General features: G+C 36.5%; 1 protein-coding gene and 1 pseudogene across 1 annotated transcript; one reads left to right on the forward strand and one right to left on the reverse strand.

Annotated features, from left to right (window-relative positions):
- The first annotated feature begins 6,458 nt into the window (after window positions 1–6,458).
- Window positions 6,459–117,607, forward strand: gabrg3 (gamma-aminobutyric acid type A receptor subunit gamma3). The gene is made up of 9 exons (XM_026213557.1): window positions 6,459–6,707; window positions 7,899–8,044; window positions 33,833–33,900; window positions 73,828–74,048; window positions 81,848–81,930; window positions 106,720–106,857; window positions 109,246–109,398; window positions 113,047–113,246; window positions 116,436–117,607. The coding sequence occupies exons 1-9, from the start codon at window positions 6,655–6,657 to the stop codon at window positions 116,712–116,714; spliced, it is 1,341 nt and encodes a 446-aa protein (XP_026069342.1). The 5' UTR covers window positions 6,459–6,654; the 3' UTR covers window positions 116,715–117,607.
- A 24,343-nt stretch (window positions 117,608–141,950) lies between these two features.
- Window positions 141,951–144,179, reverse strand: part of LOC113050530 (P protein-like) — a 74,320-nt pseudogene continuing 72,091 nt past the window's right edge.

Below are 144,179 nucleotides of genomic sequence, written 5' to 3' on the forward strand. Positions count from 1 at the left end.
TGTCCCTCTGTTTGAGTGAGTTGTGCTTAGACTTCCATTGTCTGAGAGAAATAGCGCCCCTACAGGTGCAGTTACCGGACTTAAAAAGGGAGGAGACTGTCTTTTGGTTTCGATTTTAAATCGGTTAAAATACAAATAAATACTTGGATTTAATTCACAATGACAAGCTAAACCAACATATATGATTATTATCAGATCAGGGCTCATTAATAATTGATGTGTGGTCAGTGATACGTGAGAAACACGAGAGATGAATCACCGCTCTGAGCAGGAGCGTGTGGAATGATGAGCTCAGAAAAAACGAGTTTATTCTTGTTTTATAGCTATTAAAAATAAAGTATTGCAGCGATATCACACAATTCACCAATTAGAGCACACCAAGAGCTAAATTAAGATGTTTTTGAACTGTTTGTGTGAAAATGAAATATTCGCGGCTGCCTTTCTGAAATCACTGCCTCCGATCAGCGCGCACAGTGTCACAAGTTCAAAACTAACGAATTTATTCTTGTTTAAGAGCTTTTTAAAATAAATTATTGCCATAAATGCACACAATACATCCATTATAACACAACACGAGCTAAATACAGGTGTTTGTGACCCATTTATGTGCGCAAGACTATTTGAAAGCGCAACTGGCAGAATAACATCTCTCGAGCTGCAGGATTCTGCCTTTCGTCGTAAGAACGAACACATCACGGACAAGATTATTTCAAAATACATAATAGCTTGGCGAATATAAACGAAAACAGCCACGTGAACATAAACTGTTGAGAAATAAATCTGAAGTGGATCTACTGGATTTTAATATTAAGTGACCGCATATACCAGCTGCTTCTGTCTTCAGTTTTAATCTATATAAAAAATTAAACTCATTCATCTTGGCTGCTTTTTTAATGTGTGTACGTATTTATTTATTATTTTGCTCTAACAAGACTTAATCTATATTTAATTAAATCAATTACATTTTATTTTACATTTGATTTGTCCATTTCTGCATCTAAACGCCTAAAAACCTAAAACATGCTCTATTATACTATTGTTAGCAATTTCTTTATCGTCCAAGTTATCTGGTGTACACGCTTTTATTTTCATAATAAACTCGTTTGTTAGATTATACACAGTTACAGTGGTCTATAATAAATATTGACAGGTTTTATTCAAGAGGTTTAGAATGATTGCCTTAGGCTAAATTTTTTAAATGTAAATCCAAAAAAAAAATTTTTTTTAAATAAATAAAAAACATTGGAAAAGAATAACTTGTACTTTTTTATACATTTTGTATAGTTTCATAGTTTATGCATTATAGTTATAAAAACAAACAAATTTAGCCACTCACATAGAAATCTTAGGCCTTATCCTTTTCTGACAGTTTTAGGGATTTTTAAAAATCCTAAAAAACCTTATTTGTGCTGCAAATAATAATTTCAAACTAATTTGATACTGATCTCTGACATCCTGTGACATGATATTTATTTGAATTTACATAATCTCATGGATGTAACAGTAAATCTGTTCAGCTCACAGATCAAGACTAAGCTGTAATGCAAGCAGAACTTTCACAAACGCTTATAGGTCAATAAAATCATTACAAAACACTTACAAATCATTTAAGGGATTTGATAACACTGTAAAATAATGTCTAATTTGTTAACATTAGCAAATGCATTGATAACACTTTATAATAACTGCACTCATTAGTAAATAGTCAGTTCATGCTTCATAAAGCCTTGTCCCAATATTAATAGTCAGTAGTAAGCAGTTTATAAATACAGCTATAAATAGCTCATTTATTAAAAAGGAGAGTAAAGGGTCAGTTATCTTCCTATGAAAAAAAATAAAAATAAAAATAAACAAACAACAACACAGATTGATACAGAACTCAGAAATGTTATTGTGGATTTATGATAAACTCAGCCTGTAAATGAATTCATTCTCCTCCAAGAAGACACAAGTAGTTCACACCAAACTGTTTTAACATGAAGCCATATACTGAAGATGTTAAATTGCGAATGGGTTTAGGATACCTTAAATGGTGTGGCCATAGCGATTTATTAAAGTAACATAAAAAAAATACAATAGTTATTTTACTATATCTTTAAAAATTTTAATTCCAACTCTTCATAATTTTTTATATACGTAGAAGTCATCATTTGAAGGAAGCACAGTAAGTTTCATAGCTTTATCATTTTCAAGAGCCAGCATAAAATTAAAACTATCATAACATATAAATCAAGCTTGCAATTCTTAGTACCAATAATGGCCACCAGATGGAGCTATAGGATCACTTTTAAATAATTATTGTAGAAACAAGTATGATTTAAATCATTTATAGAAATCTTTCAAAGAAAAATAATATGAATTTTATGTATTTTACTGATAAAATGACCCTCACTTTATTAGAATATCAAGCTGAAGTATTGTGAACTGTATATTAAGAATAATTCTTTATAGGCTTTATGGACAAATACGTTTGGAGTGACTCTTGAAGGTTCAGCCCCACATCCTCTTTTACCACTGTTTAAAGAATTTATCTTACAGTACAGGTGCGGATGAATTTTGAATGGCTTGAATGGTTTTGTCGTGGTGATTTTTTGAAATAACAGTAAAAAAGTAACCAGTAAATGTCTTTTATTTTTTTAAGTGCAGCTTCTAAACACTTCAAAAAAATGTACACATAGAAGACAAGTCATTCTGGGCAAATATGCATAGTTTCATGACTATACAACACTATATGGATGATAGAAAATTAAAAAACTATCATACATCTGATGTCACTCTGTCCCTCTGTCACTGTGGGTAATGTGTGTGTGTGTGTGTGTGTGTGTGTGTGTGTATGTGTGTGTGTGTGTGTGTGTGTGTGTGTGTTAAGTGAATTAGGTGTGAAACTATCAGGGAGCATTTAGTCTCCAGCGCCAACATTTTACAGAACTGCCACTTTCCTGGAGTCTCAGAATTACAATGTGTCAGGTTCTGAGAGATCTAAGATTCCAAAAAATGATTTCATTAGAATACCATGAAGTATTGTGAAATACTATATATTAAGACTTTATATATAGGCTTAATGAACAGATTAGAGTGACTCGTGAAGGACCAGCACCACCTCCTCTTGTCCGATGGTTTGAGGAATATATCTTCCAGAATCCGGGATTAAGATTTAGGAACTCATTTTTATTCCACCTCCTTTCCTGAAAGTCTGTCTTGCAGAATTGACTAAAAATTCCTAATTCTTTTGCAATTCTTTTGTCAGTTCTTCTTGACCTGTTTTTCTCTTCCAGCTTTCCTGGACTATTGTATAGCACTCATAAATGATTAAATAAAAAATAATGGTAGTTATTAAGATTGATATGGTTTGGAATTGGTAAAATGTGCTTGGAAAAAAATCACAATAAAACAATGTTTTAATGTTTAAGTTTGGAATATTAACTGACATGAATGAATGCTATATAAATATTGTTCATGTTAACATAATGTTTATAAATGAAATCTTATTGTAAAGTGTTACTAAAGTTATATATATATATATATATATATATATATATATATATATATATATATATATATATATATTGTTCTGTGAATGTGATTTTAAAGTCTAGATGATTCGGATTAACCCTTTAACTGCCATAACAAGTTCAAGTTCTAGTTCAAGTTCAATTTATTTGTATAGCGCATTTACAACAGCCTCCTGGCTGACCAAAGTGCTTTAACATAAGAGCAAGAATATTACACATACATAAAAATAGACCAGACAAAAAATTTAAAACCACCCATTTCAAAATGTAGCATAACACAGTAGTCAGTACACTAAGGAAAATAAAAAAGTTTTTAGCAAAGATTTAAAAATAGACAAGGAAGGAGCCAGTCTGATCTCTAAAGGCAGGGTATTCCAGAGTCGTGGCCCAGCCACTGCAAATGCACGCTCCCCTCTATCCTTTAAAACCTCACTGCCAGAGGGATATTGTGAATGCATGTGCCCGCTGGGCACAGTTTACCTGATGCCACCGGGGTGGTGATGGCATTGGTGGCTTGAGCCCGCCATCGCTGCTTGCAGCTATATTTATTATTATTCTTCTTCTTCTTCTTCTCCCGAATGAATCGCATTTTTGAGGGCTTTAACATGCTCAAAAAGTCATGAAACTTTGCACACGCGTCAAACCTGGTGAAAATTTTCGTCTGATATAGGATTCAGAAGAGGGTGTGGCAAAATGACTCGACAGCGCCACCTATACCAAGAAAATCAACAGCCTTCCAGCTATGTTTCATGTACATGCACGAAAATTGGCACACATATGTAACACACCAATACCTACAAAAAAGACTCTTGGAGCGAAATTCTAAACCCAACAGGAAGTCGGTTATTTTTAATATTATGAGCATATTTTGTGTAATTTTGGTCATTTCCATGTGTTGTATTTTAACGAACTCCTCCTAGAGAGTTCTTCAAATCAACACCAAATTTGGTATGCCTAATCTAAAGGCCTTTGCGATGTTAAATTGCGAAGATCCTGACTTTTCGTTGAAGGGCGTGTCCGTGGCGGCCTGGCGAATTTCGATGATTCGCCATAAAAAATTAAGTTGCTATAACTCACACATACAATGACCAATCTGCCCCAAACTTCACATGTTTGATGAGACTCCGAACCTGAACAGATTGACATGCCCATATTCAGTTATAGTCATAGCGCCACCTATTGGCAACAGGAAGTGACATATTTTATGCTGCGACGAACTACTCCTAGAAATTTTATGACATCAATGTCTTTTTTGTGGTCAGTCTAATCTAAAGGCCTGTGCGATGTTCAGTTGTGAAGATCTTGAGTTTTCGTTAAAAGGCTTGTTCATGGCGCCGCGACGAAGTTCGATGTCTCGCCATGTGAATAAAAGATGTTATAATTCAGGCATAAGATGTCCGATCTTCCCCAAACTTCACATGTGTGATAAGAGTCCTGGCCTGAACAGATCTTCAGGCCAATATTCCACCGGGTGTGGCAGAATGGCTCTATAGCGCCACCTATACACTTTCAACGGAGTGCGCCTCGAGCTATGTTTCACGTACATGTACAAAAATTGGTACACACATGTAACACTCCAATACCTACAAAAAAGTCTCTTGGTACGAAATCCGGATCCCAACAGGAAGTCGGTTATTTTGAATTTTCCCTTCAAAATTGCTGTTGTTTTTGCCATTTTCAGGGGTTGTACTTTAACGAACTCCTCCTAGAGATTTATTCAGATCAACATCAAACTTGGTCAGTGTAATCTAAAGCCCTTTGCGATAATAAATTGCGAAGGACTTGAGGTTTCGTTAAAGGGCGGGTCCATGGCGGCCTGAAAAATTTCGATGTTTCGCCATGAAAAAGGAAGTTGCTGTAACTCAGACATACAATGTCCAATCTGCCCCAAACTTCACATGTTGGATAAGACTCTTGACCTGAACAGATCTACATGCCAATATTCAGTTATAGTCATAGCGCCACCTATTGGCAACAGGAAGTTACATATTTTACACTGCGACAAACTACTCCTAGAAATTTTATGACATCAATGTCTTTTTTGTGGTCAGTCTAATCTAAAGACCTGTGTGATGTTTAGTTGTGAATATCTTGAGTTTTTGTTAAAAGGTGTGTCCATGGCGCCGTGATGAAGTTCAATGTCTCGCCATGGGAATAAAAGATGTTATAACTCAGGCATAAAATGTCCGATCTTGCCCAAACTTCACTTGTGTGATAAGGGTCCTGGCCTGAACAGATCTGAAGGCCAATATTCCATCGAGTGTGGCAAAATGGCTCAATAGCGCCACCTATACACTTTCAACGGAGTGCGTATACACTTTAAACGGAGTGCGCCTTGAGCTATGTTTCACGTACATGTACAAGAATCGGTACACACATGTAACACACCAATATCTACGAAAAAGTCTCTTGGTACGAAGTCCGAATCCCAACAGGAAGTCAGTTATTTGGAATTTTCTCTGCAAAATTAGTGTTGTTTTGGCCATTTTCAGGGGTTGTACTTTAACGAACTCCTCCTAGATATTTATTCAGATCAACACCAAACTTGGTCAGTGTAATCTAAAGCCTTTTGCGATCTTAAATTGCGAAGATCTTGAGGTTTCGTTAAAGGGCGTGTCCATGGCGGCCTGACAAATTTCATTGTTTCGCCATGAAATAGGATGTTGTTGTAACGCAGGCATAAAGTGTCCAATCCTCCCCAAACCTCACATGTTCGATAAAAGTCCTGCCCTGAACACATCTGAAGGCCAATATTCCATTATAATGATAGCGCCACCTGCTGGCAACAGGAAGATTGGCACATATATGGAATAAACATTGATATATTCTACTTATATTTATGAGTTTAAACGCATATTTCTCACCGTTCACCTATTAACTAAAGCCACTCGCTGCCGGTGAGCCCGGGTGCGAGGGCCCGTTCATCGCTGCTTGCAGCTTTAATTGTTAATGTAATTGAAGTTTAAGCACCGGACACTAGCAGAGGACATCTTACTGTTCCCGCTGGACTATAACCTCGACAACTCGCCACTGTTTTAATTGAGCCTGGAAGAAAAGGCTGCAGCTGTGTCACTTTTCTCCTTCTTAGAAGTGTCTCCGTGCTGTGTGCCACATTCAACACGCAGTCAGGCTCACCCAAAACATGTCCACCAAATTGTTCCTCTACTTCTTTCTTCTGTCAGTCTTTCGTGCATGGTAAGTAAAGTTGCTGCCCTTTTTGTCTTTACAGCAATTATTTGTTAATAAGGGTAATTCTGTTGCAGATGTCTTATGCATAGTCTAGCCAGATGTTAACATAATAAGTCATCAGTCTGGCGATGGAGATGTGATGTACGCACCTTTAAGAACAAGTCTTCAGATTTCTGAAGTTCAGAAGACTTTCTGTGTTGTTATTTCAATCTTTATTTATTTGTGGCGCAGCGCTTTCGTGAAAGACTTAGATCTCTATGCCATGTCTTCAAACGGCATCTCTGTGGGTGTAATCTGAGATTTGTGTTTGTCTGGGTTTTGTGAAAACGTTACAAATCACGCTTTTAAATTGATCTTAACTTATGTTGGACACTATTTCACTGTGGAGATAATGCATATGTGCGTCGTTACCGGAGCTGTCAGTTCTAGTGGTGCTGAACCATGTAAGAAAGTTTGTCTTCCTAACCAGAAAACATGGCAAAAATGTTCACAAACGTGGAAATCGCATGCTATTTTGTCGAGGTACTTAAATTTGAACTGAACAGCTTGTGATTTATGATTGATGATGATTTTTAAGACACACACACACACACACACGTGTATATATGAATGAATGAATGTTTCATGCAGCATTTGACTATGTCTCTCTTATGGTAGACAAGACAAGGCAACAAGCAAGACAACTGGATCAGTTCCTTGTTGAAGGAAAGAGCCGCTCATTTAGCACAGTCTTAAATGTAATTTGTTGACATATTTGCATGTAATGTGTGATCATAGGCTAATTTATTAATGTTTTTACATGCTGCTTGGATAATGTTGCTTTTGAGAAACATGCCATAAAGAACACGTCCAACTTACTGTACGAATGAGTAAAGTTCTATTTAGTTCTTTAGGAAACCCAGCCTTTAACTTGCATGTGTGTGCAATTGTGAAACAGTTTCTACTTTCATATGGGTTTTATTGTCTGATTGCTAATTAGTCCTCCATGCTTTAAAAACTAGCAGGTTATAAAATGGTGACTAATAAGCTAAAGCTATTCCAGATTGCTGTAACTATAATTTTGACATAAATGTATTAATTGAAGTTGTTTACCATATTTCAGTAGTAGTGAGCAGTAATTCAAAACAATTATTGAAGTGTCTTTACATAAGTTAAACCTCCACGGTGACCTGTTGAATACATTTTCTTTTTCTTCAGTTCTCAAACAGTCGCTTCTGAGGATGAGTACGACGACGTTACTGTGAATCAAATGTTGGCCCCCAAAACCCACGAGACGGACACAACGCAAATATTAAACAACTTACTAAAGGAGTATGACAAAAAGCTGCGGCCGGATATTGGAGGTGAGTGGTTTTCTAAATGCAGTCATTGAGGATTCTGTGGAGCTTCATGGAGCTGCCCATGGTGCTGAAATCCATTTAGCTTTACTGCATTCAGCCTTACCCATCATGGAGCTTCATTTTACAGTCATGACATGCAAACAAATGTATGTCATATACATAAATTGAATTTGCTTTCAAGTCAAACTGCTTTGTTTACCCCAACAATTTAAGTTTTTGTAAACTGGTGAAATGCATTAGCGTCATGCTGTGGAGTAAAAGAATACACCTGCAAATTACACTAAGCGACACAATTTTCCTTATACTATGACGAATAAAAATGTCAAATGTATTCACTGTTTGAGAGACATTGAGAGTTAGCTGCAGCTAGTCCATGGGTTTATGGTTTTGCATTAAGTAATTGAATTCCTGGAGCAGTGGAATATTTTCCTGTGATTTTCTACTTATTTATACAGACATTTCATGTTTTTTTCCCCCTACAGTTTTTATGTTTTTCTTTCTTTTCTTTTTTTACACCACAGTGCTCTTAATAGTCTCATGGACTGCACTACAAGCCACACTTGCATGTAATCTCACAGATCTGCTTGTTTTCATGTGTTTCAAGAGCTATATTTGCTTACAGAGGGCCTCTATGAGTGCAGGTTTCATAGATCTGTTTGGAAATTCCAGGCGTTTCATCAGAATAACATGCCATTTTAATTTCTAAACATATCTTAAGGTTGAGATTGATGCTATTTTCTAGTAAATGCAAATAAATAGAATGTCATGAGAAGAAATCGCAATCTGCAATTCAAGCAGCGCATTCTGTACTCGATCTGAGATGTCACCGCAGAACATCCCAACCACTCTTGACACATCTGTCAGGTCTGTTATTGGTTTTGTGGCATCGTTGTGATATATTGCGTCTTATTGGATTCAAAGCATTTTAGAAAGCCTATCCGTGCATAAATCTCACTGTTTCTACCTGTTTTTTGTTTCCTTTCAATGAGAAGCACAACCTCCATGTTTGATGGATGAGAGTCTCCAAATTATATTTCTTATACGCATGTCTGATTTCTAAGAGTCAGACTATGTTCATCTGCTCTATTATACACACACACACACATCACACCTATAACAACCCACACAAATCAAGCATATTGCCTCAGAGCCACCTTGCCGTGAAATAGCTTTTGTTTTTCTCTTTTGTAGCTCAGTCTTTCTGGAGAGGACTGTGTTGCTATGTAATCAAGCATGCCACTGAATGGCTGTGATACTATGTATGAAGACAGCTACATGAGACACTGTTAAGGAAGTAGAAAGATTCCAGTGAAGTCCACAGAAACTGAGGAATGGAGCTGGTGAGCACGTCTCAGATCTGTCAACTCAATTGCAGAGTGGGTCAATGTAAGGGGCTCTAATACACTTCCTACAACTGGACCTACTGTTTCAAGTCACACACGCAGAAACACACTCTTTTGTTTGTTCTTTCTATCCCTCTCTTTTTTACTTTGGAGTGTTTGTTGTGAGTCAGAAATGTCCTTTTCTTGTTTTTCTTTCTCCATGCAGAATTTGAGGCTAAAAAAAAAAAAAAGAAAAGGAATAACTCTTGGACGATTTTCACATGCTATGAAATAATTTGTCATGAAGCATAAGAATTGAAATGCAAATAAAAGACAATCCTCTTTTGACCATAATTATTTATCCGCTAGCGTTTCAGTATTACGTGTTATGCTGTTTTGTTCGGCTTCTTGATGAGTTATGTGTATTGAATCAGCAGGTATGATTTCATTACTGCAAATACCACAAATACATATGATTCATGATGGACTAAAAACAAACAACATCTCAAGGCTGTCTGGTACATTATAATAGGGCTTGGCAGTGTGGCCAAAATATTATATCAATATTTTTCCCATATCATACCAGTATTTATTACAATAGTAATTTACTATTAACGGGAAGTGAAATGCTTTACACATGTTTGTTAGACCTCGAGAATTAATGTAAGCATTAAATTCATAATTAAACTCTACAAAGTAAGCTACCTTTTAGTTTAGTACCATATGAAATCCATTTGTATTAATATTTCAGTTTTAATATTTAATATTGAATTGGAGACTAATTAAATGAATTAATAAAACTTTAACAAGTAAAAAATGTTACCAAATGAAAATATAACTATTAATTTACATCCAAACATTGCATTTAAAAATATATATATAAATAAGATTTGACAAACTGATTAAAACAGTTGAAAAAATATACTGTTGTATGATATGCCTTAAAATTGTTGCAGTGATTAGTAGTAGTAGTAGTAGTATTACTACTACTTTTTGTCACTGTTTTATTCACTTTGTTTTCATTTTGCACCATTTCCGTTCATTTTTGTCATTCTGTTCAGGTGTGTGTCATTTATCTGCTTTCGTATTTAATTTGCTCTCTTTCTGTTCATTGTTGCCTTAGGTCTTGTCGATGTTATGTGTGTTGTAAGCATTCTCTGTGTTTGGATTTCTGTGGATTTATTAAGACTACCTATTATCATCCATCATCGTGTTCATGTGAGTTAATCCACACTGTAGTGTGATAGAAGCCCCGACCATAAAGTATAAGCAGTGTGCTTTTACCTTGTTTTTGTTTGATCAGTGTTTTTTGTGTAGTGTTTTTTTTTTTGCCACAATCACCCTGCTGTCCCTTAAGCAGGGAGATCACTCTCTCGAGGAGCACCTGGAGGAATTCCTGATTCTCGCCCACCAGACCACTTTCCAGTTGACTGCCTCTGCACATTTCTACTTGTGGAATTGTGGAGCACCACTAGGGCGCAGTTGTCCGGTAAACCCTCTCGAGGGAGCTTCGCTGAAAATGTGAGGTGGGTGCTAGTTTCCTGTGGATCAGCCTTCACCGTTGAGGACATCACCAGTCCCACTCCAGACCCAGTGCCACAACCAGTCACTAGCCCGCTGCACAGAGCGTCTTGCTGAGCCCAGCATTTTGGAAAAGCCATCGCGAGAAGCAACAAATGAGCCTGCCATCAACGTGTAGCCTGAGCTGACTACTGCATCTGACCAGGTGTGTGAGCCAGCAACGCCACACATGCTGGAGGGAATTCTCATGGAATTCAAGGTTATGGATGCATGCCCCATCCACCCTCCCGCCAGTGTGAGTGTGTGTTTACTGGGCTTGGACACTGTTTTTCAGTTTGGAGAGTTAAAGACTTTGTTTCCCCTAAGCCTGCATAATTCTGTTCATCTGTCTGATTTGCTGGTCCCGCCCAGCCTCCCTCTCCCACCTCCTCTCCAAGCTGCTTTAAGAGACTTTTTATTCTTGTTTCGATTTTGTGCATTTCCTCATTCTCCTCTGTTCTCAGCCACTCCTGCTAACCAGTCATATTCGTCCCCTGTCAGTCTCTCTATGTCACCTCCTCCATGGGGCTCCTTCTTGGGCCTGCCGGGAGTCTTCGTCTCCTGGACCTGAGGAGCCTGTGGCTCCGCCTCTGGCCTTGGAAGCCTCTGCTCCACCCTGTACAACTGTCCAGACTAATGCACTTATGATCCTCCCACCCTTGATTCTGCTGTGGACCATCGGCCCTTTGGCCATTTGGCCTCACCGGTCTCCCTCTTTCAGTCAGCTCCGACTGGACTTTGCCATGCCTCCACTACGGACTTGCGGGCAATCTGCTGCCTTCTGGCCCTTCTCCCTTCAGCGATGCTGCCCTGGAGTCCAGGCTGGGCCCTGGGTCTACACCTACCAACTTAAGGCTCCTCCCTGGTCATCTCCTCCACCTACATGTACACCTCACTGGATTTTGTTTGTCGTCCTCCTCCTGAACCTCTTCCTGCATCTCTCTGCTGCCGTGCTTGCCCTTTGCCATCCTTTCACCATCCTTCATCCTTCTCTCTTCTGCGTGAGGTTACACCTTCCGGGAAGGGGTCGATCTGTCACCCTATCATTCAGTTTGGATGTTGTTTTTCTTTTGTACTTTTCCATTCATTGAGTAAATTGTCAGTCTGTTCAGGTGTGTGTTCATAAATTAGTTTAGTCTGGTTGTGTATTTAATCTGCTCTCTAGTTTGTTCGTGGCTGTCGAGTCTCGACGACTTCGACTTCTCTTTGTTTGGATTAACCTTCTCTGGATTTATTTTAACACTAGAACTACTGGAATTCTATAACTACTAGAATGGCCATAGTGGTCATTCTGACTGACCGTTCATACTAGACTGAACTGATTGCCATTTTTGTCAAATCATATTTACATTCAAAGCATCTTTTGAGGTTTTACAATGTAACTTTGAATGCTTGTTGTCATATTTTATGACGTCATCACCCTAAACAATATTATATTTTTGTAATATTTAAAAGAGCTACGTAGATCTTTCCCGAATGTGCGTGTCTTGTTTTGTGTCTAGCAAGCGGGAGAGCAAAAGTTTTTCACTCCATTGAAAATGTTGTAGCTTATTTGAAAGTCTAAATGCCATCAAATATGAACTGACACTGAATATTTCTGTAGATATAATGTTATGTATATTGGAGATGATTGCATACATCTTTTTCAATAAATTTTTACTTTTGTACTTTACAATGCTCTGGAGTAATTGAGAATGATTGGATCAGATGAACTGGAAACAATTCTACACAGCCACCACTGGAATCATGATCCATGAATAAATATATCTGTTGATAGTAGTGATAGATATGATAGTATATGTAATAAACATCGTCACTGTTGCTAAAAAAAATGCATTAGCTATAGCATTACTAGGGTAGGTGTGTCCACCTGGCTTTAGCTTAGCAATAGAATATAAAAACAACTAGAACTAGAAGTTGCCAGGCAACATTAATGTGCGTCTCCAACCGCGGGAAAAGTCACAAAATAAGAAATTATACATTCTTACTATTGTAATGTGAACGGTCAATTTGACTCATTTGGCCATTCACGGTAGAAATACTCAGAAATCTTTTGTGTTTTGTAATTTTCATACAATAACAATGTTATAATAAAATATACACACATTTAGGAAAAGTCGGGGTATATGGGTTTTATTTTAACAAAGTTTTTCAAATTAAAAAACGGGGACTGCCTCTGTAGTTCTAGTGTCAAGAATAAGCCCATCATCATAATTTAAACACATCATCGTGTTTGTGTGAGTACTGTGTCAACACAGTAGTGTGACACATTATTATTATTATATGAAGATACTTGAGTTGTAGTGTGTATTTGATAATAGTTTTAATCAAATGAAATGGTGAAAATCTCAAAAAGTGTCTTTCAGAGTAGTTCTGGAGATAAAGTCTCATGTATTTAGACATCAGATGATGGAAACACTGTGAGCATCACAGCTACGTATACCATCAGCACTAGATGAAAACTTATTCAGGTTCTTGTTAGACACGATTAAGTCTGATATTAGCTTGAAAATAATACTTCATGTAGAGTCATCCTTTCATTTGTGCATAAATCCCAAGGTTGTTCAATAAACCTGCCTCAATAAAATTTGATAGATATTGATTTTGTTTTCACTATGGAAAATTCCTGTGGATGATTTTATTACAGAAACATATATAATTTGTTTTCCATTTTTGTCCTCTGAAATTTTTTTAAATATCTACAAATGCAGCATATTCCTTTTTTTATGTGCACCAACAAAGTATTGTGAAATACATTAACAATGAAAGATTCAGACCTATTGCATCCGCAAAATGGGAAGATTACAGAACAAAGACCTAAATCAAGAGCTCTGCTGGTACATTACAGACTCCTTTACTTTTTATCAGCATGTTTTCTGGAATCCCCTTGTACTGATGGATGTATTGCATATTGTTATAGTCATAATATTGCATTTTACAGACTTAGAGGTTGTACAAGGCACTCTCGGGTTATTTTTCTATTCTATTCTTATTATCCCCGTTACGATAAGAGGAGCATCTGTAAACCCTTGCCACTGCCAATTCACTGAATCTCCATGATGTTGTCCTCGAACTTGTCTACAAGATTTGATTTGATTATGGCACTGGTGCATTATCCCGAATGTCTGTGATTAATAGTACATTAACGTCAGTCCTTATACATGGCAGTGTTTTGTGGAGCTTGTCAACGGATGGTAGTGCATCTGTCGAAGTGAATTAGCTGGAAGGCTGCAAAGAACCTGTTGCTTCAGGCTTGTTTTTATCAGCTTTGTTTTCTCATTAGGGTCCATTTTTGCAGTGATTTGACCAGTGATTTATTGACTTCTAGGTATTAGCTTCATATAGCACTCTTCCCTCTTCAGCATTCATTTGTTGGTTTTGTTTCTTTTGTTGGCTAGTGTTCAAGGTGCCATCTGTGCTATGCTCAATCAGCTAGTTACAAGGTTGTCTTTTAAAAAGGTCACATGGCTACTGCTTTTAGTGAACGGCATTCTAAAAGCATGAAAACGACTTGTGCATTAAAGCTAATATGCAGGTGCAGTGTGTGTGTGTTGGGGGGGGGGGGGGGGTCAGATGTTTTTTTTCAACAAGCAATACTACAGTAATAGACTAAATCACATTGAGATGTTTTGGAAAAGATGGATGCATATTAAACAGACTAATTAGCTGGTTTTACCTGCAGCATAGCAACTCATTTAAGCCATTGTAAACAGATACACTTTCTATCAGAGTGTTTATAGATGATATCATAAGATTAAAGGAGTAGTTCACCCAAAAATAAGAAGTCTGTTAATATTTATTCACCCAAATTTTTTCCCTATACATTTGTCTAGTTTAGAAGCATGATGCTAGCAATGTTAAGGTCATGGGTTCGATTCACAGGCATTCCATGAACTGATAAAATGTGTACCTTAAATGATCCAATAAATTCATTGTCCAGGTGGGAGTTTTCGCACTGATGCCATAGAAAAAAAATTCTAGGATCCCCAAAGCACTTTCAATAAACAGTTATAAAGATAACAGTTTTATTTTTTTAGTGCGAATTACATTTTAATAACCTAAATAAACTTTTTCCACTATAAAGAACCTTTTTGTACAACGGAAAGGTTCCATGGAACCATTGATGCCAATAAAAACCATTATTTAATAATGAATGTAATTTGCTTTTGGATAAAATGCACAAAAATGTAAAGTACATATATTCTTTCTACTACGTTTAGGATTAATCTTAGCATATCTCCATTAAGCACCATTAAAATTGTCAATATAATTTGTATGCTATATTTTAGATCTTCTGAAGTAATAAAATAATAATGGAGCTTACAGTGTTAGTAATGTAAATCTTTATTCACTGATAATCTAAACAGTTTGTTCCCAGATCTGACTGATTCATTCTCGAATATGAAATCACTGACTCTGTTATCTGGCTGACTGAAAAGGAGAAGACTATGGGCCCTATTTTAACGATCTGAAACGCAAGTGTCAAAGCGCGAAGCGCAAGTAACTTTGTGGGCGGGTCTCGGCGCTGTTGCTATTTTCCCGGCGGGATAAATGGCTCTTGCGCCCGGCGCAAATCTAAAATGGGTTGGTCTGAAGTAGCTTCATTATTCATAGGTGTGGTTTGGGCGTAACGTGAAATAAACCAATCGGAGCGTCATCCAACATTCCCTTTAAAAGCAGGTGCGCAAGTTCCATTATGGATTGCTATTATTATGGCGTATTTACCAGGCGCACGCCAGGAGCGGTTCACAGCCGAGGAGACTGATGTTCTTGTAAAAGCAATGAAAGACATAGAAATTGTGTTGTATGGGGATGGGAGAAACCCACCCAAAATAGCGTCGGTTAAACAGGCGTGGGAGGAAATAGCCACAATTGTTTCATCGATTTTTTTTTTTCCTGGTTCTTGACGGACAAACAAATTTGTCAGATGTCCTTATAAGGACATATATATATGTATATATATATATATATATATATATATATATATATATATATATATATATATATATATATATATATATGTATATATACATATATATATGTATATATATATATATACATATATGTCTTGCCACTATCGGGCAAACAGGTCTGATCCTTAATTACTACAATTAGCCTGAATAATTTGTAAGCAAGATTTCACAATGATTTCCGTCATCTCATGTGTTAATATTTTTTTAGTGTAACAATTTATGATTTGCAAAAATAACTGTTGCATCTGTGTAGATTACATGAGCAAAGTGTATGCGCGTTGTGCACGCTATACATTATGGTCAAGCATGCGCCCTTAAAATAGCATAATGAACAACGCGCCACTGACTTTAGACTAGGTTTTTTCTGGTCAGTGGCGCAATTGTTTAATGGAACAGCAAAATAGCACCAGGGATTGTTTGCGCCGGAACACGCCTCCTTTTTTGCGCTGAACCACCCAGGGAGCGCAAGTTCATTCACTAGTTTAGCGACGTGCTTCTGTGGAGGGAAAAGCGCGCTTTGCGCGGGTGCAAAATAGGAATGACACATGCGTCGGTGTACAAAGTCAATTGCGCTGGGTGCAAGATAGGGCCCAATATGTGAATAATAATGATATTTGATTTTAGTATTTTGACGGCAGTTTGTTTTCTTAAAAAGCATTGAATAGCTTCAGAAGACTTTGAACAGCACAAAGTAAGTCTTATAGACTACTTCAATTTGTCAATGTATCAAATGTGTATATGTAACAAAAAATTCTTTTGCTTCATAAAAAAATAGTTTTTTGGGTTTGGAACCACATGGGTGAGTAAATAATGACAGTTTTTTTTTTTTTTTTTTGAAGATCTGCCCCTTTAAATCAGATGTCTTCATAGATTTTGTGGAGTGTGCATGTGCGCAACGTGTGTGTTCACTTTTGGTATTGAAACCACAACTGTCGCAGCAGTAGCAGTGTCACAGTGGCCCAATTGTGTCAGCTCTCTTTTGGGCTGAGCTGTAGGGGAAACCCTTCAAAGTGGGTCAGCCTCCCTCTTCTCTTCTTTTTCATGTGCATTGAGCCTTACTCAGCTGGGCTACATCATTACCAGGCTAAAGGAGAGACTAGATAAAAGACTTTAGGGACATTAAACGCATGTGACACATGCGCATTGGAATTCAAGAAGCAAATCCTGAGCAATCCTTGCGAGTTTCCTTCATAAGGCGGATGGCGTATGGCAAGTGGCAGACGTGCTACAGCAATCTGCTCTGTCTGCTGCATAAACGGAGGGAAAAAGAATTGCTTCACTTTGGATAAGCCCCCCTGACCAGCCCCCTGGAGGAACACTCATTATAAAGTGCTAGTTTGGGTTAGCTCGGATTCATCTATGCAGTAGAGAGATGGAGAAAGCTGGGGGCGTGGTGGGGGTGGTGTGAGAAAGTGGGGGGAGGCAGTCTGGTCATTACTATGTTGTGATTTTTATCGCAGCAGAGAGACAGTGTGAGGTGAGAAAGAAGTAATAGGCCAGAAACAAAGAGACTGAATGTGGGAGGCAGGAAGAGAGAGAGGAATATAGAGAGAGGTACTGCACACAATCCTTCAGGCAAAAGAGTACCAGTGTGGGAAAATGTTTGTGTGTGTGTATGTAGAGAGAGTGTATAAAGCAGACTTGTGTTATGCACATGCCCTCACCTCTAGGCCCTTCTTGCCATCAGCAAAAGCAACTTTGTTTTATCATCAGTCATTAAACACAAAAAAAAATATGAGAACGTGTACTTTGCCAGAATGAGTGTACAATCTCAGCATCAGTCCTTTATCCACATAGTCCTGGTACAAGTACAGATATGTCACTCTGCCACTGCCACTCTGCACTGCTCTGTACATCTGTGTGACATATTTGCCAAATATCTGATTGATTTTGTTGGCATTACTACCAAATAGCCTTAAGGTCAACAGATATAGGTATTTAACAGTAAATGGTGATGCCCAGTGAGTAGGTTGGCCAATTTAATCCTGATAAAAATAATTTAACATTTAGTTTGCACAATATTGACTCATAATTGATAAGGGAGAGAAAAACAAAATCTATTGCAAAAGTATTGCAATATTTACCCCATGATCAGTAATCTCACACCCAAAGTGATACATACAGTATATTGATCAAATGTGACAGATCTTTTGTAACAGTGTAATTGCTGTTCTTTTAAACATATCTGTGAGCATATGCACAGCCCTGAGTGAGAAGCTGGGGTCTGCCATTACTGTTCTCTTGCTGTAGCTGATGGAAGAACAATGTCAGTGCCAAAGAGACATTTAAAGTGTGTTTGGATGCACCAACGAACATAGGAGTCTTTATAGATTGCTGAGGACACGGTGGTTACATCTTATTGTCCCGGGGGGAAAAAAAGGGAAGTCCTTTTTACACCGGACAACAAAACCCTTCCGCACGGACATGAAAAGCAACCCACCGCAACAGTGTTAAAGTAGCCAAATTCTGCTGGAAAATGACAGACTTGGCAAAACTGGAAGGGAGCCGGGAGCACCAACTCATTCTCATTTAAAGGGGACATGCACCTAAACAGAATGCAATTTCGACAAGCTATAAAAAGTTATCTGTGGGGTACTTTGAGATAAAACTCCACATACACACTCTGGGGACTTCAGAGAACAATTTAAAACATTGTATCAATGCATTATATGGCACCTTTAACATTTATGAAGTGGAAAATCATTAGGGACAGATTTACTAACAGTGGAAAATGTGTGCTGAAAAAGCATAGTGTTATTTTTGTGGCTGACCTTATTGCAGATGTATTTCTATGAGTTTCCCGTCAGACACAAAATTTATGGGAGAAGGGTATTTAAATGAATCAATCACGCAACACAATTTACTAAGCCACCCCCCCCCCCCATTTTAAATCTACATCTGCCACAGAACATTCCACTCCCATTGGTGCTTTTATAGGATTGCACATTCATGCAAATTTTCCGTGTAGTAAATCTGTCCCTCAGTTTAGATTGCAATGTTTTACTATATTTCTGTTTATAACTGTATTTTGTGATCAATTATACAGTTTTTTCAATCAGATACTTACTTTAAGATACTTAATTTTTTTTTAAGGTTTTGATTTTTAATTGCTATTCAGAGTACAGTTAGTTTTACACTAAAATAATAAACATTAAAAATAAAAACCACTAGCATATTCACAGGACGTGGCTTAATGTGCTACCATTTACTCTGTTCAGTCTTTTACTGTGTTCCCTCTCTCCTTGTCTCTGTGTCTTATACGTATGTTTATTTAATGAGCTGTGTTCAGCTGAAAGTCATTCATCTCCATGCAATCTGCACATCCTGTTCTGGGGTCTGTGGAAGCGAAAAAAGCACTGAATACATGCCATATGATATAACTGTGATAAATTTGAATAGTAAGAATGGTTGTTTGGTATCACAAAATTATTGTTCGAGGTAGAACGTTCTTACTGACACAAAACGGAGGCGGAGCATGTGTAATAAAATTTTAGATTTTGCTGGAATAAATGATTGATGTCGCAGGCATCCTTAGGCATACCTTAGCATTCAAAAAATAGAGAAGATATAAGTAAATTACTTTGACATTTTCCATCTCTACTCAGGGCATTCTAGTCTATAAGAATGAAAAAGGAGCTTCCTTTCGGAGATTTCTGAACAATATCCGTAGTATGATGTGCAGCTGCTGGCAAGGACAGACATTCAAGCACCCTTTCAATAATGTAACTTCTCATGATCAAGGTCTGATTTGCTTACTTCATGGTAAAATGGATATAGCTTATGCAATTGAAATATCATATTAACAGTCTTTAGATATTTGGAGGAAGAATATGAGGCTTTTCATCACAAAAATAAGCATTGATCTATTTCAGTTCTTATATAAGCGAACAAAAGTAAATTGGTTGACCAAAAGTAAATGGATAGTCCCCTAAAAAATTTGAATCCTGTTATTTACCCACCTTCATGTTGTTCCAGGCCTGTATGAAAAATTGTTTAACATTGAAAAATGCTACACTCAAAAAAAAAAAAAAAAAAAAAAAAAAATATATATATTTTTTTTTTTTGCAGCTTCTACAATTTATGTAATTAAGAGAAACTAAATAAAAACCACTCGAGCATTTTAACTGAATTTCATAACACTCAATGCACTTTGATTTGTAAAGTGTACTTAATCCTTTTGTGCTGCAGCAATTCAAATAATTGTTGCTGACATTAATTTTTAAATTATACTCTTTTAATTATATATCATATACTTCTCAACATGCTTTGCATGAGACCATTTTGGGTGAATAAATGTTTAAATCAAGGTTTTTTATGTGCTTTGAGTAAAAGGAAAGACTATTCATTGTTCAATTATGCTAGAAATCTAGTGCAGATGAATTACAGGATTACATAAGGTAAACATTGATGTAAATATTACATACAATAGCCATATTTAGCATGCTAACCTATGCTATTGATGGTATAGTGACAATAATGCCTAATAAAGTTGGACTAGCATGAAATGAATATAAGAATCCTTTGTAAATCGAGTTTGATAGACTTTAACGACTTTAAGTTAAAACTATTAAATATGATAATTTGGCATCATCCAACTCAATTAGCTCAATGAAATGGACTTAATTTAACTAGAGAAAAAGAAATCAAATCTCTTTCATTCAGATTAAATAAAGGTAAGCCCCCCCCCCCCCCCCCCCCCTCCCCACTGACTTTAATTGTAAGAACAACAGTTTAACCATTCTTCAGAATATCTTCAAAAAAGTCATCTTTTGTGTTCCCCCACAAGAAGGAAAGTCATTCAGGTTTGGAGCAGCATGAGGGTGAGCAAATGATGGCAGAAGTTTGTTTTTTTGGGGGGCACTATCCCTTTATTACTATTGCTAAAGGTATATGTCTAGTGGATATTCATCACTTGTCAAGCAACAAATTCAATTCTTTTGACGCTCCTGGTTAAAGCCTTACCAGTGGTTATTGTGCTGAAATTGGCCGCTAGTCTTTATTAATCCCTATTAATAAAGGTCAGAGAGCCCAGCTGTCAGATTGTTTCTCTGTTTTCCTCTGGCCCTTCAGCAGACCGGCAGTCTGATCCCAGCCATTTCTACAGGTCTGGTACCTCCGTGTCATGCCACCTGCCTTATATTTCTCTTTCCCTGTACGCATCAGTGACATGTTCCAGGTCTCAACTTAGATATCTGTCCCTGCTCATGGAATATTTCAAAACCCCTTGACATCTCATCCTGTAATGAGCCTATATAGTAGGACTGTGCGATATGGACAAATTTTCTTTTCTTTTTTCACGATTTTGACACACAGATGGACTATGCTTTACAGTCATAAATGCATTCAGTGTGCATTTGAAACATATTTCCAAAAGAAAACCAATTAGAGCTTTATCAAAAAGTTGTAACATGTCTCTAGAACAGGTATACGTTAAAATAATCACTAAGTATGATGTGGAGGTTGGGAGCTAAGGAGAGTCAGACTTGGCTTCATTAATCCAAACCCTTTTGGCTTGAAGCCAGAAAGCATCGGCCAGACACACTTCTGCTCATTCACCTGTACTAGACCCCATTTATTTAGTGTAGTGATGCTGAAATGCCTCATAATCCAGCGAGTGTGCAAGAAGTCTGACAATCCTGATTAGGCAGAAAAGGTGAGCATGAAGGAACGCTTAACACCTTTCTGCCGGGATGTAAGCCTTAAAGATCACCCTCCTCCGCAGGATCATGAGCACTTATCTCAAGTGTTAACTTCAGATACAAAGTGAGGTGGAGATAAGTTATTGTGAAAAGCTGTACATTTATTTCTTCAGCTTTGTTATATCAGAAGAGTATTCATCTGTGTATGTTTTATATAAGTCTTTAGTTTTTTTTTTTACAACTGCATTTGCGTAAAATAGTTAAAAATTCATGTTCCAACAGAAGACCAGAGAATTTCATAGAGTTTTAAATTGTAAATTCCAGACCTGAAAAGTAGTAATCAAGGGTAACCACCTGAGTAATTATATACCATATTTTTCGGACTATAAGTTGTACCTGAGTATAAGTCGCATCAGTCCAAAAATACGTCATGACGAGGAAAAAAACATGTATAAGTCGCACTGGACTATAAGTCGCATTTATTTAGAACCAAGAACCAAAAGAAAACATTACCATCTACAGCCGCAAGAGGGCGCTCAATGCTGCTCAGTGTAGACTACAGGAGCGATGAGCAGAATAGAGCGCCCTCTTGTGGCTGTAGACTGTAATGTTTTCTCTTGGTTCACGTCTCTTAGTTCATTTCTCTTGGTCCATGTCAAATTAATTTTGATAAATAAGTCACACCTGACTAAAAGTCGCAGGACCAGCCAAACTATGAAAAAAGTGTGACTTATAGTCCGGAAAATACGGTACACTGCATTTCAATTTTTTTTCCCTGTGTATCGCTTTATCTGTAGTTAAATACATTAAGGACAATCACAGAAATGATTCATGGATATTGATAACTAATATACCACATTCAATATCATTCACCTGTTGCTGTATCATTCATGCCAACAATCAGACAAGATCTCTGCCAAGTTTCATAAATTCTCTCCATGGGAATAATGCAATAACTTGCCTTGACAAGGACACTGTTAATTTGATCTGCACTAGTAAGGCAAAACTGTGCCTGTGGCCACAAGCTTTGTTTTGTGTGGCGTCTCTGTCAGCGTATGTCACACTAATTGACTAGGGTGTAATTCCAGGACTCCTCTCTGTCTGTCACATTCCATCTTTCTCTCGCTTTATTTCCTTTACACACAAACACATACAATACAACACTTCAATCCAGCGTTCATGAAAAATTACTAAAAGGCTCCTGTCTGGTTATGGTAAGGGCTTGCAGTGAAAGAGAAATGGAGGAGAATAAAAAGATAAATGGGTGATGTATGGAGATGTAGAGGAGAATTTGAGAGAGTTGGGGACATAGCTGTAGTGTCACTCATTATGAAAGATGACAAACATGTTTATAAGTAACTGGTTTGCATTGGAGCTCAATGAAAGTTCATGAAGTTTTAAAGTTAAAGTCTTTAAAATGTTATATGTATTTTGTTCGATAACATTATGTGATATAAATTGATGATATAAATAAATCTTGCTGGGGAATCTTTTCTTTTTGTATGAATCCATGGTGGAAGAAATAGCTATACATTTATACAATTCTTAAAAATAATAATGAATAGCAAAGATATGAATATTAATACAGCTATGATGAATCTTTACAATGTACTGTAATTTCTTATTACAGTATGTTGCATTATGCATGGCCTAATGTGTGATGGACAGATTTCTGATTAATAATAATAGCAAAATTACAGAAAGAAAGACTAACTTTTTATTTTATTTGATTCTAAACTGTAGTTGATGGGAATAGGTGTCTGCCTGACAAAAAAAAATTCTGTATATGTGAGTGAAAGAAGCATTTTATCAATGCCCTTTATTTAGGGTCAAATTACATATATAAGGAAAGAATTCAAAAATCAGGCCATTATGGAAGCTAAAGATAGGTAAAGATGGGATGAGAAAAGACAGGAGAGGGAGAAAGATATGATAGAGAGATCAGTTGCCCACTGGTCATATCAGCCTTGTTTATCATGCCCTCCCCATCTCCCCAGATGTCTCTTGTGCGTCTGAGTGTTTGACATTGATATGGTTCAACATCACTGTGACATAAACTCCTCCTCTGACTGGTCATTACCCTGCTACAGTTCAGCTGCACTCGCCCCCCCAGGGATGTTTACACACTCCCACACGTCAGCCTTTCTTGAGGCATCATCTGCCTCGCTGAGGTTCTGACCACATCTTCTGATTAAGATCTATTGATTCTCCTTCCCTGCGATTTCTTCTCTTGGACCAGGACAAAGCATTCTCCCTATGGCACTAGCAGAAGTGGACAGATGGTGGACAACATGTTTACTATGGATGTTTAAAAAAAAAAAAAAAAGAATACAAATAAACCTTTTTAAAAAAAACACAGCTGAAAAGTACTACATGCTCATCAAAGTGCATTTCTTTCTTAGTCAATAGCAAAGAATTGTATCTTATTGGAATTTTTTTTTTTTTTTTTTTTTTTGGAAACTGTGATAATTTTTTGCAGGATTCTTCGGTGAATAAAAGTTAAAAAAGACAGCATTATAATTATTGATTATATGTACACTACACACACACAAAGAAAAATAAGTAGATAGAATAGAAAAAATAATAATAATAATGGTGACATCATGAAAATCTGACTTTTAAGTGCTGTAAGGTCCCCAGTGCATCTACCAACCAATGAAACATGAAAAAGATTAAACCAGTAACTTTGTTTTGGTAACCCTTTTTCTGCAAGTGTCTGAGAAGACGAGCGTGTCTGATTTAGCTCCCTTGGTGACGTGGCAAAGGGATCTCATTATAATATCACCACCCTTTAATCTGTAAATTCCCACCATAGACTTTATAAAAGCATGGACATAATGTCTGTGACGTTAGCCGGAGGCGGCTGTTGCCATCTTGGCAGCATGGAGAGTCCGACTTGGTGAGATTTTGAATCCCAGATTGTCAATTTATTCTCAGAGTTTTGAATCCCATAGACATGGAGCTGGTTACTGGATCATATTTTTGGCTCAAATGTATTCTTGGCCACTGTGACAACAGGGATATTGTGTTTCTGTAAACCGTGAAATATTTAAAGTATAATCTGTAAAAACAGCATGGAGTGCTGAGTGGAGTATGTCATCGGACACTGGAGTGTGTGTTTTTTTTTTTTAACACAAATGCAAGCTGGCCTCAAAGACATCTGCTTGGCTGATGATGCATTCACAGAGTTCATCATCACCCAAAGCAAGAAAATCTGGACGATTAATGCATTCAGTGTTTTTCGATTGCCAACTTTACACACAGAGAACTGGTGTGAGGTTATAAATAATAGAGCAATTTGTGGTATTAGTGGGGTGTAGAATTCTACTGCATTTTGGTCCAAATACTCCTATGATCCATTAGAAGCCTAGAGGTACCATTGGTGTACTGGAAATCAAAGCTCATATGTAAAATGCAAGTAAACACAAGCTTTGTCTTGTTGCAGAACTGTGCTGAAATTTGGATTGCATGCTGTGAGAACATTATGAATACACCCACGCCAAGCAGGAGGAGATGAAAGGTGTTGGCCAGCGATTCTTTGTTGTTGACTCATAAATACCACTATGATGTGAAAGATCTTTCCGGTAAGAAATGTGCTTTGAGGAACATTCAGCACTTTTTAGTTCAGCTTTGCGATTTAGAACAATGTTCTGTGATTTTGCAGTTTTGTTGAGCATTTCATTGGAAATGTTAGTCCACAATGAATCCAAAGGTCTTTTTATAGTCTGAAACGCAATGTAGAAGTATAGCAACAAGGAGAGGTGTTGTTTGATTGGCAGGTCATTGCTTCCTCCTCTCTAAAAGTAGTTTGACCCTTATCCTACAGAATGCAGAAAAAACTGCGTTGTTCTTTTAGACTTTAGACACTAACCAAAGAAGCTTTTAAAATCAGCTATTGGATGATTTCCAGCAAATGTTTTAAGGGGGACATTCGTTTTGCCCCAAGCCATAGTGCTGATTGGTGAGTGCTCAGCTTCCCCCTGCTGTTATTTCACTTGCTCAGGTCAGTTGAGGTTAATGAATAAGAGCACAGACATTTTCCTGAGGGCAACACACACTTCTCTAATGGAGCTAAACAACTACTCCAAACTTCACAGCGGTGTAAGTTACCAGTAATGTATCGTACTACCCATTGCTTGTGACGGTCTGACCTCCCTCAGCTCCTCCCACACAGAATAACATTAAAATTGTATGGCTTTCTAACACGACCAAGGTCTCAGAGCTTCTGCAGTTTTTATATAATCTCCGGCAGGCTGTGGATATTTGCAGGCAGCTGATTGGGATGAAATTTGAACTGTAGCATCTCAGGCGGCATTGCAGTTTTGGAGTTGATGCAGTTTTGCACTCTAGATTTGCCTAAGCAATCTTTCATTACAGTTAGCCTCCCAGAACCCCTCATGTCCACATTTAATTTTGACTACTGATGAATAGGTGTTCATACGGCTTCAGAGAGAATAAATACAAGGCATATATATTTGAAAGCAAAGCACAACAGAGCAGTTTTTTTAAAGAAGGAACGGTATTTGGGGGAAATCCGTTAAATATTGTATTTCCAAAATGGAATGAAAAAGCTGTCTGTTTCTTTTAGTTCTTGCTTGGTGTGACTTTGATGAAGTCTAGACGTGAAAAATCATCACTAGCATCAACACTTTGGAGGCAGCTGCTGAGATGCCTTTAGTAATCACTCTAGATTGTTACTATATCTGTCAGTCTTACTCTTCATAAAGAAATTTGAGCTTTGGTTGGCCTTTATTATACTGGCTTTGCGATTATATGCATTGTGTATGATATTGTTGTGAAATTGCAAATTGAATGATTTTGTTGAGTTGATGTTATTTACAGTAGGAGCAGGGGTGTGTCTAGAGCATTTTCAGTGGGGGGGGGGGGACATGCTGGGGCACTGCCTCCAAATGGGGTGGCCGCCAGTGTCCCAAAAAAAACAAAAGCTAAATTCTACAGTATATTACGTAAATTCTATTAATTGTATTACTTTTTATACTTGAATAAAGTTACTTGTAAACGAACGCAGTAATAAAGCAAAAAATTTTATAAATTTTGACATCCCTCTATATATCCATTAAGTAAAAAAAATTGTTGAAAGAAACTCCCTATACCTTTACTTCTTTTCATGGCTTTGCACTGCTCTCTTCCCTGCCTTCAAAAGAAACACTTATGTGTGTCTGTTATTCTCAATCTCAAAAAAAGAATTTTATAATTGTGAATGAAATGCACAGAATGCATCCATGTAATTTCATGTTTAAATTACTTAGTTAGGCCTGACAATTTAAATGACTATCTAACTGACTTACTCTCATGAATTATCAAGTAACATGTCACCAGACAGTTATTATTATGGAACATTCTGTGCATATTGTCATTTGGTGCAATCTTGCTATGTGGTCACTGTCACATAATAAACTGATACAAAATATGCAAAACGACGCTGCACTTCTCTGAATCGCGAACTTCAGTAGAGTCTATAAAATGACCATAAATGGCCATAAAATTAACCAATCACAAGACATCTTATGGGGGGGCTCCCGGGGTGGCCAATCAAATTTCAGGGGGAGGCGGTGCCCTCCCACGGCCACCATGTAGACCCACCCCTGAGTAGGAGCTTAATTATAAACCCCGTCATATACTAAAAAATAATTTTATGAATTTAAATTTATTTGGCCATGAATATACAATCAAAATACATTCCATTTATGGCTGAATAAACAGATATTGCATAAGGATATAAAGAATGATGAATGTTTAACATTTTAGTATACATGTACACTATTAATTATACATTATATAGATAAAATATATATACTGTACATGTTTATATTTAAAATATGTATTTTTTGGTCCATTGTCTGAGTATCTCATTGATAGTGTAATATCATACTGTTATGTATACTTGTATAGTAATCTGTTGATGTCCTAAATTGTCTTCATGTATGCAGATGATTTTAAAGCAAGCTTAAACTATAATGGACATATATAGCATGAAGTGAAGCTCAGTTCTTGTTCGCACTTCATCTAGAGTGCTTACATATTGTACTGCTGAACCAGAAACAGAAACACGCAATGGGCATTTCATGGCATTTCTATAGTCAATTAAATTCAATTGAATCCACAAATTTTAAATCATTTGTATCCTGCATATACTCACTTTGGTTTTTGATGCATTGCAACAATCTCAACTAGGATTCATTATAAATGGGAAATATTCATAATAAATGTAAGCACATTTTCATTAATTTCACAGGAAATTGTGTATCTTTTCTCAATATTTGTATAAGGTATTCATTCTTTTTTTGCTCAAGTATTAAATTAGCTACATGCAAAGTTCAACAGTTAACTTTATTTGTGTACCACGTATAAGTAAAAAAAAAAAAATCTGATATCATTATCTGATTCTTGATTCTTTTTAAAGTATATACTTATATTTCCCCCTATTTTTCATCATAGCAGGATAATTACATGTTCTTTTGGGGCTGTCAGTCAATCAGTTTTGTCATTACATAATTTACTTGTTAGTGATCACATGGCATTTATCTCTCAAATGATTAGTTCAAAGTAACCAGGCTTTCTTGAGTAAAGATGGCAGATTTCAAGTCACATGCAGAGAATAGTGGGCAAATATTACAAAGTCTAGATGTGCAAAGTAATAGAGACATATCCCAACAGACTAAAAGCTGTTTTCTGACATGTTATTGTTATATCTTTTACTTGGATGTTATAAGTTGCATTGAGTTAATATAGCTGGATAAAACAAAAACTGTGTCCGTATTCATTTCAGGCTGCAGAGCAACAAAATGTGATCATTTTAAAGGGGGGTGATTCTTTTCTAAACCCACTGTACTTCATTGCTACATGTCGGATCAGCTTCTTATGAACTTCCTTTTATGTTCATATAGACAGCTGCAGACATGGACTCAGACTAAACTTACTAGGTTTTGCCACAGACTTTTCATCAAATGTCATTTTACCTCTAAATGGCCGCATCATTAACAAGGTCAGGGATTCTGAGTTTAGAGGGTTTTAATGACTGTTTATGGGGTTGTGGATGTCATCATTAATGTTCCTGCTCTCGGTCCGTCGCGGGTGATTTAATTAGTGTGTCTATGGTGATTCTGGGCAGAAAGCTTGCATATTAATGTTCTCATCGATGGACACACACAGCTCTGGGAGGAAACATAATGGTGCAGGGGCCAAATGTAGCCATGCAGGGTTGATTGCTGCTAATTTGTTTCTATTCTATGATGATGGCTGACAGGAAACGTAAAACAAAAATTGCCTTTGCGTTCATCCATGACATGGTCACTTGCCAAACATGATACACTTTGATCACTTCCTAAGCTTTCGTGGCAAATCTTGTGAGCCTTACCTGTCAACATGCTCAGCGTAATTTACATCCTCTTCTTAGCAACTGAACACCCACCTTAAAGATTGCATCCCTTGGATAAAATCAGAGGACTGTAAAATTATAGAAGCCTGCATTCTGTTTTATGCCACCGTTAATACACGTAAGCTTAATAAAAATAGGACTCAAGCCATTAGTCTATCAAATGATTGTTTGTCAAATTGCATTTAAAAACAAATACAGTGATGTTGAAGGGAAGGGATGTCCCTCAGCAACACAATGGCATAAAAATGCATGATAAACCCTATTATCTGCATGTGACATAATCATGTTGTTAGACTGCAAAACTTTCAGCTCTGATTTAATTGGCCAAGACATAAGGCCTGTGTTGAACTGGATTACATAATGATGTTTGTGTTGGTTGTAGAGATGGACCGCTAATACATTTAAAAGATTGCTCTTTAAATGTTGGGTGGAAGCTGAGCATGAAATCCCACCAATGAATTGTTCATGACGTGGTTCGATAATGTGGAGGCATGGATGAGGATGCAGGGAGGCCCAAAGTCCTATAGGAATACAGATGTATAAGAGGTTGAGCAGCACAAGAGTGTCACAGGGTTCAGAGCAGAATTGAGCTTCAGCTTGTCTCCATTCTTCTCTCTTCCTTTTCTCTTTTCCTCAATTTTCCATTCAAAAACTTGTTGTACCATTTTAGGAGTGTCATACAGTTATATAGTACTTCTTTGGATAGCCCCAGAAGTCTAGTGATTAAGTTTTATTCATTTTAATATATATTAAAATATGGGGTCAGTAAGGTAATTTGTTTATTTCTAAAGAAATGAATGCTTTTCTTTCATTATAATGCTAAATCTGGTCTTTTTAATTTTATATTCATCAAAGAATCCTAAAAAAAAATCTAAAGCAGCCCAATTTTTTTAAGTGCCCCTATTATGCCTTTTTAAGGTTCCTAATATTGTTTTGGGAGTCTCCTACAATAGGTTTACATGCATGCGAGGTCAAAAAAGATGTCTTTTGATTTCTGAAAATAATTATTTCATATCACCTCGTTTTCCAACGATTCTCAAACTATTCATTCAAAGCAGTTCTAAGATTCAGTTTCTCCACATTTTCCTTTGCTTTTCCTTTCCTACTCTTCTCTGATTGGTCAGATGGCCTAGTCTGTTGTGATTGTTCTACCATGTACAGTGTGTGTTGGAAATTATATGGCCATTGCTATAGTTTCGAATTTTGAATGCTCTGTATAAATAATAGATGTTTATATTTTCTCATACTTACAGGTTGTGATTCAGTGGAGTCAGCTGGTCCAAATAAACTGGGTACCGAGACATCTTTCAGATAAACAGTTGTCAGTAAAATGATGGGAACACATAAAAAGATTGGGTTTGTACTTTTGTGGTATGGTGAGCGTGATTTCACCAAGTACAACATGTTCCTGGATCAACATTTTTGAGGGCGAGTCAAGTTATTTGCGGCCAGCCAATGTAGAGCAGCATTATGCAAATGTGTTACCCTGTGACGTGTAGCCATCATGGAAGTGGGATTTGAATTACTGAGAACTTTTAGTTCAGAGTTGATTCTTTGTATTTATAATGCATGATCGGCTTTAAAACTTTGCTGATTTGTTAGATTCACATACAGCTACATTGCACACTGAATGAAAGGGGTACTTTAATATTGATAATAAGAAGAAATGGGTATTGAACACCAAATCAGCATGATTTAGTTAGTTAGTTGTGGATGTTGCATTTAAAGTTCACTTGCCTCAAAAGGCATGATGTACTGTTCATTCTCACTTGGGGTGTTGCTTAAAATGTCAAATGGTTCATTGGTTAGTTCTATTTAGCTGGTATTGATTACATTCTAGGGTGTTTGTTTAATCATTGGTTGTAATTAACTTTGTCTGCCAATACATATAAATGATTTACTTCTTGCATTGACTTTGTCTTGACCATTTATTTATTCTTAGGGACTGAGATGTTTGCTTTTTCCCTTTCTTTGTGCATCATAAACACTTCCTATTATATAATATATTGTATAAAGTATTAATAAGAGCCACTGTGTGTTAGATATTTATTTATAGAAATAATTTACACAATTCTTTAACTAAATTAATCTGTTCTTCAATCTTACATTCAAAGCCACATGTTTATTGGAATATATTTGAACTACATTTTTTGATGCAAGATACCTTTTTGTTTCTGATTTATTTGTTTTGAAACAACACACAAAACTTCCATTAACTATTATTATTAACTATATATTATCATTATTTTTTTTTGTATCATTCTCTGTCCAAGATTTCCTTGCCATCAGTTCTTTTTTTATTTGTAAATTATGAGGTTGCTTATAGGGTCTTTCGCAGCTTGCAGTGAAGACAGCCTTTGATCACGGTGATTTTCATATAGTGCGAATGACCTAACAACATTACCAAAGCATAGACAAGTCTCTTAATTACTCGCATTATAAGATTGTTTTGCTTGCAAGTAGCATTCAGTCTTTTGTGAATATAAATCAGTGAATTTGGTGACTTAATGGGAATGCAAAAAAATTATTTACTCATGTGCCATGATAAGATGGTTAAAACATGATGAAGAACTATACGGCAAGTTATCAAGAGCATTATTATTCATAATTTTACAATAAAAATACTGTATGCAGTGTCATATTCACTCAAATAGGCACTGAAATAGATCTTGATTGTTGTGTGTAAGATTAAATGTCTGTTCTCTACTCTGATTTCCTTCTGGGTTTTACTCCTGCCAGTATTATGCATCCCTCCAAAGTCATTCATATATTTATTTTTTACCTGTGTTTGCCTCTTTTTCTCATCACTCGTCTTCTCTTTTCTTGGCTAGGTGGCCATATCTGTGTGTAAAGAGTTAGTGTGCATTTGCAGCAGGTGCCTGTCCTCATCTTAACTCTAATGATCAGACATCCTCTATTGGAGACAGGACCCTGACCCCCTCACCTGACACCAGACCACAATTAACAAACACTAGTTTACACGGAATAACATTAACCATGCTTGCTCCCTGACTTTTCAAAGGAAGTTGTGAGAGAGAAAGAGTGCAAAAATTGTGGATGGTGATGGCTCAGTTATCATGACACTGGCAGACATCAGGGAGAGATCTATAAATCTTATATGGATGCACAAACAAACATTGTGTGTCCAGGTCCAAACACTAAGCACATTAACTTTATTGCACATTATCATAGCACAGCAACAATATCTGTCTAATTTGTATCATTGCTGTAAATTGAAAGCAATTACAAACTATAAATGTAATTTTCAAAGCTGTGAAATAGGACATTGGATGATGAACTGTGACTTACGTGAGTAATGAAATATTCATGGTACTTAGCTGTTATTTCCCATATCACATTCTAAGTTGACAGCAGTGTGTTTTAGCTCTTTATAATTAATCAAACATATCCAATAGAATATTAAAACAGATACAAAGTATTGCCTTCAACTAATAAATGCTTCATGTTTCTAGCAGTAGTAAGTAAGTAATAGTAAGTACTCAGCCAGGAACATGGTTTTGGTTTCAAATCAAAATCAGTCCAGTCCAGTCAATACAAAATGAAGAAAACAACATATTAAACAAGTAGTCCAACTCAAATTCCTTTTGAAACCAGTCAAGGATATTTTTTAGAATGTCTATGCTTTTATCCATATTTAAAAGTGACTCCATGAATGATTGGTGACTGGAGCTGAACGTTTTAAGCAAATGAACAATTTTCCATTGAATTTCAAGCTTCAAGTCATGAGTTATATGGACCCTTCTAGTTTGGAAATTCTGCTAAACATTTTTTGTGTGTGTGTTTTCATTTTTGAATCTATTAAATAATTGTATTTATTTATTTTTAATTGGGTTAAAACTTTGTATGTCAGAACCCTGATGTAGTACTGTCTGCATTACTTCAAGACATCATGCAAGATATTAAGGCAACTGACACTGTTAATTCTTGCACAGATGAGAATCTTTATTTTGATGCACACTCAGTGAAGAAGGCATTTGGGAAATGAGATTGGAGACTGACAATGTCATGCTCATATTTACGAGTAAGTACACCTGAAGGGGTTTTGCCCACTTGAGCACTGTTGACTGTTGACTTGAGGACTGAAGTGGTCAGAGGTCGGCCAAGGCATCAAGGGAAAATGTGGTTATTACAATTTTCAAAGATTATGACAAAGTAAACTTTTTACATCATCCCCAAAAAAACAAAATCAAATCTTTTGAAATTTAAATTTAAACATTTAAAAAGTACATGTAGCTTACGATTTAACAGTGTGGTGACTGTCAGTGAGAATGTTTAATGACTGTGAAAATTTAAAATCCTGTGTTTCTTGAGAACAATGCAGATGATATGAAGTTGATGGTACTTGTCTTTTTGTCATTTTGTTGGTTTTGTGAAGAATGAACCCCTCTTCCATCTCTTCGGCTACAGAAAATGCTTTCCTAATGAAGGGTTGTCAGGCAGGCTTTCACTCATATTGAAATTCTCACAGTTCCTTTCCTTTGTGCCCCAACTTTCCACTTCATCTCTCAGAAGTGACGAGTGCTTTTCAGCCACATTTAATGTCAATCAAACCAATGTTTAAAACTGTAGATTATTGTAATCAACTGCTCAAAGAGGAAATCCTTTAAGAGTGAGAAGATTATGCAGTGTAATGGCATCACAAGTTTATGACCTCTTGGTGTACAGACACTTTATTCATTAAACTCATTAAACATTGTCAAACAGAAAACACGGGATGTATAAATAGATGGAGAGTGTAACATTTCAGGAACTGTAACACTTTCTTAGATTAGTATATTCAAGCTATTTTCACAGAAACATGTTTGTTGTATGGTAATGAGACTAATGTCATTCCTCTCTCTCTCTCTCTCTCTCTCTCTCTCTCTCTCTCTCTGCAGTTAAACCAACAGTCATTGATGTTGACATCTACATAAATAGTATTGGACCTGTGTCATCAATAAATATGGTGAGTGAGTGCCCGTTCATAAACTGTGCTATTTTAGTCATCATGCATTTTGTTTTGATGAATTTAAAGGGATAGTTCACCCCCCCCCCCCCCCCCCATAAAACTGCAAAAATAATGACATAATTTTCATTTTGGGGTGAACATTTTTTATTTAAAGGCCGCAGATATACTCAAAACAAAGTTCCTTTTCCTGCTTCATTTAGGGGTAATACGAAGTTCGAAATACATGAGCAGTTACTGTTAGCGAACATCCCAACGCTGCCAACTCTGATGAAAACAAAGCTTATATGAATATGTAAACATGTACAGCGTGCTTTCCTCTCAGTAAAAAAAATAAGCTTAACAAAAATGGAGAAAGCATCAAGAATTTTTGGGACGAAAATCTGATCATAGCAACACGGGTATGTTTGCACAAGCTTTGCAAATTAGCACTCCCGTGAAGTCACCTAACGTTTATTTAAATGGCGCTTTATTCAATATATTGCTTAAAAGCAATCAGCAGTATTAAACATGAAAAACAGTGTCAGTGTCTATTTTCATCAGAAGCACAAATTAATTTGTTACCATAAAGCATCTCAACTTTAGGGACTCGACAGACAAAATTGACCCAGAGAAGAGTTACGCGTGAAAGAAGGCGGAGCCACAGTGCACACCTCCTATGATGTAATCGGCATGGATCATTGGTTGTACGAAGGTGTTTTGCAGCCGGAAAACACAGAATGAAGTTAGTTTTGGCCAGATTTTGTTCTAAATGAAGTTTGTTCTACGATTTTGCTTGAAGTATATATCGGGACCTTTAATGTATTTTTTTCTCTTTTTATAAGTCACTCTCACTTTCTTTCTTTCTTTCACTCATTCAACACTTATAGTTTAGTCCCATCGGTGTGACAGGATGTAGGTTTGAGTTGAAAGCAGGGCCACTAGCAATCCCTCTGAGATGTGAGCCTATTGCTTAAGCTTCAACTTCCCTGAGGCACAGACAAGCTTCAGGGGAAAGACACAGGAAGAAAAAAGGAGACAGAGAAAAATATAAAAACTCTGACTTAAATGAGACATAGAAAGCAGCAGAGGAAAATAATATCTCTGTTTTTTGCACAGTAGTTTGCACTTGATTCCCTTTATCTACTATAGTAATAAAAAATTAAATAGAGCAGCAGCTTGTTCCATATTTATGTGCGCTTCAATAGAAATCATATGTAAATGTGGACGATGGTGACAGATCACTTCTGGTGGATGTGAAATTTCTCTAGAGCTCCATTCTGTCTTTGGTTCCCAATGCATCAGTTTCATCCTTGAAAATTCACTTCCAATTATTACAGCCCAGAGCTCTGAGTGCAAGAGAAATGTTTGTTGGATAATGAGTAGCGGCCAAACAACCACCTAAAGAAACAGCAGCTATTGATCAATATGTCACCTAACAGTGTGTTAAGGGCCGTTTTAAAGCCTTAAGGGAGATGTTTCTTACAATTCACAGCAGACAATAATATTCAAGAGTGTTAAAAAGTTTCCAAGGTCTAAACATTAAGTTTAAGTTTGGAACACTGGAATACTTTTTGGCATCTGAATGGAACAGAGGTCATGACCTCTGGAACGAACCAAGTCATGCATATTCACGTGATTTATTTGCATATTCAGAAATGTTTCATTTCTCTGATGAGTTAGGTGTTCACAATAGCATGAATGGAAGTCAATTGAAATATCTAACTTATTGTAATCTTCCTATCTTTTCATTTTGGTTTATTGTGTGGGCTTTCTGAGTTGTCTGAATGCAAAGGGAGTGCGAGAAACATTTAAATATGCTTACATTTATCTATTATCTTGTGCTCTGTGACACTGTGTCTCTCTATCTCCCGATATCTCATTTATTGTCCATGACAATTTCATTTTCTTGAAATGCCACACATACAATAACATTGCCAGGCAGGTTATTTGCACATCAGTGAAAGGACTAGCTCAGCCAACAAAGCAAATAGCATTTTTGCACCTGGACGTTACACCATACACAACAAAAAGATAAATAAAAGCTATTTTACACAACAAAAAGATTAAAAAATCTAATATATTGTTAAAGTGTATATTAAAGCAGTATACATTGTTGCCTATTTGTCATATAGTGAAGATCTTAATGAGATCTGATAATGTTCAACAGCTCCCTCCTCAAGGCATCCGTTCTCCCATCATGCTCCAATCCTGCTGTTTGTGCTTTCCTTTGTTTGGCCACTGCCGTATTACATAGTTTGGAAACCCTAGAAAATGAACAAACACCTACACAGAAGACACAGCACTGAATACAGTGGGAGGGTTTTTTGCTGTGGGACTGAATCATTAATGCACTTCTAGAGCGTCATCATGCTGCATGGGTTGCCTCTGACGTACAAGTACGTAGTAATCATTGTAACCTTTCCACAGCAGCTTTTAGAATTTTGGGGGAAAATTATTATTATATTTTTAAAGAAAAAAAAAAGTAGTCTGAATGAGCAGGAGCCTCTGCCTACATGCTGCTTGTAAAGTTGCTCAAACAGCCACAAGAAGTAAGGAAAAAACCTGGTAACACTTTACTTTAAGTTTCATTTGTTAAGATTAGTTAACTGCATTAGTTAACATCAACTAACCAATTTTTAATACAGCATCTTTGTTGATCTCAGCATTTACTCTTGCACTTTTTTAAGATAAAAAATGTTATGTTAAAATTAGTTAAAAGGGTCATGAACTGACTTTTTTTATTATTTTGTTTAATTATTCCCTAATTTAGAAGTAATAGGCTCTTTTCTTTCCTGTTTAGACCCCCCTTATCGGGACACTCTTTGAATAGGCTTGACGGATTGTAGACTCGGAAATAAAAACACCCACTTTTAATAGACTAACACTGCTGTTATTTAGGAAAAAAATGTATAAATACTCAGACCATATGAAATGATCTGTAATAACAGAGAAAGCAATAGTGACCACGTAATAAAAGCAGTTACTCACACTTGTGTGGTGCAACACTATCGAATCTGCAGTAAAAGAAAGTGAACAAAGAGTTCTGAATGACGTTGCCTGTGCTGTTCACCAAAAATGAACATAAACATTTTGATTAACATTAACAAAGGTTAATTGATGTTGGTAATAAAATATATTGTTTGTTGTTAGTTTATGATAGTTACTGCATTAAATAATGTTAACAAATGTGAAGTGTTATCCATGCTATCCTAATGAATGATTCCTACTTACCTGCCTTCCAGTAAATCATTTATGATTGTTTTAGGATTATGCCATCTAATAATCTATTCATGAGCGAGGCTAACTGATTTCCTGACTTAAACATAATTTATGAATGATTATTTTTAAACAATAATTATGTAAAAAAAAAAAATGATTTTAGTTATTGTTTAAATATTAATTAACAATAAGTTTAATTTAGTTATCTATTAAACAAAGAGTATTACAGATATAAATTAAGCTATGTTATCTATGCTATTTGGTCCTTATTGAAATTTAGATTATGATGTAGCACACTCTTCAACTTGTAATTAACTTTCTGTACTCTGCTTTCCTTATCCCTGTAATTATCTTTAATGGCATACACCATTTGTATACATACATAAATGCAAAACCATTATCAGCTAACTACCAAACTAACTTGTAATGGGCAGGAAATACTGTGTGTAATTTACCTGCAATTAAATCAAGCCATTATTATTCAAGTTCACGCTGTGATGGTGGATTAGCAAAATAGAGAATAATCATTGTTATGCACAAGATGTTCAAAAAACCATTGTCAAACAGGGACAAACTCTCTCTCGTTATCACTTGTTTGTGGCACCAGAATTCCTGCTGGGCTAATACATTTAAGATGTCATTAATTGTCTTAACAAAAAGTCTTTGTTTGTGTTTTAGTTATTCTGATGCTGATAAACTGACTAAACCTTACTACAGATAAGCAAATGTATAGATTTCTATGGAAAGAGCTTGCACAGGTACAGATCTGGTCCTCTCAAGGCTTCATTCACATTCCCCATATACACCACCACTCCAGTAGCACAACATCTACACAATAAATTAACAGCCTAGCAGAAAATTGAGGATAGACTGGGTCAATTTCCCCCAACACAGCAGGTCGCTTTAGTTGCACCTAATTTTCCATGAGCCATTTAATATCCTGTGGATTATAGGTAACAATTATATAAAAGAACGTGGGGATTAGTCCGTGCGGCAGATCATCGCCATCACAAAACACAGTTAATACCCTGCAGAGCAGGCAAAGGTCCTGTCTGTCTGTGCTCGGATCCTTGTCCAGCTCACAACTCCCTACAGAAAAGGTGGAAAGGTCCCTCTGGCTTCATTCTTTTTCTTGCTGACTATGGGCCTGGCCACAACTGATTGCCCACAGACATTGGCTCTTTCAACTGCGTATTGATCTCGTCCTCAGTTAGCTTTAACTTTCTGCTCACCCATTACAGATTGCACTCATTTTCCAGGGAGAGTCAATGGCTCATTACCCACCCCCCCCCCTTTTTTTTGCCAAACTATGTTGATTTTGATTGATTATGATAACCTTATGCCCACCTGCTGGATATTTAACTTTAGAGATGGTACAGGATCAATAAACTTTGGTACCTGTAAGCAGGATTGAATCAGCACCATACAGAATGGATGTGATAGCTTTGCATATACTGGGGACATTTACTGGATCACTTTAAAGGGATACAGTTGGTATAGAAAAGAATCATACCCTTTAAAATATTCTCATTTTATTGCTTTGCATCCTGAATGAGGACAGACACAGTTTTTGTTTTATCTAGCTGTATTTGCTCAGTGCAATTTTATAACATTATAACATTCAAGTGAAAGATATAACACCAACATGTCAGAAAAAAAACCCACTGAAAAAAAAAAAACTGAGTTGGAAAAAGGATCACCCCCTCCTAAAAATGACTTGTAAACTCAATCAGGTGGAGCTAATCACTTTCTCAATGGAAAACAAAGCCATTTGACTTTCAGTTGTGATCGGCTGTGGTCATTTTGATTAGCTCAGCATGAAAAGAACTTTACTGGAACATTTCAGTTCTTGATGGTGCAACTGAAGCAAACAATCAACTATGGGTGGCATGGCACTGTTTAAAGATATCTGGGATAAAGTTGTGGACAGGCACAATTCAGAAGTGTTTTTTTTTTTTTAAATCAAAGACTTTTATCATTGCCTAGAAGAATTTAAAGGGGGTGATTATTTTCTATACCGACTGTAGTTCACCTCAAAATGAAAATGTGTCATTATTTACTCATCCTCAAGTTGTTCCAAACCTTTATGAATGTCTTTCCTCTGTTGAGCACAGAAGAAGATATTTTGAAGTTACTTGTAGCCATTGACTTATACAGTTTGGTTACTAACATTCTTAAAAATATCATCTTTTGTATTCAGCAAAAGAAAGGAACTTATACAGGTTTTGGAACAACTTAAGAATGAGCAAATGCTGACAGAATTTTTATTTTTGGGTGAACTATCCCTTTAAATCAAGACAGGTCATAGAATGGTTATCAGAAAATGATAATATGCATGGAATAGATGTAAAAAAAAAAGATTAAAAATAATTAAATTATTGTTTATATAAAGAGGTAAGAAAGAAATACAGTACTTTGACAAACTCTCTATCCTCACTCCACATATTTTCAGAAATGTAATTTATATATTTTTTTATTCAAATAAATGTAAATGATGTACCCAAGTTAGCCCAAATGGCTAATTTTTATTGACAGTCCTTTTGCTTGATGTTATTTGGCAAAAATGGGTATGTTACGGGTAAAAAAAAATCGATCAATAAATAAAAAGGAGCAACAGTGTAGACACCGTTGATTTAGAAGATTATATATGAAAATTAATGCATTCAGGTCCAAATCTAAAAACAGGCATTCATGTATCTTTACACTGAAAATAGTAACTTTGCTTTTATGCTTCGTCACACTGTCTGAACTGCAGAACTTAACTGTTGGTATCGTACTGATCCTTTCTTCTTTTTTTTTATACTGTTATACCTTGAAACCCTACCTGTGGGAGAGATATTGAAATCCCAGCAGTTCATCAGTTTACTGCCATTACAAATCTGGCAGCAATTCTGTCTTCTGAATTTAAACTTATCAAGATCCATCAAATCTGTATGTATCAGTCAGTGGTGTTTACATACTGAGTCTATATTTTGATAACACATACACTGAGATGCATATACATCTAAATCAAATTTTCACTTGGTTCGGCTGCACTGATAAGGCCGGGGAGAGCTTATTTCATGATGAAACCTGGCTGTCACTTGTCATTCACTCCTGGGCTCAGGATGAATGGCACATTTCACACTGCAGATCATGTGCTTGGTTTACTAATGCGTGGAGAAGAAATATTTTATAGTTTAGTTTAAGTGTGCTGCTCCAGATATCAACTCAATGTCTGTACATCAATCTGAGACAATAAATAAATAACAGACACACACACACACACACACACACACACACACACATATATATATATATATATATATATATATATATATATATATATATATATATATATATATATATATATATTCTGTTTTATAATGTTTTTTTACGATCCCCCACATTTATATTTAATAATATTAAAGTACACATACAGTAAAATACATTATATTATGGTACACTCAATATAATCTCTATAAAATTTAAGATTTGCATAAACTTTATTAAAATCCAACTCAGAATACTCCATCTGCCATCAGAAATGCAATCTGATAATTCCTCCCTCTGAGTCTATCCATATCACCATATGCTGCGTATGCTCTTCTGTGTCCTCCGCACCACAAGGATGCACTGTTTCTACGTGTATTTAGCTTTGATTTGAAATAAAAGGACACAGAAGAGGACATAGGGGCCTACGCAGCACAGTGATATGGAGTGACGCAAAAGGATTTACAAAAAGTGTTCCCATCGCTTCATATAACCCAGATTGCACATCTGATGGCAGATGGAGTATTTTTACGACGACTTTTCATACCTTTCATGGACCTTGACACTGTTATTTACTTGGTAGTCTATGGGACAGTCTCAAACCTCCAGATTTTCATCCAAAATATCTCAAATTGTTTTCCGAAGATGAACTGAGCAGGTTCCAAACAGGTTTGGAATGACATGGGGGTGAGAGATTAAAAGTACAGGCTGTTGGACCTGCCACGAGATGGCGCACTACCAAAACAATAACAATCGCGTGGTTTGATGACGCTAAGAAGGAGCGTGGAATGATTGGATTTGTTGTCTTCTACCCAACCGCTGACAGCCATCAATCAGACGGAAAGATAAATCATGTCTGTTCATCAATCTGTTGACAGAACCAGAGGCAGACGGTAAACAGTAATTATATTCCATTAATAAGTTACACAATTCACCATAAAACGTGCAAGAAGAAGTTAATAAGGAACAGCTTGAAGCAAGCTAGTGGTTTGCTTCATAAATCAATCTGTATAAAACAATTAGCTGTGGACCAAGTAATATTTAATTAGTAATTAGTTGAAATATATGAGATTAAAACAATTATAAATTCTATTTATTGAAAATAAAAGTATGAAACTTGTCATTGTGTATTTAAAACACAGATCTTAAATTTAGGCCTAAATATTTATTGAAGTGTACGTAGAAAAATCGCCAGTGGCCATCTTTTCTGCTGTATTTCACATAAAAGCCTCAGGATATTCACTAGTGGAAGACATGGGATGGTGCATGTCCTTGCGGTGCCAAAAGAAACCGATTGCAGATGGGAAAAGTTTCTCCCTGAGGCTGAAGTGGTGGATTTCTAAGGAGGTACTGAATAAGGAAAGCAGCCATCAGCCAACATCTGCTTGTCAGTTTGAAGTCAGCGGTCATTCCATTCACTGAGCGATTCAAGCTTGGCCTTGGCCAATGGCTGCCTGAGGGTGTTCAGGCTTTTTGGAGGGGTAAAAAATGGCCAGTGTGAGATGATCAAATTATTCAGAGGGCTTCTGTTAAGAGGCAATGTGTGATGTGAATGGCAGGGTTGAACATGAGGCTTGAATAGATTTGCAATGAAAATAACACTGTGGTTTGAATATAGTGTGTAATATGATGCTGTAATGGTTCTTCAAAAATATGAATACTCCTAATAACTGACCATGATTTTCAAAGCCTTACTGAGTGCCGGTTGATTTTTGTCCACATGAGCAATCAGCTTTGCTCATCAATCTAATTGTGTAAAGCTGAAATAGCCAACTTTATAGTATTCACTGCAGACAAACATGTCTCAAGCGCCATATAATTTGATTTTAATGGTTCTATAGAACATGAGTCAGCTAGCAACCAGACATTGAATAGGACTGATAAATTAGCATTAATCATCCCTGTTCCTTGTATCCCTTGTGTCCCTAAACCACAGTTGATAGTATTGGAGCCTTAAGATCTACATTAAAATGTAAGATCATTCTACTTACCATGCTGAACTGTTATTTGCCGCACAGCTAAAAGTAATGACAACATGATGCAGAAATGATGTGGATATCTTGGCTGGCGTGATGAGGTAATGTCAAGCTCAAAAATCAATGAACCCCTTTGGAAGCCGAGTCATGACTGATAGCATCAAACTGAGTGTCATCCTTCAGCTTCCCCTGTCGGTGGCCTAAGGTTTACAGAGTAGGTGCTCTCAGACAGATGAGAGGTGTCATTGTAGTCTAGCAAATTTGGGGTGAACTATTCCTTCAAAATCGTTGACAATGTGGTTTTAAGTTTATGTTTGAATTCATAATCTTTATGTAAAATGTTGGATAAACTGTTTATTTAAAATGTTTTGTTTGATCTTTATTTTTAATTGATCTATACACTTATGTTCAAAAGTTTGGAACCGGTAAGATTTTTTATGTTTTTTTTAAAGAAGTCTCTTCTACTGTGGCCTAGAGAGCTCAACGTGCTTTCGCAAAAAAAAAAATAAAAAAAAAAAATTCTTAATTGAATTTACTAAAAAATTTTATGGTACGTGGTTCCAATCAATTTATTTTAGCTATATTTGAATAAACTAATTTATTTGATTAACTTTCAGCATTTGTTTATTTAAATGTAGCTAAAATAAATGGATTGTAATCACTTACCATACTTTTTTTTTTTTTTTTGTAAATTCTATGAATCATTTTTTTCAGTGTTCAAATGAAATAAATAAATAAATATTACACATGCAAAAAAAAAAAAAAACACAAGCAAATTAAGAAAACATCTTCATCAGTTTGAAAACACATGCGTTGCAAAAATACAGAAATGCACTGTGCCCTTTTTCTGGGGAGTTTTTTATTTGTATTTTTTTTATAACTGAATATATGTATATATGTGTGCGTGTGTTTCTGTTTGCGCCCAGCTTTCCCTGTCAAACAAATAAAAATTCAAAATATTAGGTCAGGTCAGTAAATGTTGAGACTCTCCTGATGCCTTTCTCCCTCCACATTTCCGTGCAGCACAGCAGTACTACACACATTGATCGACACATGCACATCACTGACAGACAAAGAGCTGCAGAAATGAAGCCCTCCCTCCCTTTTTGGTTGTGTTTGTCTTGATGTGGAGGTGAGACTAAGGCTACGTTCACACTGAAGGCTGAAACGACCCAATTCCGATTTTTTTTGCCCCTTTGCGACCTGTATCTGATCTTTTCATGACAGTCTGAATGACACAGATCCGATCTTTTCAAATGTGACCCAGGCCACTTGGGTATGTGGTCCTGAATCCGATATGTATCCGATCTTTTGAAATGTGACTTCCGTCTGAACGGCCAGGCCACATGTATCCGACCCATACGTCATTAATATGCTACAAATGTCATAATTTTGCGTTGAAGTAGGCGGGAACGAGAAGAGCCACTCACATCATTATCCCACCACTCCTGGCTGCAACTCCGCACCCACACATTTCTCTGTACCGACGTTGCTAACACTGCTCCACAAAACCTTGCTCTCCTCATTCTTTTTAATTTTCTTCTAAAAATAACTTTAATATTGCAAAAAGAGCACCGCTGTTGACTACACTGTTGTTGATATCCATGTTTAATGTTAGCTACTTCTGCAAACAACAAGTGACGTCGTTCACCGTTGAGTACTCTTCTACGCATGCGGGTCACTTCTGGGTCATTTCACGTTCACACAGGAGATCACAAAAGGTCACATTTAATTGGAAATGTGAATGGCCTTGCAAAAAAATATAATTTTTTTTAAAAATCGGAATTGAGAATTAAGCCCTGCAGTGTGAATGTACCTAAACTACCTGTGCCTTGAATTTACAGCTAATTATGCAAAAGACAAAAGTCAGTTTTAAATAGTGAATTTCTCTTGCTAACATCTATGTCTCATGAGCTACCATGTAAGTTAGCTAAAGTATAGCTAAGGCAATAGGCAGTCTAGTAGGTTAGACCACTGTGCTTTATTTGACTGCATGATTCAGTTTATTAAATTGTATTTAGAATGATCACAAAATTCAAGATATGGGGGAAATATATTTATATATAATTTCATATAGCTAATCAGTACCACGCGATGACTGACATTTTTACCGGCAAAAAGCAGCATAATTGCAAATGTGATGTTGGATTTATACAGCAGTTCAATAAACTAAAATTTCATATTAAGACACTTATGTTTCAAACACAATATTGACTGGTTTTGCTCTGTTTCACCAACAAATATAATTGCAATTTGCATATCGAAGCAACATATGAGATTTGTTCCTGAATGAATCAACTGTTTAAATGATTCGGTTCAATCGCAATGACTCACTAATTAACAGTGACTTGCTGTCACCTACTGGCAATTTTAATTTCACATTTAAAGTATCTTTACATTTTTTTTTATTTTTTTTTTAATATAATTTCCAAAATCAGTATTCAACGTTTTAAGTTTAAAATATCAAACAGAATTAATGCATTTGTAACTGCAGGTTCAATACATTTATGTTATGTATTAAACTGTGAGTACATGCATCTAAATGCCCTTCTAATGCATCTTCTGTGTTTTCTCTGCATTGCAAAGAACAGCCAAAATGATTATTATTCTTATTGACTTATTCAGTTTTTGATTTTGACTGAAAATATGATGCACAATTTTAGAAAAAAAAAATAATAATGGCTTTATAAATGTAAAAATGCCCTACAAATGCCCTGCCCTGTTATCTGAACAAACTAGTGCTTTAACATTTTTGTCTTTGTGGTTCTTTTTTTTATTATTATTATACAGATTTGTATCATTATTTATATTTTTGTATAAACTATACCTTTAGTCCTTTTGGCATATATTCTATTACACTCCATAAATAGTCCTTTTCAATGGCCACTTCAGTAGTGGAGTAGAATGGGACATTTTGTAATGGGACAAACCCTTCCTATCTGCATACACAACTCCAGCTGTATGAGCTCAGCCACAAGCTTTCTCTTGACATTAGATAAAGGCTGAAATCTGTCTCTGGCACATCTGAAGAGAATTGCCAGTAAAGCGTGCTAGGAAATCACAAGGGCCCTGCATATAGCATTGTCTGGATTCTGAATTCTCTTGATCCCAGGTTCAGGCAAATAAAAATAGCTGTTCTCTCTCCTCTAAAATGATTTTGATGTCACAAAATATGTCTCCTGTGAATGCCTTTATAACATGACACCTCAGTAGCAGGGAAAATGAAGATGCAGTGATATAATTTCTGCTGAAGCTTGTACCAAAAGGGGTGAAATTAACTTTGCATTGAATCGATTGTCCTCCTATGCATGTCTTTGTTATGACCTTCTTGGTAACAAAGATTTAGTCAGTGATATAAGATACTTTGAGCCGAAAGTCATTTGAAAGGCAGCAAGTTTTGGCGCGTTGACAGCACGTTGCCGTCTCTTTTTCTTTTCTTTTTTCAAGTAAATAGTGTGAGCATAAAGTGTTGTGACTGAGCAAATCACATGGACAACGAGTTTCAATACATTAACATAACTAGGCTTCAAAAGTCCCTCTTCAATGTGGTGGTACCGAGGGTGGCTATTTTTAAATGTCTAGGTCAGTCTGTGTCCTAGGCAACCATGTGTAGCTACGGAAATCCTTCACTGTGGTACCCATCAATAGTAACATGCTGGCCAGCCAGTCTCACCCACACAAACCCTCTAGTGCCGTTGATTCTCTTTAGTATAGTCACCTGCTTACTTCCAGTGAGGTATTTAAAAGTAAGAACAACGTTTATGGATGTTTACAGATATTACTGTAGGTTAGATCTCGTTCCATGTGTCATTGTGTGATCTGGCTTCCATTTTACTCTTAGATCGTTCACCCAAAAAATAAAAATTGTCATAAATTGCCTATAATATAATTTCAAAACTATGTGACTTTTCTAATTTTGTGAAATACAAAAAAAAAAGAAGAAGAAGAAAAAAAAAGCATTTCCTAAACAACACACATTTTGCTACTGGTTACTACTGATATACTGGTAACACTTTATAACATTCCATTTCGTCCCCTTGGAATTAAAAGGTTCTATCTGCGTTCTGAGTAGTTTTGAGATATTGAGCTTTAAAGTTTTTGTGTTCCATAGACTTCTGTAGATAGAACCTTTTTGTTTTTTCAATAAAAAATCCCAAAATATACACAACTTAAAACAAAACATTACATAATGTAAATAAATTGTCACAGAATAAGAATATGTGAATAACTCAACTTTGACAAAAATGTCAGATAGAACCTTATAATTCCAAGGGGACGATTTGTTAACTTTAGTTAGGATTACTTTTTAAAAAATTACTTTTGTCGAAAATGTAAATGAACTGTCTCAGGCCATACAAGATACTGTATTCGTTTGTTTCTTCATCGAAACTTAGCATTACATCACTTGTTCACCAATGAATCCTTTGCAGTGAATAGGTGCCGTCAGAAACAGTGGGAAAAAAAAACATCACAATAAGTAGTCCACTATTAACTGACACAACTCCTGTCCATCAATTGACATCAAATTTGGAAAATAATCTTTAGATAGAGGACTCGTATTTTAGCTGGGATCAACCATTTTAATTTAAAATTGTTTTGATGGTTTTGTTGATTTCAAACACACAGCTTTTTTTTTGACAAGATGCTATTTGATGGACTGGAGTTGTGTGGATTACTTGTGGACAATTGTGCGGTTTTTAACAGCTGCATGCTCTTTTATTCTGATGGCAGCCATTCACTGCAGATCCGGTAGCAAGTGCTAAACTATCATAAACTAACAGTAATAACAGTTGTATTTTAATTAACTAACGTTAACGTAGATAATAGATATTTAAACAAATTTATTGAACAAAGTTAGTTCATGTCATTTAATGAATAAACCAACACTATAAATAGTAATGATACTGGTATACTATACCAATATTCTGATTTACATAAAAGATGTAGCCTTATTGTATTGCTTGATCTCATCATGTCTGGTTTGGAATAGAGATGCACGATAAATCGCCCAGGGATCAGAATCAGACAAATTTCTTCATGATCGTCCCGGATCCGTGACCGGCCAGTCAGTCTCAATCTTTCTGATTTCGAGCCAATCTGTTTTGTTGTAACGAAGACTGACTCGGTTGTGGGTTGGAATCCATGTGCAGAGCTTTATTAAGCACAACAGCACAAACAGAGGCAAATGGAGAGCAGATATCGTGGTCGGTAAGCAAGCCAAGGGTCGTATATAATAGCGTCAATCCAAATAGCAAACAAATCCAAATCAGCAATCCAAAAGACAAGGTCAAGGGCAGGCAAAAGACATATATAAGCAAACAATCCGTGAGTATCAGAAACGCTTGGTAGAGACAGGATAAACTGGCAATACTTCGCAACATATTGCACAAACAACATGGCTTATAACGGGTGTAGACAGGAAGTGATGAGAGAAGAAGCGGCAGTGTTCAGTATTCAGGAGACAGCTCCCTCTGGCGGTTGGATGAATGAATAGTGGATGCAGATGTTACATTTGTAAATTGGAAAATCGAAACTGGAATCGGCCAAGAAAACTGCAAACGGTGAATCTCTAGTTTGGAACTGCCTGTCTGCTTATAAAATCGAATTGATCGATAGCAATATATTTACCAGGACCAGTAAGAATGTTGATCTAGCCACATGTCCTATTTAGGTAAGTTGAGTTAAGCCCATCTCCTTGAAACAGTGTGTTGAGGTTATATTTGTATTTGAGCACACAGAAACAGCGTTTTACACTTATCTCATTGTTCAGATGTGTGTAAAAAAAAACATAAAACATTTACAAGCTTAAATGGAATTAGTCAATGCATGATAAATATTTCAGGTTTTTCAAAACAACAGCAGCCAGTTCCTCATCAGGATCACTTTGATCATACACATCAACAGCCACAGTACACATAAAAATGCATTCAAATGGGTTTAATAGAAAAACATAAACTGTTAATGAGTTGAGCAGCCCCATAAATATGCAATTCCGCTCATGACTGGTTATATTCTTAATGAAAGCTTCAGAGAGGACATTATATTATCAGGATTCCAGGTACCACCATAATCAGCATAAGGCTACATTAGTGCAATACTATTCAGAATCAATGAGCTTTATTGCCAGGTATGTTTACACATACAAGGAATTTGTTTTAGTGACACAAGCTCCTAAGCGCAACAGAATGACAGTGACAAGTAATGCTAAATGATAAGTGCAGAAACTTTTATTATTCTCATCAAACACAGGCTTGCCAAAGAATTTTAGACAGGAAGTGGTTCCTGATATTTCTCTTGCCCACTGATGTCATAAAAGTGAGCAAACAAGTGCCATTCCTGGTATGTGCAATATATGTGTGTACTTTATATACACATTTAAATGGTCCAATGGACAGCTAAGACTTTCATATTGTTACAAAAATAATCCACTTCAAATAAATGCTGAAAAATGCTAAATTTTCTATTCATCAGAAAATGGGTAAAAAATAAAAATAAAAAAACCTAAGCACGGTTTTTGGTTGTTATAACATATGAACATAGTGATACCTACATATTAATATCTTTATATTGTATTTTTTTTTTTTTTTTTCCAACATTCATTTCCACAAGACAACAAATCATAATTTGATCGTTTTTTTTTTTTTTTCATTATGGAATTTCCATTATTAAACACCAATGATCCCACTCAATCCTTGCTCGACGCACAATCCATTTCTACCTCGAAACATTCACAAACTCTTCATATAGTTCAGGAGCATTTATGTTTTCCCCCCTCTTTCAGTTCACAAGGTTTTTGCTCGTCCTTTTTTTTTCTATAATCGTTTGGCTTTTAGAATGAGTCACCCCCAAGCTGTCACCACATTGTCCCAGTCAGGCTGTGATAATCTCTAGATTCTGTGTGTAAGGAGGAGATGGAGGAGAACTAGGGGCTAAGACTGAAGCGCTGCACTGAGTTAATGGAGGATGGGTTTATTCACTACTTCAGATCGAGACAGAGCAGATTGAAGTGGACACCATTGACAGAGATTTGAAACAGAAACCAGAGAAGCATTCTGCCACAAAATGTCACCTTGAAGTTGAAGGGAAATTTTCGATCAGGAGTGCACTGGGTTACATAGATTAATGAAGTGAAGACAAGCAAGGCAGACAACAAACCACTTTGCTCGTATCATTCCTTCACTGCTTCTTGAAAGGCTAAAGGAGATTTTAGACTTCCAACAATCTCCAGGCCAGAACTGAAAGGATCATGACCGATTTGGTCTGTGTCTGAGTGTTTTCAGTGTTTTCAAGTCTGGGCTTTGGTAAGGAGGGTTTTGCTTTAACTTTAGAAAGAAACTGAACAGAAACCTTGAAAACCTAAATAAAGATGCCATGACTTAGTGTTTAGATTTGTACTGATATGTGTTACGGGGAGTCTATTGAGAAAACCGTAGATATAATACTATAAATCATTGTTTTTTAACTTTCTGATTTCAGAGATCCCCTAAATATTGTGAGTGGCTAAAATATAAAGGGATATATATTTTCTTGTACAGTCATTTTAAAGCATACTACTTCCAAAATAGTTTTTATATTGTTATTTTACATATTTTTATATCTATATCTATCTATCTATCTATCTATCTATCTATCTATCTATCTATCTATCTATCTATCTATCTATCTATCTATCTTTATATATATATATATATATATATATATATATATATATATATATATATATATATATATATATAATGTATATATAATATGCTAAACATATTTAATATGTATAAAATGCACTGTGTGCATATGCATAATATTTTAAGTGTACACGTTAACTTTGACCCAAAACATTTTTGCAGAGATTTTCTGAACCTTTCAGACTAAGAGATATAGAAGTCTTATGTCTTTGAATGAAAAATGTATTAAAACAAAGACTCCCATGCAATTCTGAACATTTCTAAGACATTTAAAATGTATAACTCACCAAGCCTGTTCTCTTTGTTTAAATATTTCAGTATTTTCGTTCAGAATCATTTGCCAGTGACTTCTGAACCCAAACTTATGAAGAGAACTGAAAAAGAAAGAAATTATCTCTGTCTGTGACTCATTTTCTGGTTAAATGGAATGCCAGCATGAGAACTCATATTAACAAGATTGTTTTTGTGTCACGTGATGCACAGAAACAAATCATTTAAAGGATCACAGTTATAACACATAAAAAGAACACGGAACGTCATTATGTCTTGGTGCGTTTGTTTTGCTCTTTTATTTTTTCTTATTTTATATATCTTTTCAACCCACTGAATGTCATGACGCTTGTGTGTCATTACTGAGACTGACATCTTCACACAAAATCTTGAAATGCTTCAAACTAAAGTTTTTTTTTTTTTTCACTGAGATAATATCAACCTCCTACTCATTGTCTCACAAAGAAAAGGATCTTAATTTCCTCTGCCCCCAAAACAGATGATTGCATATAAATACACCAACCACCATCTACTTACACTATCATAATAATTATCAGTAGAAAATTGGATTTGCTCATGAGAATCCAGCTGAATGTCATGGGGTCAGTATATTTTAATCATGAATAAATACTTCAGAACCTTCTACATCCAGTGAGGTGCTCTGCAAACATGAATGTCTATTTGAATGTCTTGTTCCATTCTATTAAGCACATGCAGTGTTTAGGTTATATATACAGCAGTGTGTGTGTGTGTGTGTGTGTGTGTGTGTGTGTGTGTGTGTGTGTGTGTGTGTGTGTGTGTGTGTGTATTTTCATTCCAAACAAATCCGCAGCAATGCATGGCCAATTTTTTGAACGAACCATTTTGTAAATAATTCAGTGACCCACTCAAAAGGACAGTCACTTGTTTTGTTCCTGAGTGCACCAGTTTTTTTTTTGTAAAGATAAGTTTATTGTGAATATACATAAAATTATGTAGTAAGAAAAATTACCAAGAATATCAGAAAATTCCTTTTTTTTTTTTTACATCTAGTAAAAAGAAAAATACACTGAGCAACCCCCCACCCACCCACACATGGTATAACTGTCTCAAATGTGTCAAAACATTTGTCACAACGTTAGATAGAATTACAATAATAATAAATAAAAACAATAATGTCCAGAGATGAAGCAAGAAAATAAGAGAAAGGAAAAATACACCTAACAATTAATATACAAACTGGTCAATCATTAGAGCCTAACAAAGATAGTGCATCAAGAAAAGGAGCCCAAATATAGTCAATGTCTGTGGGATTTTGCCTAACAGAATAAAGTATTTTCTCAGGGGTACTATAAGATAAAAGCTCATTAATCCAGTGTTTTTGCTCTGGAGGGTTCGTGGATTTCCAGTTTTTAAGTATGCATTTTTTAGCAGCAGTGCTTGCAAGCAGAATAAAATATCCTTCATGATAGGTCATGCGAAGTGAACTAATATCACCTTGTATCCCTTTTAGGATCAGGATCGATACGATTCTTTGATATTTCGGAAATTGTTGCAATGACATACTTCCAAAATGTCTCTAAGGCTGGACATCTCCAGAGCATATGAAGAAGAGTCCCAGTAGACATTTTACATCTTTGACACATGGCAGAGATCCCATCATTAATGTTGTTTAGTCTGTAGGGGGTGTAATATGTTCTATGTAAAATGTTAAATTGAATTTGTCTATGCTTGGTTGAAACCAAAACTGTTTGTGACTTTTCTAGAAGAGTACACCAATCATTAACATCATGAGAACACTCCAGATCTGATTCCCATTTTTGGTTAAGCCCTTTGTAGAGGTATGTCTAATATCGAGCAGTCCGTCTTCAAATAGGGATTTTTCATATATATTAGGGAACACCAATGATTGACTTCTTACCCAGTGTCTTATTTGTAAGTATTTAAAAAGGTTGTCCTTAGGCAAGTTAAATAATTCAGATAACAGAAGGAAGCTAGCAAATATTCCATTTACATAAAGATCACCAATTGTTTTAATTCCTTTCTTAATCCATCTTTGTATAGTTTTGTCAACAATGGCACTTGGGATATTAGGATTTCCATCAAAAGGAGTGTGGCGAGTGGGGCGGGGCCGAGAGGCGTGGGAACGAGGAGTGAGGCCAGGTGTAGTGATTGGAGATGAGCTACACCTGCGCCCCACCGCCAGTATCGAGTCCCACGTAGGAGATGGAAGGATATAAAACTGGAGCGACGACCGTGAAGGACGAGAGAGGACCAGGCCTGGGCCATTATTTTATGTGTTTGCTTTTATTTGTGCGCTTCAGTCGCTGTGAGGGGCTGACGCGCTGTTTTGTTTATTTTTCAATTATTAAAATTATGTTTTGATTGTGCGCCGGTTCCCGCCTCCTTCTTCCGGATGATTATGGAGTTCTATCATTACAAGGAGTGTTCACAAATAATGATGTGTTTAAACCCAAGAGTCTATGTGATTCCTGCCATGCCTCGAAGGTGTCCAGGAGAACAGGGTTTTTCGTAATCACAGAAAGTTTCTTCCTCGTGCCCAGAAATGGAATAACTTTTAGTGGGGTAGTTTTCATTTCATGCTGCTCAAGTGCACCAGTTTTTTATTATTATTTTTTGGTGTGTGTGTGTGTGTTGTGTGCTATTTTATAAAGTCACTTTTCAACCAGAAAAGGTTGAAGAAAAGAAGAAGGTTAATTGAAAACACTCATGTGTTAGTAGGATGTAAAGATAGAATTTCTATGTGTTATACTTCACAGATAAAGACACAGCAGAAAAGCATACCACTTAACCTAATCCCAAAGGTATGCAGTGCATTCATCCAGAACCTTTCCACATCTAAGACAAACTGGTCATTTGGGTCCTGACAGTAAGACCAGTAGAGAGTAGACTTGAGCAGTAATGAATGGCATAGTCCAGTGGCCTGTGTGTCCTTTTCTTCCTCCAGTGAGTCAACTCTGTAATCTTTGATGTCATTATGCTGAATGCCTCACAACAACACAAGTGAACAGATTGGAGCTCTTACACAGAAATCATCTTTTGCCTTTGACTCAGCTGCTGGCTGAGAGGCTGAGAAGTGATTTGCTTTTCTATTATGCCAGATATCTAGCAGAGAAGTGCTGCTATTTATGATCTAGAACTCTTTCCCAGGCCAGTGCCGCCGTTGTGTACCTCTTAGGTGTATGCTCACACACATAGAAACAGAAAATTATTTTTTTTGTGTGTGTGTGTGTGTGTTGCCTACAAAAAAAAGCTGTTAAACATTTTCACTGTCATTGCTTGGGCAGATGCAAGTGGTCAAAAAAGAAATTGAAGGTAAAAAAAAAAAAAAAAAATACAGAATACTAATACAGAGCTAATACAGTTTGAGAGCGGCCTCTAGAGAAAAAATCACTGACACCTTGCTCTGTTTGTTTTGACACTGCGTGGTGCACAGAGTGGGACACTTTAGATGCCAATTTAAAACAGACAATGAAACGGTGTGTATACACTACTTTTTTCTTGTCATTACTAAGTAATTCGTTTGTTGCATTAGTGGAGAAAGGACAGGAGTATGTTTGCTGTCACAGCTGAGAGGCTGCGAACATTAGCAGCACCTCAAGTGCTTAAAACAACTTGACAAAACACGCAAGACTGACCCATGTGTTTAATGTTCCCATTGTTACCATCATTTTGCATTAGTTTATATCCCGCAGGTGACGTGAATATATCTGACACCAAGTAAAGTTGCATATTTTAAGCTAATGACGTGAGAAAAAAGAGTGATATGTTCGTACAACCGACTGAAATCCTGCCGCGCTGCAGAGCACCATTTACACAGTTTTTCATTAAATTCCATTATATTTGACTTGGAATGGTGGGGAATGAACTTTCTGAAGGCAACTTCTCAACCAGTGCTTTAATGGAAAGTGCCAAAAAGCCCGGAAGGCGAAAGTGGAACATCAAGAAGAAGGGCTTTCTCCTTTCTCCTTTGAATGTCACTTCACACTTCCTTCTTCCCGATGTCTGCAAGATTTAACCACAAATGTCTCTCCAAAAGCACTCGTCCAATCTGCTACGGACGGGCTTCTGCGTTTCGTGTGACCAGATTAAATCAAGCCTCTTAGTGGTGTGCAGCATTACCTCCAGCATTTCCCCATTTGTGGGGCCGGAGTTAGGTTGGGAAGATTCATTACGATCACCAACCACATTCACATCCTCACTCTCACCAGATGAGATAATATAGTTGTAACAAAGTTTGTAGTCATGGGAATAAAAAGGTGGGACCCGGTGAACATTTAAACAAAACTTTAATAATAAAATAAACAAAAAATAGCTCGACAGCCCATTGTGGACGACAAATAAACAGAACCAAAACACAAAATAAAGTACAGGTTTGGTCCTCTCTTGTCTAACACTGTCGACACTCCTCCTTTTATCCTTCCAGAGCTCCTCCGTGGGACTCAAACTGGTGAGTGGTGCAGGTATCGCGCATTAGCATTTACTCCACAGGTTCACTCCGTTCCCTTGGCTCTCGGCCCCGCCCCTTTCATCACAATAGTGCTGTCCTTGGGATCAGATGACCCAAGAGAAAAAGTGTTGAGCTTGCAGCAGAACCTTTCGAAATGTCCATACCCTTTTCAAACTTTTCTGCAAGCTTGACCAACGAACCCCACAATCTAAGTCTTTGTCGTGCATAGGCAGGTTGACCTGAACCACAGGACGCAGACACTTTTCCCTCATCCCTCGACAAATGTGAACAAAACTTTCTCATTGAGAATTTTTCGCAATGAGCAAATTTAGAGCAAATTTAGTGTGTGCTCCTCACTAAGACACATAACACATAGATTGTGTGTGTCCTCAGGTGTTAGAAACCTTGGACACTGTCGCACACTTTTGTATTGGTTTTCTCCATAATGTCTGCACTGATAAACAAACGGCTTCTGAAGACAACAAAAGTTGTTGATGTATTCAACAGAAACCCTCATGTACTTCCGGGTGCCCCCCCGTGACATCACGGGGTACATGGGCCAGTGTGATTGGAGTTGTTTCACATGTGGACACAGTGCAAGTTCCCCATAAGGGGAATCCAAATTCAGGTTTTGAGCTTGCTAGGGAAAACACTTGTGCAATCAGACTTTTGACTTTATACATAGTATATTTTCACAGAGAGATCATTCAACAGGTCCTGGAGGGCAAATAGATGTCATCGTTTTTCTTTTCGTTGCATGAAGTAAATTCCTAACATGATATGCTGAATTAAGCACACAATCAGCTGCCCAGGTTATACTGCTACGAAAAACAACATGAAACTGAGGTGAGCTCAATAATTCAAAGCAAATAAAAGATGCACTGTGTAGAAGAAATACACAGGCCTTGTCAAAAATTAATCCTCCTTCGCATTATAAACAATGATAATTAGCTAATTCATGCTAGAAAAGTTGCTCCGCAAAGCTCAAACCTCCCACACACAAGGAATATGCAGCAGGCATCCTTCATCCCCTGAGAAGCCAGTGTTAGGGAGGTACACCATTCCCAAACTCCTTCCCTATTAGATTGCCTAGAGTGAGAGTAGGAGAAGAGGAGGATGTGAAAGGCCTTCCACAAGCTGAAGAAAGGAGAATATGTCGTTCTCAGTGTGTTAACCTCTCCTGACGTTAGCTTACCAGGGGTTCGGATCACATGCATTTGCTGCACAAGAGCAACACCTACGCATTCTGTACTGTTCAGGCTGTAACGGTGCGGGAGGGTGGAGGTGTTACTGAGGAGAAGAGTATAACTACTTAATCTGAGCTCAAATAGAAGGTACAATCTTGTTGCATCAGCAATATAATTTATTTAGGTCTCAGTTTTATACAGAACAATCAGCCCACCTGATACAGTAGTGATAGATTTGTGATGTATTGAGGAAGAATGCCTAAACTAGGATTGGTAGACAATAACGCGGTGCTTGTGTGTTTTTTCTCAAGGTTAAAATATTGAAACATTTTAAGAGCTGTATGGAATGCCTCATCTATCATCATTAATTTAAAAAATGTGGCTTCAGTTGGGCTATACACACACACACATTCACACACACACACACATATATTTATATACATATACAATCATACTCAGGCAATCTAAGATGTAGATGAGTTTTTTTCTTCATTAGAAACGATTCCGAGATATTTAGCATCACTTGCTTACCAGTGGATCCTCTGCAGTGAATGGGTGCCGTCTTCTTCAGTCCTTTTATCTGAATCGGGAGAGAAATATGAATCAAGTGCTTGATCTACAGTATACACAAATCAAGAACAATTTACAAGGAAATACAGCCAAAACCATTCTAAACAAATATGTTAGTGGATTTTGATGTAAGGACAACAGGGCATAGACTTTTTCACTGGCTAAAGCGTTTTATGGATTATGGACTATAATTTTGCCAAAAGCGATGGTAAGATTAAACATGTCTTAATGGCAGCTTTACACTTTACAGGACATTCATTGATTAACTGGAGTCATATGGATTACTTGTGGATTATTGTGACATTTTCGTCTCATTTATTTCATCATCATTCATGATTTCATTACTTTTCATCAAATGCTGACACACTGCTCTTCCTCCATTTCCATGGATATCAGTTAATTTGCAAAAAAGCTTGAGGGAGCACATTAAGGGCAAGTATGAAACCATCAGACTCAGAGCATATCAGACACTAACATGTCTCATTCTTGCTTTTCCCTTCTTGTCAGAGCAGAAGAGTGATTTAAATGCAATTATTCAAACAACAAGAGCTTTCGCCACAGTGGAGTGCTGTGACCTCGCAGTGCACCTGAAGTCATAAGAGCTACATGACAGACTGATGTGAGTTGAATTAGAAATGGTATCATGATACTGTACCTGAGTATGGTGGTATATAATTGTAGAACAAATCAGATGAGTCAGAGTAAAAATACCCCTTTTGAACATTTTGTTCTTGCCAGTCCATTTTAGCTTTTTGCGTGCTCAAGACTGCAAACTATGGTCACTTTCAAAAGGATACTAATTTAAAATCTGAACACATGACATGATAGGCAGTTGTTCTGACCTTTTAGGGGGGGAAACACATAATATTGCATAAGACATTTTAAAATATAAAAAGATAATGGGTTAAAAGGGATGACTTTGTGGGCAAAATGTGTTTATGAATGGGCAATGGGGATAATAATTCTAATAAAGACCCCAACAGGAAGTAAACATCTTCAAGCCTATTAAGTTAGAACAATTTTTATATACATATATATATTTTACCTCCCAACTACTTGCAAGTTCATGGATTTGGTTTTGCAGTGTGATGCTTGATTACTAAACATTAACACATTTTTTACTTATTTGTGTGGAGATGCTTGCGGTAACTGTTGGAAACGATGTGTCAAAATAGATTAATACCTATTATAAATAGTTGCCTGCCGTGTGACTTTCTAAACTACATCCAACATTTTAAACAGCATTTTTTCAAAGCGTATTTTAATTACCGGTTATTTTTATGATCTCATAATATTATTTTGAAATTAAACATGGAATAATTGCACTTTTGGAAATTCATTTGTCACACTGCAGGATCATTGAAAAGAAGTAATGAAGGAAAATTTGCCTTTGTCAGCTACCCATTGTTATTTTTGCATAATTTATTGATTTGTGAGCTGTGCACTCGTTAAAAACTACAGATAATGGCTAGGATCCCTATACTTGTGTTTTTAATCTCTTTTGATACCAGAAGGAAGGCATTATGTTATTAAAAGAGCATGCTATAAAGTTTTTTTTGTTGTTGTTGTCAGTATTATGACAGAATAGCTTTATTGGATTCTCATAAATGTTGTCAGTGGTAAGCAAACTGGACAATTTTTTAATAGCTTGTAAAAAAAATGTTTCTATTGTATCTTCTGTGGAAAGTTACCATATTCTACTGTATTCCAAAATTCCACATATTTTTTGGGGACATTTTTTTATATTTTTTTAACCAATAATTTGAGGATGTTTTCCCTCACTAACTACAGACAGTGACACTGACTTACTTGTCCCAATAATCACCTTTTTATGTCATCTGCGGGCACACACTGAATATTAGTTGTTGTTTTTTTCTTTTCTTTAATAGAAATAAAAATGTGGGCTGTTAGTTGCAGCTGTGTGATGACTGAACATGAGGAGTGCTTAACAAAACACCATTATCATTCCACAAGCATATGAATGCACCTAGTACAACTCAACAAGCCTTCAAAACCCTTCATAATTCAGTTCACTTCATTACACCGTAAACCATCCAATGATTATTGCGATCCAAGGTCAGTGTATAATTACTTTTATTAATTAGCTGCACCGCAGCTGTGTTTTCTGTTTTAACCCAGCAGATAGTTTGATTTCCACCTACACATCCATCGGTTGCCTGTTGTGCTGATTGACACAACCAAGAGATATGTGCCTTTACTGATACAGGAAAAAGACGAGATGCGGGTCTCTATATAGATGTCCCTGTTTTGAAGTGTATTGATCACTATGGGAACTTCTCATCACTCTTATGCACTCTCTGCGCTTCTTCATGTGACAAATTGGCCTGCTTATCACACAAGACATTTTCCCTTTATGAATCAAATTGTCCATTATCTATCACCGGCCCTCATCATCTCCCACGCAAACGCTGATGCAGAGACAATTCTAGTCATGCAAATCACATTGGTACATTACAAAACTACTTGGTATGTATTTACAGTTAGTTCCACTGCAGGTAAATACTTTCTAATGAAAGTGGCATATAAGAAAGTATGTACACTGATGATTTAAAATGCTTTCTTCATTCTGACAGATAAACAACAAAAAAAAATATGCTTAATTTGTTGTGTTTCCCTATTTAAGAAATATTTGCACCCTAAAAGAGACTCATAGGTGTTAGAAGTGAACACAAAATACAGTTTTTAAGTGTCCCTGCAAAAATAGACAGAGAGATCTGTAAAAGAGGATTTAAGGAAAGAACCCTTAAAAATCCAAGTATATAGTGGAATAATTCATCCAATATTGTTCATTATACAGTACAAATATAAGCTATGGTCGTCTTTTTACTCTTTGTATTGCTTTTCTGTGAAGGTGGTGTTCCAGACCAGTGGAAGTGTGGAAGTGGAGCAGGTTGTTTTGTGATTTTAGCCAAATAGCAAATTTTTCATGGTTTCTCGAAACAGCATTTCCACACCGGGGATGACATGACTGTGGCACCAAATTATTTATGTCCCCACACATCATGTATATCCTCACACGTTTACATCATCAACTTGGATTGGGCCAAGTGTAGTGAGTACTGATCGAGTCATAAAATGTGATTATCGGCCGATACTGATCTCCGGACGATCGAACGGAGCATCCCTAGTATGTACCTAACGCTCTCTAACATCTCAGAAAAGAAAAAGAAAAAAAAAAACACTTTAAATAATGTTCTGATAGTGGCTAAACAAACAAGGTGGAAAATCACTGAACTGTGCTGAAGAAAGTAGGTCATTTATCTTGAACTGAACATGCAAAATACAGGATATGAAATAGAAGCATCTCTCTCAGGACAGCAGAGCTCACTTTATCTCAGGCATGGGATTAATATACACACACCACGGTTATAGAGCAGCAAAGGATGCATACATTAACAGATTTTCACACCTGGCTATTTCAGTACGTTTCGGGTTGAGATGGTCATGAGAAGTGTTCCCATGTGGGTACTCTCGGCAGGTTTAGGAGCAGTTAGCTGCTTCAGCAAGATTGTCCTAGAAACTTTTTCCTACATGTCTAGTTGCAAAGTTGGCGAAGTCTGAGAGTTAACCTCCAGTGTGACGCAGCAACACAAATTTGATATAAGAATAGGAAACATTTAGCAAAAGCACCACAAGTGCTCAAACAACAGCAAAAGGTTAGCCAACATGATCAAATACCAAAAAGAAAACATCCCAGAGCTGTTGGTAAGTCCCAAAACTCTCAGTCTTACAAACAATACAGTATTCACTTTGATCTCGCCTTAAACGGGATCTGTTCAAACCCCCATCATCTCTGTTGTACAGACAATGCAATCAAGACACAGTTTTGCTGTTTGAAACCAGGCTCGGTTACAGTAGCATATAGGATGTGGCTGAAGATCAAAGCAGGTTCCAAGTCAAAGCTGCAATTGTGCACCTGCCATTTGATATGGAGATGAAAATTCTGCTTCAGTCTGATGAAGTAGCGCAATAACGATGTAAGCAGTGATGTCACTGAGCATGCAGACCTGCTCGTTTGTTTGTAAAAATGAGATTGATTTTATTTATATTTAGATATTTATAGCTCTCTGGAATATTTGACTCTGATCGGTTGATCATGCCAATCTATGGCCTGATTTGTTCCTGGCATCCAATTTCCTAAATACTACTACTGTAGTTTTGAATGTTTTTTCTCTAGTATTAAAATTATTTTAACTTTATTTCATGTTAATTTAATAATGTATTTGGTAAATTGGCATTTGATAACCATGCCATAAAAAAAAAAAAAAAAAATAATAAAAAAGATTATACCCTTCAAATTCACTCTGTCTGAGCTTATTTTACAATATTGACCATTTTACTGTACTGTATTATTTTTGTCATTCCAAGCCGTTTTAAATCTTATTTACAAAGGAAATCATACTAGACTGTCACATTTTTTTTTTAGGATGAAAAAACTCCATCTTGCTGCTCCTGTAATCCTTCTTTGATTGTTAAGACGTTTTATTGAATTGCTTTTAATGTTGTCAGACAGAAGTTTGCTGTAAAGCATCAACAGGAAAGCAGAATTTTATCTTAAAGACACATAAACATTATGGGCCCTATCATACACCCGGCGCAATGCGACGCAAGACGCAGCGCAAGTGTGTTTGCTAGTTTCAGTCTGCATTTGCATTTGTGCGCCCATGGGCGTGCTGGTCTAAAAAAGAGGTTTGTTCAGGTGCATTGCTGGCGCATTGCTATTTTAAGGAGCTGAAAAACCTGGTCTAAAGTCTGGTGCAATGTTTTTTTCTTTGTTATTTAAAGAGCGTGTTAGTATAGGTGGGTCCGCAATACGCGTACACACTGCTTATTAAACACAGGGACGCACAGCAGCACACAAACATAACAAATATAAAAAATTAAAGGATTGCAATGCATAAGAATTTTTTGTAAGCTTATTAAATATACAAATGCCTACATGTCATGAACACTTTGCGTTTAGATCGTTAAAATAGGGCCCTACACGTATTTTAGCTTTATGTATGTAAATTTTCATATCCAGTGTTTCTCTTCTTTTAAATATGTTTATTTACTTTTTAAGATGATTTTACCCAATTCTCATCATGAATATTCAGCTAAGATGCCAACAAAACCAGAGCAATGAGCATAGAAAATGCTGTGGCTACAAACGAAAGTCACAGTAATATTTTGAAGACATAGAATCTGTGTTTTCTGATTTTTACAACAGCAAACTATGTATTTGTGCATGTGCTGTTGTCTGGTTAACCTTGTGTGCCCCCAATTCTATTTCAGATTAAACACACTTTTTATGTGATCACTGTCATTCTCCTATTTTATTATCCCCCTGAAAAATGCAGTGAGGAGGAGGATAAGTGCCTTTTGTATGTAATCTGACACTGTAGTAAATCAGTTCATTACAGGAAACTATCAAAGAGCATGGGACATGATGATGGGAAAGTGAGATGCAGGACCAGAACATTCCTCTGTGGATAAAAATTCCTGTTCTTTTTCACTGCATTCCAAATGTGATAGAAGCTAATTATGAATGTAATAATTACACCACAGACGGACGGCTAACAAGGTATTCAGGCCATTCTCTGACAGACCAGATAATTGTGTTGGGGAGCAGCTAAAAGTGAATGAAAAAGTGACAACTAACTTAACTTTTAAGTGTAGCTTTTTCAGTTACATTTTCCAAGTTGCTTGACAAAATGTTTCATCACTTTTTAATGTCAACCTGCACTGCGCACACAATGACCCAAGGCACTTTTCAGATCTTCTCTCCTAAACATTCCTCTCTCTCATATGTATCCTTAAGAGTCTGATTCATTCAAGTGAATCATTTATTTAATGAAGCAATCAACAACACAGATTCAATGTTATGTGGAGGGTAGGGATGAACTCAGTTGCAGACAGGAATGCACAAACAGGTTTTATTCTCAACAAAAAGGGGAAAACAAAACCCACAAGGGGGAAAACAATGACTAGGGCAGATGCTAAATAACTTAACAAGACTGGGTAGAAACGTTAAACAAAGACTCAAAACACAAGAACACTAACTACAAATAAACAATAACAGGTCTCACAACGTCTTCTTCCAAGAGCAACACCGAGTAACACTATATCACAGGAACATGTAGAAACACATATCACAATGTGGAAACAATCACAATGAACCGACAAAAGAAAGAGCACACTAGGGGATCTAAATAGGAGAACTAATCAAGACACAACAGGTGGCACAGGTAAGGCAATCACGACAACTAGGATAACAAGGTGGGCGGGGCAAGGGAACGAGACAACACAAGCACATGGCCCAAAGACAAGGCCATGTGCTTGTACACAAAACACGGGACTGTCATGATCCTGCCTCAAGACTAGAGAAAAGTCAGGACATGAAGGCAGAATCATGACATTCAAGTCCTTGCACTGCTTTTTGTGTGTTTTTATATACAACAAAGTACTTGTTTGTGTTTTTCTTTTTAAATCTAAGTTATATTCATTAAATGAAGTTTAGTTTATTGTTGCACAATATTTTTCCCTTAAAGTGCTAGTAACTTGTGTAGTTAATTTCTTTGTATATTGTCATTTTACTGTAACTGTTAGTAGCTGCCCTGACATAATTACAGGCTTTAGGTTGCATCATTGATTATAATAGCAGCTTAATATATTGAGTTGTTTTATATGTTTGATGGCTTAGTGATGATTTAATGACACCCCCCCTCCAACCCCGTAAAAGAATAACATTTTGTTGCGTTGCAGCAAAATACGGACACATTTTTTGTTTTATCCACTTTATTTCCTTATTCAAACTTGGTGTTATATCTTTCATATTCATATTATCTTGTCTTATTTTTAATTAAAATCTGACACTTAGTTAAATACAAATATTTCAACACAGTTCTTGCATCAACATAACACATTGACTAGCTTTATATAGACTAGATTAAAGTGCATTAGTCTGTTCTCTCAGGATGCATCATAAAGAGCAGAAATGTGATGTTAGGGCAAATGTGTTAACTCATTTATATGTGGCTTCAGGGTAGTTATGATTTTAACAGCATGGCACTGAGTTACGATACAGTTTGTGATATCTGCAGGGTGATCTTTAGCTATCTGAAAGATGAAGAAGAAAGAGGCATGGAATGTTTAAATCGAGTTCATGACTTTGCCTTTAGCTTTGAGCTGTAACCTATTTAGCTATTTCAGTAATGCTAGAAAAACCCTGTTGTTCCCTTCGATAAAATAACTCTGGGGTGTCTGTAATGAGGGCAGCAGAACAAGCCTCCTGCTCTGCCAGTGAACAGGTTGACCCTGCAGACTTCTGCGGCATAATCATGAGCATTGCCAACATTTCTCCATGAGTAAGTGGCCCATTTATCTGTCACTTGGACTGGGTGGGCTAAGATGATCAGAGAAAACTGCCACTTTTCACGCCTGTCTGCTAGAGACCATCATGCCTTCTATTTCTTTTTCGAGAGGGTGTGAAATGGAGGGTTTGGGTTTTGAAGTACCAGGCAAGCACCTGAGGTAGATGGTGAGTCTGAATACTGAGAGGGATGAAATGATGGAATGAAGAGAGGAGCGGAGGGACAAAGAGAGGGAGGAACCAAGAGGTGGAAAGGTGAGTGCTTGAGACTGGTATGGACACAGGAGAAAGCGATGCAGAGAATGTGAATAAATGTGTGCAAGAGCGAGGAGAAGATGAGGGGAGGTGAGACGGGAAGGCAATGGACTGAGAGGAGTATATATAGAGAATAGAGGAATGGGTGAAAAATTATTTGGAGTAAAAAGCAGGGTAAGCACTTTTTCGCTTCACTGGAAAGTACATGAAATGAAGGAGTTTTCTCCAATAGGGAATTCCTAGTGAAACTGTCTTTCTTTTGGAGTGCTTTTCACAACTATTTTATCTTATGTTCAGTTCAATTCAGTTCAATTTTATTTGTATAGTGCTTTGTACGATACAAATCAAAGCAGCTTTACAGGACTTTACGTTTCTACAATATTTAGTAGCAGCTTATCATTTATGGCAGAAATGTATGAAAGAATAAATTAAAAACGTAATCAAACAGACGACAAAAAACTATTAACAGCAATTATTATGATGCAATCAAGTTTATAGCAAATTTGTGTAAAATATACAGCCTCTCCCAAAAATGAAAGTCCTGTCATTATTTACTCATCCTCGTCTCATGCAGTGAGTTTAGAAAAGAATCCCCCCTTTCTTTCATATTCAAATTATCTTGTTATATAATTTTTATAAGTTGCACTGAGTAAATACAGCTGAATAAAACAAAAAAATGTCTTTCTTCATTTCAGGCTTCAAAGCAACAAAATATGAATATTTACTCACTGTATTTGAAGAATACCCTGGACACAAATCAGTATAATGAAAGTGAATGATGACTGGGGCTTTCAAGCTCTGAAAAGACAAAATAAAAGCACCATAAATGTGGTTATGTTGACTTGTGGTGGTATATTCAAAATGTTTAGAAACCATACAATAGCTTTATATGACAAAAAGCAAAAAAAGTAGTGATCCCTGATTCCTGAACTAACTGTTCATTTGAATGTGGTGTTTTCAATGACTCAAGTATACAAAACTAATCTAAATTATTTATTCACAAATCAGACAGATAGATCCGACAAATGTCCTACAATTCAGTATGTTTCTTACATCTTATGATTACTAGGACTTTTAATATAGTGCATGTGTCATTTGGACCAATTTTATGGTTTTTGTATTGTGCTTTTGCAATCTTTTCAAAGCTCAAAAGCTCCAGATTCATTGTAAAGGTTTCATGTGAGAGTAAGCAACGATAACAGGACTTTCATTGTTGGGTGAACTATCCTTTTAAAACTTGAACAGAGGAAAACAGTCTTGTTTCTGAAATTCTAAATGCTCACAAGGTCATCCTGCTTTTTAATCTAATATATATAACAGTTCCAGACATTTCTTTAACTAGAGACTTTCACCGGGAGGAAAATTCTCAGAGTTTCAATGAGGACAGAAACGGCAAGCTCCATTATTAGGTCATAGGGGATTCTAGGTGTTAATAAGCATTGTCTCAAGAGGATGAAAAGTGTCTGTTTTCCTTCAAGAGGATAACATTTTTGAAGGACTCCACATGATATACTGTAGGTTGGTTGTGGCAGTTATTTTCTGCACATAGAGACAAAAGCCACACTATTACACTTATCCAACACAATTATTTTAAAACCAAGCTTAGTCAAACTAACAAATGCAACTTAAAGGGCTAATATGACATTGCTAAAAAGAACATTATTTTTGTGTATTTGGTGAAATGTAATGCATTGCGTATCGCGCTGTGTAAACATGTCTGCATTTGTGATTGGAGAAACAACAAGCTTACTCTACACTGCTCAAAACCCAGGTCTGAATCATCATAGGCAATTTATTTAATTATAAGAAATGTAACATTACTTACAGGCTGGGAGTTAGATGCGCCAGACTGTCCTTGCAAAGTTGGAACTCCCTCACTTTATAGAAACAGCCTTTGATCACAGAAGCATTGTAAGCTTCTGGTGCAGGAAACAGTCCTCATCCTCCATAAAATGCGCATACGCATGCAAATATTTGGAAGGCCAAACAAGTAATTTTGCTTTCACAACGAAACACAGCATCTCCTCCACAACATAGCGCTGGCTGGAACAGTGAGAATAAAAGTTACGCCTTCTTTTTTTTGCGTGAACAATTGGGCGGTATTATGCAAATTTTCCCACATAGTGATGTAGATATGTGGGGGCGTGTTCGAACGAGCCGCTTTAAGGGGGTGTGGTTGACTCTTAAGTTTTATAAAGAATATCTCTTTGGATTTTAGACTTTAGTCTTTGCAACTTTACAGATCTTCTTTATGCACCAAGAGCTTGTAACACTCCAAAGAGAAATGAACGATTTAAATCGCAGCATATGACCCCTTCACCAGCAAGAGCGTTGTTGCTATGTATGCTGTCAACATTGTGAGGAAATGATACATATTACATTAGCACTGGTTTTCTGTGGTTTAAAGTTACCACTTTAAAAATTTGTTGACTCTGTAATATAAATACAGTTCCTTAGAGCCCATGGTTTGCTCAGGAGAAGTGGCACAGATCTGCAACTCAGCTGGAAACAGAACTTGACTAATCTAAAGAGTTTACTCAAGCCTCACGAGAATACATTGTTATTTCCTTAAATCATTTCTCGGCACAGAAGTTGCTGAATAAATGAATACAAATGTATTTATGTTGTGTTTAATGGAATTTATCTAATTTACCTTGTAATGCAATGTTTGCAATGTTAAGACAAGCTAAATATTAGTAATAGTTTATATATTTCTATGTCTGTTTTTCAGAATTACAAATATATAAAATACCATATATGCTGGTACAAAAAACAGACACATCTTGCAAAACTGCATCTTTATGAACATAAAAGAACTAATTGAAGCTGTGTTCACAATAACACTATAGGAAACGATTGTGTAATTGGCTGTATAAAATGTATATTTAACTAAGTGGGAAAATGCAGTACAAAAGTACAGTGACATTTGAATTTACATTACAATTTTGGTACTTAGATTTTCCAACAACACACTTATTTCTTAATTAATGCAATTCAGTTAATAATGAAATGCAATTTTTGGTTTTGTAAGTATCTATCTATCTACAGATGTAGATAAAATACTTGCTGAATGTACATACTATTATGAAGGATGGCATGCATATCTAGACGAGCATATCATAATGAAAATTGGCACCAAACAATTTTGTTTTTTCTGTGCTTCCAAGCAACACTTTGACCACCTCAGACCTGGACTCCCCATGGTGCCACTCCCCTGTGGTCATGTCATGGCTAAATGCCATATTCATTTAATTCTGCTCCATACCATCCCTCTGGGTGTGAAGATTCCAGAGCTTGTATAACTCTGCTTTGGCATGTTTTATCATTCATTCAACAGGCCTTTATTTATATATTCTCTTTCTCAGATGATAAATGGCACAAGGAATTTAATTAGAGCTATGGGAGGAGAAGGGGCCTGATGAATCTCACACACAAATCAAAAGTGAAGGTGTGAGTGTGTGTGTGTGTGTGTGGGGGGGGGTGTAGCAGGGATATGTCATTACCATAAATGGCGTGATGTGCCTGTCAGGTGTGGTGGAATTAACTCACTCATTGTGATCTCAACAGCTGAGGGGGCCGCTCTGCTCAGGGAAATCACTTATCTGTATGCCGGTCATTTGTAGACACGACAGGAACCGGAGCAGAAAATGACTCCTTACTCACAAGAGCCTGGGCCAGACAATTTACTGTAATGAGTAATATTCCTACTAGTCCTTCAGAAATTATGTATGAAAATATTTCCACTATGACTAACTTCCAGAGAATATTTTTAAATGAAGCTTGATGGAGATGGGAACACAGGTGCAACAAATATCGCTTGAGGTTACAACACTTGACAAAGCCGGGGTGGTTATGTATTTTAGATAACAGTTAAGAATACCTATGTTAATAATACTGAAACTGTGGTCATTTATAATAATAATAAAAAAAAAAAATAGTGATCAGACCTTATGGGACTACACAAAAATGAAGCCATTCTGATACCCATTTAAAAGAAGAGTTCACACAAAAAGTTCAGCCATTATTTTCTCACCCTGATGCCATTCCAAACTTTGTATGCTGTCTGTGAAACACAAAGTAATATAATAATGATAATAAAAATAATAATAGCACACAGCCAGTGGTGGACGAAGTACACAAATCAAGTACTTGAGTAAAAGTACAGATACATATGGTAAAATATTACTCCAGTAAAAGTAAAAGTACTCCTTTTTCAATTTTACTCAAGTGAAAGTACAAAAGTACTCAATTTTTTATGTACTTAAGTAAAAAAGTACTGCAAGAAAGATGTTTGCAATTTTATATAGGCTACTTAATTTAATTTTATATTAGCACATTTTTTTATAATCCTACTGCTCAAAATACCTTGGATTTTTTCAAAATAATCACTATATGGAGTCAAGATATATTTTTGTTGTTGATATGGACTACGCTGACCAGAGTAATGTTCACTGTGAAGCTTACACTGTGATGTACCTGAGAGAAAACAGAGATGACCATCTGATTTTCACCAGTAAGAACAAAGTATTTTAAAGTTAGTTGTTTTACAGAACATCAAAGTTACAGTACAGACCAAAAGTTTGGACACACCTTCTCATTCAAAGAGTTTTCTTTATTTTCATGACTATGTAAATTGTATAGTCACACTGAAGGCATCAAGGGCTATTTGACCAAGAAGGAGAGTGATGGGGTGCTGCGCCAGATGACCTGGCCTCCACAGTCACCGGACCTGAACCCAATCGAGATGGTTTAGGGGTGATCTGGACCGCAGACAGAAATCAAAAGGGCCAACAAGTGCTAAGCATCTCTCGGGGAACTCCTTCAAGACTGTTGGAAGACCATTTCAGGTGACTACCTCTTGAAGCTCATCAAGAGAACGCCAAGAGTGTGCAAAGCAGTAATCAAAGCAAAAGAACCTACAATATGACATATTTCCAGTTGTTTCACACTTTTTTGTTATGTATATAATTCCACATGTGTTAATTCATAGTTTTGATGCCTTCAGTGTGAATCTACTATTTTCATAGTCATGAAAATAAAGAAAACTCTTTGAATGAGAAGGTGTGTCCAAACTTTTGGTCTGTACTGTATATATGACATGATAATAATGCCTGTAGTTAGGAAGAACATTTTAAGGGAAAAAATAATAAAAAAAATTTCATAATGATTTTTTCCTTCTCAAATCTTGTCTGTGGTTTAAAAACACCCCTGGCCAAACGGGGTGCATCTCTTCCCACTGATAATTACTGTAGTTACCATGTTCTGAACATCACATCCTTTCTTTTCTAACCAGGTGGCGTAATAAAAATATTTGATCATTATTTATAAAAATTACATCAACTTAGCACCAACAAGCTTGTTAGCTAGACAGTTAGCATCAGCTAACAATATTTACTTATTTTCAGTACGATGAACATTCATGTCTGTCTACTCGTCTAGTTAATCCAGACAATATACATATGTATAACGTTACTGTCGATAAACAATATAAAAACAGATGTCACATAGGACATTTTAATTAAACTGTTAACCTTACGGCAGCGGTGAATTTGAACGTGCACGAGTTATTGTATTTAATCTGTGTTATTTTAAGGTATTTTTTTGTTGTTGTTTTTTTTTTTTTTTTTTTTTCTGCTCGCATCGTCTGCACTCGAGCATTTCAGTGGGCTTAAATAGATCACTCTTTACAACGGATTTAGTTCCCAAACAACTGACAGTTTTGACCTAAATATGATTTTCAGTTACAATAATTAATCCAAAATTTCGACATTAATAACTTACTTTAGCAAAATCAGATGCACGCGCGCTCACAAGATCTCCCGGTTCTTACTTCTGGAGACTCGCACTAAACGGTTCATTTGAATCAGTGAGTGGTCGACTCCAGAACAGCTGCAATAGGATCATTCTAATTCGTAAACGAATCGTTTGGTGTGATTCGCGATCCGATTTAAAAGTTTATTTTGAAAAGATTCAATTCGTTCATGATGAATCAGACACCGCTTCTGCGAGCACATGATATTATAGGGAGTAACGATATGTTTTATGAAATGTAGTGAAGTAAAAAGTACGATTTTATGCTTTGGAATGTAGTGAAGTAAAAGTTGCTCAAAATAAAACTACTCCAGTAAAGTACAGATACTTGAAAAATGTACTTAAGTACAGTAACGAAGTAAAGCTACTCCGTTACTGTCCACCACTGCACACAGCAATAGTAGATCTATAGCAATAGAAGCTGTTCTTACTGAAATGCACTTGTACAACAATGGCTATTATCCTTTGAATCAAACTCTACAACAAAGCCAGCAGCTAATGAATGTGTTGGCATGCAACCACTGACATAAATGTGTCTGTCGGGACCTCTAAGGAAAGGGAAAATTAGTTGTTTCATTTCTTATTCATTAAATTAGTCTTCCCGTTGCAGTGTACCACAAAGCAGGAACCTTGATTTTATATCCATTCTCCACGCATTACCATTTATACAGCAGTCCTGATGGATTATCCAAACAAAAACAAGTCTGATGGAATCAAACTATGGCAGAATGTTAATAACAAAATTATTTCAATGGAAGCCCACAAACTGCCAAACCTGCTGAGTAAATGTGCGACCTAGTAAGGTATGCGAGGGCTTGCCTTGCGATAAGGACATCCAGTGGGACACAAACAAACCTGTTGCCACATTCCACCATCCATTTTGCAATGGCATACTGCATGTTTACACACGTAATAGTAAAGTAACATTGTTTTGTATTTGATATACTTTTATTGTGTGTGTCGTGTTTTCTAATGTTTTGGCAACGTAAATCCTCGTTTATCACAACAGTAAAGTTCTTCAGTGAATCTCTCCCACATCGGCATCAGCTTTGTGATTTGGAGTGCACACTCGATACTGTAAAACATTTAGGTTTTTATTCAGTGTTTGATGCTTGCCCGCAGCTTTGAAGCAGCACTCCAAAACCTAATTAATATAACAGATTGTCTAGCCGCACACAGACTGACAGTCTGCAACTCTCAAACAACAAGAAAATGTCTGCACTCATTTCGTTAAATGGGATCATTCATAATCTTTCTAGTCAAAAGAGCAAAAATAATGCTTAATTTTACTTTGTTGCTTATAAAATGGCAGCAGTTTGTTGTTAGGCATCTTTGAACCAACGTACTCTCCCTCTATTGTTTACCATCTGTGCAGTATTTTTGTCCAGATGTAATAGAATCACCTCACATTAGTTCTGCTTATTCTGACGCTCAACACATTTTCACTTGGACAGCGATTAGACCTGAAGTGATGTTTTTTTTCCACTACCCCTGAACTCCCTTTGGCTTCTAGAACAAAAGGTCACAATTATGGCCTGACGGCTCTCATGCCCACTGACTTGTGATAAATGAGACTGGTATTATAATGAAGAGACCCACTTTCAGGGAGAGATAGCAAAAGATCAAATGACTATCAGGCCAGGGCAGGTTGGAGGGTGACAAGCTTCATTAATTATGAAGTGGGACAATCAGTTTAGATTGGAGGAGGAGCCACTAAGACAAGTTTTCAAAGTTTTTGATGTCAAGGTTCTCTAAATATAATAATCCACCCCATTCATAAAATATAATGGAATATAGACTATTTTTGCAATGCAAATGCATTTTTAATGAATATAACCTCATTTTTACTATGTGCGAAATAGTAACTATGTTAATTAAAACACATGTTGTTTGCAAAATAAAATAATTGGCTGTCCTAACATTGTACTAAAGCTAAAACAGTTATTAAGTATGCATTAAGTTGACAGTGTATCTTAGAGCAATGTTAGATTATATACCCGAAGAGAATCATTTTATTGCACTTTTCACAATAAATACTGTTCCAAAGCAGTTTTACAGTTTGTAGTGCCTTACAGCCCCATAGTGAACAAACTGAAGGCAACACACTTAATGAGAAACTCTCTCGAAAGATACAGTAGAAATTCAAACTCTCTTATGAACATTGCATGGACAGAGAAATAATAAATGTCTTTTAATAGAATACAATAATAATCTCATGATTATTTTCTTTTTAAAAAATGTGAATGAAATGTGACAAAAATATTAAATATAAAAAATATGAACATTATTGTGAATGTTTGTTTGTTTTTTTATTTATTTACTGTGTAACGCTTTATTTTAAGGTGTCATTGTTAAACGTTACTTATACTTAATGTTAAAACAACAATTAGTTATGCATAATTACATGCAAGTAACCCTAAGCCAAACCCTAACATTATAGCAAGTACAAGTAGTTAATTAATATTACTCAGTATTTAAATGTATAATTGCGCAGTTCACATTGATCAGTTCTGTGTGGTGGTTTGTGCAGACTTTAGTAGGGTCAGTGCACTTAAACACTGGCTGGTTGAAACGGCTAAAGTAAATTAGCAGTACGTTTATAGGGCTGGATTCAGACATCAAAGCTGGAATAGATAATGAGGCCATTAGTCTTGCTAACTCAAATCACTCAAAAGACAAGTCTTTTTCACGTACACATGCTGATGCATAGGCACATATTCTGACTGGACTGCTCTCACAGAATAGTTCTAATTGTAGCAAATGTTTGAAATGGAAATTGATTCCGAGCTATTTATGCACCATTTGAGATGCAGTGACTCTTACACCGCAGAGACCCTGTCAAACTTCTGCATTCATGTTCTGTCAGAAATTCAGCATTATGGTTATATTTACAGTACCATTATATAACCCAGGAAACATTTACACCTAAATGACATGCATTTTATATGCATATCCTCCATTAGGTGAACCCCATTATCAGCATTCGCTCTGACAGTAAAATCCAAAATAAATAAATGAATAAATGACCTCCAGGGATTTTTTTCCCTCCCAGCATAAGATTCAATGTACCATAATTAATGTATTAATGGTATAATTTGATTTCAGAATAACCCCTTTTGGAGGCTGTAATGGCAAAGAGCATTTATGAAACAGCTGTTGAGCTTTTAACAAACTCTGGCCTCACACGCTTTTTAATTGTTGCTGTTCCATCCCTTTCAGCTGTGTTAAAAGGATCTTTCCTCTAAATATCTCCTGCACATTAAATCAAGACCTCCTGCCCCCCAAACACACTACTAAAAATATATGATATGAAAAATGGCTCAAAATGTGATAATCATTTTTCCTCACAGGTTGCATAAATATTCAGACAGAATATTTAATCATGTATGCAAGTATCCATCAGCCTTTGGGGGCATCTGTACAACTGCTAGGATGACTTACAGTATAAAGCCAAAGAAATCCTTGGAAGTTTGCGAACCATGAGGTGTGATTATGTGTCTCTCCTCACAATCAATTCCTGTGGCTCGTGCTGCCAGCTTCTACTGTGCCAGAACTTCATAATCCTTGTCGAAGTATCTCAAAGCTGACTTTGACCTCCATCCAAACCACAGTGGAATCGGCGGCACTCCATCACTGAATACTGAATAATTCTGGCATTAATTTAAGGGCTGAGTCTATGAATTGTGGTGCTGCTGTAAGGCTCTGTGGAACCTCGTCAGAACTGTTTAGAAATAAATCCCAGTGGAGTTGCATTAAGAGTGCTAATTAAGGCCAGGATTTATCATAATGGGTTTTATATTAAATATCAATAAATATTAATAGTTACACAGGTATTTATGGTTCAGAAGTGACTGCTATAGTAGCTACACCTTATTGATACGTTATTTTTTATCCCCCACAGGAGTACCAGATTGATATCATTTTTGCGCAAACCTGGACGGACAGCCGGCTCAGATATAACAGCACTAAGAAAATTTTGACTTTGAACAGTAATATGGTTGGACTCATTTGGCTACCAGACACGATCTTCAGAAATTCCAAGAGTGCAGATTCACATTGGATTACTACACCAAATCAGCTCCTGAGAATATGGAACGATGGGAAAATACTTTACACTTTGAGGTAAGTCATTTTTTTAAATAAATGTTTTTTTGTTTTGTTTTTTTACTCACAAAACTAACCACTAAAGTAGAAACATTTCAAAATATCTTTTAGCAACATTGTTTGTGGGAATTTTTTTTTTATAAATATCAGTTGCTTTCTAATTATGGCAGTTGAGCACATGGAATGTGCACAATTATTTTCTGAGACATGTGAAATAAAAAGTCACGAAGCAATTCCTTGACTCTGAGAAATGAAACTGTTAATGTAAGCTGCTACATCGATTTCAGTGTCTTTGCTGAAAATGTTTTATTCACTACTGTTCATCATTTCAAGATAAAAAGTCAAAATAGCTCAGTTTTGTTGCTGAACACAAATTACTGTCAGTCTTGTCGATTCAAATAAGAATCACACTGACAAGACCACCAGAAGACAACAAGTAGCTTTTCAAGACCCACACGCTTTTAACAAGGTCATAACAACACTGTATGAAAGGTACAAGAGAAAAATTGTTTTCAAAACCGAATTAAAAAGACAGACGGTGGGTCAGTGGTCTTATTTCAAGTTTCTTGCACTTTCTTGCAGCAGAGGGTAAAATACTTGGGTAATTCTGTGTAATACTTAAGTATTGTTTTGTCAATTTTGTTTAATCTGTAACATAGAAGCAGAATACATTAGATTATTTATAAAATATATAATTAAATATATAAATAAATATATACATATAAAAATGTATATAAAATTTAATTTTAATGTGTCTTGAAAATTATACTTTGTGTGTCTTACGGAAACTGTAAGGAGTAAAAATTACATACTAAGTATTAACGTATATATACGTATATATACGTATTAAGCATATTTCACCTATGTATGTCTAAAAAGGCCTTTCTAGGTTAGACCATTCAGATGCCTTCAGCTGATTAGCAGAGAACGGAATTTTGACTTGTTGCTTAGATTATAAAGAAATATATATATATATATACAATTTTTTAAGTAATGCACTTGCAATCGAGACCCAACAGACAAGATAGCTGGAGGGAAATGTCAAGATATTTGTGGTTGTTCTCTCTAAAATTTGTCAAGTGATTAAACATAGCAACAAACAATTTTAAGTGTAAAATGACAAAAAATAAAAAGACATTGAATTTTAATGTAATATGTTTAGCTGGATGCTAACAAGCATGTTAACACATACAGCATGCAACAAAGAGTCTGTGATATGATTTCATCAGTCTATAATTAACCACTTTCTCTTTCGCACATACATTTTTTACTAAATAGTTTGGCTTTTGAGTAAAATTTGGAAACCACATCCTTTTTGTACAGTTTCTCTGTACTTTTCATGACCCTTTTTGTATGTTCCAAAACTTCTGTTCCTAATTACGATTTCCAGTGCCTTTAATCAGGTAACCAGACTGAGCAGATGTCTCTTTGACATTTTAGGCACTTCTATTTCAGATTAGGTCATCTATTTCAAAGTCCTTGATGACATATCAAGAGCCATGATTAATTTAGGTCCACTGTCACAAATCTGCGCCATTTTCCAGAAGTAAAATGCCAAAAAAAGTCAGCAGCCCCTGCCAAAGGCAAAACGCATTCTCTGAGACAGCAAAACATAGTGGTCAGTTCTGATAAGTTATGTTTATAATATTTGTTGTGTCTGGGATGTCAGTGGTTTGATTGTAACATTGAAGACCTTGGAAAAGTGACCAAAGATCAGCAAATTCACCTGTCCTCTGAGTTAGAGCTTCAGTGCGAGGCAGCCTTTCTGGTCTGGTGTGACTCCAGCCTCTGTGATGTTGAGATGAGATGACACTCATTCATATCCGACTATCCTAGTTTGGTTCAGTGCTTGGTATTTGTGACAGATATATTCAATAAGACTCTAGGCTTGGTTTGACCACAATTAGGCCAGGAAGCTGCAGAAACTGCCTGTGATGTCATGCATTATTTATAATTTCGCTGCAAATGGGGTTTATGGACAAACCTTTGGAAACCCTGCATGGGCAGCTGCAAAATCCTCTAGTTAATCTTTTATAGGGGCTAGGCATGGGCCGATTACCGGTTTCAAGGTATACCGCAATACTGAAAATTAGTTTCGAAACCACTAATATTTTCCATTATACCGTTTCTGTCACTCAGACTGAGCACAGTGCAGAGAGTAACACTGACCTCTCCTCCTCCTGTTGGTGCGAGCGAGTGGTCAGTCACGTGTCATGTGTGTGTAGGATGACTTAACTTAAGACCCGGGTACACTTCACATTCAGCGTTCCTTTCTGTCTCGCGCACAGCCGTGTCCGCAGAGCTTTCAAATGTATACTCAACCATAGATAAGTGGACAGATGAGATCGACACATGCGCAGTACCAAGGGGTTGCACGGCTGTCCGCTAGCCCTCTTGATGACGAAAATAACGTAATACAGACAGTGCGCGGATGCTGGAAATATACTTTGGCATTTACGCAATCGGCAACTGGCCGTTTTTTGCCTTATTGCAACTCTCTGTTCTGGACTTGCACAAACTGCGTTGCAATGCAATCATTTCCCAAAATGTAATTTCAGTGAAAATATGAAGCCTGTTAATGCCCCTTAACACAGGCCAGAGACACTAAAGATGGACGCAAAGAGAAAAGTACTGTAGCAGGGAGATTACTTACTGTTCATGATGTACAAACCATTGGAAGAAAATCCTCAATATTGGTTTGGGGGTTAATATGAATTTGTTTCTGAGGAAAGCTGACTGTCTTCTGAAAAGTTTGCACGGTATTATTTCACAAAGCTTGTCAGAACATTCTGTTTTTGCTTCAAATTGGTTTATTATTAAATCAAATGATGTGTATGATTATTAGTATATAACTAAATTATATGAAATTATATAAATTAAGTATATGAATTATATAACTAAAATTAAATAACTGTAATTACAGGTTTAGGTTAAATAAAGATGTCAGTTTTTATTTGTATCTTTTTAGAAAAAAAAATGAAATGCAAAAAGAACTGGGGATTGTGGAAGTACTTTTGACAATCCTTCATTATGTTTGTTTGTTTGTTTATTTATTTATTTTCTGTAATAATTTATTCTTATATTTAACAAATTGTTATACTTATATTTAACAATTATAGATCCTATTTATGTCTTGCTTTTATTTCAATTTATTATTTAATTACAGATTATTTCATTGTAGATTTTATTTTTTATATATGTTAACTATATGAATCTATTATAATACTTAACAAATTGTTATACTTAATGTATATAGATCCTATTTATTTTTATGGTCTTTTAAATAATTTAACAACCCTCCCATTGTGTTGAAAATTGTGTTAATGTGTTAATAATGCTTTATCCTTTATTTTTGTATTTATTTTTTAATAGAGCACCACAGAGAGACAATGTGCTTACACCACTGCAGACATTAGTAATGAGAGCAGTAATGTGAATTACAGTATATGCCTCTGGCAGTTCTCATTATAAATACATATGTATGACCATGGCAGACTGGGGTGCACTTGAGAAAGCATTGTTGCTTATTGCAAACTAACACTGTTGAGAATGTAAGCAAATTTAACACATTTTCTTCAGCAGTGAAGTATTATCCTGTTGTTGGTGCTGACCACACCAACAGAGCACAAAGCTGCTAGTTAACAACATAAGGTAACAGAATTCATAAAATCTGGCTTTCTTATTTAAATTGCACTGTTAAGCTATCAATTCCAACTCTGAATTAAAGAGAAAATATGAAAAATATGGACTTGTCACATGGAACTAGTCTACTGTTGTCTTTTCATAAGTCTGAAACTACTGCTGCAGTTTTCCAAATATAGTCAGATGAGTGGGTGTCCTGCCCACTGAAGCCGACTGTGCCCTAGTTATTCAAATCGGGACATCCACACACACACACACACACACACACACACACACACACTGCTACATTGCTTGTCATGTCCTTTTCAAGTTGTCCCATCAGAAAAGCTCACCCCATTGAGAACAACAGCAAGATCAAGACCTTGTCTGCTTATGTAGTGTCATGATTTAAAGGCCAAGTTTGCAAATAAATATACTGAAAGTTGGCATTAACTTGGCAAAGAACAGTGAAGCGATTTCTCATGAGTAAGAGTTACATTCTACTGAATAACAAGTCTGATATTCAGTAGAAAAACATGATTGCTAATAAAACTCACGTTTGCTTAGCAAAATACAATAAAAAGTGTTACATAGTGAAATTATTTCAATTTACAATAACTCTTTTACATTTTAATATATTTAAAATGTAATTTATTCCTGTGATGAATTTAAAAATGTCAGATCCTAAACTTTTGGTAGTGTGTTTCAGATTAAATTCACCAAGTTTTTTTCCTCTTTCCCAGTTTCCTCTTTCTCTGTTTAAGAAAATATCAGCACTCTTGGAACACCGCTTGTCCAATCAAATTATAGAAACAAATCTAATCATTGTATAAAACGGTTTCATGAATGTTTTTGCGTTTTATTATGTCATTAGTATTTGACTTAGGCCTAAACATTTTAATAAACGCTTTTTATATAGCTTTCTATACCTGTGCTAAATATACACAATGCTAATGAAGGCTGAGTTAAAACAACAACAACAACAACTGCATACGAAGAGAGAACAAGTGGTGAAGTATTTTGGGAAAACAGCTACTTTGTTAATGCATCTCAGGCAGAGATGGCCTATTCAGGTATCTCTCAGCTGCCTGAAGACCAGAGCGGCTATTTGGACCAGAGGAAATTTCACAGGCCAGTGGAGAGACTACATCATGCCATCTCCAGCACTCCGTGAAATATTTCCTTGGCAACAGGAGAAACAGCACTGATGCTGAGGGGCATTCTGCGGATAAAGCCAATCTGGAACAAAGGCTAACTAAATGCTCCCATATGGAGCTCATGATCGATATTCAGTGACACAGCAGACATACAGCAGTGGTGTTTCGGAGGAGTGTGAAGGGAAAAGGGTAGTGCAGACTATGAAATGTCACTCTCTATTTTAATTGCAGCCATCGGAGCTTTGAAGTAAACAATGCTGGAATGTGTGAGTGCTGTAAGCCTTCTAAACTGCAACACGCAGAGCTTGGTGGCATGGATTCAGATCTGTGCTCAGAAATGAGAAATTTGATTTGCCATACCTCTCCATAATACATAATATGTGGTGCTGGGACATTTGTTTACCAATATGCCATAATTTACCATGATGGCTTCTTTGTTGTATATTTGGAAAGGCTAAGGTTGCTACAGTAAGCCAATTATCTTCTGTCAATATAGCAAGGGATTGTATTTAAACAGCCAGCACCGCTGTGTATCTACTTGTCAATTCATTTGAAATGCTCTAGAACCAATAACAGCAGTTGAAATTTAAGCAGTTATAATCTACTTGATGTTATTTATCATATTACTGTTTACAGATTTCAGAATGAGGGTCAGGCAAACAAAAAAAAAATGTCTCAACCTATGAAACAGTAATTAATGAGCTGGAGAGGGTAAAATATAATGTACTGTATATGTTATCATTTTGTATGTGTATGTGCAGTACTGTAATATTTGAAATCAGTCATATTTTCTCATGGGACGACAGAACTTTTGAAAGCAGTCACCTTATTTGTAAATTCATGTAATTATTGAAGGAACTGAAGGAAATTATCTCATGTCAATTCTGATTGGCTCACACTAGCAGATTCAATAGCAGGATCACAAAGTATCACCTTACATGTACATGAAATTACTTTAAAACTAGATATTATTCATTCATATTCATATATTCACAAACATATCAATACTAGTGCATATTAGTATGTAAAGTGTCCATATTAGTACCTTCTGAAAGGATAGCCTTTTTGTACCTTTTTTGAGAGCCATCAAAAATACTTTTTTTACAACTTCCTTTATACAAAAGCACATTTATTACTTCTAGCACCATAGAATGAAATATTATAATTCATACAGAATTTATTAATTGAAATTTGCATTATATACAGGTGCATCTAAAAAAAATTGAATATCATTGAAAAGTTCTTGATTTTTTGTAATTCAATTAAAAAAAAAAGCAAACTTTCTTATATTCTAGATTCATTGCACACAAACTGAAATATTCCAAGAGTTTTTTTTTTTGTAGTCTGATGCTTATGACTTACAGCTTAGGAAAATAAAAAATGTATTATCTCAAAAAAATATATTTTCTCAAAGATCAATAAAAAACAACAACAACAAAAAACAGGTTCAGGTCAGGTAAGTTGGCTGGCCAATCAAGCACAGTAATATCATGGTCATCAAACCACTTGGAAGTGTTTTTAGCACTGTGGGCAGGTGCTAAAGTCCTGCTGCAAAATGAAATCAGCATCTCCATAAAACCTGTCAGCAGATTGAAGGATAAAGTGTTCCAAAATCTCCTGGTAGATGGTCTGGTCTTCCTCTAGACTCCAGACCCTGATTTCCAAATGAAATGTTAAATTCACTTCTGAGCAGTCCGGTTCTTTTTCTCCTTACCCCAGTTGAAATGCTTATGATGTTTCTTCTGGTTCAGGAGTGGCTTGGTTCTAGGAATGTGACAGCTGTAGCCCTTTTCCTGAAGACGTCTGTGTGTGGTGACTCTTGATGCGCTGACTCCGGCTTCAGTCCACTCCTCTTGAATTGGCCTTTCCAAGGCTGTGGTCTTCCCTGTTGCTTGTGCACCTTTTCCTACCACACTTTTTCCTCCCAGTCAATTTTCCATAAATATATTTTGATACAGCATTCTTTGAACAGCCAGCCCTTACAGCAATGACCTTCTGTGGCTTACCCTCCTTGTGGAGGGTGTTGATAATAGTCTTTGGGATAACTGTCAAGTCAGTAGTCTTTCCCATAATTGTGGTTGCATGTTCTAAACCAGCCCAAGAGGTACCCAGTGTTTATACTCAAAATTAATCAAACTAATCAAGATCAAAATTTAATATTCACATTTTTTGAGGTACTGAACTTTTAATTTTGCTAAGCTGTAAGTCGTTACCATCAGAACTGAAACAAAAAAAAACTATTTCTGTTTGTGTGCAATGAATCTAGAATATAAGAAAGTTTGCTTGTTTTTTTTTTTTTTTTCAATTAAATTACAAAAAATAAAGACCGTTCCATGATATAACTTTTTTTTAGATGCACCTGTTTAGAGAGAAAGAGAGAGAGAGAGAGACCAAAAAGTGCAGTTACCGTATCCGGCTACAGGGACTAACTTGGGTATTCTAAGTATAACCCAACTACTACTTGTAACAATGACTCAGATGTCATGAGAGGGAAGAATAATATTTCTGCGTCATATTAACAGTGTCATCCTTATTCATGCTTTATGGCTAATAAGCATGCAGTCCTCGCATCTGTGGTTCATTATATTCTTCCTGTGGGAGATAATAATTAAAACTTTAAATCCTACACTAATGTATGAAACAGACGTTCCACACGCCAGTGGTTTCACCTGAGCGTCACTCACTGGGCTGTCACAAAGAACCGAAAAAAAAAGAATTAAACCTTATTCAGAGCAGACATCTGTCAAACAAGCTTCATCTAACTGCCAGTTTCTCATCCCGAAAATGAAAAGTCAAATAAGCAGAGTACTTATTATTTGTCATGTCTCGGGAGGACAACAGCTGATCATAAAATATCATGAATCAAAATGTAATCATCTAGCATAAGTAGCAAAAATAGCAAAAATAAAATAGTATTTAGATATTTCACTTAAAGCAAATGCCATGGCTGTGTCTTATATTGAGCGATTTTCCTATCTGCATTATATTGTACTGAGACTTCTTTTTTATCGTAACCAAGTGTTGCTTTTCTGTTCATAGATTGACCATAAATGCAGAGTGCCAGCTTCAACTGCATAACTTTCCTATGGATGAACACTCTTGTCCTCTAATCTTCTCCAGCTGTGAGTATCGCTTATCTTTAAGCTCCACATTTTCAAACCTGTATATTTCAATTTCCTTTAAAGGCCCTTTTTCTTCTTTGGTTGTCTTTTGATTTGTTGTACAAGACAACCTTAACCATTCAAGAACAGCGGTATCAACATGCATTATGAAAGCTTCATTTAAAGTATATCAGTATGGTGTTGCATAAACAACAATCTTTTTGAATGGTCAAAGCATTTCTAGCTTGGTCGACGTTCATGCTGTAAATGTTCAGTTTAGAGGAACAGTATAGCCTAGAATGTCTTTGAAATGTTCACATATCTAAGGGAACAAGTGGGAAATGTTCTGAAAATCCAATATAGCCATTGAGTTCAATGGATGCTTTTTATTATACCACATTTCTCTCATAACAACAAAACCGATACTTTTATCTTCCTATTTTCCAATAATAGCTTTTTTTACCAGAAAAGCAATTCAAACTATATTTGACAATATTTCACATGTGAAAGCGTTTCCATTGGAGTCATGGTAGCAAAAATGTATTTTAATTTTTTAAATATATGGTCTTCAGAGGAAAAATTTATAATAATATATGATATTTAGCCTGTACAATTGGATTTGCAAGTGCACTGTTCTGACGGCAGACATGTCATTGCTGTAGAGAATATGTCAGCTAATTAGGATGTCATGCTTTAAGATGAAATATCTAGTTTTTGCTCTATCCTTTTTTATACAGGTGTTTCTCAATAAATTTGAATGTCGTGGAAAAGTTAATTTTTTTCATTAATTCAACTCAAATTGTAAAACTTGTGTATTAAATAAATTCAATGCACACAGACTGAAAGGTTTGACCGCAAAGGTAAACCTTCAAAATGGTCTCTCAGTTTGGTTCACTAGGCTACACAATCATGGGGAATACTGCTGATCTGACAGTTGTCCAGAAGACAATCGTTGACACCCTTCACAAGGAGGGTAAGCCACAAACATTCATTGCCAAAGAAGCTGGCTGATCACAGATTGCTGTATCCAAGCATATTAACAGAAAGTTGCGTGAAAGGATAAAGTGTGGAAGAAAAAGATGCACAACCAACCGAGAGAACCGCAGCCTTATGAGGATTGTTAAGCAAAATGGATTCAAAAATGTGAGTGAATTTCACAAGGAATGGACTGAGGCTGGGCTCAAGGCATCAAGAGCCACCACACACAGACGTGTTAAGGAATTTGATGAACTACAGACAACATCAGAGGTGTCTTACCTGGGCTAAGGAGAAGAAGACGTGGACTGTTGCCCAGTGGTCCAAAGTCCTCTCTTCAGATGAGAGCAAGTTTTGTATTTAATTTGGAAACCAAGGCCCTAGAGTCTGGAGGAACGGTGGAGAAGCTAATAGCCCCAGTTGCTTGAAGTCTAGTGTTAAGTTTTCACAGTCTGTGATGATTTGGGCTTTAATGTCATCTGCTGGTGTTGGTCCATTGTGTTTTTTAAAACCAAAGTCACTGCACCCGTTTACCAAGAAATTTTGGAGCAATTCATGCTTTCTTCTGTTGACAAGCTTTTTGAAGATGCTGATTTCATTTTCCAGCAGGATTTGACACCTGCCCACCCTGCCAAAAGCACCAAAAGTTGGTTAAATGACCGTGGTGTCGTGTCGGTGTGCTTGACTGGCAAAGCAAACTCACCAGACCGGAACCCCATAGATTATGGGGTATTGTCAAGAGAAACGTTTGAAAAAAAGACAAAAAAACAAAGATGAGATGAACACCACTGTCAAAGAAACCTAGGTTTCCATACCACCTCAGCAGTGCCACAAACTGATCACCTCCATGCCTCACAGTAATTAAAGCAATTGAGTACATGTACAGTAAATGAACATATTTTCCAGAAGGCCAACAATTCACTAAAAATGTTTTTTTTTTTTTTTTTTTTTTTTTTTTTTTGGTCTTATGAAGTATTCTAATTTGTTGAGATCAGGAATTGGTTGGTTTTTGTTTTGCATAAGGGTGAGTTATTAATGACATAATTTTAATTTTTGGGTGAACTAACCCTTTAAACTACTTTGGTCTATGTGCATTGAATTTATTTAATACACAAGTTTCACAATTTGAGTTGAATTACTGAAATAAATGAACTTTTCCACGACATTCTAATTTATTGAGAAGCACCTGTATATAAAGTAGGCCATGGATTTCATTGTATATATACACCAAAGGCACAGACAGGCATGTAATCACTCTGCTTATCCGATGGGCTCTTGAAAGCTGGCTTCATTAGCAGGGTATCATGAATGACATTACTTAAGGGTGATGGGTAATAGGTGATGCATCTGTGGAGTTAAGAGTCCAGGCAAAGATAGACGTAGGTAAATTGGAAAAGTTTGTGTCCTAGTGTAATGCACTTTCTCAATTCTGTTTCTCACCTTGCCTCTGCTTCTACACCCTAATATACATATCAGAGCTCTCTGCTCTTCTCAAAAGGTCTTTTGTCATACTCATGTGTGGAGTCATACCCATAATGTCATTCACCTATCTACAGAAAGCTATGTTTATACGTCATGCCCATTTTCATTAGTAATTTGATTACATTTTATGTGGCAAGAACTTACTATAGGTGTTCTTCTAAGAATCTATGTTTTATTGAGAGAGAGAGAGAGAGAGAGAGCTGTTATAATAAATGTGTATGGTTGTTTACTCAGTAGTTGCATTATAGAAAATATAGTGAGTTCAAATTCAGAGTGTCATGTTAACTAATGTGCAGATAATTATTGATAGTCACTTTTGTACTCCATGGCACAAAAACATGTGTGTGTGTTTAATTATAGCTGTTTTTTTTTTGTTGTTGTTGTTGTTGTTTTTTTAAAGTTTAGATTTTGTATCATGTCTGAAAGCTTGGCCCAGTCTCTACTGAGACCTCTAAAAATATTTTGGGTTGCTATTTCATTGCAACAGAGACTTTTGATCTTAGGCTTGGTTTATTTCTTTTGGAAAAAATAGTTTGTGACATTGTTGACATCTCTTCCTGCCCAGAAGGTACTAAACCAGGTTCCAGGGGTTGTTGGTTTTTCTGTGTTAAATATATAAAGATAATAGCAGATACAGTAGTATGACTTCATCTAGTTCTGCAACAGCACTCTTTACGTGTCTCACTTGAAGTGAATAATTTTAATAATGGTTATTGCTATGCTAATTATAATTCTAAATGGCATATATTATAATTTAAGTTCAAAGAAACACGTTTCTGATTTGGTCAGTGAGGGAGTACTTGATCCCTACTGATGGGGCTGTAGGGAATACAAAAATGATTGGGAAACTGCTCTAGATGGGGGGAAAAAATCTGAAAATCTGGAGACATAAGCAAAAGTCTACATTGCACAATAATTGACTCTGTTGGCCCAATCATTCGTTAATTCATAATGCTTGCTATTGCTACAATCCTTTCATTTTCAGTGTTTTTTTTTTTTTGTTTTTGTTTTTTTTGTTTTTTTACACTGTAAACATTTACTTTATTTCTTAATTAGTAAATTGATTATCGTGCATGTCAGAAGGTCTCTGTCTTTGAGTTACTAATTGTATAAATTCTTGAACTTGGTGTGCAGGTTTGTTCTAGTTTTGATTTGTTTAGATTTGATGCACTCAATTATTTCTACTCCATTTTTAGAGCAGAACAAATTATTTTTTTCTTTTGACTGATTATAGCATTTGTTCCCTTTCAGTCAGTCACTCTCAACGTCACATCAGTGACCGACAAATTGGGATATAGCTTCGATAGACCAATCTACTTCGAGTGTAAACTAAACGAGCCAATGCACATTGGAATGCAATCACAATGTGAGTATAATAAGGCAGCAGGTTCAATGCATACCAGCTTTTTTAGGGAACTGTATCCTCCTGTTTTCTCGTCTCAAATGCGTAGTAGAACAGAGAGGCCCTGGTTAGTGTCAGCTTGCTAAAACTGCTCCAGAGTGTCCATACTGTAGACCCTATTGAGATTCTCCATCACTTTCATCTGGCGTCATGATGAATCCATGAGAACAGTGGAAAGCTGGGTCCCATATTGAGACCTAAGCTGTACTCATATGTGTATAGTCCCAATATTGCTTTAGAGCCTATGTTTCCCTGACAGACTTCTGCATTCCAAGAGGGTTACAATCAATCCAATTTCCTCATATACATCTAAACGGATGCTATATGTGTGTTTGCTTCCGATAAAACTCCTTTGGGAAGGATGGGGCTTCCGCAGCGTCCCAGTTCCCAGTTGAACAGGTACATTTTCCCAGTGTTATCCAATCTCACTCAGTGAGGTAGTGCTTTGACAATGGTAAGTGGAACTACTTGTTCCGAGCCCCTGCTTACACCAAATAGGGGCTCAGGCGGCTCACACAGGGCACTGGAAGGGGCAGCACCCATGGCGCTTCGGTAGGGATCCCTATTTGTCAGTCACTGACATGACATCGAGAGTTACCGACTGAAAGGGAACGTCTTGGTTACATAAGGTTAACCCTCGTTCCCTGAAGGAGGGAATGGAGTCGTCTCCATTTAGTTTTACACTCGAAGTAGATTGGTCTATCCAATCGATTTCCCAATTCATCGCCCGATGTGACGGGAACGAGGGTTACCATACGTAAACAAGACGTTTTTACTGGAAAAATTTTATTTTCTTCCTTAGTATTTTTATTAATTAATTTACTTTTTGTGGGGTTTTTTTTTTTTTTTTTTTGCTTTCCAGTACAAATATTATTAAATCAATAGACATTATACTTTAGAAGCAATATGACATATGATATTGTCGTTTTGCTTCAAACAAGAAAAAAATAATATCAATGTCAAATGTCAAAAATAACATCAATGCTTCTCAAGTAATTTATCTTGATTTATGAAAGTTTAGATATTTGTACAAGAAAGCAAGACAAGTAAGAAAGTCATTTTATGCAGTGTTCTGTAACGTGCAGATATATGGGATTATTTTAGTTTATTCTTTATACAAGATACATGTAAAACAGGATATTGTGTATATGTATTGTCACGGTTTTACGCTGCCTGAAGGAATACGGAGTCGAGGATAAACGGAATAAGGCTTTTAATATATCCAACACAGGGGATATCCAACATGGAGCACAGAGGTAGACACACGTAAGTAGCAAATGGTCACAAGTGAGAAGACCCGACCAAACAGAACTGAAGGACAAGGCTTATGTACAACAGATAATTGGGGAAACACAGGTGGATGGAATCATTAAATTAACAGGGACATGGAACACATGAGGAAGATAATAGACACCTGGGAACTAATCAAACTAAACACGGAAGACAGAAACTGGGTCACGGGCAAAAACAAGCTAAATGAGTCCAGGTGTGTGACAGTACTCCCCCCTCCCGGTAGGTGCGTCCTCGCACCGTAGAAACAACAGAGGGAGGCATGGGTGGGAACCTGGGAGGAGGTTCCGGTGGAGGACGGACTCCCAGGAGGGGGCCAGCAGACAGGGACCACAGAAGGAGGAGCCAAGGAGGAGACGACGGAGGAAGGAGCCAGGGAGGAGACAGGAGCAGGAGGAGCCAGATGGTCCACCAGAGACCAGCCAGGACGGAGATCCAAGGTGGGGTCGACGGCGGGAGGAGCCATGGTGAAGGAAGGGTCGACGACACCAGGGGGCCGACAGGCGGAGACTGCACCGGTGGGTGAGGAGCCCAAGATGGAGCAGCACAGCCGCAGAGCCAGGGTGACGTCGAGGATCCGGAGGGCCTAGGTGGAGCTGAAGGCTCAGGCGACCAAGGCAGAGGCGGGGTCCTGGCAGACCGCTGTGGAGCCGGAGTGACCGAGGATGGAGGTGGAACTGGAGGGAAGGAGGAGCCTGACAGAGCCGGAGGGATGGAGTGACGAGGTGGAACCAGAGGAGAGGAGTCCCGAGGTGGCGGATGGTCGACGACTGACCAAGGTGGAGCCGGAGGGACGAGGGAGCCCGGTGGAGCAGGTGGGATGACAGGCCACGGTGGAGACGAGGGAGCTAAGAGCCAAGGCGGAGCCGCTGGGTCGAAGGACCGAGGAGGAGTCCAGGGCTCGGAGGCTGGAGGCGGAGACAGGGCCTTAACACGCCAAGGCGGAGCTGGAGACTGGCAGTCCAGCGGCGAACCACCGCGCCCCGATGGCGCGGACTGAGGGTGAGCTGCGGGACTGGCTGGCACCAGCAGGGATGACGAGGAACTGGCTGGTCTAGGAGGAGGAGAGAGGAGAAGGATGGGAGGAAGGACAGGAGGATCAGGACTGGACGGAACCAGCGAAAGAGGAGTAGAGGGACCAGCAGGTTTGGGAGGAGGCGGGAGAGGGAGGCTGGGAGGGAATACAGGAAATACAGAAGATTCAGAGCTGGGCGGAACCAGCGGAGACACAGAAAATTCAGAGCTGGGCGGAACCAGCGGAGACACAGAAGATTCAGAGCTGGGCGGAACCAGCGGAGACACAGAAGATTCAGAGCTGGGCGGAACCAGCGGAGACACAGAAGATTCAGAGCTGGGCGGAACCAGCGGAGACACAGAAGATTCAGAGCTGGGCGGAACCAGCGGAGACACAGAAGATTCAGAGCTGGGCGGAACCAGCGGAGACACAGAAGATTCAGAGCTGGGCGGAACCAGCGGAGACACAGAAGATTCAGAGCTGGGCGGAACCAGCGGAGAAACAGAAAACTCAGGGCTGGGCGGAACCAGCGGAGAAACAGAAGATTCAGAGCTAGGCGGAGCCAGCGGAGATACAGAAAACTCAGGGCTGGGCGTAACCAGCGGAGAAACAGAAAACTCAGGGCTGGGCGTAACCAGCGGAGAAACAGAAAACTCAGGGCTGGGCGTAACCAGCGGAGAAACAGAAAACTCAGGGCTGGGCGTAACCAGCGGAGAAACAGAAAACTCAGGGCTGGGCGGAACCAGCGGAAATGGAGCAGAGGAAATGACTGGAGGAGGTAGGAGTGGGAGACTGAGAGGGTATACAGGGGAATCAGGGCTGGACGGAACCAGCGGGGAAACAGGAAAATTAGGGATTACCTCCATAGACCAGTCCATCAGATCCAGAACTTGCTCCATATGATCTTCAGAGACTGCATACAGCTCACCCTCAGTCGCAGGAGTGTGGGCAGGGCTTTCCTCCACGCCCTCGATCTCCACGAGGACTCCCACGATGCACGGTGTTGCCGGCTCACACACCTGGTCAGTCGCGCTCTCGAGATCCTGTTCCCTGTCAATGGATTGCTCGGGCTCTGCGGCTGCGGTGGGCTCTGGCTCCGTGTGGCGTGATGGTGGCTGGCTGGTCTCTGGGTCGGGAGTGGGGCTGGCGAGGTCCTCTATGGGGCAGATGGTGAGAGATGAGCCATTTCTCGCCAGAGTCCACTCCACGAATGCGGCGAAATCCTCTCGAGGACCATCTTCGGACGACAACGCTCTGCATTTGGAGTTCAGGCTGGTGTTGTAGAAGGTGCAGAGCGCGCCGTCCGGGTAGCTGGTGGCATTAGCTAATAGGAAAAACTGTCTGGTATGGTCCTCGAGAGAACGTCCTTCCTGCTTCAGCAGGAGGATGAGGAATTCGGGACGATAGAGGGGATCCATAGACACTAAGAAAAGAAAAGACTGTGAAAAAACAAAAGCAAAACGGAGGGAAGAACACGCAGTTTTCTATTTTCTTCTTTAGGTCGGGTCTTCTGTCACGGTTTTACGCTGCCTGAAGGAATACGGAGTCGAGGATAAACGGAATAAGGCTTTTAATATATCCAACACAGGGGATATCCAACATGGAGCACAGAGGTAGACACACGTAAGTAGCAAATGGTCACAAGTGAGAAGACCCGACCAAACAGAACTGAAGGACAAGGCTTATGTACAACAGATAATTGGGGAAACACAGGTGGATGGAATCATTAAATTAACAGGGACATGGAACACATGAGGAAGATAATAGACACCTGGGAACTAATCAAACTAAACACGGAAGACAGAAACTGGGTCACGGGCAAAAACAAGCTAAATGAGTCCAGGTGTGTGACATGTATAGTATGTGAGGACAAATTTGTACACAAAAGTGAACTAAAAAACCTACTCATTTAGGCATTAGTTGACTTACTGTTCAAAAACTCAATATTTTCAGGATGCTTTTAGGATGCTACAGCAAAATCTTAATTTCAAATGGAGCTCATTCAATACAAAGTCAAATGTTACTCAGTAGTTTGAAGATATTATCATTATTATTATTATTACGCACTGCCTTGTAAGGCAACTCCAGATTGCTGTGGGAATTGCTTCAGTGAAGGTGTGAATTTTGATCACTGAGGGAATCACCTGCCTCGCGCTGTGAATCACAATTGCTCTGTGAGTTTGAACTGGAGCGAACCAACCGATGCAGAGATGTCAGGGCGGCATTGTAAGTAGCTCATAAGAGATGTTGTAGATTCCCCACCCTCCCCCGCTGTGCAGGGATATAACTTGACATAGATGACTTCCTTTATGCCATGCAAGCCATCTGTCTTCTCTGTCCTGCCTCTGTACACTGTTTGGCACTAGTACCTAGGATGCAGGTGCACAGCAGAAGTTGTGGTCCTCTAGTGTTGGACAATGTGCTTAAACAAATTGTTTAAGTTTTCTGATGTATGATATCAGACAGCAATTAATTCACTGAGCACGATTGGGTCAGCATAAAAATCATAAAACGGGTCAAATATTTATATAAATAGCAATGTTGTTGCATAGGATGCATAGGATCATGACATGTAACAGTCATTAATTACTACTGCTAACACTTTCTCATTATGTAACACTTTTACATAGGGATGTTTTGTAGTAGGATGTGATGTTACTACTAGAACTGCCAGGATGTAGATCAGGTTTTATATAATAAGGTAATTCAGTTGAGGATTCTTGACAATGTATGTGAACATGGTTTCTTTCTTTCTTTATTTTAAGGGTAGAATTTTTATTCTCTTTATCTAGTGTCCAAACCTTCTCCGTAGGGTCTCTAAAACACAGTAAAGGTCCAAATGTTTCACTGTTGAGGAAAAAAAAAAGAGCAATAATAAGCAATCCCTCAAGCTTCTGGACAACCACAGTCCTTTTCTTCACCTCTAAGCTACTTTCTTCCATTTCCCTGTTGCATTCGCCATTTGTTTTTGAAAACCAGAGCTGGGCCTTTAAATTCATTTAAATGCATTTTAAATTCAACTGATATGCAAATGAAGGTTAATGCCCATCAGGCAGGACCTTGCCGACCTTCTCATGTTAGCAGCCACAAAGGAACGAACGTACTCGGAATGAAATGTCTGCCCCTGTATCAGTCATAAAGAAAATGGTCCCCCATCTGCACCTGAGAGGAGCAAATTGCCAGAAAGTTTCTTTTAATATTTCACACATCACTGCCCAGCACAGCAGCTTGTCCTCTAAAGCATATTTAACAGACTCAAACATACAGTGCTATAGTCCCTGTGTGCATAAACAAACAGGCAAATGAAACACTTCCCAACCAGTGTGTGTGTGTGTGTGTGTGTGTGTGTGTGTGTGTGTGTGTGTGTGTGTGTGTGATCTACCCTGCAGGGAATGAGGAGCTTTCAGGTGTTTAGCGGATTGACACCAGGCATCAGGTTTGTCTGTTTTGATCCGGTTGAAACAAGCTGATGAGAGCAGTGGGCACCTTTCTACCTGTGTTTATCAAAGATGTCACCTGCCTCAAGGCTACAAGCTTTAACTGTATCTCTAACTTTAAAGTGGCATTTATATTTAATTGATTTATGAAAACTTTGGCTTTTAATTCATTGAATAGCGAAGTGAGGCCAGAAAGTACTTGAGACAGAGAAAAGATATCCCGAAATGATGGAGAACTGATTTTAAACAGGATGACTTTAAAATATGACTTTTTAAAATTATATTTCACCCAAAAACTGAAATTCTGTCTTCATTCACCTTTGTGCTGTGTCAAACCTGTATAACTGACTTTCTTCTGCAGAATACCAAAAAAATGTTAGGGTCCAAACAGCTTTAATTGTATATGCAAAAAACACTAATACATTGTCTGTTTAAATATCTTCTTTGGTGTTCCACAGAATAAATAATTTCATACAGTTTTGGGACAACATGCGGCTAAGTAAATTATTTAAAAATGATAATTTTGGGGTAAACTATCCCACTAGTCACACTTAATTTTTGAATGTGCTAGTTACACAATTATATTAATTTTATTGTGGTGATAACAAAATGGCATTTACAAAAAGTGCCAATGTGTGGAGACCTAGGTCTCTGCAGAGCAAAAGTGGGCATTTATGACTTTGTAAGTGTTTTTAAACCGCTGGGTGTTTCTAAATCATGCAATCAAAATGATCTCCCTTACCTAACCCCACCCCTAAACCTTCATTACTGTGACTTCAGCCAATCAGGTATCATGGTCTAAAAACACCCTGATCTGGTATCTCCCATTACTTTCCTGCAGAGAGCTATACTTGAATGTGTGTGATTTACATTGTATTGGAAAAATAAACTGAATGCAGGAATGTAGAATTCAAATATTTACACACTTTCCATACTATAATGAACACTATAAAGGCAAATTATTCAGATAAAGCAAAACCTGGTTGTGTCTATGCAACATGTATCAAATCCATCAAGCAGTGTGACGTAAATTTGGAGACCCAATGAAAAGTTATTGGTCATGAAACTCTGTGCAGTCTGTAATGAAGATAGATGAAGTGTTCATACTCATTTAAAAAGTTGAAATTTGCTGTGTGTGCTTGCAGTTCCTGCAAAAACCATCTTTTGTGGCCCTAACCGATGGGAGCTGCTTTTCCTGCCGCACAGAATTGCCTTAGTGCCATTAACTCATCAAATTGCTTTGACTCCCCTTCATGGATTTGCTTGGAGGGGAAGATTTTACCATTTCCATCAAAACCTTTTTACTCAGCATAGAGGCAGTTTTGAACGCTCTCATGCTCTGATGGCACTTCTGCTCAGACATGCATGAACATTTATTGGTCATTTTCAAAGGATGGTCAAAAACAGATCTAGACAGATGTTGGGGCTATTTACTGAGAAGCTTCCTGAGAATAATTTCCTCACATTAATGTTCGCAATAATGTGTGCGACTGAAGAGAGATTTGGAAATTAGGAAGTGACTAAGTGAAACGCAAAAATGCAATTCACAAGATATTTAAATCGAATCAAATCGAATCATTTCCAAATTCGCAATTGATTGGCAGCTTATTTAGCGGCTTTTGCTTCTACTGTGCAGTACATGAATCAAAGTAAACCTGTCTTTTTTGTGTCAGCATTAGAAAATTCTCTGCTTGTTCCCATTCTTCTATTAATTAGTTTTGTTCTTTCTCCACTCTATCATCTGCAACAGACTCGTGATTATATCTCTATATTTTCAGTGTTTAAAATGTTGTAATATGTTTTCAACTTCAAAACAACTTTTCTCACTCTGTTTAATGGTTTTATATGCAATTTACGGGATCAAATCACTGTCATAATCCTAACTTAAAAGTTCTGTGAAATTACAGAACCGGCCCATTATCTTGTTTTTTTTTTTTTTTTTTTTTTTTTTTCAGTTATAGCATCATCAAAGACTTGCAAACCAAAAAGGTGACCAAAAGTTTATGCAGCTGTAAGTTTTAAATGAAAATGGTATAAAATGTGGAATGTTTGACTAAAAATAAATGAACACTGTCCTGTTCCCAAGCTTTGATTAAAGAGGCAATCAGTAATATTGTGAGTTGAAAAAAGGGAGTATGTTATTTTTAAAATCGAACAAAACACTCAGACACAAATTACAGTGCTGATCTAGGTTGGAATCAGTTCATTATATAAAGTGGGAATTTTTAAATAATGATTGGGACTGCTGTGATTACCTTTTGATCACGTACCTCTTCTGTCTGCATCAGCTCTCTCTTTCAGCAGGCACTAAAAGAGCACATGCTGATCTCTTAATACATCCATGCTAAAGAATTTGGTGAGGATTAATCATTAAGTATTGCCAGGAAGTGAAAAAAATATCCTTAAGCAGGACAAACAAAATCATGTTAACACAAAATAGGTATGTTACAAACAACAAATGCTGGTGAAATTAATGTCCAACACTCAATTAAAGCACAACCCAATAGTCAGACTGATGAATATTGGTTTAAAGTTATACAGTATATAGTAAATCACTCAAAAAATGCCTTTTTAAATCTATATAATTAGTTTTTTCCCCCTGTAGTACACAGAATAAATCCAAACAACATTGGACCCAACTGACTTTTGAAAGTAAATGATTACTGTAGTGTTTTTCAATAAAATACTATTTCAGTTTTTCTGCTTCAAAATGTCATGTTTAATTAATTGTTACTTGTCGTTTCTTTATGCTTATTTGTGAAATTCACAATTTCTGAGTGAAAATAATTTCTACAACTTTATTTCCAGTGTAGCATGCTATTTGTAACTGCAGAAAAACCTAAATAATAAACTTTCAGAACTCAGAACTTTCCACAAAACTATTCTTTTTTTTTTTTTTTTTTTTTTTTTTTTTTTAAGCAATACCAGGTCGGGATATCCTGATTATGTAACTTACAGAAACATGAACAGTAAATGGCTTAGAAAATGGGATGGAACTTTTGAACTCTTAAAAAAATGATAAACCACCCCTGATATTTTAATCCCTAATCAAACTCATCTAATGAGGACCTTGGCACTAACTCAGTTATTATGCAATCCAGAGTCTGGCAGCAGACCTACATAGTCAGGGTTCACAAGTCTGGTGGGGCATGAAGGAAAGTGCTGTACCATTAACTGAAATCCCAGAGAGAAATCTGCAGTGCTTAAAGAGGTGTTGGATGTGAGGAAGTCTCCATGAGTTATTTAATTCATCCAAAGCAAATGGTGCAGTTCAGTGGTCTAGTACCAAAGAGGGATGGAAGCATTCAGTGTTTTATAGACATCAATTGGGTTGCAGTGCTTGGGTCCTGGCTGCCTTTTGGAGCCCTTGGGCAAATCATTGAATCTGTTTTTTCACCTCAGTTCGATATATCAGCTTTTCTGAGCAAAAACTACACAAATAATAGTGCTGACAGTCAATCGTGAGTATTAGATTTGAACAGGTAAGTGTTTTTTAATAGTGTGAATATAACCTTAATTGGATTTAATCTTGGATTTGGCCATTTGTAATGGAATGCAGTATTATGCCACATACTGTACCAACATGATTTTTCTGAGAAATTTTGGCATGAAGTCATTTTAATGTATTATATAATGCAGATAAACAATAGCAATAAATTCCACAGTCCAAAAAGGGTTAATAAATTTTTTAAAAAATTATACATAACCACATAAATAATAACACCCTTTACCAATGTACAGTAAAATGTTTACCATCTAAATAAGCAGATAAATAATAAATTTCTTGGGTTTCTCATTTCCCATAATTTTCTTCCTGTGCAATGCACTGTTAAACTCAAACTTTGATCAGTCTCATTATTCCAAACAAACAGTCTTTGTGTGAGTGTTATATTGCTTTTACATAATGAACGAATTAAATGAACAAGAATATTAACTTAAGACTCAATGTCAGTTATTTTGTCTGTTTGGATCTTTGTTCCTAACACAGCTGTAGCTTGTAGGCAGTGTTTTATTCCTAAATGGAATAAATGAGCCAGGACTCAAACTTTGGGACACTTGAAGCACATTAGTACTTCGGAATGTCGGAACGATGACCACAAAGCTAACAGTGCTGACACAAATCAGCATTTTTGAAAGAAACAGTTGAGTAAATGATTCAATGACTCACTCATAAATTGTGTTGGTAAATTTCGAACCACATACATACTACTCTTGCTATTTTTTACAATCTCTTAAATGGCATTAAGAGTCATAGAATGCTACTATGTGATTTAGAATTCTGAAAGTTACTTGAATTGTTTCTGCTTATTTGAAGGAATTAATCAAATTAATTATTTAATGAATCATTTATTAAGACACTTATCACTTGTCACAATACAATGTAACCAGCAGAAAGAGGCACTGAATTTACATAACATATATTATATTTGCAGCCAAGCTGATGTAAAGATTACCTCTTTTGCAGACAGGGAGTTTTTATGATTCATTTGCATCGGCTTAGTTCAGCGAAATGGCCTTTGGTTTTTGTAGAGGTTTGAACTGACTGTCTGAGTGGATTGTAACCAGTTGTCTATTGCCTCAAAGCTTTCAATCTTTCCCTTTTTGAATGTTTACTCTTTTTACTGTTTTTTTCTCTCCTTTGCCTCTGCATATTTTTATAACTCTACTCTTTTTGTGTCCTCCGCATGGCCCAGAGCTACACTGAAACCCATCTGAGACACCCATTTCTTAGCAGATCTAAAACAGACCCTAGTCATTCATCCCCATTTACCATCATATTCAGTTTCCTCTTTAGTACTTAATGCCAAATCTGACACACCAGCTCTGCACTGAAAACATTGTTTTACCCATGTCTCAGCTGGTCTGGATGTGACTTTGTGTCTGTGCATATTCATGCTAATGTTGTGTGCAAGCTGTCCTGATTATTGAGTGAGGAGGGGATGATTTTGCAATCTCCTTTAAAAATGTGTGACTAAAGAATTTACTCGCTCTGCTTTTGTCTGTGAAATATAAAGCTCCACTCTGCTAGATGATTCCCCACATCTCTGTATCAATGGTGCCACTCAAGCTTATTTTCATTGCTAAATTTCTCTTCTTCCCCCCACTTGCTCATCAAATTACAAAAGATTGAGCTCATACTGATTTTTTTTTCTTCCCAAATTCTATTTGGAGCTGCTTTTCATAAAGGCCAATGTTTAGTTGAAACTATTCATGTGTCAAATATCAACACAGTAAGTCATATAAGTCTGTTTTATGAGGTTATTCTCTTTTTAAATATGTATGGAATATTACAATATCAGTACATACTGTGATCATAACCCCAAAACCAAAAATATATTTTTACTTTACCTATGTAAAAACAATAATATTGTGAAATATTAACTATTTTCTGTTTTAATATATTTACAAATTACATGTAATTTATTCATGTGATGGCAATTTTTCAGAAGCTATTCCTTCAGCGTCACATGATCCTTCATAAATCATTTTAATATGTTGATTTGGTGCTCAAGAAAAAATTCTTATTATTGTCATTGTTGAAACAGTTTAATATTGTTGCTTTATACATATTTTTGGAAACTGTGATACACTTACATTCGAAAGTTTGGGTAAGATTGATTTATTTTATTTTTCTATTATTATTCTTACAATTTTATAGCACAACTGTTTTTATCATTGATTAAAAAATGTTTTTAAAAAAGTTTCCTGGTCACCAAATCATTAGAATGAGGATCACATGACACTGAAGACTGGAGTAATTATTGCTGAAAATTCAGTCTTGCCATAACAGGAATAAATTACATTTTAAAATATTTTACAATAGAAAACAATTTTCACAATTTTGTTTTCAGAGTATTATTAATCAGATAAATGCAGCCATGGTGTGAATACAAGACTTACCAAAAACATTTCTAAATCTTAATGCTTTCAAACATTTGGAAGAGAATATATCAATTTCAGTTGTTTCTTAAACTATCCATTATTTTGGGAAGAAGTAGTTTAGCACTATCAGTGTCCATTCAGGGTCCATATCCTGTCTGGTTTTAGCGAGTCTCATGAATGAATGAAAGCAAAGCAGCCAGCTCTGCACTGAGGGTATTAGTATTGTGCTCTTGTCCTGCACTAGTGTTAATTTCGTCACCTATTTTTAATTAGTCTTAGTCCTAGTCTTGTGCCAAATGTCCTTGTTAGTTTTAGTCATATTTAGTCATTCACATATCTTTTTTTGTTAGTCAACTTTTAGTCGACTAAAAGTCTCATCATTTTAGTCTAGTTTTAATCAAAAGAAAACTCAAGGTATCTTAGTCAAGTTTTAGTCGTCTAAAAGTCTTTTAATTTTAGTCTAGTTTTAGTCAAAAATTGTGGTCTCTTTTTTAACAACACATTATTATTGAGATTATTACTGATAAACATTTCAGTAAAAAAATGTTTCACATATCTCAAACATTGGTTAAATGTCATACCTTACCTGCCAAAATACACTTGTTGAATGATTTTTGTTGAATGCAAATGTTCAACGTGTTTGGTTTAGCATGTTGTCGTCGCTCGTCACCAGGGCCGTTGATGGCCAAATGGTTGCCCTAAGCAGAATTGTATTGTTGTGCCCCCTCCCCAAATTATTATAGAAAAAAAATAAACATAACCTACTATACGGGACAGAATATAACTTTAATAAAACATAAAAGTAAATAACTTAATTGTAATTAAATTGTATTTTTTTAAAAGTGACGAAAGTGACGAAAGACGAAAGTTACGTGACATTCAGCCAAGTATGGTGACCCATACTCAGAATTTGTGCTCTGCATTTAACCCATCCGAAGTGCACACACACAGAGCAGTGAACACACACACACACACTGTGAACACACACCCGGAGCAGTGGGCAGCCATTTATGCTGCGGCGCCCGGGGAGCAGTTGGGGGTTCAATGCCTTGCTCAAGAGCACCTAAGTCGTGGTATTGAAGGTGGAGAGAGAACTGTACATGCACTATCCCCACCCACAATTCCTGCCATCCTGAGACTCGAACTCACAAGTCACAACCTTTTGATTGCAAGTCCGACTCTCTAACCATTAGGCCACGACTTTAATCATTACAATTGTAGATATACAGTTGCCTATGGCTATGATTTTACTAATACAGTTGTCTGATTGATTTTATAGTGTCAAGCATTCAGAAATGACACAAAAGACTATTTAACTTAAATAAAACCAAGGATTAGTCTTTGTAAGGGTTGTGATGTCCATGTTTTTGTTGAAGAAATTATAGAGGCTAGCTTTTCTTTCACAAAAAGGTGGCTACACATTAAAAATAAAGTGGATATTTGAATTAATTGTTTGGTCAATATTAAACAAGGATTTGATCATCCTATAAGTGTCAAGACCGCAATTATCAGGCCTTTTAGCGCCCTTTGTAGGCATTTGTAATAATAGCCTATTTGATGTACCTAAATAGTTAATTTTGTATTACATTATGTATTTTAACAGTGTTATTCAATTATTATTAATTAACCAATCATTTTTGCCTCGTTGTTTTTTATAATGCATTTTATAGCATTTTAAAAGGTTTTTTGTTCACTTAGGTCTGTTTTTATTACCACAAAAATATTATCTGAATGCTTCGTAAATTATTATTTGAAGCGATTTGAAGTATCAAAGCCATGGTTAATTTGTAGGTACCGTTGCTACAATAACCATGTTTTGTTTTGTTTTTTCGTGGTAAAATAATGGTTAATTTTCGGAAGGGAACATGCAAACTCATTAAGGCAGATTTAGCGGTGATATTACTATCAACGACATATAAACTTAAAGGGGGGGGGGGTGAAATGCTATTTCATGCATACTGAGTTTTTAACACTGTTAAAGAGTTGGATTCCCATGCTAAACATGGACAAAGTTTCAAAAATTAATTTGTACGTTTGATTTCCGGTTTGTCACAAGTTTCGGAAAGTTTTTTTTCGAGTATGGCTCTGTGTGATGTTAGATGGAGCGGAATTTCCTTATATGGGTCCTAAGGACACTTCTGCCGGAAGAGCGCGTGCTCCCGTATAGCACAGCTGTATTTTTACAGAGCATCAACGGAGTTGTGCAAGTGTTTTTGTTTGTTCCCTGCATTTCGAAGATGCTTGTTTTACAAACAAGGCCCAGTTTGACGCCGGATTTGCACATTGTATATTTCTTAAGGATAATGCAGTCCCAACAAAAAAAGGGTCACGATCGTGTGTTGGAACCGCATGCGGTGAGTAAAACTGCTTCAAATATCTCTGTGTTGTTAACTTAGCTATCGGCGCGTAAGCACATCAAGTAAACAACATGCGATGTTGTCATCAAACTGCACTTTTCACATGTACAGCTAAAAAAAAAAAAAAAAAAGACGACATAAAGTGGAACTTAGTCATTTTCCAAAACCGCTAAACAAATATATACAGTTTTAGTACATACCACATAGAGACGTCGTTGCTGATGCTGCTCTTGTTAAAATTTCAGCCTCTGGATCTGTGTCACAGCTTCCAGACGCTCTCAACGCAAAAGCCTACTCGCGTTCGTGATTCTTTAGCTCCGCCCACACGTCATGCCTACAGTGTTTTTCTGGGAAAAATCGGTACAGATTATCTTTCTCTTATGAAATTAATAAAACTAAAGACTTTTTGGAGTTATGAAGGATGCAGTACTACTCTATAGGTACTCAAGATTAACAGGATATTGAGTGAAAACGAGCATTTTACCCCCCCCCCCCCCCCCTTTAATGTTATCAAATCCAAAAAAGTTTAACAGGATTATAAACATGGGCTACCTAAAAGTGACGCATGAGCCTCATCTTGTTTTTTTTGTTTTTTTTTTTCTTATCTTGGCGCCAGACTACTGTTGTCTTTTCCGGGGGTATAGTTGTCTATCAGTTATGATCATTTGCATCGCGCGGGAATGGTGTGTCACGTGTCTGTCTGTCTTCACCGTAAAACTATGTACTCTACGTGTAGGAAGCAGCGCTACTACTCGTCACTCATGTTCGCTTTGGGTGTTGTGTGTTCAGCAGTTTTGTGTTGCAGCCACAGGAGTATGAGACCTATAACTTGAGCAACAAGCCGTGAACTTGTTCTGAATATTTTAAAGGTGTAACAGCTGATGAAAAAGCAGAAACGATTGTAGATGAAAATGAAGAGAGATTTCATCTTAAATTTTATTTTATATAAAACATTTTCGAAACATCTGTTTATTCTTTTTTTTTTATTTGATTGTATTTCTGTGGGTCATATGATAAGCCATAAATCTTTTTAGCCCACCTAAACATGGCATTCACAGCTAATGCAGTGGACAGAGACAGGATATATAAACTAAAATGTATGGCTCGCTTTTATTCCTTCTCAAATCAATAGTAAACTCCTTTGTTGATGAATGATGGAATTACAGAGTTATTTGTTGTGCTACAAAGGCATTCTCCACACACCCTATTATGTTTAAATCACATAGTCTTCCTCCCGCTGCCAATCTTCCCACCATCACGGGAAGCTCTTGCATGCTGTGATTCATCAGCGCCCCTTTTTTTTCCCCTCACTGAAGCCAATGGATGGTGTTCTGGTTCCCATGGCGATTTTTTCCTCTTATTAAGTGGATTAAAATAATCTTTAATTTGGTTCACTCACATTATTTACATCAGGGTCAGACTTTTTTTTTTTTTTATTTAAACCATGCTTTTATTTTAGCTTTTTTAAACTTGTATTTATTTATATTTTATTAAGTCTATCCAAATTACTATTAATTAAACTGATTTACTTGCCAAAGCCTATTTTTATTTTGAATTTGGCAGTTGATGAGTATTCATTTTAACCAATATGTACTGTACCACAAAAAGTTTTTTTCCTCAGATTTAAGTTTAGTTATAACTATTGTTTGCTATAATAAAAAAAATCATTCTATTTGATAAATCAAGACACTAATACAATTTCAACTCTGGTCCCATGGTACCCCTTACATACTGTACATCTATGGTGGCTGCATCTATTATGTACACAGAATTTTAATTGAAACTATTTTGCTGATCTTTTGCAACCTCTTTATTGCTGATTGAGCCAATAAGTTATCAGCTCTATACAATACACTACTAATTATTTCTCATAGTTCACAGGGGTGGCACAGTGGGATTTACCCAGGATAAGGGCAGGGATTTTTCAGATAATTTCTCTTTTTACGTGCTGCGTTACGCATCGCACTGCGTATCAATTGTATTGTTTCATTAATCACAGTGTCTGGATGAAGTGCATCCACTCGCTTATCAAAGAATATTCTTAAGAAATAATAGAACACGTCCTTGGACGTTGTACAACATAAATGACAGCACCAGCACTATTGCTGCTTCAAGGGGTCATATAATGTTGCGAAAAAGAACATCATTTTGTGTATTTGGTTTAATGAAATGTGTTTATGCTGTATAAGGTTTAAAAATATATAATTTTCCACATACTGTACACCCAGCACTGTGCCTCCCTCCAGCTCTGCCTCAATCCCTGATGAGCTCAATCACTTTTGTGCTCTTATTGATCTAAATAATAAGGCGGTCTCCCTCAAAGCTGAGCTTCCACCCAATATGCTGCCTCTCACACTCCCCACCTCAGATTTTACTCCACTCTGTGTAAGGTGGATGCACAGAAGGCAGCTGGTCCTGACGGAGTACCTGGTCGTGTGCTTAAAGCCTGTGCAGAGCAGCTGCCTGAGGTCTTCACAGACATTTTTAATCTCTCCTTGGCCCAGGCAACTGTCCCCACTAGTTTCAAAACCTCCACCGTCGTGCCAGTACCGAAGCACTCCACAGCCTCAGCCCTTAACGACTTCCGTCCTATCGCACTCACCCCCATCATTGCCAAGTGCTTTGAGAGACTGATTCCAAGCTCAAATAGCAACATCAAATAGATTTTCTGACTAACAGACCTCAGTCTTTTAATTTAGATAACCTCTCCTTCTCCATCATCACCCCGAACAACGGTGTTCCACAGGGCTGCGTACTGAGCCCTCTTCTGTACTCCTTATTCACCCATGACTGCATTCCTGTTTATGGCTCCAATACCATAGTTAAATTCGCAGAAGACACCACGGTGGTAGGTCTGATAAAAGATGATGATGAGTCAGCCTACAGGGATGAGGTGCAGAACCTGGTTGTGTGATGTGCCACCAACAATCTGGAACTAACAAACCAAAAGACAAAGGAGATCATTGTGGACTTTAGGTGGACTAGGAGTCATGCACACAGCCCCATCTACATCAATGGAGCTGTAGTGGAACGTGTTTTGAGTTCCTTGGCATCTACATCTCTGATGACCTCACCTGTTACCTTAACACCTTCACCCTGGTCAAAATGGCACAGCAGTGCCTTTACTTCTTACGGAGCCTTAAGAAGGTACACCCGAGTCCCAGGATCCTTGTGGTATGTACCATTGATAGCATACTCTCAAACTGTGTAACAACAATGAGTTTTACATAGTAATTAACTCAAATGATATATAGGGAATTTGAATAATTAATCAGGAATTTGATTAATTTATATCTCAGATGACAGTTACATTAAATTTGATTGATTATGAAAAATAGCTCAATTGCCCATAACAATAAATAATCACAGGGCACTGTAACTTACTCATTAATATGTCAATATTACATTCTTCATATCAATTATTGTGATATCTCTTACTGTAAATTACTGCAAATCAAACCGTGGTATGTCCAGCAAACCACTGTAGACCTATCAATTTTCAATAAAGTTATCACGCCTTATAATTCAAGGAAAAGTATTCTCTGGCCATGAAAATATTATCCTATCCTTATGATAAATTTAGTTTCTAAATTTAGAGCTTGTAGCTATAGATCAGACATCTCAGTGACTCGTAATGTGAGTGGGGTGGAGTCCAAGCCAATCGTCAGTATATGGGTTTTTAATAATTAAACTAGTAATACATCAAACTACAAATCACACAGAGTAAATATGCGTACGACAATACAAACAGTAAGCTTTATACAATACATAACGAATCCAAATAAAAGAGAGAGAGAGAGAGAGAGAGAGAGAGAGAGAATAGAATGAGATCACATAAGGAGCTCAGGTATGAAAATCATAGTCAGTAACTTTTGGAAAGCCAACAACAAATCAGATCATAACAACACTTTAAAGCAGCATTTAAATCTCCATAGAGAAAGTGATACTTGCAAAAGTGTCCCATGTGAGTGGCGTGAGATCGGCGTCGAGCTTGTGAGCTTTGCGCGCTGTTCCCGTTGAAACAGCCATGTGCCATGAAACGGAGGCCATGTGACGCGCATGCACGCTGCGCTTGGCGTGAGCGTGGAGCACGTGGTCCTTTGTTCTGTCCTCGCGCGGTATTTGAAAGGTTCAACAAACATTGTTCCAGAATTCGTCTTCCTTGCGTGGAGAGGCGAATAGTTGAATAAACTTAGTAAAGAAAAGAAAAGAAAAGAACGAAAACGAAAGCTTCCAAAGGAGCCATTAAAATGGCTTTTTCTCTCAGCCCCTGTGCTGAGGGGGTTTGCGCTATGAAGCAACGTTGGAGAGCAGCGTGTCCGAGAGTGGAGAATGAGAAGAAGAGGGAGTGGACCTTGTTTGGTCAATTCTTATAGCTTGAAATAGTTCACGCCCATTTTCGAGGGAGCATCCAATGAATGTCCGCGATCTGAAGCGGAGGGAAAAGTTCCTTTGTCTCTGTGGAGGCAACCCCCCCCCCCCCCCCCCCCGATGATCTAGGGCCTGTCCGATTCCATCAGGGATATTTCTAGCAAGTTTGTACTACAGATTACATACATTTCCTTACTTTGTTCTAGATAAATGGGTCTGTCAGAGCATGACGATTAGAACAAGACTAAACATAATATATATATGATCAAAGATCTAATTTTTAGATCGAATTACACATTTAAAGATTTGCTTAACACATGATAACACTGCAGATGTTGGGAAACATCTAAATGTACCAAAAGGGAATACGTAATACATTTATAAAACATAAAAACAGAAAGTTAATGAATACATTCCATAGAATGCATTGTTCAAAAGAAGCCAGTGATTTGGCTTCTCTCCTGTCCTGTGTGGTCGTAAACTTTTACAACCTGTAAAAGTGGGGGTTGCAGAAACATGGCTCTCTTTGAGAAGGTTAAAGTGAGGAGAGACATTTCCTAAAGTATGAGCTTGCAACTTATACTCTTCACATAACAAGGACTAACCATTTTATGCAATCCATAAACATAATTAAAATACATATTAATAATAAAATGAAAGTAAGGAACTTATACGAAAAGTTCCTTTGTCTCCAGTGTTGGAATGTGGTTGGGGGGTTTTCATTTCTTCTTTGAAGCTCGCATGGGCATCGTAAATAATTTAAGTCCAGCCAGGCTGGCGCCAGGCCAGGCACTTGGTGCAAAAAGAGTTTCATTTGGAAAATCTGAATTAAACACATGAATCGATGATCTGCATATCTGTTACAACTGCATCTCAGTATGGTACACTAATTGCTCTGCATCTGACAGCAAAGCACTCCAGCGGATAGTGAAAACTGCTCAACAGATCACTGGCACCCATCTAACTACCACTGAGAACATTTATTACAAGCCCTGCCTGGGCAGGCCAAGGAACATCATCAAGGATGCCTCTCACCCTAACCATGGACCTTTTACCCTCCTTCCATCCGACAGGCGTTGCAGGAGCCTATGCTGTCACAATAGTAGGCTTAGGAAGAGATTCTTCCCCCAGGCCGTAACCCTTCTGAACTCCACACCTCCAATCTAACCTGCACCTGCACTCTTACCGCACTGGTCACAGTATTTTACATACATGTATTTGCACTACTCATACTTTGCACAGTTTAACTGTAAACTGTCTAGCGTTGTTACTGTACAAAGCACAGTAAACTATTTCTATAAAAGTATTATTGCACTACTGATATTTTGCATAGAAAACATTGTTTAACAATAATATTGTACTCTCAACCAACTGTATTTATTACCACTGTTCTTATGTTGCTGCTGTTCACAATTTACATATAATCCTATATTGCATTCCTATTATATTCGGTATGCCTTTTTTCCATGCGTGAACATTTTGCCACCATAATGCAAATCTTACCACATCGTGACATTGACATGTGTGGGCGTGTTTAAACAAGCCATTTTAGAAGGGCGTGGATAAATCTTAACTCTTATAAAGAATATCTCTTTGGATTTGAGACTTTATTCTTTGCAACTTCACATATATTCGTTATGCACCAAGAGCTTGAAACACTCCAAAGAGAAGAGAAAAACTGAAATCACATCATATGACCCCATTTAAAGGGAAAGTTGACCCAAAATTAAACGTCTGCCATTATTTACTCACCTTGATTTTATTTTAGACCTGCATTAATATTTTATGTAATTCTGAAGGATTGTTTCAGTCACTCTTTGCCATGCAATTACAATAAACATGGTACTTTGATTAACAAACAAGGGGCTTGAGCATTTAAAGGGGCATATGACGACTACAGTGTGTATGTAGTTATCTTTGTAGTTATTGTTTTTAGTGATCTGACTCAATAGAACAATTTGTTCATGAATCCAGCATCATTTCTTTTCTCATTAAATTGCCAAGAAAAGTGAATAATGTATTAAATTTCTGTCTGTTTCTTTATTGTCTGGCTTCAGAAGACTCATTTATCTTTTTGTTTTATTCCCTTGAAATCAGTCTTTTTGTGAATGAGAAAGTCTTACTGTTTTGCACTGACATGAGGGTAAGTAAATGATGACAACATTTTAATTTCTGGGTGAACTATCCCTTTGAGGCATCATTTTAAAAAGAGTGTGAAAAATCATCCATTTAGCAGTTTTTATGAGACATGGATAATCAATGCAAGAGCAACATCAGCGATCATTTCTAGGATTAAAGTTCCAAAGGCTCAAGAGACAGCTGTTTCAAATCTCTTGTTTGTACGTGAGAGACATGCATCTCAAGGTTGTGTCAGCATCAAGATGGATATTGTGTATAATCGAACCAAACTTCTCTTTTACTTGTTTTCTCTCTCAGCCTTTGTCTTCCATGTGCCTTGTCTGATGTGCGTTTTATTAGCATGCTCTGGGCTAGAGACAAATGCTGCAGTTCGATGCCTGACACGGGGCTGCACTCTGGCATCCATCATAAGTGAAGGGGGTGCTAGGGGTCACTGGCTTATGCTCTGTCTAATTACAGATGGATACCCACGAGATGAATTGATTTACAAGTGGAGAAAGAATTCGGTGCAGGCGGCTGATCAGAAGTCATGGAGACTTTACCAGTTCGATTTCATGGGCCTGAGAAACACCACAGACATAATTAAGACAACAGCAGGTAATGAAATGGTTTATTTTTTATTATTATTATTTTTTTGTTGCTCTATTGATTGGCTCTAATAATAGTTCAACAGTAAACAATGTATGATCATTTATTGGCAATTGATAAAAATAATTATTAGAAGGTTCAAATGTGTAGTGTCCGCTGTTTCTTAATTTATTTATATTTATTTGTTTTGAAAAGTCTCTTGTGCTCAACATGGCTGCATTTATTTGATCAAAAATAGAGTAAAATCAGTAATACTGTGAAATATTATTACAATTCAAAATAAGTTTTCTCTATTTTAATTTATTTGAACGTTTTATTTATTCTTGGGATGGCAATGTTGGATGTTAGATATAGAAGTGTTCCCATGAAGGCATGAACTACAACCTAGAAAAGCTGATTTGGTCATGTTGAAACATGGCTATAGATTTTTACATTTGCAATTCAATAGATTTATATGTGAGAACTGCAGCACAGCATGGAAAAATTATTTGCAATATATAAGAAAAGAACAAACGACATTGCAGATTTTTTTTCACATTTTATTGTATATATGTATAATTTATTTTTCACAATTTCTTACTTTTCACACTATTTATTGTCAACCTGTGAAAATGGATAGAGACCTATTTATCACTGTATGAAGGGGGGTGGGGGGGTGGGGGGGGGGGCATCTGTAGGCTGCAATGAAAAGTGAAAAGGTTTTGTTTAGGCCTCCAGATAAAACAGTAATAATGACTGAAAGGCAAAGTTCACAATATCAGTGCAACATGAAACAAGTAAGATAATCTCAAACATTTCAAAACATCAGATGTGCAAGTACAAGGCTATCTGGCACCCTTGGTAAATATGAGCAAAGGCGACTGTGAAAAAAATAAATCTGGGTTGTTTATCCTTTTGATCTTTCATTCAAAATATTCACAAAATTCTAACCTTTCATTGAAGTAAAACAATTGAAATTGGAGAAAAATCTCATTGTGAAATAAATGTTTTTCTTCAATGCATGTTGGCCATAATTATTGAACCCCTAGAACTTTTAATGAGTACAATATCTCTGAAGTATATTCCCATTCATATTTACATTTTTTTTAAGCAAACCAGGGTGACTAGGAGCATGAAATTGTCCAGCCATGACTTCCTGTTCCACGTGATTATAAATATGAGCAAAATAGTTCTGATGTGCAGGAAGAGAAAAAAAAATCTGCCTGGAAGAGGACATGTGCTTATATTGTCCAAATGCATGGTGAGGAGAAAAGTTTGAGTGGCCAAAGACTCTCTAAGGATCACAGATGGAGAATTGCACTAATTAGTTGAGTCTTGGTGTCGGAAAGCCTAAACAACAAATATAACAAACATCCCCTACATCACCACATGTTGTTCGGGAAGGTTTCAAGAAAAATTATCCTCGCTCATCCAAAAACAAACTCCAGCATATTCATTTTTCAGACACAACTGGAACTTCAAATGTCACTGGCTTCTATGGTCAGATGAGACTAAAAAAAAATAGGTTTTTGGCAGCAAACCCACCAGATGGGTTAGTATAAACAGGGATAAAAAGTACCCCATGCCCACGGTTAAACATAATGTTGGACAATGTTGTGGGTCTGTTTGAAATGAAGAGAAGAAGCACTAACACGGATCTGTGAATCTGAAGGATCTGGAGAGATTCTGGATGAAGGAATGGTCTCTGATCTTTTATCAGGTGATAATTGCAATAATTGGGTGCCAAGAATTGTGGCAAACATGAACTACAGAAACATTTATTTCACAGTGACATTTTCCACCCACTTTAAATTGTGTTACTTCAATGTTAGGTTAGAATTTTGTGATTTTTTTTAATGAAAGATCAAAAGGATAAACAATGCAGATTTATTTCCACAGCCACCTTTGCTCATATTTACCAAGGGTGCCAATACTAGTTGAGGCCACTGTATATTAGCACTGAAAACATAGCTCTACTATGTGTTGAATTGAAATTTTTACATTTAGCGTTTTTCTATACTTTGTATATACAGGACAGTGTGTCCCTACTATTTCATCTGAAATCTTGAAAAACAGCTTTGAAATCCAGATATAAAGAGTCAATAAAAGAAGGGCGAACAATTCTAAAACATTATAATTATATCAGAGTGAGTGCCAGCCTGCCAGAAATTATTCAAGGTTATGGCCAGCCTCTTACAAAATATATAAAAAATGAAAACCGACAGGAAGGCTTTTCAAAGAAAATATAAAGGCAATAAGACCTTCACATTTCAGAATTATTATTCTCAGTTTGTCAGTACATTTGTACTTAAAGTTTAGTCATTTAAACCCATTATCCGAGACTTTTTTCTTTATGTTTCATCTGCACCATCTTTTCTCTCTCTCTCTGTCTCTGTCTCTCTCTCTTTCTCTATCCAGGTGACTATGTGGTGATGAGTGTATATTTTGACCTAAGCAGAAGAATGGGGTACTTCACAATTCAGACCTACATCCCATGCATACTTACTGTGGTTCTCTCTTGGGTCTCCTTTTGGATCAAAAAAGATGCAACTCCAGCCAGAACAGCACTAGGTACATGCAGTTAATACAGACACCTGATCCTTCTGTGATTCATTCATGTGCGACTTGATGTTTGGGTTTGTGATGGTAAAAGGAATTGTTCGCCCAATTAAGACTCTCCCTCAGGTCAGAGTTTTTTTGGGGTTTTTTTTGTCTTTTTTCTTTATTGGAAACAGATTTGTACAAATTTAGCATTACATCACTCAGTCATCAGTGGATCATCTGCTCTGAATGGGAGTCCAAACAGCTGATAAAATATCACAATAATCCACAAATAATCCAGACAACTCAATTATCAGTTACCATCTTGTGAAGCAAAAAGCTGTGTGTTTGTAATAAATCCACCAAATATTTTTTTTTTTTTTTTTTTTGAACTTCAGACCATTGCTTCAGACAAAAGTCCTCTGCTTTCTCCATTGAAAAATGTTGTCTTGTCTGAATCAGAAGATCAAGCTCCAGATCAAGCGTGATTAACAAGCGGGGAAAAAAGCAGAAATGTTCTAAACAAATTTATCAGAGAATTTTGATGTGAGAGGGCAACAGGAAATGAGGAAATGATGCTTTTATCAGCTGTTTGAACTCTCATTGGTGAGCAAGTGATTTAATACTAAATTTCTCCAAATCTGATAAAGGAACAAACTCATCTGCATCCAGGATGCCCTGAGGGTCAGCAAATTTTCATTGTATAAATGTTTTGTTTTACTCATAAACCAAGTTCACATATTATGAGAATGAATGACAGTTACAGTAAAGTATTTGTCTTTATATTTTATTATATATGTGTGTTTTTATAAAAGGAAAATCTGTTTTCTTTTTACTGTGTCCATTTGTTCACATTCTTTTATGTTTCAAGAAAGCGCTTCATCTGCTTTTTTGTTGGCTTTACTCATTTCTTTATAGTTTCCTGCTTTGATTAATTCAATGTCCTGTCCTGGCAAATGTCGCTTTTGTCAAGGTAATTTGTCTTTCTTTTTTTTTTCACCTTTATTTATTTATTTAGTCAAAAAAAAACTTGTTATATGTGTGTGTTTTTTTTGTTTGTATGTTTTTTTAGTGGCTTTGTTTAGACCATGTTATTTCTCCTTAAATGTATCCTCATGTTGTTCAACGAGAGATGTTGAATGTACCCTGCAGCATAATTTAGAAAAGCTTTTAATCTGTCTCATGATGTAACTTGATTAGCTTGCCACCCTTAGTCTGTCTTGTTTGTTTACCTCTGAAGTGTGGTCTGAGATGGTGTTGCCACTGAGTATTCTCAAGCTAACAAGCAGGATCAGTGACGGACACACACACACACACACACACACAAAACTACAGGATCCTAGAAACACAAAAATTGGTATAGCTAAATGCTAAGAAAACTGGAAGAAAAGACCACAGCCCTGCTCAATCTAAGTAAAAAAAAAAGACAAACTGCAAAATACTCTGAGTAGAAAAAGAAGGATGAATGCAATTAATCTGTCTGACAAAAGAAGTCATTATACCTTCAATAGAAAGAAAGGGAGTAGGAAGAAAAAGTAGAGATTTGCTTTACAGGCGTCCAGTTGATTGATGAAGTCCAAGCAGCCAAGATAAAATGTGGGAGAGAGAGAAAGGGCTTGGGCTTACTGCTGTGGAAATGTCGGGTTAGAACAGGATGATCCCAGAAAAATAGCGAGGTGTCAAGTATAGGGTGGTCAGTCAGTCTTTGAAGAAAATATAAATGAACATGTTAAATATATGGCCAAAAAGTATGTGGGCACTGAAACAGTCACTCGTTTGTGCAATATGCAATAATAGGGATTCAGACCTTTTCTGCTATAGCAGCTTCCTCTCTGCAGTCAGTTTCTTCTGCATTCTCCTCTTTAAGATTAGGGGCATTAGCATGCCCATTCAAAAAAATAAAAAATAAATAAACGTATATTTGCTTAATACTATACAGTATATACTTGTTAGTGGGTTTAACTAAAAAAGTGATACCTATTAATTCAAATTGGGTGCATGTTTACTTTGTATGTAGCATGTATTATTTAACATGACTAAATCTACATGACTTTATATATAGTTATAGAAACTCATGACTATATTTAGTTATAGTCAGTCAATAGTCCATGTAGAATTATTTTAACATCATTATCTTCCACACAGTTAGACACCCTTTTCATTAAAATTCTTAAAATAAATAAATAGAATTAGATAAATAAAAGAAAAAAATTAAATCTTGTTCAAAAGATTGGGGTCCTTAAGATTTGTAATGCATTTAATCAGCAAAGATTAATTCAGCTAACCACAACTCACCATAACTTTTCCAATAAATGGTGTTGAAGAATGCAGTGACACTGAAGAATGGCTGTTGAAATTTTTACTTGAAAAGTTATTTTATTGTAATAATACTTCACAATATATAATATATATAATATATAATATATATTTTGTTTTTTACCCAATAAATTCAGCCTGGTTAATCATAAGAATCTTCATCCGCCCTTCTTACCGACCCCAAACCTTTAAACAGTTTTAAGTGTCCTATTGATAATAATGAAATTACATGCAAAATTAATAGTTGGAAAAGATTGGGAAAATGGGAATTTAGTAGGGTAATGAGCAAAGTACTAAATACACCGAACAGGCAGTCCACAATCATTCTGCTCTTCCCACCCACCCTGGGTACCATCACTGATAAGTACAGAAAATACAGCATTATTGTCATTTCAACATTCAGAGAGTTGTCATGTCATTCTTATCCATTGCAAAAACAGACAAGAGAAACAAGAAAACTAATGTTGCTAAAATGGAGCCAAGCAGTTCAGGAAAGAGTGACACTTTGAAATGCATATTTCCTTCACAGGCTTTTCTGACTGAGGCAGGCAGTCATTTAACTAAGAGTTACTGTAACGGGGAAGTCAGGTGAAGATAATCACTGTGGCCAGCAACAGCAGAGGAAAAAGGAATGTAGTGTGAAATTTCTGTCTGAAATAGATGAAGCTTGCTTGTTGCCATAGAAACACTTGCAAAACAGGAGCACAGTCACAGGTTCTCTGAGGCAACTCTAAATGTCCATGCAAGAGTAGAGCCAAGAATGTCTACACGCTTCTGAGAGTGTTTGAGTATTTGTGTGGGTGGCATGTTTTTTAATTTGCAGGTGTCACTGTTCCTATCAAAAACAGCAGACTGACTTCAGCATCTGGACAGGTGTCAGATTGAAAGAAAAAATAATAATAAAGCCATACAATAGTGTTGTTGTTTTTTCTTTCTGTTAAAAACAATAACGGTGATCTATTGTGGTATTAAAGTATTGCATTACTTCAGTTTCTCTCATATTGCCTGTTTTAAAATACTGCCTTCATAGAGCATTTCAAGCCTAGCTAGGCACTAGATAGGCAGCCTAGTGAGGCAGCTTATTATGTTTTAGAGCAGAGTTGTTCTATTACACCTGTCCAATAGCAACCCGTGCAATGGAGTCTTAGATAGAACTTAATAATGTCTGCTCAGTGAAGTGGCATCACATAATTTGCTTAGAGACAAAAATAACAGTATTTTGTATTCAGCAGCGATATCAAATTACATTTTACATGTGCTAACAATGTCAGCATACAGTTTAGATGGTTTAGCTCATATTTTTCATTAGCAAGCATTTCCCTTGTTACTAGGTTTTCCATCTAATATCTTTTGTTTGTGCAGGAATAACAACGGTATTAACCATGACAACTCTGAGCACAGTGGCACGGACATCACTACCCAGGGTCTCGTACGTCACAGCAATGGATCTTTTCGTCACTGTCTGTTTCCTGTTTGTTTTCGCGGCTCTCATGGAGTATGCCACACTCAATTATTACTCCTACAGTGCTCGCAGACCAACCTGCAACAAGACGAAAAGATCGGTGAGCACAATGTTCTGCATTAATCAAAGCTAGGAGAAAGCTATGCATCATGTTCATACAATGTGTAAGGGATGTTTTCATTTTCGGGCTCTAATTGTGGACTCCTGAGCTTCTGAACACTTTTCAAAGGTTTCATGTCCAATCTTTATGCTTAAATGAAAACTAAAATCTTAGTTTTAAAAAGAGTGGAATAATGCAAGAGGCATTGAAGTAGAAACAGTACGGTTTGGCACTTCTTTTCAAAAGTTAGGATTTGTCTTTTGCACACAAAGGCTGCATTTATTTGATCAAAAATGCAGTAGAACCAGTGACATTTAGAAATATTTGCACAATTTAAAATAACTGATTTATTTTTTTTATATTTTAAAAACATTATATAATTATTTCAGTCTTCAGTGTCACATGATCCTTCATTATAATATGATGATATGATTTGGTACTCAAGAAAAATATCTTATTATTATGGATTTTTTAAACAGTGATGCAGCTTATCTATAAACTCATTTTACTTTACTATCAGCCATGATTGACCAATGCGAATCAGATGTTCTGGCATTGATGTGCAAGGTAAGTCATTAAATCATCTTGGTTATGTACATAACCCTTGTTCCCTGAAGGAGTTATACATTATGTCAACACTGACATCTTAACATAACATCTAAACATGAACATTGGTGAGTGAAATTTGCATGCCCAACCACTCCCCCTTACACACAGGTACAGTAAATAAGAGGGGGGTGTTCATCCACTCATTCAGGTTGTGCTGAGGAGGTGCCATTCAGCAGTGCCCCATCATGAGCCCAGTAGTCTTTCGTTCTGAAAGGGGACTGAAAACCATATTTACAGCAAGGTAGGTCACCAGAAGGTAATCAGTACAGGGGCTGACCGAAGGGGTAAGCAAACACAAGTACTGAGCCTGGCGTCAGGCTCCTCCGCCGAGCCTTGTAGCCAAAGTGGGGTTGAAGGATGCTTAGTCCAGGGTACGTCGGATGAGGAACATGGCTGGAGGGATGAATCATCCAAGCTGGTCTTCCTGCCACTTACCTGTTCTCAAACTGGTTAAACCCAGAGGCTGTAAAACTTCACAAGGTGTCAGGTGTCGCCAGAGACAGTTTATAAGAGACATGCCACTTCCTCAATCCTCAATACAACTATAAAAGGAAAACCCGTAACAGCAAAGATGGAGGCTATGTGCACATGTCCCGCCACTCCCGCTAGAAAGCCAATCATCTGCTTTTAACAGTCAAGCCGGGAAACATTTTAGTCTATCGTCTGTTTCCACTGACGAATGCGCAAAGTTGAGGAGCCTTTGCCAAGATGGCGGCTGAGTGGCACGACTTGCCTGAAAGGGATTTGGTGTCGCCCAGCCCGCGGCTCTACAAATATCTGCTAAAGAGGCGCCATGCACCAGCACCCAGATGGAGGCATACTCAAAGTGGAGTAAGCCCCTCATTCCTAAGGGAAATGGTTCACCTTGTTTTTGGTACACCAAGTACCAGAACACCAACAGGACACAGCAGTATAAGGGCTGGATCTGCCTTCTCCAAAGGAAGCGCTTGCAAGTTCACAGCCTGGTACTGGAAAGGAGTGGTGGGAATTTTGGGCATTTATCCAGGCCATGGTCTCAGGATACCATGAGAGTCAGCCAGCCAGAATCCAAGGCACACTTTGTTGACTAAAAATTATTCCAGGTCCTACACCCTCTTGATGGAGGTGTGTGCATTCAAGAGACAGGATGTGTTTGATGGTCTCTGTCTGTTTTCAGTCTGTCTGAGCAAGCATGACAGTGTCGTCAGAAAGGCCGGATAGGAGCATTGAGAAAGTGCACTTTGTCTGCATCCCACATCTGTGCAAAGTTCAGCCAGAGATGGCACTCCTGGACCACCAAAGTGGACATCGCCTGGCTAAGGATCTACGATGCGACCTTATTAACACAGAGGCAAAGTCGGCCCCCATGCACAATTCCTGCATCAACCTCAGCTCAGAACTACCCCTGTGTAATATAGTGCTTTGACCTGATGTTTTTGTAGGATGGCCATCGCATGCAGGGTGGAGGCGGCCTGTCCAATGGTGAGTAAGTTTGAGCTTTAAGCAAAAGCTGACGTCAGCTCATATACCCGTGTGTAGGAGGAAGTGGTTGGGCATGCAAATTCCACTCGCCAGTGTTCATTGTCCTGTTTTTTATTACTCAGAGGTGTTTGGGACTCCCAGGTGAGACCCCTTATGTTAACAAAATGTCTAACGTGACTGACTGAAAGGGAACATTACTTTTCCCTTTCAAATACATGAAATGTCTGTTAAGTGTGCTAATGCCTTTTAAGACAGAATCGATCGTTATACTTTATAATTTCCTCACAATATCGGGATGTATTATTACTATCCAGTGTAAACTGACAAAAGTCACTTTTCCTATGTATTTGATATAGGTGATCTCATTATGGTATGGTATGGAAATATGATTTCCTTAGGCTGACGTTGTTAGTCTTTGTCTATGTGTGTAATGTGATGCTAAATTATGGTTGAGCAAGCACATCTTACTTTATATTCATTGTGTTTCTCCGGTGACAGTCTCTGCAGGTTAAGTTTTCCCACTCGCTCGCCGATCACTCATTTTGATTAGATCTTATCTCTGCTGAGAAGCACGGATAATTACCATAGCAATTTTACACAAAACAAATATTACCCTATAGGTGATCTCACACAGATTATCATTCAGTGCTGTAATTATCATGCTTTGCTAGTTATGTCACAATAATGAGATGAATAACTGTTGGAGAGTTTTCGTTGTGTGGTCTAAAAGGGTTCAGTTGAAGGATTTAGACAACCACACTCAGATTTTAAAGTCATCGTACCTGCCCCTGAGAAATTGATGCTGCAATTGACTTGTCCACTGGAGTGAACGCTGTTAGTTCAAGTGAGCGGGAATCTCTTAGAAGCCATCATGATCTTATGTTTTGATTGACAGCCCACTCTGAAGGATTTGTTTGCTCACGGCATAGATTACATTCACAAGCATACACTTCAATTAAACTTTCAGTCCTTTTGGATGCAATTTTGTATACAGTCCAAATGTATGACTCCATTGATGATTTGCAGTCACACAAAAAACAATCTTCAAAAGCCCTTCACACAAAAAACAATCAACGAAAGCCCTTCACATTCTAAAAGGATGTTGCTTTTGTCCAACAGAACTACTCCGTACTGGATGTGGGTCCTCCTCCCACGGTCATCACACTCAACAACTCCATGTACTGGCAGGAGTTTGATGATGCCTGTGTTTATGAGTGCCTGGACGGAAAAGACTGCCAGAGTTTCTTCTGCTGCTACGAAGAGTGCAAAGATGGAGCGTGGCGAAAGGGCCGTGTGCATATAGACATTTTGGAACTCGATGCATACTCTCGTGTCTTCTTTCCCACCTCTTTTCTATTATTCAATATTGTCTACTGGGTAGGCTACTTGTATCTTTAGCGTTCCCACACACCTCACTACACAAAGAACTTGACTTTTGGGTTTGTCATAGCAGACACAAAGAACAGACTGAACCATGACTTTTCAAGGTACTGGGAAAAAAAAGAGCGGATACTGGTCATCAGAGTTGAGCTGTGGTGATTCAAGGACTTTTCCAGTAGGAGATGAAAATTAGACAATGCTACAGGAACCGAAAGCTACAGAAGATATATCAAAACACTTAAAACCAGGCTGTTTTTATATGGTCAAGAAGAATATCGCCACAAGCTCTTTAAGTGGCTGCAGTTCTCTTTGCCTTCTGTTCTTCAGGTACCAGGGAAAAAAAGATTCACAATTTTCCTCTCAACACAATCTCGTCTTTTTATGGGTGAGAGAGCAGCTGTAAGGAGTCAAGTAGTGAAAAATCCTTAGGCCAAGACAGCGTGAGAAGAAAATGCCTTGCATAGCATGACCCTCTGACTTTTGGTGTCCCTTACAACCCTGGTAGATTGTTCACTGTCATCTAGCCATCAGTCAAAACCAGAACGGCTTTCATGTAAGCGTAGCTTGCAGAGCCAAATATAGTGCCTTCCAGTGGAGGAGAAGCCATCAGGCAGAGAAATCTTAGAAATGATGGCAGGAGCATCATCTGGTCTTGACTGACTGCTGATGGTTTTATTTTGGAGTTTTGTTATTCAAGCTTTAGTTATAGTCAATCATTATTTTGACGCATTTAACATGTCTAAATGCATCATCACTGCATGATATATGATAGTATTAAGCTGTACCCTGAATCAGCACAATAATGGCAAGAGAGAAGAACCATTTTAAAATATTTGGATTATTAATAAGTATGTAGATTGCAAAAATGTTTCCCTACATTATTGCTAATATTTGTATTGCACATTTTTCAACACAACAGAGAGGTTAATCAAAGGTTAAATTAATATATTATATAATATTATTATATAACATTATATTTTATTTTGAAATGCCTAAAGTCTATTAGCATCAATCTATTATTTTTATAAATTGCATATATAGAATGGATCATAAGTTCCATAGAATCTCACCCTTCAGTTCAGCCTGAGTTGGCACAATAGTTGATATTCATGTTTACACCAAGCATAGCTAAATCAAAACCACCCAAAGGAAATCAAGGAAAGTGAGTGTCTCTGGTTCTTTGTAGGCACATTTGTATTATCTACAGATTTTATTTCTCTCTTGGAGTTGCATCTACCGCCCATCCTATGATGTGGCAATACATTTGACACTGCAGGTTGCAAATCATTGCATTTACTGTAGGATAGTTCATTCAAAAAGTAAATTCTGTCATCCTTTATTCACTCTCATATACTGTACAATAGGTTTTCCAGTAGTCAAGGCTGTGCTTTTCCATGCAATGAAATTGGGTAATACTTTTTGAAAAAAGAAAAATCATACAGGTTTGGAGCGACATGAGGGTGAGTAGATACTGGCAGGTTTTATTTATTTATTTTTGAGTGACATATCTATTTAGTAATAAAAAGGAATGTCCAAAAAAAAAAAAAAAAAAAAACTAAATTCTAATGATCAGGAACACTTTTCACACGTTTCAAATGGTTAACATTAGTTAATGCAATATGTTCCACTGAAGTAACAATGAACAACATTTAAATTAACTATTTAAATTATACAACTTGAAATGTAAAAAATAATTGGTATGTATAAATTAAAATGAACTTGGATTAATAAATGCAGGAAGTGTATCTTACTGTTAGTCTATAATACCTAATGCATTAGTTTATGTTAGTGAATTACAGTTTGTTGTGTTATCAAACAATCTTCAGCACACTGCAGTACGACACCCTACATAATCACTGTGTTCATTACCGAACTGGAATTCACAATAAGAGTTGTTACTGAGTTGCCTTAGGGTCACCTGCACAAAGATACTGTGAGATGATCCATTCAAGAAAGACAGAAGGATTAATTCAAACTGCAGTCATTACCAAAGGATTCACGCTAGCTGAAAACACTGAGGCAATCTCAAACCCTTAGTTTTTTTTTCTTTATTTTTTTATTTATTATTAATTATTTTGTAGTCATGATCTTCATTATCACTATTATCTCATGGGTAATATGTTAATGCATGATGCACATCAGAGGCAATATTATTGTTATTTTCTTCCTCATAGATTGTAGTCCCCCCCCCCCCCCCATCTTCTTTTTAATGGAGCATTTTTCAATCTGAACCACTGTGGTGGGCTGTGGATTCTACTATTCTGGCACCAGCTCTAATACACCTGGCCTACAGAAGGTATCAACATTTAATCAATCAAGTAATTCCATCTGTCAGTATGGGCAGTATGGCAAACTTTAGTGTTTGAAGTCACATTTTTATTTGATTCATATTTGTACTCAGTTTGTGCCAAGCATCTTTGTAATGAAATATTTTTAAGGATTGTCTGTTAATTATGTTCTGAATAACCAGAAATGTGCTGTGATTTGCTGCCAAGCTGATTCTACTCTTGCATTTCATGATGCTATAATAATAATAATTTTTTATTTTTTTATTTTTTTGTGGCTTCTTGAAGGTGTTGAACTGTTTCGCAATTCTGTTTGATGATAATCTGTGAGTGCTTCAACGTTGTTATTGCGGCTGTTAATTTTGTTTGACGTACAATAATTATTAGCTGTTAATTTATAGTGGTGCTAGAGCTTCAAACTGACCTTTGTTCGAGTTCAACCATCATTCGAGAGCAGTGGTTTTTGCTCTTCACCCCCAAGGAATCAGACTTTGCCAAAAAGTCATGTTAGTTACCTAAAGCCATATGCTGGAATTAAATCTAATTATACTGCTTTTTATAGTGGCCTAATAATGATATTAATTCCAATGACGAAGTACTCCGAGGAAGGAAATAGAAAATCTTGTGCATTAGCCCTTGATGTATTTCAAGCTTATTTGGTCATATTTTGTCACTACTACATATCGTTCTTCCCCATTCAAGCCAGGGGGTCTTTTTAGTGCAACAAATACAATGTTTAGTTGTTTTTGTTTTGTTTTTCTTCACAAAGGGAAAAAGAAATTACACATTCAAGTGACCTTTAAAAGGGTGGATATGCTATCTTTAATTATATAACGTATTCACTGAAGACTCCGTACCCTATAGCATCCTTCTAGCCACTGGGCAGACCAGATAAATCTGGTTTAAAAGCGGTCATCGGTTAATTTTACTTTCTTTTAAATCCTTGGAATTTACATATAAGTAATAAAAACTTCAAACTGCAGGTCAACTGTTAAAGGCTGAATGCCAAAGAAATCTCATTCACTGATCTGCTATGAAGATGGCTCCTCCCATTCATATCATTCATTTTGCTCAATAATGTTGTTGGGATTTGTTTATGCATTACAGTACAGTCAATTACACTGTAATTCCTCACCTTTTAAAGTGTCCGAAACCCTTTTGTTTCAAATGGTCAGATTAGTAGCAATCTTTGAATACATTAATCTCAGTGGCCTGTACTGTTCTGGGGAATAGTCTTAAAATATAACCACCGTACCGATAGCGATAATAATATTGATAATAAAAACTCTTTTTTTTATTGCCCCACTAATGCAGACACATGTTGTGCACCTCTTTTTCACATTAACACACAACCTTTCATTGTAGATTACTGCTTTGTGTTTAAAATGACAATTTGGTGTGTATTTTTCATGTTTCTATGGTTTGTGAGTGCTCACAATGTGCAGTGTTGTCAGTGGGGTTGTCTTTTGGATTTGGTAATAGAGGGTGTCTGTGAGTTTTTTGGCCTGTCTATAAACTCATTTCTATTTCTTGTGCTATTTTCATAAATGTAGTTCTTTTTATAATTGAATTGTAAAGTGCAGAGTTGAATCAGAGGATGTGAAATTAAAGTTTGTTTTCTTTTTTTCCCATTTCTGTATATCACTGCAATCTTACCTGCACTTTATAAGTGACTTAGTTCAATGTATTTACAACAAATTAAAAGTATTTTGTAAGTATGAGCAAGTTTCTTTGGCTAGCTGGAAGATTTTACTGTTTTTATTCATTCGTCTTTTTTATTCAACACTGGAATTAATGGAACATGGTCCAGTAAGACTGATGTAAGAGAATGTTCTAGAGTCTATTTTATATTGATTTCTGCCCCAGCAGCTGTCAATAACAGCCTCAGTGCCTGAATATCAAAATATTATTAATATTCAGTGCTATCAACCCGATTAAAGGGATAGTGCACTCAAAAATGTATATTCATAGTCATTATTGATTCAGCTGTTGGTTCCTTTGAGTTGAATCTTTTCAATGAATCAGTTGAATCAGTTTGATGTTTAAAGCATAAAGGCCATACTGGTTTGTTACGACATGAGGGTGAATGAATAATGGTTCTTTTGGGGTGAACTATTCCTTTAAAAACACTGCCTGGTAGAAAGCAACATCTGCGTTTTAATGTGTTCTTGATGCAGTGCAGCTTACTCAGCAGTAGATGACAGATCAAACTGAATCTCAGCTAAAAGCAAAGCACAAATAAAAGTGCAAAACTCGTATTTTCTGAGAGAAAATAAACAATGAGAACATCAGAAGAAGTAACTGCACAAAACGGGGGATTTAAAAGTAGGTTAATGTTGTACGTGTTGCATTTGCATCCACTAAAGCCCCGCGCTCTCAAAATAATTCATTGAGCATTACCAACTTTGTACGTAGTATTTGTGAAATGCACAGGGAGGCGTGTGGATGACTACATTTATAATGTCACAGATCAGATTCCCTGGGCAAATGAATGCATGATACATGACGTCAAAATAAGAGATAATGATGTATCTGACATTTCATCTGAAAGACTGTCCAACTAAAGTTCAGTAACCCTGGAGAGGCATGATATTACATATTGTTAATCACTTTTTATTTTATTTTTTTAAAGGCAAAGGCAATATCAAATGGCATTTGTAATATGACAAATGTTATATAGGGCTCACTAACTATAGCCTATATAGGCTGAGCATCACATGCTTGTTTAATTTGTGGCTGTCTCTCTGTAGAATGGAATAACACTGCTAACATAAATCCTGCCTAAATTTTAGCTTGCTGTTTATACAGACAGGTGTGGTCGTCTAAGTAAAAACACTATGTAATGTAGCAAGCAAATTAGAAATGAAAATTCATTTAAACATCTGGAATTGTCTTTTTTTTTTTTTTTAAAGATGTTCTTCCTCCCTCTATTCTGATCAGGACTGAATCTCTCCACCACAAAACTTGGAATGGTTGCTATGGGAACGTTGTTCTTCTGTGTGTAATGAAGTGAAGCCAAAGATGAGAGATGACTGATTTGGAACTGGAGTGTCTGACCTACTTTTTAAAGACATTTTAACTCTTTGTCTAACTCACATGCCGTTTGTCATAATCACTCAACTCTTGCTAATGATTATTTTGCAGAGGTTATATCACATTGGACCAATAACGTATCTCAGATATGTTTTCCCGCCAACATTCCTTAATGAGACATCAAGAGATTTGTATTCAATGTAATATTATAGATTACTAGCTTAAAATTTCCCTCACCCAATTTCCAGGTTTTTGCTAAAGTTTTCATGTAAAATGTGAATGTTCATGACACATTATAGGGGATAATGACATTGTCCACAACCTGAAAATGAAAGGGGATCATTTGTATGTAAAAATAGTTATATTCTATTTTAATAAGCAAGAAGTCGTGTTTTGGGAAAAACACTGAAAACAGACATTTTATTTTTTTAAAGACACAATTTCCATTTTATTAAGAATAATACAAAAACTAAAACCAAGAGACCTTTGGTGAATAAAGGTATTTGAAATATAAAGTGTCTTGCATCAGTGTAATGACAAGGATCAGAACTCTAATGCATCATATTCATTATAATATCAGAAAACATCATGATGATCCTCCTTCAGACTGCATTGCATTATTGAACGCCTTTCCAAACATTTTTGCTGTTTTTGCAATGAATTAATTACAAAAAAAGTAAGTTATTCTGCTCTGTTTGGGAGATTTAAATATCCTCAGGCAATAATATTAACAGGTCAAGTCCTTCCTATCTCAGAATAACAGCTCATTTTTATTAACCTCACACATACTCCAAACCTTTGATATGTACACTCACTGTTCCTGCAGGGAATTCATTTGAATGTATAAATGATTTTATCCCCTTATATACTGTAAACACTTTTCTTTTTTCATGTCCATAACATATTAACACCTAAATAAAATTTAAAATACTAATTTAAATTGCCCCAAAACCCTTTTAATCTCACAGTTTCAGTAGGCTAGAATTATGAATTATTAACTCTCCATTTGGCTTTTACTTTATGAAGTTTGTCTTCGTTGTCCCAGAACACAGTGCAGTGTTTTTGTAGGGGTGGTGAATTTTTACCTTTGTCATCCGCTTACAGACTTAACAGTGCGGAACACTTATTTGCTGAGAAACAGCATAAATCTTTTATTAAAGTATGCACTCAGAATGAAACATTCATATGTCCCTCTAACCCAGGTACTGCAAGGGTGTATGTTTAATGTCTCAGCAATATTTGTTTTCTTTTTTTCATAGATATATAAAACTGCATTCTCCAATTGCTACCTACGCATAGCTTTCAGACAACTGAAAAAATATGGTGCTACTGTATGTATCGAACAAAGATAGGCTCATGATATTGTGAATGTTGAGGAACATGAGATTTTCAAGTGTTTTGCAATCCTAAAGAGCGACTCCAACTGAGTCCATGCACAAATAGCAGATAAAAATGACTCTTATGACATATTACCTGATTTTACTGACAGTACTACACATTAATATTGTATCTATGTCATTTGATTCAATTGATTCTGTGTTCATCTTAATGAAATTGATTCTTTAAAAAAGAATTGCACTAGTCTTCATCTTCAGGCATATCTAAACACATCCATTGCAATTCTTTATTTTCAACAACTCTTTGATAAGTTTGATAAATGTATATGATTAGGTTTGAGATAATTATTTAAAATACATTAAAGAATGGCTGATACTGACTCTTATGTTGAACACTTTTTCAGAAAAATTTGTATTATTATTATTATTATTATTATTATTATTATTATTAGAAAAAAAGATTCCACCAATTCATTGGGGTCCAAGCAGGAAGCAATTCCTTGGTACATTATGTCATAGTATAGATATACTGTAAATTGTTTCAATTATATATTTTTGTTCATAATTTTAATCCTAGATATCTATATTTGTATATTCAGTATATGATAAAGTATACAATTATAAGTATAAAATTCATGCATTCTTATTTTTAAAACATAATTTTTCTATGAAATATTTTAACATGCAAATATTTTTCCTTGACATACACTTTTAATGAAAAATGTATATCAGTAAAAATCCTCAATACTGTATATCAGAATTGGTTTTTAAAATTGTATAAATGTTTTTTTTTTCTTCTTGTTATTTTTGCAACTCACATATTTACAATACATAACTGCATATTTAATAGATTGCTCCTGTTCATCATCTCATGAATCTAGTTTATCACTGACCCAGTTATTTCTGTAATTCATCCATCTGATTCAGAGTAACAGTGACATTATTTGGTCATTCTCTTTCCATCATTTTCACTGCTGTCACTTCCAGACTTCTAACACATGCTGCTGTATATTTTGATGAAGCCTGGTTTCCAGATTGGGTGATGGATGTTTGTGAATATAGCTGGACAGAACATCACGGTCTGTCTCTCAGCTTTCCCATAACCAAGCATTCTGCCTCCATAGAAAAGCATGATGAAAGTCCATCAGCAGCAACAAGCCTCTACATGAAAAATGGTGCAGCGTTGTGTACGCTCCACAGATACAGCTGAGCTATAGGCGTCTCATCTATTAAGGTTATACTGCACTTCCTTCCCATCCCATAAAAGCTTTCACAGCTCAGTTGCTTAGCTTTCCAGCACTAAGAGCCTTCATTCAAGTCCCTCTTCTGTCACATCTATTAGAGGAGGAAAACATGACATTTGTCCACCCAGAGACAAATTTGCTCTAACAGAGCGACCAGTGTCACACAGGAGTTTTTTTTTTTTTTTTTTTTTTTTGGTTTTTGGTGTTTGTCTATTTGTGTATGAAAAAGGATTGAGTCTTCGAATGGATTGGGTCATTCTGTACTCCACATTTTAAACTCTATTAACACATTTTTAAAGCTTCAACACTTGAAAAAAGATTTCAGCATTGCAAAATGTATGGGGAGCAATCAAAATCTACCCTTTTCTATTTAGTGAAGTCTCAACTAGCTATTGTTACCAAGGCAACAGGGAAGACAATGAGCAAATTGAATAAAGTCATGTCATGAAAAGTCAGAACAGGCACATTAATTTCCTGAGAGACATCTTCACTGAGAAACATGTCTAAAGGTTTGAGCAGACATTTGCTGACCCGTTCAAATTGCAGGCTTTGTGCTTTATTGTAAATAAGATTTGACGAGAATAACCTTTTGTTTGATGGGAATGTTTTCCTTGCATGAAATGTTTCCATTCACTCATAATTTCTGAAAGAGACATACCAAATTAAAATATTGCCACTGATTAGTGCAGTAATAGCAAGTTGGAGGTGAAAGTGGAAGTTGATTGTACAAGCATTATGTCATTATTGAAATAGTAAAGCACAGAAATTATTATAGTCATACTTTCAACCATTATCATCTCAAAGGTGGACGGTAAGTACCACTTCATGATTACATTTTAATTAGAAGAGTGTCTTTAAAAGTTTCTTTCTGAATATATAGTGATAACAATAATAACACTTTAAACATTTTCTTTAGAGGACCTGCTTTTCTTTATTCCTCTGCAGAAGGTGAAAATCCAGTGAGGAACAAGAAAGAAAGAAAATGTTAGATTTGTTTTTCTGCTTTCTCTGGACTTTTCTCAAGAAGTTTTTCCTTTTTCAATACTAATGTGAGCAGCTTGACCCACGGAACGACAAATGTGTATTATTACATGTATGGTGAGTGAAAACATTAATACACAAGCAATATGCTTGAGTGTTTTCCCTAATTGCTAACTCTATCAAGGTCTAATTTTCTTTTGCTGATGTTGCTTGCTCAGTTTAGGACAATTGATCATTCTGCAGTACAACTCCCAGAACAGGGCAGAGAGAAAGCCATTGGGATCTTCAGTAAAATGTCTCATGGGATTTTCAGGTGGAACCTTCATGAAACTTAATAGGAGGAACAAAGTGTACAAAGTCAGTTGTATTTAAATTGTTTAAATTTAATTAACTCATTCAAGCTTCAGGTTACATGTGTTGTTAAATTAATCTTTAGAGAATTTATATATGAACAGAAGTACAGTAAATAATAAATAATAAAATAAAGTTAGCTTTTTATGTACAGTGGCTCTAAAAGTATTTGGAAACTTAAACCACAATTAAAAATGCATGAAGTGTTTTGCATTATATAATAAAACACCCTGTGGCTTTTATTTAGTAAAATACAAACAATTCACAAACATTAGCATCATTTGTTTGTTTCTGTATTTTGTATCTAATGTAATGGAATTCAAAAAATAAAAATGTAATTTATCATGTAATGTGCTACTGTATATACATGTATGTCAACTGTTGTTTAGATGTAAATAAAACATCATTAAATTTAATATCATGATATAAACGATCACGATCATATCTCTTCAGAAGGATTGCATTAAACTGCTTGATTCATATGGGTTCATTTTATAAGGCCTTTATGACCTTTTTGTTTCTTTTAAGTTTTGGTTACCTAGACTTTCAATAAATGGACAAAAACCTTTTTAGGTTTCATTAAAAGTCTTATTTGTGTTTCAAAGACTTACCAAAGTCTTATGAGTTTGGAACAACACAAGGATGAATGAATAAAAGATGACAGAAGCTGTTAAAGTGTTCAAAAGTGTCTGGATTCTATGTTGGGCCACTGTTTATCATCAATAATTAATATCAAATGAGATATTACACATTATAGAGTGAAGTACTTCTTTGATAAAATAATCAGTTATTGAGGTCTCATGCTATAGTTCACAAAGAACAATTTCAGATTAACTTCAGAGCCAACAATGGTGCATTGTTTCTTTGTGTACATGATTTTCTGATAAGAAATCCAATTAGGTTCAGGCAGAAGCAATCTCATTTCCCTTCCCTGCAATTACTTGATACATGTTTATAAATTATAAGCCTTTGTGATTGAAATATGTTTAAGTCATAGATATGCAAATAACTCATTATAGCAGTCGAGAGCGAGGAAGTCCTCTATCAGCTCTGATCAAAAGAAGCATCACGTTGACACTTGCCCTCTAAAACCTGTATTCTTCTCATCAGAGTATGTTTGGAGAAATTGTGGGGTGCCGTACTGTCAGGCTTCTGATATGGTTGACAGTGACACTAAGTCTTCAGGCATTTCAGGAACAGTGCCACTCTCCAATATACTTTAACACCAGTTATTTCGTGGGTAGGGATTTACTGCCTTTAGCCATTGTCCAATTTCTCTCATGTGACTTTTGTGACTTTCTGAACACTTTAATTTAATTACAGTACAGCATCTTACAAAAATACAAATGCAATTGGCATAAAAAAAAAACAAATTCTAAAATGAATAGCCCCCCTCATATAACAAACAACCAAACAACACACACACACACACACCTGTGAACACATTCTGTATTGATGTGCCAAACTGCTATGTTGCCTGGCAACTGCCTAAAAGCCTAATGTTAGTATAATGAACTTCTTAGAAGAAGAATTGTTTGTTTGATAATTATCCATAATAAATGTAACTCTTTGCCATCTGTTTTTGCTTGTCAGCAGTGCTTAATTTTTGCATATTTTTTTCCTAAATTTAGACAAGACAACATTTTCGCTGAAGAAATAATTATTATAGATATAGAACTCATATTTCAGATATACAGTATCAGTTTAAAGTAAAAAAAAAAATAAAAAAAACATCTTAATGACCATTTTCAGTCACTTTGGAAAGTCATATAGCAAATAACTCAGCTAACCATGATCTGTTTTGACAATGTGTCAGATTGCAATAGTGTTTTGAACATAGATGGCGATTGCTGGAAGCGTTAAAAATTAAAGATAGACTGCTAGTAAACGTACAGAGTATATGTAACATAACACAACATCCAACCCAGTTCCCTGAGACATGGGGCCTTTGATTTGAAAATGGAGGTGAATAAATGTTTTATTCAGAAAATTGTTTGTCTAACATGAAGTCTTTGGACATTCACTTATTCAGTAGGTAAGGAGCAACCTGAATGGAATCTGTTTATCTGAAATGCATCTTTTCAGGCTTTATACATCAGTACGCAGTGAGCTCTCCAGAAAGCTTCTTCTGTAGCCTCCATTAGCTTTTCATCTTTTAAGATATGGCTCCTTCTCAGAGGAAGCATACACATGAAAAGTAAAATCAAATTTTGATGGGTTTTAGTTTGTTTACTTGTTTAAAGGAATAGTTCATCAAAAAAAAAATAAAAAAAAAAATAACATTCATTAAATGAACATTAACATTCAATCATTATTTTCTGTTGTTTGTGTTAACACAGTAGGACTTAATGTCTTCTGTGGAACAAACAAACAAATAAAAACTAATAATAATTAAACAGAAAAAGCACCATAAAAGTGGTGCATTCGAATCGTTATTACCAAACTTCTCAAACAATCTTCATCTCTAGTGAACTAATTCAAAACCTGCTGTAAGTACTAAATACACCTACAGCTTTCTGTTTCTGTAGCATAAAGTTTAGCTGTGGTTAGAATCTAACTAGAAGAAGTTTAATCTTTCTAAACACCTTCTCTCTCTAGGACAACTGATGCCTTCTGTTATGAAGAGGCATTTCAGTCTTAATTATTAGATTTTGTCTCTCTTCTGCTTCTATCCAGGGCTACGCTGACAGACCTACCCTGAGGTTGGATTTCTGCTTTGCGCTCCCTAATAGATCAGATTTCTCCTCAGCCTGATGGGATCGGTAGATTGATTGCTTTAGTCTGACACCACACTGTGGTGTGGGAGCGAGATAGTGGGTGTTCCCATGGAAACATGCCCAGATGTGTCTAAAACCAGGAAAGAGAAGTCCAATTTACAAAAGGACAAAACCACTGTCAGGACCGTGCACATACAACAATACACCCGCCTTAGAAAAATAAACAAAGGTCTGGAGGTCTGGAAGTGAATGAAATAAAAAGGTTAAATAACTTCTGATAAAAAAAGAATTGCTTGTCACATAAAGTATTTAGAATCAATTGTACAGTAGGCTTTCTGCAGTAGGATCAACTTAGGCTTCTTGGGCGAGAATCACTATAGCCTATAAACAGAGCATGAACGTTCCCCACCCTCCATTACTCTTATTATGTCAGCAGGGATATTTTACATCCAAAACCTCTGTCAAATGCATCCTCTCATCTCTCGCAAGGCATCGGCAGGTCTGGCTAATGGATGCAGATCTGATACTAATGAGCTTTGACACATTTTCAAATCCTGTCCTATATGCTCTGCTCCACTTCTCTGGGATTCACGTGAATAAAAGCAACAGTGAAGACAGAAAAGAAGAATATAAAATAAATATAAAAATCATTTTTAATTAAATTATTTACAAGTTAATTTGAAGTAAAATGTGGAAATAGTTTTTCTGCGTGACTGTCCTGTTTGTGAGCTATAAAACACAGAAATATGTTCAAATGAACAAAAAAATAAAAATAATATTTAAATATATCATCTGCTCAGGCTCAATTTTCAAAAATCACTTGTCATGAATTTACATATCACTGTGCTAAAATTGTAAAATAAAATAAAATAAATCTGTACAGATTTGGCAATCCTTACGTAACTACTGAATATAGAACTCACAAAATAATATTTTCTAGGCCAATCGCTAGGGATCTATGAATAATTTTTGCTTAAATGTTTGTTTACGAAATGGTCATTTGTTCTTTATTGCATAAGAAATTGCCCACTTGTCCATTGTCAACTATAATTCTGTTACACATATTAAATGGAAATATAATTAATTATATTTATACTAATATTAACAAAAAGTATTTACGAGCAGCTCCAAAGTTAAGTTTGAAATTAAGCATAAATAATGCTTCATCATTTACTTCACAAAACAATTGATATACAGTTACACTAAAGCATGAACAATATAAAGTGTGACCAAAAGAAATGTCTCCTCTGAGGACAACAGGAAAAGTAGCGTGTAAAAAAAATGCATTGCATTATAGACAAACTAATCTAATAAACTAATAAGTAAACTAAAGCTATACAATCTCTCGAAACCGTGGCACTGAGGAATCTGAATGAAGCACTTCATAATAACTATACGCATGTTGGTAAACACCACATATGACAAGTGTCAGAAATGAAGTGCATTTAAATAATCAAGATCATTTCAACAGCATGCGTCTGTTCTTCGATCCAGAAATCTGTAAAGACTTCTAGAAGTGTGTTTAGAAGGTAAAACCAACATAAAAGGCAAATCAAATGAGCTTTTTAACATTAAAAACAGTAGATCCCACAGATTAAGATATGATTTCCCTAAAGATAGAGATATATGTGTCTGCGGCCTTGGAAACTGAATTAAATTGAGGACACAAAGCTGTTTGGATTAGTATGCATGATATCCTATTATCATAGCTGAGAGGACTGTTGAGATTCACTCACTCCTCAATAAACAAGAGAGATATAATTCCTTTCCTTGACCACAAGCCATCCTTAAGCTATCAACATGAAGGACAAAAGACCACTATGCATATGTATTTTTAGGCTATCCTGGTAAGATTTGAAATGCAGTAAACAAATCCTTGTAGAAAAGCTTTAGAGGGATGTTTAGCAGTGAGATAAATCCCTTGTGCACATAAGAAAATGTTCAGAATACAAATTAGGATGTCTACTAATGAGAGATTTATTAGAATACTTCAGCAGACTGTATTAGCCTTTATTTTGTCCCGATTATTTAACTTTGGACACAGATGGAAAGCCCACACCCCATATTATAGGAAGGTACTGTTTCTCACAACAAAGTTATTTAATCTTTTTTTTTTTTTTTTTTGGTGAATCTTACAGTGTGGATTTACTGTATGTTGAACTGTGAGACCTGTGAGACTTTTGCAAAACAGCTCACAGCTGCCTGTAAATGTTTAGATGACAGACTGAAAGGCGTAGAGTTTGTAACATTTACTGCTTTTTAAATTAACCTTTAAGTGGAACAATGACATTTCAATCCTTGTGGGCCTGCATCTGATTATCATTGATCAAAGATTTTGATGTCGAGCTGTTCACTAAATAAAAGCTGTATTGTTTCTGGAGTGTATTAGATTTCCATATCAAAATACAAGAGACTCTGCAGAAATAGGGGCAGGTATTGTTATAAGTAGTGTTCATTAACATAGGATTATTATTAGAGATAATCAAATTCTAATTATGATAGCTTTTGTATTATTATTTGAAGAGACAAGAAAATATGGAAGCCTGTTTCCACCAGGATTTTCTATATAATACAATGATAAAAGGTAATTTTGAAGAAAATAACAATAAACATCTTTTTTTTCTTCTTTGACTTATAAATGAATACCAATGTGTAGCTCTTTAATGTGTTGTGACAGATCACTGTATTGCCTCAGTCATGCTCCTCAAGCTCCCTGCGTGTTCAGTATTCAAGATATGCAATTACTTTAGAGAAATGTTTTGGTTGGAATACTGTACTTCTTGCTGCCTCAAAGTCTTCTCATTCAGACTTCATAATAGCTTACACAAAAATCTCACTATTACAGCTTTTTAAAAAGAGGTCCAATGGTCATCACTAATAATAGAAGGCTAAGGTTTAAATAGCAAAACTGTACAGACAACACAGTAAAGTCTTATACTGGCCAAAGGTTCAGCTATTAAAGCTATATGATTAACTATAGCTTTGCAATAATTATATGTAGAGACGTGATTAAACATGTCAATGCAAGATGCATTACTGATTTAAAGAAAAAGCGAGTAAACACAGAGACTAGCAGTGCTTTACACGCCACACAGGTTATGGCACAGTATGAAGGTTATTCTGTCCTGAAACTGCTTCTCGTGGGACATGGCTCACTCACAAAATGAAGACTCGGTGCATCAGAGACACTTTCACAAGGCCATTCGTGCTAAAAGGACCTATCGATGTGACAGATGGTGTGTTGCTGACGGAGCAGAAAAGATGTTCTTCGCTGTTAAGATGTGTCACTGATAGGGTGAGCGGACAATGGGTCACCTCTTCTCACTGAGGTTTTGGATAACAATGCAAAAGTTAAAAAAGGACAGACTGACTCCACCATCCAAATTCTGTTACTGTGTATACTGTTTTGTAATGTTATGATAAGAAATAACACCTCTAGATAGACCTGAGCAATGCAGATACACTTTGAATCACAATGAGCATTAACTATTTCAAAAAGATAGCTAGTAGGTATTCATAAAATGTTCATAATTGTAAAAAAAAAAAATATATAACAAAACAATCTTTCCAGATTGAAAGTTCAATATTAATGTAGAATCTTCGTTCTCTGTCAAATTTGTCAAATAAATAAATACATTTTATAGAATTACACCAAACTGAATGGCAATGATAAAAACTGCATAGATAAGCAGATTCTATTTCTATAAATGATATTCAGTGTGCATCAGTTTAGTACCTTGAAATATATAGGTGTACAGCTACTCCTCTAAGTGCTGCATGGTACAACAGACACAGAAAACTGGATTCTGCATTTTCATAGCATGACCAGAGCTGTGGGAGCATTTCTAGTCCTGTTCCAGAGAAGGGGAAAAATGAAAAGGCAGGGAGGCAAGGATAGCAGGATAGCGAGAGGAAAAGAAAGAGAAAAAGATGACAAGGGAGCGACTCATCCTGATCATTAAATGAAGAAGATCCTGAGAGAATTATGCAGATCTTCTAAGAAGGGAAGATTAGTCACTATGTCTCACATAACCTAAATGGAACTCCTTGAGTTCGCCAGCGAACCTGAGAATGAGGTCAGCAGTCTTGCCACAGCTTCTCCAAATCTTTATTTGCTCTGAGCAAAGACAATCATTACAGTCACAGAGGTCATGAGCATTTGTGTCTATCCTTCTCCTCTATAGGATAAAAACACTCAATTCCCCAAGGTCTCATTCTCATCATCTTTAAAACACATCTTGGTTCAAAAGTTTAATGTGATACTAAAAGCTCCGTTTATTCATGAGATCATTTAAATTTTCTCAGCAAGGCCTACTATCTTAGGTCTACACACAGATACAGTATTAGATAAGATGAAGATAAAATATTTAAACATTTCGAGTGCAATATTTCTCACTGTGTACAGTCAAAGCTATCAAAGCTGAAATAACACCCATCAGAGAAAATGCCTGTGTTTTCTGTGTGTCCCACAGAGCTGAGTGCTGTTAGAGTACAGCAATCACTGATCTAATATCTATTATCCTTTAAAAGATAAATGTATCCACAGCTCAGGATCTCTGACATAGTACTTAATTTCAATCAGCTCCATATCTATCTCTGTTGATGGGCACACAGATGATGGCTCGGGGTGTTTGGAGCACTCTCAACATGAAAGCTGTTCCAAAAATTCCTTCTTATCTCCTTATACATTTTTTGACATTTCTCCTTATACAGCGGAGAAGCAATTTCTCTCCGAGAAAAATACATCCAACATGGTAGACATAAGGACTAAATGAAAACAGTGTGTGATTAAACATGGATTTTATATATATATATATATATATATATATATATATATATATATATATATATATATATATATATATATATATATATATATATATATATATATATTTGAAATGTTTTATATATGTGAAATGCTGCACATATCATGCACATATATGTGAGAACATATGACCCCGCAAAAATTTAAATAAGAACATTAACCTGGGTGTGGGAATGTACATTGAGAAAAGTCAGCTTATGAACACCTTCATGTGTTAAAAGTTAATGACCAAGCATAATTGATAAATGTTATCATTGATTTTGATTATCAAAAATATAAATAAACAATAAGCAAATGAATCCTTCCTAGTAACAAATATTATTCTAAATAACAGAAATAGAACACTTTCCTAACTATAGTACTAACTATAATAATAGTTGTATATAATAGTACAACAGTACTAAAATTTGGGACACACTTATTCTAATTACAAATACTATTTAGAAGAATGAAGGGGGAGAAGTCAAATAACCACTATTTATTACAACCAATGCATGCAGAAAAGCATCTCTGAATGCAAAATACATTGAACCTAGAAGCAGATAGGCTACAGCAGCAGCAGACCACACCGGGTGCCACTCCTGTCAGTTAACAACAGGAAATTGAAACTACAATTCACACAGGCTCACCAAAATTGGACAACAGAAGATTGGAAAAAGGTTGCATGGTCTGATGAGTCTCATTTGATGCCTCAAAATTCAGATGGTAGGGTCATAATTTGGCATAAACAACATGAACAGTGAACAACATTCAAATACGTATGTATATGCAAAATAGGACCCTGATTAAATATTTAGTTAAATAGAAACTTGGTTTGATGTTTATAAATTTGGTGCTCCTTGTATCTGTTGCCTCTATTTAAGTCCAAGTTTAGAAAGTATGTATTCTCAGCTATAGCTACTGTTGTTCTTGCCCTTTTAACATACAACATATAGTATGTGTACACATTTTTGCACATCATAAGAACATAAGTTTATGAACTATGAAATGAGGAGCAAACCTTGAAAACAAGATTAAGAGAACCCAGCCAGTATATATACAAAATAAAATATATAAATAAATAAATAAATAAAAGTATCTGTTTGACAGCAGAAAGCTTTCGGCAACCCCTGGCTGCCCCTGTGTAGCTGAAGGGAAGGCTAATGAGAGCGTCACAGTGACTACACTGCTTTCACTGCCACTGCCACTGACATGACTGGTGCACCTGTGTCTGTGTAGCTGGCTTTTTCTAAAGCCTCAAAAAACACCCTTTCACAACAACAGGAAAACATTCAACATTCCGTTGCTGTAGCTATGGATACAAGAAGAGCCTCAACATTAGCCACAGGGATTTGCAGAAAGCTATTTCAATACTATCAATCAACAACTTGTGAAGTCGCAGCTTGTTACAGGTGGCAAAGTTTAATATAGATTCCTGGACATAAAATATTTTTTATAATAAAATAATATTTAATTATTTTTATAAAATTATATACACACACATGCATATAAAAGCAAAAATAAAATGACACATTATATAAAGTAATAAAGTGAGTTTATTCTCTCTTAGCCTCTCCACCTTTTTGAAATGCAATCCTGGTTTGTTTTGCAATTATTTGGTTTGGAATGAGCTGGAAACATACGCTGTTTTGGGGATGAATTTCAAAGGTCATCCCTGGAAACACACAGAGGTTTCTGACTGACAGTGCCAATACTGATCTCATCTTGTGTCTTATTACTTTGTGCTTCTACAGACCAAGGTTCGATTATTCAGAAACCTTCCACTGAGTCTCCCCTAAGCTCTAAACCCAACTTCTTAATTACAGTCGACATAACCCATTAAATCCCATTCTAATTAATATGGGACTCAGCATGCAGTTGTATTGGGGGTATAAGGGCAATGACAATTAGACACAGACTACAATCAGGGAGAGAGCAAACTCGGTCAGAGAGCTGAAAGGACAATTACAGTACTTTCTTGGTAGAACAAAAGAGTAACAGTTTAATTCACATTGTAAAACTGCCGTGTCAGGAGAAGCCTCCTACACAGCTTACTGGGTATTTTTTCCTGTTCCACATCCTTTTCAACATCAAAATAAAGGAGATTACAGATTAGACAAATGCCATATTCATATGCAAATTTCATACAGCATGTTTATGAATGCTTCTATATACTTCCACAGAGCATCGTTCAATTTCCAGCACAAGGTTGGAGCAAAACTCTGCAGGACTGTGGCTCTCCAGGACTGATGTTGGCTACCCTTGGCCTTATTGATGCCAGAGGTCAAAGGAGAATCAAGGAGGAGAACTCAATAACCACTCATTGCAGCCAAGGTATGCTGAAAAGCATCTCTGAACACAGAAGACATTGAATCTTGAAGCAGATGGGCTACAGCAGCAGTAGACCACACTGAGATAGTGTAATGTGTTAAAGGGATATTCCATCCCAAAATGAAAAATTTGTCATTAATAATTTACCTCCATGCCATTGCAAACCCATAAAAGCTATGTTCGTCTTATGCTCTTCTGTGTCAGCCGCGCCATAAGGTTTTCTACGTGTATTTATGCTTGATTTGATAGAAAATACTGCATCCTTGTAGCACGGCTGACACAGAAGAGCATAAGCTGCCTGCGTTCAGTTCATATTCTCCAAAATGACACTATGGTGATGGTGAGACACACAGGATACAAATTGTTGAATAAAGTAATTATTTTTGTTTTATTCGCGTACAAAAAGTATTTTTCGTCGCTTCATAACATTACCAGAGGTGTAGTGGTAAAAAAAAGAGGTGGGTAAACTATAAATTCTTGGTGACCACATCGTGGTCATGGTAAGGTGGGCCACTGCCTATCGGTGTAAGTGCATCCTGATGACATCGTTATAGGCTATCATTTGATATTACTAACAAGGGTATCACTGGTTGTTCCCTCATATAGGTCACACAATCACTATTCAATTCTTACATTAATCTAATGTCTGTAAAATTAAGTTAAAATGGAGAAAAGACTGCTTAGCACACCACATCCTGTCAAGTATCTGGTCACATTATAATAAATTACATTAAAATAAATGATTTAGTATGCATTCAATGTTTAGGGACCCAGTCTGAATGCTACAGCAAAAGAAAAACAACAAATATTGAGAATATATTTATTTAATGTATAAAATATTTTTTTTGAATGTAGGATATCGACTACACACTAACCACAACTAAAGTGTAGTTACAAGTGTGGTCATGCTTCATTTCAAATCTGAGGATGATATCTCTAAAATTATGCATTTTATAATTGTAAGACCATATCATGGGAGGCTTTGGAGAAGTTTTAGAAAAGGCTGATAAGATGCTTTCATATATTTTATCAATGGCACAAACAGTGTCATTGCAGAAGGACATCCTTTTGCTTTTGGTCACGTGATACACGTGAGATGATTGACAGCTTTACAAACTAATGATATCGCACAAGTCTTTTATTCTTCCTGTCAGTCCCATAGAGATGGGAAGAGAAAAGATTAGTTCATTTTGCTGAACGAGACTCAAAGATCAGAGTCAGTAAAAATGATCCAAACTTCCCACTACTACTGGCAACACCGCAAGCAATTGGTCAACACTGACAGTTGCAGCGCAATATGAAAGACTTCATCTTTAACAACAAACAACCTATGAAACTAATAATGAACAATATGAAACTAAAACAACATAAGCTTAATTTAAAACGGCTTAGGAACTTTAGCCTATTTAGAGGTTGATAAACGCACTTTGGAGGTGGGTAAAATGCTATTTCCGAATTTTGGGTGGTGTGTAAACGGCGTTTATGTGCTTTTAGCCTCCACTACATCCCTGATGGTGGATGACCTATTCTGACAATGCTTTTCATACTTTTCTGGACCTTGACAGTCTATTTTACTTGGCACTCTCGGGGACAGTCACAAGCATCCCAGTTGTCATCCAACATATCTTAAATTGTGTTCCAAAGAGGATCTAAGCTTTTACGGTTTTGGAACAACATGGGGTAAGTGATTAATGACAAAATTTTAATTTTGGGGTGGAGTATCCCTTCAAGTTTTTATAAGGGGAGGAGCCCTGTTCGAACACGTTTGAGCAGTGAGAGCCAGATGTTTGAAGGTCCCGCTAATGATGCACACGGTGGATTTGGAAAGCAGCATGTAATGGTGAGTGAGTTAACTTCTATATCTTTATATTTCTGGGAGAATTGATTAACCAAAAGACCGGTCCGATGACAGTATTTCTGTAATTAAAGCTAAAGTAGTCTTAATGTGCCGACGGTTTTTCCCCTGTTTGTTTACTATACATCGATATGGTAACACTACACAATAAGATTTCATTAATGTTAGCTATCATTAGCATACAATGAACAATACATTTATTACAGTATTTATTCATCTTTGTTAATGTTAGTTAATAAAAATACAGTAGTTCATGTTAGGTCACATTATTTTATACACAAACTTTTTATTTTAATAATGAATTAAATAATGCATTTAAATAAATGCTGCAGAATGCATTTTTAGTTCATGTTAAATACACAAGTTAACTAATGTTAACTAATGAACCTTATTGTGAATTGTTACCATTTATATAAATGTATCTGTATACAATAAAGCCAAAATACCAAGTGCCAATAGGAGGTTTCCGGCTGACAGTTAATATTGATTTTGCCTATGTCACAATATGAGGTAAATCTGGCCTTGTACGTGATACTGATTTTTTGTTGCCAAACTGGTTTGGAACAGTTGTTGAATAAACAATTAAACTGAACTATTCTGCCTGTCTGTCTTCTTGACTGTCAGTTTTATTGATCACTGAGAGAGAGTTTACTTGTTTTTATGTTGGTTCTTTTTAAAAAATAGCTGAGATAGCAAACTACTTTTGCCATGTTGCTGTAGCTTATCTTGCTACATTACCCAGGGCTGTAGCTTTAGTTTAGTGGAACTTCATTTAATGTAGAGTAACTGTTTCCACAGAAAACACTACATTTTCCAAGTAGTTTGCCCAACACTGCCAGTGTGTGTATATATCTCAAACTGTGTACTTTTGTATTACCCCTGTATTAGCTGGAATACCCCTTCCTAGTCAACACCTGGTACTCATTTTATGTTCTGAAAACTCACAGGTTTTAAGTAAATCAACTGTGTTTAGACCTAATGTAAAAACCTTCTAGGCCAATGAGTGAGAAAGAAGACTATAACATTTATATAATAGGTGTCAGTGGGTTTAGCTGTTTCATCATTGAATGACTTTTGACAAGCTCAAGCAACATTGTTCTCACACGCAAGACTTTAGAGTGATTCACAGACTAGAACTAAATCTACAGGAATATGAGGTTGGAAAAGAGCCAAACACTTGCCTCCTTTAGGGAGCAGCCCTCAAACAAGCGTTAAGCACATAGTTTAGATAGTGGGTGATGCAGCACCACAATAATGACTCATTCAGTGCTAACTAACGTTAATCAATGCTGGCAGCTGGGGTGCAGATCCAGCTCTTTAAATGGCATTTACATTTCATATGAAGCCTTGAAAGGCTAACCTGGAAAAAAGAAATGGAGAGGGGCACAATGAAATGAAGGACAAAATTGCATCAGTTTAGCTATAATGAAATTGTATCTTCACATGCTTTGTTGCCACCACCCAAAAGCCTGTTTAAGCCTTCAATAATGCAATTTCCTGCAAACCTTTACTTGAAACAGGAAACAGAAGCAATATAATATTTCTGTGAAATAAAACAGAAAACACAATACTTTAAGGACGCTGCATCCATTGTGAAATTCCCATGGGACTGACATGACACCACAAAACAATTCCAAGTCAGGCATTTACCAGCTTTATTCTGAATCAAAGAACTGCAAAAACAGAAGTTCCCTTTTTGTTTTTCATACTAATGAAAGCATTCGTGACATGGAGACACATTGTTTTTTCAAACGTCTGTGTGAAAAGAGAAAAAAAAGGCTTGGGATTGAATCATATTAGGTGTGCAAAGCAACATGGCCTTCACATTTTCAGAATCAAAAAGAGTTTGTAGTATAAAGAGTTTATAAATTAAATCTCAGTCATCCAAGAAACAGACAGTATTACAGAACAGCAGTATATTATACAGAAACATTATATAATGCAGTATATTATAGATTTATAATCTATAAAACTATTTATAATATAAAACAAAATAGAAAATATGAATTTGCATATTGCACATGTTTGTAACAAAGAAGTTCTCTGATACTTTCAGAAGCCATTCATTCCACTAACAGTTGTTTGCTTTATTCCTTTAAATTCTGCAATACACCAATTAATAAGCATTTCTTATCAGAGCCTGTAGTCTCGGGGACATTTCAGAAGCATATTGCCTCATGTTAAAAGCTATTCTCCGCAACCATTACCCTATAAATCTGTGCATTGCCTTGTTTGATAGAACGTAAAGGGAACAATAAGCTGGAAACTAATTGAACCAACTGACAAATGTTGCTGACAAAGATTCAAAACTCAAACACAAAATTTGTAGCATTGCTTTGCAAAAGGAAACTGTTTAGCATTTCCAAAACGTTACTTATACGTTTGATGGAAAGGGTTCTGAATGGACAGTAAAATATTTTTCTAAAGGTCTATTTCAAGTCTTATTTTGCTTCATAGGTGTCACAGTGAAACTACAAGGAAATAACTCCGTATGCTGTTGCTCTACGAGACTGAAACATGTAGTGGATACTGCGACTGCTCAACAGATGTTGCCACGGCAGAAGTGTTATCATGCCATATGTGCAACTCTCTAACCCAGTGTGCTTGAGACTGACTCAGAGGAGAACTGATTTACCTTTTAGCATCCTCTCTTTGCAGCCAGTTCCCAGAGATAAACACACACACACACACACACACTACACAACAAACCACATATACTGTACATATAAAATGCTACACACAGTAGAACTGTATTATAAGTTCACAACCACAGCTGTATCTTCCTGAGATTCAATTATTTTGTATTTGTAGATCCTTAAGCTGCCATCGAGGGTGGTATAGCACGATATCGGAATAAAATCAATTTGTATTATTACTCCAAAAGTCATTTTATTTTTGGTAAACCATGTGCCAGATTTATCTGTCACCCATCCAGATTGCTGAAAATTATGCTTTTAGATGATTGGTTAATTGATCAATGTAAGTGTGACACTTAAAATTGCTGTTAGATGATGCTTAAAGTCTTCTCACGGTTTCTTTGGCTTGTTTGCTTTCTTGTTTATGGAAGCCCATTTCTGCCATTAAAAGAAAAAAATCATGCTTCGGTATATCATATTTATGAGATAAAAAGTCATAATTATGTCAAAAGAAATGGTAATAGACTTTTTGCTATTGTTTGACACCATAAATATTACTTTGTTTTGTACATTAATACATTTTTACTTTGTATGTACAAAGAATGCCTTTTTTTCTTATGTTGCAGAAATTCATTTGTCTTTGTGAAGAACATTCTATATAGGGTGGTGACTTAAAAGTTTTGCCAAAAATATAAAGATCTCAGCCTTCCCTCGAAAATATTAAATCTGTGATCAAAAGTTTACATGGATCAAAAGTATTTGAAGTATGAGATTGGAAAAAAGCACTGCCTCTTATGAATTAAATATGGAATTATGGATTTAGGAATTTATGGAAACAAGGGAATAGGCAAAGGCATTCTGGTTTCTGAGTGAATGCTCCATTGCCCAGTATTGCCTGTGACATTTTATGGCTGCTGGAGGTAATCAGCACATGTTTGCTGAATTCATTTCCTCTACTTCCAGCATTCCAGCTATTTCTTGTAGTGTGGTGATATGCATGCTCAACTTCACTCACTGATAATGTGCATTCAAGATATGCAGCAGACATGTGATGAGCAAACAAATGGGTAAATTACAATTATTGATCCATTTGTCATGCTCTGCATATCCCACAATTCACATTTTTACAGAACAGGAAGCAAAAACGAACATACCGCAACTGACGCTAATTAAAGCACTACAGTTGTCTCATGATGTAATGCCTTTTTCTCTTTTAAACCGAAAGTAGTTATGAGATCACTGTTTCTTCCCATGTGTGATTGAGATGCTGGAAATGATTGAGATGCTTTGTCTGATATGTTCTGATAATTGAACATGTTCTGCAAGACATTGAAACAAATTCTCGAGTGACGTTTGATGGAACATACTTTCTTTTCTTTTTTTTCTGTAAAATGGTCCCAGTCACAGAACATAGAGACAAGCAGCCAACTGATGCACACAATGGGCAAAAATAAAAAAAATCTGCCAAGGGCAACTATATTATTTACAACTATTAATTATTATTTATAACTATTCTCAGATATAACATCTACAGGTAGGCTATATTGTACAGCAGTTTAATAAATTAAAAATCGAATACATTAAAGTGAAGTTATAATTTACTGCTTATCATTTATCCACATATAAATTTGCAAGGACAGTCTGGCGCTTATGACTCACATTATGCAAGTACGTTTAAATACGTAAAGAATTTGCCACTGATGATTCAAATGCAAGTTTGAAGCAGTTTAAAGTAGCGATTTTTATTTCTCCAATCACAAATACAGACATGGTTCATGTTTACGCAACGCAATATGCAACGCTTAAGATATAAGAAATAAGTGTAAGTCATTATAATAAGAATGGGTTTTATTGTTTTTGTCTTGTCGTGCTGGGACACACGTCATCACAGTATGATGAGGGATGTAACATTTCCTGTGTAATGTATGTAATTATGTAATTATGCATAATATAATATAATATTAATATATAATATAATATATAACCTTTCCATTTCAATTTATATGCACACATTTTCAACATGAAATAAATTGATAACTATGTAGATTATCTGAATATGGTAAATTATGTAAATAATGTAATTTTTAGAATTCTAAACCGTCCAACATTTCAACAATTGTGGGCCACAGAAGATCCCTTTCAGCAGATGCCTCAAAAATGAAAAGGTCATAATTCAAACGGTGCATCAATAAATAATATAAGCAGGAATCTTCTGGTTTTCAGCATTTTTTGGCAAATATATACAGGTTTTACAAAATAAATCTCTTTGTAGTATTATCACAAAGCAGCAGTAGCACCATAGCAGTGTGTTGCACCTGTTAGAATACAGCAGATGATCAGATGTTCCCATGGTTTATCTTCTATTGTACCTCTCCTGCATGTAAATCCTAGTCTTTCAGGATGAACCAGGTCTACAAAGTTTAAGTCTTTATGGATCCTTCCAAGAAGAACAGATGTGTCATTTTTTGCTTCCCCATGTCGAGGGAACATTTAAGTGTTCCAGTGAAGTCCGATGTGAGTTGCAAGCAGGTAGCACATGGCTATCGTACAGGTCATCAGCATCATGGGGAAGCCCAATCTGTGAAATAGAACACAGAGAGATTAATATTATGAGTCCCTACATGAAAGTTCGTAAGAAGATGAAAATTGAAACTTACAGAGCCTATAAAACCCACTCTGTTTGAAGGGAGAATTCAACACAAAGCTTTTGGGAAAAGAATCTGCTTAGTGTTTTTTCTTAATGAAAGACTGTATTCTTGTGTTCTACTGAAAGTTCATCACTCAACATCACCCAGCATCTCTCTGTTTCATTCCTCCTTTGTTGCTCATAGGACAATTTCGGAGCAGTTTTGCATTATACCCACTTCTGTAGTGCATTTGTTTGTGTGTGTGTGTGTGTGGCTGTGTGTGTGCGTGCGTGCGTGTGTGTGTGTGGGATTCTATTCTGAACAGCAGGGGTCTCAAAAGCTCTCCTGCTGAGGAGCGTGGCAGGCATGTTACCCGCTTCATCGAAGTGGTATTAAAGTGTAAGTCTTTGAACATTATGGCAGAGTCAAATGCAGGGGACAACAGCATTAAAAGTATGATCTCCAGGCATTAACGATGAAGTCAAAGGCTGGAGACGCAATAGACTGGTGATACTCGTCCCCCCATTAAACATAAGCGGCTTTCCTCAAAGCCATCAACTCTCAGAGACGTGTGGACCATCCTTCTTGTGCTCGCTTGTAAAAGCATCCATCTGGAGAGTGGATTCACCATTGTAATTACAACTGGAATCTGGCCTAATCTCCACACTTGATCAGCATGCATCAGTGCCCTTCTGACCCTCGGTTCAACATGCTACTGTACGTCTCGTCTGTCCATGAGGATTACACTACATGCCATCCAACCTCACATGTCAACAGCAGAAGAACACTCTGTTGGGTAAATCAGTACAAAAGAAATCAACAGATTCTAAAGGGAAAATGGACAATAGCAAACAGAAAATACACAGAGAGCTATAATCTGTTTTCAAAACAATGTTTGTGCCCAACCTTCCCTTTATCAAATAATCAAGACCAATATAAATGAGATTCTGTCACTATTAACTCTCCCTGATGCCCATTTTAAAACTGTGTGCTACTATTTTGTTGTGGAACACTTAATGGTAATTTTACAGCATCTATATATTGCTCTTGTTTCATATAAGAAAGTTAAAAGTAAACAAATAAATAAGTTTTAAAAAAACTTTACAAAATGTTTGATATGAAGTGGGGAGGGAACTAAGGTCTATAGCACATTTGTGCAATAGTTCATGTCTTTTTAAGCCACATGATAGCTTTAGTGAGCCATTAATTCGAATGTTGCTGTGACTGGGTTATTGAAACAAATCAGGAAATGAATTTAATTCTTTTAAAGTAATAAGATGAT

Source organism: Carassius auratus, chromosome 31 (genome assembly GCF_003368295.1).
Source record: "Carassius auratus strain Wakin chromosome 31, ASM336829v1, whole genome shotgun sequence".
Classification (NCBI taxonomy): domain Eukaryota; kingdom Metazoa; phylum Chordata; class Actinopteri; order Cypriniformes; family Cyprinidae; genus Carassius; species Carassius auratus.

Coding starts and splice junctions, on each gene's coding strand:
- gabrg3 (XM_026213557.1), top strand. CDS start 6,655: ATGTCCACCAAATTGTTCCTCTACTTCTTTCTTCTGTCAGTCTTTCGT. Junction 6,708..7,898: donor CTGTCAGTCTTTCGTGCATG/GTAAGTAAAGTT, acceptor CTTTTTCTTCAG/TTCTCAAACAGTCGCTTCTG. Junction 8,045..33,832: donor GCTGCGGCCGGATATTGGAG/GTGAGTGGTTTT, acceptor CTCTCTCTGCAG/TTAAACCAACAGTCATTGAT.